At 44.4% G+C, this 102,739-nt stretch overlaps 2 protein-coding genes across 8 annotated transcripts; one reads left to right on the plus strand and one right to left on the minus strand.

Moving 5' to 3' along the window:
• The first annotated feature begins 8,795 nt into the window (after nt 1-8,795).
• HNRNPH1 (heterogeneous nuclear ribonucleoprotein H1) lies at nt 8,796-18,033 on the plus strand. Of its 6 annotated transcripts, XM_040444202.1 has the most exons (14): nt 8,797-8,915; nt 9,398-9,526; nt 10,870-11,025; nt 11,238-11,381; nt 12,870-13,008; nt 13,960-14,138; nt 14,220-14,291; nt 14,348-14,481; nt 14,623-14,758; nt 15,166-15,225; nt 15,318-15,407; nt 16,070-16,162; nt 16,635-16,684; nt 17,285-17,358. In XM_040444202.1, exons 2-13 carry the CDS (start codon nt 9,430-9,432, stop codon nt 16,682-16,684), a joined length of 1,350 nt encoding a protein of 449 aa, XP_040300136.1. In that variant the 5' UTR covers nt 8,797-8,915; nt 9,398-9,429; the 3' UTR covers nt 17,285-17,358. The 6 variants fall into 6 exon arrangements, with proteins under 6 accessions (XP_040300135.1, XP_040300136.1, XP_040300134.1 ...); XM_040444200.1 differs by lacking the exon at nt 16,635-16,684 and having other exon boundaries at nt 8,797-8,919; nt 17,285-18,033; XM_040444199.1 differs by lacking the exon at nt 16,635-16,684 and having other exon boundaries at nt 17,285-18,033.
• Nucleotides 18,034-20,483: 2,450 nt separating this feature from the next.
• On the minus strand, nt 20,484-79,979 carry RUFY1 (RUN and FYVE domain containing 1). 2 transcript variants are annotated; one of them, XM_040444197.1, is made up of 18 exons: nt 79,670-79,979; nt 69,384-69,557; nt 67,973-68,090; nt 65,081-65,182; nt 63,103-63,226; nt 54,221-54,282; nt 51,116-51,181; nt 48,149-48,218; nt 45,705-45,806; nt 44,471-44,587; nt 42,864-43,031; nt 31,740-31,837; nt 29,537-29,656; nt 28,796-28,925; nt 26,195-26,289; nt 23,781-23,829; nt 22,205-22,282; nt 20,484-21,078 (listed from the first exon to the last, which is right to left on the minus strand). In XM_040444197.1, exons 1-18 carry the CDS (start codon nt 79,953-79,955, stop codon nt 20,932-20,934), a joined length of 2,106 nt encoding a protein of 701 aa, XP_040300131.1. In that variant the 5' UTR covers nt 79,956-79,979; the 3' UTR covers nt 20,484-20,931. The 2 variants fall into 2 exon arrangements, with proteins under 2 accessions (XP_040300131.1, XP_040300132.1); XM_040444198.1 differs by lacking the exon at nt 65,081-65,182.
• Nucleotides 79,980-102,739: the final 22,760 nt, after the last annotated feature.

The raw sequence follows: 102,739 nt of genomic DNA on the forward strand, positions 1-102,739 counted from the left end.
TTTCTTTCTTTCTTTCTTTCTTTCTTTCTTTCTTTCTTTCTTTCTTTTTAATGTTTATTTCAGGGGCACCTTGGTGGCTCAGTTGGTTAAGCGTCCACCTTCAGCTCAGGTCATGATCTCATGGTTTATAAGTTTGAGCCCCGTGTTGGGCTCTGTGCTGACAGCTCAGAGCCTGGAGCCTCTGCTTCGGATTCTGTGTCTCCCTCTCCCTCTGCCCCTCCCCTGCTTGTGTTGTGTCTCTCTCTGTCTCTCTGTCTTGTCTGTCTCTCTCTTTCAAAAATAAATAAACATTAAAAAAGAAATTTAAAAAATTAAATATTTATTTTGAAAGAGAGAGCACAAGTGGGGACAGAGGATTTGAAGCTGGCTCTGCCCTGACAGCAGAGAGCCCAATGCAGGGCTCGAACTCACAAACTGTGAGATCATGACCTGAGCCAAAGTCAATGCTCAACCAATAGAGCCACCCAGGTGCCCCTCTTTCTTGTTTTTTCTTTCTTTGACACAACCTCCCAGTCTATAATTTGTGTGATGCCTGATGTTGGAATCCCTAAGTGTCTCTTCTCAAGGGTAAGCCCCTTATTCATCCCTGAGGCTTTAAATATCATCCATATCCAGTGACATTCAGATTTTTATATCCAGCTTAGACTACTCTTGTTGGATTTAGACTCATAGGACTCCAGCTGCTTGTATGACACCTCCACTTGGATATCTTGGAAGCATCTCAAATTTAATATATTCAAAATGGATCTACTGACACGTCCCCTCCTTTCTGCCTGCCTCCAGATCTCCCCTCTCCCCATATCAGTGAATGGTGCCTTTGTCCCTCCAGGACACTGACCTTCCTGTGTCCTTTCCCCTCTTCTCTGTAATCCTTTTCTCATCCAACACTTACTTGTTGATGCCTATTACATGCCAGGCACTCTGTCCCAGTGCTAGCAATATAAGCAACATTGTAGTGTGGGGGAAAAGCCACGAAACAGTAATCACGTAAATAAACAAGATGATCACAGGGTGTAGAAAAGGTATGAAAGATTTGAATAGAGGAATTTGATGGACAGAGACCCAGAGAAGGAGCTGGTGATGAGAGCATTTGAGGGACAGTGCTCTGGGTGGAGGAATCCCCATTTGCAAAGGCCTGTGATAGAAAAGAGCAGAAAGGAGGTCAGCATGGCTGGAGCATAAGGAAGGGGGTGAAGAGGCCATGAGAAGAAGATGGGAGGCACACAGGAGTCACATCATGCAGGACCTCGTTGAGAGCCATGAAAGATTCAAAGCGGGTGAGTTATATGATCTCACTTGTAGTTTTCAAAGACTGCTCCAGACTGATAATTGGTAAGGGGTTTCTTTTTGTGGGTGATGAAAATGTTCTAAACTTAGAACGTGGTGATAGTGGGGCGCCTGGGTGGCTCAGTCGGTTAAGCATCTGACTCCCGGTTTCGGCTCAGGTCATGATCTCACAGTTTCGTGAGTTTGAGCCCCACCTTGGGTTCTGTACTAACAGTGTGGAGCTTGCTTGGGATTCTCTCTCTCTCTCTCTCTCTCTCTCCCCCTGCCCTGCCCTCCTCTCTCTCAAAAATAAATAAATAAATAAACTTAAAAAATAAAAAAAATAAAAAGAATGTGATGATGGTGGCAGAACTCAGTGATTACCCTGAAATAAAAAACAAAACAACAACAACAAAAAACCTGTCTGGTATGTGAATTATATCTCAGTAAAGCTGTTAGCAGGACAAAAGGAAATCACTCTGAGGTTGAGGGTGACCAGGCAGAGGACAAGAGGATAGCCCAGGAGATCAACCGTGTTCATCAGATGATGGAGGGATGACAGAGCCTGGGCCAGAGCGGTGCCTGCCTGTGGGTGCCAGGCAGGATGTGGCGAATGTCAGGTGGGGGACGGGGAGGAAGGAGGGTTCCTTTCTCAAACTATTGGCAGCACAGCAGCAAGAATAATCCTTGAGAAAATAAAATGGGTCATTCCACTGTGCAGCTTGAGCCTTCAGTGGTTTCCCACTGCCAGTAGAACCATGTCTGGCTTCAGGCCCCCCAGCCTCAAAGCTGGGTTGCTTTGGCCAAATCACTCTGCCCTAACCAGGCCCTCTCATCTGTCAAATCCCAGTGTGAGTGCCACTTTCTCAGCAACTTCCTCCAACCTCACATTATGTCAGGGGCTCTTGCTGTCCTGCACAGCACTTGTCAGGATCTGTAGTCATTGGCTGAGTTGCATAATCATTCATTTTTTGTTCACCTCCCCCACTAAACTGCAAGCTCTTCCAGGACAGGGATCTTTTCTCCTGTGATTATGCCTCCAGTGCTCAGGCAAGAGCACAGTATATGAAATGTACTGGAACGTTGTCTGGGTGGATTGAATGCATGAAATGGATGTATATGTGAGAAGCTAGTAAGCAACGGGTCAAGGAACCTTCAGAAAGGAAAATCACATTACAAAGACTCAAAAATGTAAGGGACAACCCACAGAATGAGAGAGAGTATTTGCAAATCATATACTCGATAAGGGATTAATATCCAGGATATATAAAAAATCCTTAAAACTCAGACAAAACAACAACAACAACTACCACCAAATGAAAAATAGAAAAGGAACTTAAACACACATTTCTCCAAAGGAGATCTACAAATGGCCCCGAAGCATATAGAAAGATGCTCAACATCTTCAGAGATGTTCATTAGAGAAATGCAAATGAACACCACGGGGAGACACCACTTCACACTCCTTGACAGCTACTGTAAAAAACTAAAACCAAAAACAACTAGGAAATAACTAGTGTTGCTGAAGATGTGGAGAAATTGGAAGCCTTGTGCATTGCCGGCGGTGATGTAAAATATCTCAGTCTCTGTGGAAAACAGTTTGGTGGTCCTTAAAAAAGATAAACATAGAATGACACAGGATCCAGCAATTCCACTCCTGGGTATATACAGATACCCAGATCTGTATGAAACAGATACTTTTACCCCCAACGTTCAAAGCAGCACTATTCACAAGAGTTAAAAGGTGGGACCAACTCAAATGTCCATTAATGGATTAACAGATAAACAAGATGTAGTATATACATATAACAACATTTGTTTTAGAAAGAAAGGAAATTCTGATAAGGTCTATTCTAATGGATAGACCTTGAAACTATTGTGTTGAGTTAAATAACCATACACAAAAAATATTCTACGATTCCACTTATCTCAGGTACCTAGAATAGGCAAATTTCTAGAGACAGAATAGAGGTCACTGGGGACTGGGGGAGTCAGTGCTTAAATGGTAGTATTTCAGTTGGAGAAGATGAAAATGTTCTGGAGAAAGATAGTCGTGATATTTGCACAACATTGTGAATGTATTTAATCCCATTCAGTTGTACACTTAAAAATGGCTAAAAGGGTAACTTTTTTGTTAGGTATATTTTACCACAACAAAAAAATTTTAAACGTAAGGAATAACGTTAGCCATCAGTACACTTTGAACACCTGGCTGCAGGATTCAACCACAGTGAGTGACCAGGCTAAAGCCTTGGGAGACCAGGGTCAATACCTAAAAAGTTCAAAACCAACGGTTGTCGCATTCCGCCTTGAAGGAGGTGCGCTGAGCCAACCGAAGGGGGCGTGTTAGGATCCCCTTTTCCCAGCCTCGCTCTGCGGCGGACCCCCCTCCTTTGGGAGAGCCAGGCTCCTCCCCTGGGACGCTCCGCCTCCGCCTTTGTTTATACTGCTCCAAATATACGAATTCACGGTGGTTGGAATAGTTTCGGAGTCTTCACGAGGTGTGGGAGAGGCGATCTCCTGTAATACAATCGGGATCGCGCAGCTGGAGGGGCAAAGCCAGGCAGCGTGGAGGTGGGGATGCGCTTGGGACCCTAGTCCCCGGCTCTACCCACTGCGCCCGCGTGGCTGTCTGAGTGTCCAGCTCCAAAGTGTGGTCCCTGCCCGCAATCACGTTCGGGAGGCTGCTGGTGCTGAGATTCCAAGACGATGGGGAGAAACGCGTGTCCTGACGTTCTCAATCTAACCACTAAGAGAATTGTAAAGTTTTGCATCTGCAAATAGTTAAGTGTTGAGCATTAAAACGATGAAAAATACCGAGAAACAAAACAAAACAAGACAATTCACCCACGCCGGCACCATCCAAAGTCCCTATAAACATTTTAGATTATACCTTGTATGTGTGTATATACATACATATACACACACACATTCTATACATGTGTGTAGTTATACATATTTCAGAAAACTGAGCTGTACTATTATTGCTTCATGAATTGCTTTTCACGTAACAAGTATTGTAAACGTCTTTTCAAAAATATACTCCTAAATCACCATTTTTAATCATTGTGGAGTATTCTATTATAGAGATAAGTTTTTCTCAATTTCTTTTTTCATGATTGTCATCCAAAGGAAACTTTTTGGACAGTTTTCCCCTTAATGCCTCCCCACATGAAATGTTAATAGCATAGACATATGGTATATCTTTTTAGGTGGCCATAAAGCATGGTAGTAGCAAAGATTGTATTTGCCTTTCCCCCACACTCAAGAACTAATTTTTGCCACCCTTAGGAGGTGATATCACTCCAAGTAAGAATGTATGGTAAAGCTATACCACAATTTATTCAACACAACAATAGACATTTAAAGTTATTTTCTATGGTTTCCCCATTTCAGGCTGCAATAAACATTCTTATACTTTTTTATAAAAGTAAGCTCTACGCCCAACAGTGGGCTCAAACTCACCACCCCAACATCAAGAGTCCCATGCTCTACCGACTGAGACAGCTGAAAAAAATATATTTTAAGTTTATTTATTTATTTTGAGAGAGAGAGATGGCAGGGAGGGCAGAGAGAGGGAGACAGAATCCCAAGCAGGCTCCACACTGTCAGCACAGAGCCTAATATGGGCTCGATCCCAGAACAATGAGATCATGACCTGAGCTGAAACCAAGAGTTGGATGCTCAACCTACTGAGCCACTCAGGCACACTAAGGGACTTATATTTTCAAGACTTTGAATATATATTGCCAATAGTCCTTCAGGCAGACTGTACCAATTTACATTCCAACAGCAGTGCAATGCATGTGCATGGCGTCTCCCTGCATTCTTTCCCTTTCCAGCTCTATTATTACTCTTTTTAAAAATAGTATTTGTTTGTTTGTTTAGAAAAAGAGAGAGAGAGCATGTAGGAGGGGCAGAGAGAGAGGAATCTCAAGCAGGCTCCACACTGTCCGCGAGGAGCTGGATGAGGGGCTGGAACTCACAAACTCTGAGATCACCACCTGAGCGGAGATCAGGTGTTGGATGCTTAACTGATTGAGCCACCCAGGTGCCCCATATTATTACTCTTTTTAACAGTCATTACTTTGAAAATTAGTGGTGAAAGGTGTTGCATTGTTTTTTACTTTAATTTGTATTTCTTTGGCCACAGTGTTTTAATGTAACGTTAATATAGTTTTACATGGTCCATATACCACTTATTAATTTTGTAATCTGTTCTTTTCCCACATACAATTATATCACACACATTTCTTCACAATATCAACAAATCCATAAAAACATAATTTTAATGGCTGCAATGTGTCATCACAAAAATTAAGTGGAATATACCAGTTTCTATTAAAACTATGATGTCATTAATTTTAAGACACACTATTTATGTACTACTAAAAAAATGCTGCCAAGTAAACTATAACATGCCACTGGTTTTTAAAACACATCCCTATATTAGAGAGGTTAAACTGTGAAAAGATATTATTTTAGAATTGATGAAAGATATAGATGATGAATAAATGCATGCTTTATCTCTGTGTGGGAAAGGGCTTTCTAAGCTTAAAGATAAAAGAAAGTATCCATGGCTTTGACTTCATCAAAATTAAAAACTCCCTTATTTCTTTTTTTTAAAGTTTATTTATTTTTGAGAGAATCCCAAACAGTCTCCGCACTGTAAATGCACAGCCCACCTAGGGCTCCATCTGATCTGATGAAGTATAAGATCAAGACCTGAACTGAAATCAAGAGTCAGATGCTTAACTGACTGAGCCACCCAGGTGCCCCAAAACTTCCTTATTTCTTATTAAAACTATAACAAGCAAAAGGTAAGTGAACAGAAAGATATTTGGGGCAGCTGTGACCAAGGGTTAATAGCCTTAAAAAGACCACAAGATCACTGGAGAAAGCAATCAAACTGCCAATTTACGTAAGAGGGAGTTGGCTATAAATGTATAAAATTTATTCTACCTCACTAGTAATCAAACAGGTGCAAATTAGAGATATGGTTTTTCTCAGTGTTACATCACCAAAGATTAGTGGAAAGGAAATTTTCAGTGCCAGCAAAAGAAGGGATATGAAACCCTCACATACCACAGAGAGGATTTGTCAAGTGCTATAGCCTTTATTAGGGGCCTTCAAAAGACTCAGATCCTTTCATTAAATAATTTTACTTCTAGAAATTTACCCTACAGAAATGATCAAGTCTTTCTGTGATAATGATACATTACATTGATTTTTTTAAAGGATTTTTAAGTACCTCTACACCTTATGTGGGGCTCAAACCCACAATGCCAAGATCAAAAGTTGCATGCTCCACTGACTAAGCCATCCAGGCACCCACATTCTTATTATGGGAGAAAATCACAGGAAACTGTAGGAAAAAAACTAGGAAAAATAAACATCTTAGAAGTGTGGCCATATTGTTAAAAGGTAGAGGGGCGCCTGGGTGGCGCAGTCGGTTAAGCGTCCGACTTCAGCCAGGTCACGATCTCGTGGTCTGTGAGTTCGAGCCCCGCGTCAGGCTCTGGGCTGATGGCTCAGAGCCTGGAGCCTGTTTCCGATTCTGTGTCTCCCTCTCTCTCTGCCCCTCCCCCGTTCATGCTCTGTCTCTCTCTGTCCCAAAAATAAATAAACGTTGAAAAAAAAAAAAAAGGTAGAAACATGATTTTTTTAAATGCACTACCAAGGAGATCAGGGGTTTTCCCTCATCTGATCATAAACCAGTGTTCTTTGGTCATTTAATAAGACCTGAACTCTCAAACGCTGTAACCTATTAAGACGACACCTCCGGATGTTAATTATACCTTAATTAAAACAAAAAATTATAAGAAACCTCTGGGAAGTGTCTTTGTGATATCCTGGAGAGAGCATCCAAAAGCAAAAAAAATGGGGGCGCCTGGGTGGCTCAGTCGGTTAAGCGTCCGACTTCAGCTCAGGTCATGATCTCACACTCCGTGAGTTTGAGCCCCGCGTCAGGCTCTGTGCTGACAACTCAGAGCCTGGAGCCTGCTTCAGATTCTGTCTCCCTTTCTCTCTGCCCCTCCCCTGCTCATGCTCTCTTTCTATCTCAAAAATAAGTAAAACATTTAAAAAAATCTCAAAAGCAAAAAAAAAGTTTTCCTTACTTGTGAACCACCCAGAAATAGACCTCCTGTCTGGAAGATTTGGGAGTCCCACGTCTTGGTGACTTCAGCCAAAATGCCATTTCCTCTAGCTCTGTTTTCATTTGAGGGCAGGCAGCATTATTCACCCTGCCTGTTCTGTGTCCCTCTCACTCCTAGCCATGGAATTTTCCTTTACCAACAGCTTGTATTGCTCCCTGTTGAAGATCTGCTCATGCCTTCCCCTTGCACTTGGAGTTAACACCCTTGCCAAGACCTAAATGGCCCGTCAGGATCACCCTACCTCTGGGATCCTATCTTGGATCATTGTCCCCCTTTACTCCATTGATGAATCTTTCTCTAGTTTTCTCAAACCTGTCAAAACTGGATGCGGCTTCCAGATTATTACACTTGGGCAGGAACAAACTTTCGCCCAAGGATTTCGCCCAAATCCTTTCATGGTGGCATTCAGAGAGGCCTTCACTAACTGTCCAACACTACCTTATTGCTAACTTGCTTATGGCCTGCGTCCGTAGGTCTGAGGTGGAGAGGACAGGCAGGTAAGTTCCCTGCAGTGCTGGTGGGGACCAGGAACACCACTCATCTTGTGCCATATGCTCACATGGGGTGACCCGGCGTCTCCACCGGGGAAAGGGACTTAATAGTACCCACTTATCCTTGGAAGAATTAAGCAGGAACCTGCTCAGGAGAGCCGAGTCCGGCGCTGATGAAGTGCAGTGGGACACGGCTTCCGGCCACCCTTTCTCGTGGCAGCGCCCCGCGGCGTTCAGGGCCTGCCTACTGGGCGCCGCAGGGCGGGGGGGGAGGGTCGCGGGGGTGCGAGTTCGTTAGGGCAAAAGCCAGGTACGGGACTGAGGCACGCGCAGGAGACCCCGCGCGGGTCCGGGCCTCAGGCCCGACGGTGGCAGGTAAGGGGAGTGGAGGCACATAAGCCTTGGACATGCTTCCGGTGTCGCAGCCCCCAGGAGAGGCCCAGGTGGTCATAGGCTGGTTCTAGGGAGAAAACGGGTATAGGCGGCGCCAGGGCGGGGAGCGGCTGTCCCTTCAGGTCAGCCCGGAACGCGGATAATAGGCTAGAGTAGGGGTAGGAACGTAGCCACCGCACCACACCCCAGATCTCGGGACGGCCTTTCATATGATTACTACAGGGAACGGATTGCCGCCATTCCCCTCCCCCACTCTGGCGGGTAAGGGGACAGAACTGTTTGAAGGAAGACGCATGCGCATGAAACTAAATCATAAACGGCAGAGGCTCGAAGTTCAATAACCGCGGAATCGCGCAGGCGCAAGAAAGCCCGGCGGGTTTATGGAGGTGGGAGGGGGAATGAGCCCAAAACGCTTGCGCACAATCATATGTTGCCTAGAGGGAGGCCCGTTCATGAAATTACGCATGCGTCTGAGCTCTGTGTGACGCAAGGGGGCGGTGCGGGCACCTAGCTGCGCGTGCGCAGAGCTTGTTCAAAGGGCCTTATTTAGGTTGCGCAGGCGCCCGCTGGCCATTTCTTCTCAGCCACGCCGAAGTCGTGTGTTCAGGTAGGTGAGTGTCGCTCTGTGTTTGCTACCCAGCGGCCCCCGAGGATGTTATTTTTTCGAGGACTGCCTATCCCTAGCCTTCGGTAGTGCCTGTGGGGCCCTGGCAAGGTGCGGGCTGCAACTAGAAGCCAGAAGTAATTCGCCGAGTAGCGGCGGGGCCGCCGAGGCCTGCAGGCCGCGTCGACTCTATTGTGTGAGATGTCGGAGGAGGCGGAGCGGAAGCGGCCGCCGCCATTTCCTTGCCTGCACGCTGGCGCTAGGCCAGGGCCCCCTCGGCTTGGGGCACCGGTACTTGGTGCCCACAGCGGCTTCGGGCTCCCGGCCGTTGGCCAAAGAGGTGTTGGTGTTGGAATTGCTGGGTTTCGGGCGTCTGCACGGGCTCGCCTCATACTCGGGCGCCGCGGACCGTCGGGCTCCTCGAGGGCGGAGGGCTGTTGAATTTTAACATTTCCCTGTTCTGACGTTCATCCCTCGCCTTGCAGTCTGTTTGGACGCCAGGACCCACTAAGAGACAATGATGTTGGGCACCGAAGGCGGAGAGGGATTCGTGGTGAAGGTTCGGGGCTTGCCTTGGTCTTGCTCAGCAGACGAAGTGCAGCGTTTTTTTTCTGGTGAGTTTGAAGTGGAGGCGGGAGTTCGGGGCCGGAGCCGGCGGACGGGCAGGCGGGCCGTGAGGCGGTCGGGCCAGGGCGGGGCGGGCCGGGCCTGGCCTGGGGCGCCCCCTGGCGGGGCGCGGGCGGCAGCCGTTCCCTCTGGGCTGCTCGCGCCCCGCCGGCCGCTGTTACGCAATGGAAATTGCGAAAGCCCCGCCCGCCCTCCGAGTCCACTTGGGGGGAGTGCGGCCTCTCTGGCTGATTTTTTTTTTTTTTTTTTGTTTGCTTTACCTACGTTTAAGCACTAGTCTTCTACGGCTATCTTTTCGAAAGGATAAATGGGATTTCTCTCTTCATCTTGAGAAAATTGCCCAGTTGCTGGGCAAACAATACTAACATTTTGCAAAACCTTGAAGTGTAACAACTTACTCCCAATTTTGGTATGTTCTTGAAGCAGGGTATTTGACTTCAGAAAGTTAAAATGTCACTTGTTAATTTCAGACAATTTTCCAAATCAAGATTTGGTAATTGTGACGAGTTCTTGCTCATTCTAGTTCTTGATCTGGCTCACTTTACAGTTGAGGACACTGAAGCCCAGGGAAATTTACTTGTCTGTGTAGCTCTTTTCCAGTATGTGGGTTTTCTGAATACTTTCTACTAGAATGTCCTTGTTCTCATTGCTAGTGTGAGTTTAGGCTGATAAAGATATATTTGGAAGAAATTTACAGGTTTTGGAAGGACACTTGTAGTATTGACTTACTGTCTGAATTTAGCCTGGGTAACGGAAAACGACCTGTAAAACGAGAACCAAGTACACTGGAAGCCACCTTGCGGTGAGCAAGACTGAGTTTGGCTTCAGCTGTGCAACTTGGAGCATTTTAGCTTGCTAACATTGATCCCCACTTAGGTGAGTATTGGCCCTGCAAATTTGGATTCACAGGAGAAATTGTAATGTTGCTGCTAGTAAGGTAAAACCAAGTGCCCTGGACCAAAACTTGAAACAGTACCCAGAAAATGCCATAAAATCAAAGTCCAGACTTATTTTATGAGGGGTTTCAAAGGATGTTCAACGGAGAAGACTTGGAAATCAATTTTGTTAAGCTGTTTGGATTTTGGGTTTTCTTGAGGTAATGTAATGTATAATCTAGGGAGTAAGGAAGTTTGGGAGAAGTTAACGGCTTAAGTTCTAGAAAGCGGCTCTGGGATTTGGTAATATTGCTCCTTCTAGGCTTTGCAAAAGCTCTGTAGCGGAGCATGAATAGGCGTTTCATCTGTATCACCCAGAGGTGGTTTTTGTTTTTGTTTGTTTTTTTTTTTGTTTTTAGTTTTAAATTCTGTATTAACGGTTGTTTTCTTTCCAGACTGCAAAATTCAAAATGGGGCTCAAGGTATTCGTTTCATCTACACCAGAGAAGGCAGACCGAGTGGCGAGGCTTTTGTTGAACTTGAATCAGAAGATGAAGTCAAATTGGCCCTGAAAAAAGACAGAGAAACTATGGGACACAGATATGTTGAAGGTTTGATTTATGTTGCCCTAGTAACAGTAAATAAAAACATTAAACACATAGAGCTCTATCTTACCCCTTCTGAATTTTAGGTATTTGACCGCATGGAAATGGTCATCTAAGGGAGTTTATGGCAGCTCTTCCTAGATTATCTAAAGACCCAGGAAGTCTGAACTTTGTTCTCTGACTTTCCAAAATTGACTAATTCTAAGCACCTCTTTCAGTATTCAAGTCAAACAACGTTGAAATGGATTGGGTGTTGAAGCATACTGGTCCAAATAGTCCTGACACGGCCAATGATGGCTTTGTACGGCTTAGAGGACTCCCCTTTGGATGTAGCAAGGAAGAAATTGTTCAGTTCTTCTCAGGTATGTAGTTGTGTTTGTTGCTGAGCAGTGAGTTCTGGCTAGCTTCTGGCAACATGTGATTTAATAGACCTTAAAGTTGAGTAGCTTAGATATTTAAACAGGTGTGAGTATATACAGGTGAATTAAATGTTTTCTTCTTCCTGGAGACCTTCAAATAATTTAAGCCCATCTTAAAGGTGGAAATTAAGTACTTTGAAAATGCTAACTTTGCCTATATTTAGTATTGTAGTTCAGAGTAGATCTTTGAGGATTGTCCTCAACAGCTTAACTACTTCCTCACAATGCTGTTCAGCAAAGTACTTCAAGTTAAAGGTAAGATCCCTTAACATTAGATTAGTTTGAGTTAGGTTGTTGTGATTTATGGCAAGTGCCTATGTTTTAAGACAAATTGGGTCATGGGCCCAGAAACGTCTCTAATGGCCTAACTCTTAGTGGGGAAAAAATACGGAAGCAACTGGTTGTTGTAGCCAGGGAATTATGAACTTAATTAAAATCTAATGTAAGAGTAGTTTGAATGTAGTCTCATTGTCTGAAATAAAGTATTTTGAAACTGTTCTGGGCCTAAAGTATTTGAATGTTTTTATGCTGAAGAGCTGGTAAAATTGCATGTGTAGAAGAATGTTAGATCATATATTTTAAGTACTATTTTAATACTCATGTGATAAGTGGAATTAAGAAATCCTTTCATGGTTCAGTATAGTATGTATGAAAATCTTGACTTAGATATGTATCAAGTCCTAATATTTTGCCAGAATTCTTGAAATCAAGTCTGCTTTGATTGTTTTTGTCTAAATTGGTGAGAATTGAATGCTATCTGTCAACGTTAAATATGAACATAATTTCATATCTTCTAGGAAAGTGCTTTAAGCCCTTTTTGTAAGCTTGGGAATGTATCCACGGAAAGGATTTTTCATAGACGGAATTTCCAGAAGTGAATCATACTACTGTTAGAGCATAAGAGTGCATGATTGTGCTGTGTAGATCAGTTGTTTGTTGAAAAGTTTAGATTGTATGTTTGTCAATTATATGACTTAAGCAATGTTTCAATTTGTATATGAAATGTTTAAATGTGTAATTTTTTTTAAAAGTTGAAGTTCCACTAACTTAGAACATTGAAATATAAATTGAGGTAAAAGGTGTTTTAAGTATAGTAACTGTTGTATTTAATGCTTGAAACTTTATTAAATTCTTGTGTAATTCTCAACATTAATTTGCATAGATAAGAGTGTTAATTGTTGAATTCTTAATGCATCCTGTGTTCAAGTTTTTTTCTTACATACTGTGCCATGGGGTGTGTTAAGAATTGAGTTATACTTTGTAATAATGGAACTTCATATTACAATGCATATGTAAAAAAGTACTTGTTGAAAGCATACCGTTCACCTAAAGTTAAAATTCTGGTTTATTTAAAGCTATAAGAAGAATCATTTCTGGGCTTGTGATGTTAATATTGCCCCCCTACTGGGGTTATTTGTCCTTGGGTTGAAGGGTTGGAAATCGTGCCAAATGGGATAACATTGCCGGTGGACTTCCAGGGGAGGAGTACGGGGGAGGCCTTCGTGCAGTTTGCTTCACAGGAAATAGCTGAAAAGGCTCTAAAGAAACACAAGGAAAGAATAGGGCACAGGTGGGGATGGATGGTTGGTTGGATTTGTCACTTTTCTTATGGTAAACGATTAAATCCATATTCTCTCTGCTTAGAAGAAAGAAACCTATTTTCTAGTCCCAATTGATGTTTTGCCACAATTTTCAAATTCCCTATATTAAAGTCCCGTAAAGCATTCAGATTAAAGTTTAGGTTTTAAAATTGTCCCCAGTTAATTTGGTCTCCCTTACGATACTGTAAGATTCCAAGATTCCTAATTCTAATCAATAGAGTTGAGAGACTATGGCTTTAAAAAATGTTAATGCAAACCTGGCTTTAGCTGTAATAACACCCACCTAGTAAATTAATATTACCATAAGAAAATGTGATACTTTCTGATCTTGTTTTTAAAGTTGAAATGCAACAAACTTTTTCTTGCTGTATAAATATTCTGCATATGTATTAATAAGCATAGCTTTCAAGAAATTGTCACAAAAGGTTTTATTCTCTTTGCTTGTGACTATTTTTCATTGAAGCATGCGCTTACCTATGCTGATTTCTACTAAAAGCATAGGCCTGGGGTATTATTGGCGAAAGAAAATGTGTAGTGTGGGCTAGACTGTTGGTGGAGGCTGGCTTTTTAGCCCACTTGCTATACATGATGCCAATGGATTTAAGACATGAAATGTTGAAAGTTGAGTGGAATTCTTTCCCTCCTAAAACATTTATTTGTAGTACTCCTCTCTACCCCTAAGGTTGGGCTCTCTGCCTCAGAGGAGTGAGTTATAATCTATAAATACAATTTACATTAAATCTTGCAATTGAGTGAATTTCTGGTCATTGCCTATGCAAATATAAGAAATCTGGCTTTAAATATTAGTCAGTTTCATGGCTATGACTACATTGTTTTCTTGTGTAACTAAATACCTGTATGAAATGAACTAATGTTTTTTCTCCCTTCCCCATCCCTTTCCTTCGTGAACAATGCTTTAGGTATATCGAAATCTTTAAGAGCAGTCGAGCTGAAGTTAGAACTCACTATGATCCACCACGAAAGCTTATGGCCATGCAGCGGCCAGGTCCCTATGACAGACCTGGAGCTGGCAGAGGGTATAACAGCATTGGCAGGGGAGCTGGCTTTGAACGGATGAGACGTGGTGCTTATGGAGGAGGTACGTCAATATGCAGATATCACAGGGTCTGTTGTTTGTGTAACTGTTTTCATTTGATTGATTGTACTTCTTGTCTTCCAGGTTATGGAGGCTATGATGATTATAATGGATATAATGATGGCTATGGATTTGGGTCAGATAGATTTGGAAGAGGTAAGGTAAGAATTGAATTTCTCAACTAAAGGATACTTACACTCTTGTCCATCTAGACCTCAATTATTGTTTTTCAGGAATGTCTGATCACAGATATGGGGATGGTGGCTCTACTTTCCAGAGCACAACAGGACATTGTGTACACATGCGGGGATTACCTTACAGAGCTACTGAGAACGACATTTATAATGTAAGTGTAAGATAAATTTACAGGTTGTCTATTTCAGGAGAGCATTAAAAACTTGGTTCTTAGTCTAAGTGAAACAGTACGGTATAAATTTGTTTTCTAACAATAGAGATTTGACTTACTCTCTGAAATACTTATATTTAGTTCTTTTCACCGCTGAACCCTGTGAGAGTACACATTGAAATTGGTCCTGATGGCAGAGTAACCGGTGAAGCAGATGTCGAGTTTGCAACTCACGAAGATGCTGTGGCAGCTATGTCAAAAGACAAAGCAAATATGCGTAAGTGAGATTTAAGTGTCTTGGCCGGGGGTCTCTACAGATGGTTGAGTGACCAGTGTTTGTGATAGAGAAATAGTAGGGATGTATGAGAAATTCGGTCTGATAATGAGTTAGTTCTTTGGTTGTGTTTAAAAAATGTGGGTTTAGTGGGATTGGAAGGGGTTTGTGATGAGAACATGGACTTGAATTGAATTATAGCCTTAATTGACTTAATTTAGATGAATGTTTAAATCAAAAGTCTGGTTTTTGAAATGTGCATAGTCCAATTGCCTGAGAAGCAGCTAGACTTTTTTTTTTTACCAAAAGTATTTGAAGTTCACAGATCTACTTGTTTAAGAACTTAAAAGTGCTTCTCTCTCTTTCTTTCACCAACAAACACTTTCAAACTTTTTTTTTTCTCATTTCAGAACACAGATATGTAGAACTCTTCTTGAATTCTACAGCAGGAGCAAGCGGTGGTGCTTACGGTAGCCAAATGCTAGGAGGCATGGGTTTGTGTAAATATCACTTTAGTGTCTTTTTTTTAAGCTAACCTTGTATGCCTTTTCTCTCATTTCAGAACACAGATATGTAGAACTCTTCTTGAATTCTACAGCAGGAGCAAGCGGTGGTGCTTATGGTAGCCAAATGATGGGAGGCATGGGCTTGTGTAAATATCGTTAGTTTTTTTAAAAACCAAAACATATCTATATAAGTCGATTATATAAGTTAAGTTAATTTATATTTTAATGAGTTTAGCATAATTAAGTTAGGCAAAGAGTTTTCAATTTGAATTTTGTCTGGCTTATTTAAATCCTTGTGAGTTAATGTAAAAACTGTTTAGATGACTAGTTTTAAGTACTTTTGGGGGAGGGGATGGCAGAAACTAGCTCGGTTGTCTTTATGAAGTATAAGTCTAAAATTAACTAAAAAGCAAAGGATCAATAAATTCTTGGGCATAGTTGGGCATAATTAGGTGTTCAGTTATACCTGTGTATTCATATAACCTTACTGTATAAATTATGGGGTAAAACCCCACTAAATCCAGTTAAGCAGTATCTTAAGGTCTTCTCAAAATGCCTCTACTTTATGGAATCATGTGCATTTAGTCCTGCTGATGTGCATACTGTTGGCCTTTTGGTTTATAAATGTTTGACTAGTTCATACGATGGATAGGTAGTTTTGGTCATAGGCAATAGGCAGAAGGAGACAGAGGATTATAGTAATATAAAATCAAAACTGGAAAATCATAGATTTAGAATTACAAGCCCGGTACCACCAGGTACCACATTACATATGGCACAAGGTTCTAATGTTCTCTTAACTTAACAGCAAACCAGTCCAGTTATGGTGGCCCAGCCAGTCAGCAGCTGAGTGGTGGTTATGGAGGCGGCTATGGCGGCCAGAGCAGCATGAGTGGATATGGTAAGTGTGTTTTTCTGTATACTTGAGATAAGTTTTAGGCAGGTTTCTTTAGTTGGGGGAATATGCAGGCTTCTTTTTGGTGAAATTGGGGTTAATAAATAATATGCTTTTGATCCAAATGTAACTTGTTCTTTTAATAGCTTAATTTTCAGAACCAATCTTTGGGAGGGGGAAGTGTTGTATAAATTATTAGTCATTGCAACTTGGAATAATGTCGAGCCAGAAAACATCTGCCTCCATTTATTAAAAAAATTGTTCATCTTTTTTTTTTTTTTTTTTCTGTCTTTTCGTTAGCATTAAATCCATTTTAGATGGAGGGAGAATTTTATAAAGTAGAATGGTGGTTGGGTTCAGGACCGTATTTACTAGTCAGTTTTATCCTAGGATTGCTTTTATTTGATTTTTTTTTTCAATTGGTCTAAAGAATGGTGATTTTGGTATTATAGTCTTACCCTACAAAATCCTTTTGCAGACCAAGTTTTACAGGAAAACTCCAGTGATTTTCAATCAAACATTGCATAGGTAAATATTTTCTCAAAAAATATAATTTAAATTCCCAATAGCAAATACTGATATGTTGTAATAACACTATTTCTATAGCAGTCAATGGCTCTGACTTAACTCCATGGAGGCTGCCATTTTGGGCACAGTGAGTTGCCTTTAGTCCAACTTTTGTCGTCTCACTTCCTGCCCACCATGAATAGGAAAAGCAAGAGACTGCCCCTGTCTTCCCTATTCATATATGCCATTCGATGGACACATTGTGAATGTTTATGGTAAAATTTTTTTTTTAAAATGCCTTGTTTAGCTTTAAAAACAACATGAAGTAATTTTGCAATTTTTGAAAAACACTAGTTTTCCTTTAAACTTAATTTTCTATGTTGATCCTGAAGCATCCAATTAAATGGTAGCACGAGAGTCTGGCAAGTTGGTACTGCAGAGAAAAGGGGTTAATTGAGACTTGTTTGGAGTCGGGAGTCCCCTTTCCCAAACATGCTTCTCGCCACTTGGACAGCAGCCATTTGTACTCGTATACTTTTTAAACTTTTTCTTGGAATGCTATATTTTATTTGACTGATAATCTGATAATTCTCCTGACTTGTAATATTGATCTCTTTGCAGGCAGCCAAGGAGCAGTGAACAGCAGCTACTACAGTAGTGGAAGCCGTGCATCTATGGGAGTGAACGGAATGGGAGGGATGTCTAGCATGTCCAGTATGAGTGGTGGATGGGGAATGTAATTGATCCTGATCACAGACTCTTGGTCAACATTTTTTAAAGAAAAAAGTTTAACAGTTTTGCAATACAAGCTTGTGATTTATGCTTACTCTAAGTGGAAATCAGGATTGTTTTAAAGACTTAAGGTTCAGTATTTTTGAACACAAACTTTCATCTAGGATGTAACAACCGAGTAAACTATAACTGTTAAACAATTTTCAGCTTTTCTCTAGTTATATAGTAGGATGTACTTAAGCAGTAAGTGTATTTAGGTTAAAGCAGTTGAATTATGTTAAATGTTGCTCTTATACCACATTACATTGAACACTGTTTGGATGCATGTTGAAAGACATGCCTTTTTTTTGTAAAACTCAATATAGGAGCTGTGTCTACAATTAAAAGTGAAAACATTTGGCATGTTTGTTAATTCTAGTTTCATTTAATAACCTCTAAGGCACGTAAGTTTTTTTTTTTTTTTTTTTAAGTTAATGGGGGAAATTTGAGACGCAATACCAATACTTTAGGATTTTGGTCTTGGTGTTTGTATGAAATTCTGAGGCCTTGATTTAAATCTTTCATTGTATTGTGATTTCCTTTTAGGTGTATTGCGCTAAGTGAAACTTGTCAAATAAATCTTCCTTTTAAAAACTGCACTTTGTCTTGTCTATACTTCAGTGTCATGTGGACTGTTTCTTGGTGCTCTATTCCTGCCCGGGGCGTAGGTGAGAGTGGCTCACATCTTTGGCTGTGGCAGAGAGGCTCGGCAGTTGAGGCTGTTGTGTAGATGTCGTCAGACTTCCCTCCAGTGCAACTGAAGGTAAATCTAGCTTGTGGGGCCCTTGTGGAAGGGCTGTGTGTTTGGCCTGGCTGCGTAGGACCTAACCTGAGCTGCCTCTGACTCGCTAAGCGCTTGCGTAAAACATGGAGAGGCAGAAGTGCTCACTGCATGTTCTGCATGTTTGCGGAGGCCTGCAGCAGGCATGGCTAAGAAGGAAGTGCCAGGGGTGGCGGGTGGCTGACCAGCAGCCACCCATCCCACTCTGATGGCATCTCTTGAGTTTTTGCTTATGTGGGGTACGGGAAGTCTTCTAGAAGGAGCTAGCTCTCTTAAAGGTGCGATTGTCTCAAAATTCCTTTAGTACACGCTTAACACTGCAGACTCCGCTTAAGCCAAATTGAGGATTTGAAGCCACTTGTGTCAGTGCTGAAAATCTCTTTTCATCTTGGGTGAGGTTTGGTTACAATCCTAGGGGTTTCTAAGCATCTGTAGATGGCAGCATTGCACAAACGTGTGCAAAAGGCCCTGCGGATGTATTGTGCTGCATCCCCTCTGTGGAGGATGGTGCTATCCCACATGGTGGAGGGGAACAACTTGCCATCAGCCTGGGGCACACAAGTGTTCTTGGAATCCTTAGCCTGTCTTCAGGTTTAGAGAACTAATTTGCAGGGGAGGCAGCCTTGAGCTTCTGCTGTGTTCTGGACTTCACACTGCCCCTAGCATCTTGGCTGAGTTATTCAGTGTCTGTGGAACTGACCCGTTAATGAGAAGGCTCAAGGAAGGTTGCTTGTCTGGCTCTTTAAGTTGTTGTACGTAAGGAATGTCTTTGTTGAGTAAAGGCTCTTTGGAGGTAAAGGGGACGAGGGAGTAAGGCTAAGCTAATCCAGAACCATTTGGCTTTTGAAAAGGGAGTATTTAACCCACCATCCTGGTTCTTTGGAACCTTGTGTTCCATGGACTTGAACCAAAACCACCTGGGTGCTTGTTAGACCAGAACCTCCAGGTGCTGTTGGGAGGTGGCATTCTAACAGGACACCCTTCCTGGCTAATTAACCTGTGCATTTAAGCTTGAGAAGCATTGCCTTAGACCACACTGTCCCTCATTGCCCGGGTTAGGAAGGTCACCCCACCACAGCCTGAGGATTCCAAAGTTCAGGTGCATATTTGATGTGGCGTGGATAGAAAAGTTACCTCACTGCAACTAAATATTTGGTAACTGGCAAAAGGGTCCTTTGAATAATGCCTCAGTATCTTGCTTGTAGGGTGGAGAGGGGGAACATTCTACTTAGTGGTCAAAACAGGAGTCCGGTATTTTCTGTGTGGGCAGATGAGAGCCCATAAGTGAGGTGATGATGAGCCCAAGGCTCCCCAGTGAGCTGGAATCCAAATTGGGTGCACTGAAAACTAGGTACCGCTCTGATGCCAGACCAGTGTGGAGTATAGTTCAGGACGTAAGCATTACAGGAACAGCTGAGTGCTGGAGATTTTACTAAAAAGCTGCTCAGATGAAGCGTCCCTCTTGGCAGCTGCTTTCGCTGCCATCGTACTTCCTGATAGGATGTGAGAACCTGCAGCTCCGAAGGAATGTTGCTCTGGAGCTGGGCTTGTGTATCGACCCAATCTTGCAGAGCTGCCCAGATCTCTTCCCCCCGCCCCCCCCCCAACTTCCCATCCCACAGATGTGTTTAAGGGAGCAGCACATACGGAATCTGAGCCAGCCTGTGGGGAACTTTCTGCAGGGTAAGAGCCCAGGAAGAAGAGGGAGAGCCAGGGCCTCGAGCAGGGGCTGGACAGCTAAGCAGGCCAGGGGACTTACGGGGAAAGTGGGGACTGAGCAGCCAGCACAGGGAGTCCACTGAGGGCTGGAGAAGGCAGAGGCTCCGCAGATGGATGGATGGACAGGTCTGGACAGCATTACAGCACTTGTTTCATTTCAGACCCCTGGCAGGGGGTGGGGTGAGCATGTGCTGAGCCCAATTTCACAGCTGACTGCACCTGTCCTAGCCCTACTTTTGAAGTTCGTGAATGACTATCTGGTAGGTGCCTCCCACAGGTATCTCCTGCAATCCACTTGCATAAAGGAACAACTTCTGAGCTTTGGTGATGGGCGTGAGGTCACTTCCTCTGTGCCTGTTGGTGGACTTAATGGCCTATGTCGTCCTCAGCTCACTGGACAGGGCACAGCCTGTACCAGAACCCAGCAGGCTCACCTCAAAGGCAGCTGCCCTCCTTGAGGGCCTTTAGTCCTGACATGGGGGCTGCCCTGAGGCCTCTCCAGAGGCTGACCCTGACCTCTGTGACACGGACACGAGTGCCTATGCTTTCTGCACCGGAGTGAAAAATAAATGATTTTATTGCAGGTCCAAAGACATATTAACAAGGGTGTGATGTGGCAAATCTCTGGCTTCTGAAGCAGGGAAGGCACGGTGGGGGGGGGGGGGGGGGGGAACGGGTTGCTTATTATACTAGTACGACTGCCATAAAACCGGACAATTTTTTTGAAAAGTGAAAAATGACAGTAGCAAAATCATGAAGTTACACTGGAGCTAAGGCCAGTGATATAGCCAAGTGAGAAGGAAGCATCCAGACAGGTTAGCAGATAGGTTAATTCCATACAGTCCGGAAAGGAGAGGCGTGTACCTTCCATTCCGCCATGCTGTGTGCACAGCCGGCCAGGATCGCCTTCCTTCCTGCTTCCCCAAGCCCCTGGGCTTCCCCGAGACCCACAGAGTTTGGCACTGTTCTGAGGCTGCCTCGCCGACGCCCTGTGTGCTTAGGAGCCAGTGGACGAGGAGCAGCGCTGCAGGAGCAGCGTGTGGCAGCTGTCGCACACACGCACGGGCTTGGGGTAGGAGGGCAGTGCTAGCTCGTTGCTGGAACACGTGTTGCAGAAGATGTGGCCACAGTTACGGCAGTGGTGCTGCAGGACAGAGAGACCATCATGGTGTGCTGTGCTCCCCCATCCGTACACCCACTTTGTTCTTACAGCCTTTGGGGGAGGGATCTTAAAACCTAAGGCAGACTTGCAGATGTGTCAGTTTGGAAGGGGTACTTGCAGACCTTTGTTTCTACAGTCCTGTGCCTCTGTGCCTCTAAGGTCTGCAGAGTGGTGGTGGAGGGGCATGCGCTTGTATGAATCAGGCTCGTTATCTTCAGAATGTGTTTACTGGAGTTGGGGGCCCTGGTTCAGTCCCTGCAATCCCTGCACCCTGTGGTGGGACCCCAGGTTTCTTTAGCCAGCCAGCTCCTCCTGATGGGTGTCTTACTTTGTGAAGAACTGCCTAAGCCTTGGGCAGAACGCCAAGACCAGGATCCATGTAGAAATCTGTCATTTCTGCCAACAGCCCAACCCCATCAGGCTAGACAATGAACCTCTGCCAGGCCGTTCTCAGGGTGGGGATGGAGAGGCCCTAGTGTCCAGCAGGCCTTGTGGAAAAGCAGGATTTCAACGGTAGCCTCAGGAGGGCTGTTTCTACCTCTGGACCTACTGCAAGGCACTAAGGTTTGGGAGTTGTACTTTTCCACAGAGAGGCCATTTGCCGGGACCGGTGAGCATGTGCACCTGTGTAGTAGTGGATGGGGTACTGTGGGCTGTAGAGGTTTCCAGTTTTGCTTGGCATCTATATCCTGCCCCTATCATGCCCAACTGGTCACTCAAAGCCCTGTCAACCCTGGACCAAAGGTATAGGACCTTCTGTTCCTGGAGCCTGAGGGCAGGCTGTACACTGGCAAAGGTAGACTTACCAGGGCACTGGCCCTGCCCAGATGCCAGTGAGCTTTTGGTGCCACTTGGGGGCCTGTCCGGACTCACTGCTCACCGGTTCTCTAGAGATTGTTTTTGCCTCACTTTGCCAGATGTTGGTCCTGTTGCTTAAAATAAATTTTCAATGATCTGCTCACCTAGACTAGCTCTGGGCATGAGCTGGGAAACCATCTCCGTGGGCCAGCAGACCAGCAAGTGTGATCACAGTGCGGTGGCCCCTGTGGGACTGGGGGTGGGAGGGGATCCCCACCTGTGTGAGCCAATGGAGGGCCACCCCACGTACCTTTCTTCGGGAAATGGAGAACTCCTTTTCACACTGCTTACAGTGCGTTGCTTCATCGTCTTTCAGCCAAGTATGGCCCTGGGGGAGGAAAGACCACCACAGAATCCCAGTTTACAGCCTGGCTCCTGATGGACCTTTGCCCAATGTCAGTGGCCTACCACTTCTCTAATAGCACCTTTTGAGGGACAGCCACTTTACGCTAGATAGGGCCTCCTAGGGCCTCCCTGCCCTGACCACAGCTCACGTGCTGCAGACCGTCTGCCCTCTGGCCCTGGCTTCCCGGCCTGCAGCCAGATCCCCCAGCTTCCCGGGAACCTGAGCCTTCCCCACCCCCCTTTCAATAAATGCCCTTCCGCTGAGGTAACAAGAGTCAGGATCTGATGCCTGCAACTGGATCCTGGCTGAGACATTCTCCAGTGTCCCCCTGCTGAACTGGCAGGAGGGAGAGGGGCCAGACTGGTCAGCCAGACCAGGTCTGTGATGGCAGTCCCTGCTGAGACAGAAGGCAACGTGCCATGGGATGGGAGGCCCTTCTCCACTTGCTGAGCCCCCGACCCTCAGAGCGAGGAGGGGAGGCAGGAGTCTCCATTCTACAGAGGCAGCCGCCACTCTGAAAGCTCTTTCTAAAGGACAACCAGCTGACAATGATTTGTTCAGCTGCAGGGACTGAGCTTTCAAAGGGGCCAAAGACCTGAGAAACTTTTCTGGCTCCTTAGCCTCTGGTGGATGTCACTTTCTTGGTGACAGAGTGACCCTAAGAGCTGTAGCGTGACCACGCCCAACAGCTCCTTCCTCGAGTGCTGCTGTCACTGTTGGACATTCCAGCAGTTTTTCAGGGACAGAAAAGCAGCTCACAGCGATCTCCCCTAAGGCGCTGCCCACCTGCAAGGGCGGGGAAGGTGCATGATGTTAAGTCAGAGCTGCCGTAAGCTGCCGTGACAGTTTGCCTCTGCCCTGTGTGCACTAGGGTCTCCATCCAGCAGAGGCCGCAAACTCCTGTCCCAGGTGGGCGGTCCCTTCTCTGAACTGTCCCTGTCCCGACCCTAGTGGGCCAGCCTGGTGCCCGTACCTAGTCACCTGGTCCCCACGTTCCAGCTCTCCGTAGGTGGGTGCATCATCCTGCCCTCCCCAAGGTGGTCCAGAAACACGGCCCAGCTCAGGGCTTGAATGGTCCCCAGAAATAGCAGGGTGGCCTCCGGCCCCTCACTTGCAGGGAGAGGTCTCACGCTCCCTATTCAACAATCCCTGGATCTCTCTGCCACTTTGTGCTTCCTCCATTTGGGCACCTGTGTGGCAGGCCTGGGGTGGAACTACGGCTGACAGCTGAGGAGCCCGGATCCTGACCAGGGTTCTGGGCTGGGCCCGCCGCTCAGCAGCACCACCTCTCACCAGGTCACCTGGCTCTGAGCGGCATTTTCTGCTCTGTGAACAAGTGCTAACCGCCACTGAAGCCTCAGCCGCACACGCTCACCTGACTTGTGGCAAAACCCAAGAGCACATGGGGCGTTCGCACTAGCTGACCAACAGCTGCTCTTGGGCAGAGATTCTTATGCTAATAACATCAACAATCCAGTACCTTCAGTGCCTTATTTACTTCTTTGATGTCTTCCATCTTCAGCTTTGACCTTGAAGAAAAAAAAAGGCAAAAATCATTTAGAAGCAGTGAGAGGCTCTCAACAGCGACTGTCTGGCTTCGGGAGGGAGGCAGGGCTTATTGAGAGAGCTGTCCCATAACATGAGTCATTCTGGAACACTCTTTCTACCTTTTCATCATCCCAGAGCCACCTCTTGAGGTTGGCTCACGTCTGCCATGCTCCGAGGTTGAGCCTGTGGACTGAACGTGGCCCAAGAACAGACTGTTGATCCTGTAAGCTTTCAGAAGACTTGGAAATAGTTGCAGCCATTTAAAGATTGAGGATACGGGTGCCTGGGGGGGCTCAGTTAAGCGTCCGACTCTTGGTTTTGGCTTGGGTCACCATCTCACAGCTTTGTGAGTTCGTGCCCCGCATCGGGCTCTGCGCTGCAGTGCAGACTCTCTCTCTCCGTCTGCCCCTCCCCCACTTGGGGTGTCTCTTTCTCTCTCAAAATAAATAAACTTAAAAAATAAAAAGATAATGTCCTAGAAGTCCAGTTTCCTGGCTTCTCTGGGCAACCATTCCTGCATACGGCATGTGCTGGAGCGGGGCTGTGTGTGCTCCCCTCAGGAACCAGAATCTGCAGGGCTCTCTGGGCCCTTTTCCTGCTGCCTGCTCCTTTTAGAACAGTCCTGCTCAGAGGACATGGTCATTTGTCCTTGCTCCATTCTTGTTAGGGTAAGAATAACTCCTTAGTTGTCCACATAAACGACCGACTGAACATGGTCTAAACTGGCAGGATTAAACCAGATAAAATGAAACTGTAAGAGGTTGTAATTGTGGGCGGGTGGGGCAGGGGGGATGGTCTGAGCCCTTGAAAGCTGAGATTAGCCTAAACTGTCATTGGATTAACCTAATCCAAGTGTCAAAGTGGCCGGGCTCTGAGACCCGAGCTAGTCTTCTGGGGGAGGATCAGGAAACTGAGCATCAGGTCCCTTAGAAAAAGACGGTTCCCTCCTGCCCTGACCAGCTTAGCAACAGGCCTGCAGACTGACAGCACCAGCAGCTGCCTGGGTGGAGAGACCTGGGGACACCAGGTGGAGAGGGCAGCCTGACCGTGCAAGCACTTCCCTGGGAAATAAGCTTGGGAAGGACCCAGACTTTGGTGACAAAGAAACCAGGCAGCTGTGTCTGGCTGGTGGAGGGATCTGAAGGGAGTCTTCTCTGGTGTCACCTGGTGACATGAAGAGGGAGGGAGGGAAGGAGGGAAGAAGCACAAAGGTTCCCTGGGGAACTCCGGCCTGTGTCACGTGTCCTGACACAGCAACCCCCACGCAGCCCAACTGAGGGACGTCCTGTTCGGTGTGCATACTACTTCAGTGTTTCTAGTTTCTTCTCCTGGTCACCCTCATCTCTGGATCTTTTCTGGTCAGGGTTTTATTCAGCATGGAGCCTGAGCCCAGGCTGTGCTGGCCATGACAGCCCTTCTCTCTGGTCACCATGCTTATGGCAGGCACCAAAACAGGACTCTGGTGGGGGTGGCAAGTCAACCTGGAGTCCCTGTGGGAGCCATTCTGCCCTGATGTGGGCCAGAGCCCCTCGTGGTGGAAGCAACAGACAGGATGGCAGAGGTAGGAAGGAGAGACAGTTCTGATGGCTTTTTCTGCTTCAGACAGTTTGAGTTGGATTTCTGTCCCTCTGAAACCAAGAGTCCTGACTCAGAAGGAGAAAAAGCTCCCCCATGGCTTTGAAAATTCAGTAATAGGGGCACCTGGGTGGCTCAGTCAGTTAAGTGTCCGACTTTGGCTCAGGTCTCACGGTTTGTGGGTTGGAGCCTGGAGCCTGCTTCGAATTCTGTGTCTCTCTCTGCCCCTTCCCTGCTCATGCCCTATCTCTTTCAAGAAATATTAAAAAAAAAAAAACAACAATAATTGCACAGGTGGACATATTCTAGTATCGGCTGTGACCTATCAGACTGTCCAGAGCAACCTGGCAGGACTGGGACATCGGGAAGGAGAGCTGTCCAGTTACAGGACAGACAGAAGCACCAACATCGGCACTCCTGCAGCAGCAGCCAGCAGAGCAGACAGAAAGACTGGTGGGTGCGAGTATCCAGAAAGGCTGGAGGTGACCGCACTTTGGCTAGGGCAGGCTGGAACCCTCAAACCACAGTATCCACTCTGGTCTGACTGCAGGCCCAGCAAGCAGCCCGCCCCCCACCCATCTGGTTCACCCATCTGGGGTTTCTTAACGCGTTAAACCAGCATTGCGTCCTCGAGGCCTGACCTCCACCTGGCAGGCCTCCTTCCCAGCCCTCCCTTCCACGACAACACAATTTGGTTCAGGGCCCGGTGGGCAGGCTGGTGTGACTCCAGGGGGCGGCGCAGGGGGCAGGTGAGGGGGACTGGGGTCTTACTGGCTGAGGTGCAGCCCCATTTCCTGGAGGGCCTGTTCCTGCTCCTCGCAAACCTTCTGCAACTCCGCCTTCTCGTCCTGGAGCTCCCGCAGCTCCTAAAACGAACCGACCAGATGCCTGATAACGCTGACAGTCTTTTTCTTTCTTTCTTTTTTTTTTTTTTAAAAGGTTTAACGATCACAGGGGCACCTGGGTGGCTCAGTCGGTTGGGCGTCCGACTTCGGCTCAGGTCATGATCTCGTGGTTCGTGAGTTCGAGCCCCGCATCGGGCTCCATGCTGACAGCTCGGAGCCTGGAGCCTGCTTTGGAAGCTGTGACTCCCCCTCTCTCTGTCCCCTCCCTTGCTCATGCTCATGCTCTGTCTCTCAAAAAATAAACAAACGTTAAAAAAAATTAAAAAAAAAAAAAAAAGGCTTAGCGATCACAGCAACAAGAAGGGCAGAATGCTTTTCAAGCGCAAAAAGCAGTTTTGTTGTATGAACCGCACTCCAGACGGAGTTACTTCGTGGGTTACTTCTCACCAGCCTGTTTCTCCAGAATGGGCAACTGTAAGGTGAATGCTACAGGGGTGGCCCTGCGGTGGGGACAGTGACATGGAGCAGGAAACAGCTCCATTCAAACAGTCCTCCTCCCAGGGCAAACAAGGCTCTGCCCATCTGAGTTGCTATTAAAGGACTGTTTAAACGCAGAATTACCTCCAAAAATACACAGGTGAAACTTCTATAGAACTGTAGGTCACTTGCCCAGGGAAGGCTTGTCTGGATAGTGTTTTTTGGAAAGGGCTGGTCGTGAGTGAGTGAACAAGGCTGATGAAGGCCCAGATTGGGATCTCATTCTCGTGCATGTGGGGAGAGCAGCTCACACAGTGACAACCATCGTAACCTGAGAACAGGGCACCTTGACACAGGCTGGCGAGGGCCAGGACAGAAGACCCAGGACAGTGCGGTTCAGGGCTTAGGCCTAAGTGGTGGGCACTTCCCTCCCAGCCGCCCCAGAGCCTGCTGTCACAGGCACACGGCACAGGGCACCCCGCTGATGTCAGATACGTTTTGTTTCTTGTGTGTGTATGTAAGTGCGGGTGGGAGGTGGGGAGGGCAAGCGATTCACATCTTACACCAAAGTAGTTGGGAGTGGAATAAAGGAGGTACGATGCAGAACTTCCTGGGAGTCCTCTTCTGCCCTCCATTTCTTCTCCTCCCTTTTCCCAGCCTGAGAGGCTCACGAGGAACTTCTCCCCTCCCCAGGGGTCCTCCTCAGCCCTGGCCTAGTGGGCTCCCCAGCAAGGGGCTCTATAGACACTTTTCAACAGAAACCAAAGCGCCTTTGTTGGCTCATTCAGATTGTGCAGCAGGACCCATTACCACGTTCAGCACAACGAGATCCGGGTCTGGGAGCTGCCCCAGCCTCAAGGACCCTCCGCCAGGGCAGGTGTGGTGCGGAAGGCATGCCAGTCCCACCAGGAGAGGCTGCAGTAGCCAGGGACACCCCCTAGCAGGCTGCAGCTGCTCCCACCAGCATTGTGGGGACCTCCAGCCTTTGCGGGAGATGCCTGGCGATTTTATCATTGGGGAAGACTTGTAGACTGCCTGGGTTCCCCGGGAGATCTAGTTCTGCAACCAGACAGGGATGCCATTCTGGCACCCCAACATCTCTCTCCCTGAAGCTTTCCATAGGGTCCGGGCCTCACCTTCACCAGAGGACCGAGGGGACTCCAGGCAGAGGCTGGTTTGGTTGGCTTCCCAGGGGTGGCCCAGGCCCAGAAAGTTCTGGGGAACCAGGATACCTCACCCTAGGCCGAGCCCCTCTGGGGTGGAGGTGTGGCACTTGGTGGAAGATGTTCATGCTTACTGTTTCCTCTCTTGCAAGCCCGCCACCCATTCTCACACAGTAGCTGGTGACGGTCTTAAAATGAAGTGGGCCATGTACCTCCCCCACCCCCTCCATGCCCCCAACAGCTTCTTACCGTGCTCAAGATAAGATCCAAATCCCTTCGTGCCGCTCTGGGGGCCCGAGATCGGTCTGCCCACCTGAGGCCTCAGCTCCAGTGCTTCCTTCTTCCGCTCGCCACGCCTCAGCCTCATGGCCCTTCTTTCTGCTCCTTGACCATGACAGACCCTCACACTTCCTGCTATCTGCCTGAGAGGTTCTTAGCTTGGACCTGTGCATAGCCGTCCCTTGCTGTCATTCAGATCCGCCCGTCACTCTTCCCAGACCACCCCTGCCCACAGCAGGGAATGTTCTGTTCACAGCACTCATCCCTGAGTGTCTGGTGTGTGCACCGGCCGCCCAGAGCAGCAGCTCCATGGGCACAGCTCTGGCTCTGTGGTTGCAGTTTCCAGAGACACGGGTAGCTCTTTTTCTCCCAAGGATGGCTGCCTTACTTTTCTTTTTTTTTAGTTAGTTTGTTTGTTTATTTATTTATTTAGAGAGTGAGTGAGCAGGGGAGGGGCGGAGAAAGGGAAAGAGAGAATCCCAAGCAGGCTCCATGCTGTCAGCACACAGCATGATGTGGGGCTCCAACTCATGAACTGCGAGATCGTGACCTGAGTTGAGATCAAGAGTCCAACACTCAACCGAGCCACCCAGGCACCCCTGCCTTACCTTTTTTAATCCTTCCACTTGCTGTAGCTCTGCTCGGAGCAGAGAGGAAGTGTCTTTCTCCAGCTGTAATTCTCGTTGAAGAGCCTGTCTTTGCTCTTTTTCTGATTTCAGCTCTTTCTCTAGACTTGAGCTGTTTTCCCAAAATGAACTGGAGTTAGTCTCAGTGGGAGATTTGCACGGAAACTGCACAATCACCAACCCAATTCACCACACAGGGAACGGGGAATTGGAATTGGCATCGTCACATGCGTATCTAAACCCGTCACTGGAGCAGGGCTGCCTGCCCCTCCACAGGGGACACCGGGACCCCTCAAGGGGAAGAAGGGCAGGTGCACACTTGACTGCATGTGAGCCGAAAGAAAGCCAAAGGGCCTGGGGACACTTAGGGCTGCACCTGTGGGATCCCCTACTGAGGCAAGACCTGGGGCGTGGGGGGTTGCAACACGAGTTCTGCTTTTTCCAACACAGAGCCAGCTCCCACTGGAGGACACTGGGGGTGGGGGCAGGAGAAAGCTACTGGGCCCCCCCACCCCCCGCTGCTCACCAGCCAAGTGGCCCTGGGACGTTCCTGAACCCCCGAACCAGCTCTCTCATTTGTGAAACACAGACATCTGTCACTCATCACTGGGCTTTACACGCACGCTCAAACCCTCATTCCAGCCTCGCAGGAGATGAGGGTTAAACTTCGAAGAGGCCACGGCCCGCCACCCCTCCCCGCCCCCCACCGGGCCGCCCGCCTACCACTGCTCATGCAACTGTGAGAGCTGCTGCTGCAAAGCACACGTCCGGCCGCCCAGCTCCTGCTGCAGCCGGTGGCTCCGCTCCTCGGCCCCCTGCCTGGCCCTTTCAGACTGCCGTAACCTGCACCGAAGCAAGCACATCTGCATAAGGAAAGGAGCCACCCTCGCCACCGAAGGTGTCGTGTTTTCCTGTTCTTGTGGCTTTCGTTGTAAATATGCACACAGTAAGATTGACTCATGCGTGTGCCCAATTCCCAGAGTTTTTAGCACACGGATAGACCCATGGAACCACCATGGTGATCAAGAGACAGAGCAGTTCTGTCACCCCTGAAGGCTCCCTTCCCACCCCTGACCCCTGATCGGCTCTGATACCATGACTTTTTCTTTTCCAGAGTGTCCTATAAGTGGAATCATACTTTATATAAATAACGTTTTAAGCCTGGCTTCTTTCTCTCAGCTTAGTATCGCTGAAATCAAGTTTGTGGATCAGTGGCTCATTCCTTCCTCTGCCTGAGTACTATTTCACTGTACAGGGTACCAGTTTGTTCTTACTTCACTCGATGAAACACCTCTAACTCGCTTCTAGTTTTGACAATAATGAATAGACCTGCTACAAACATTTGTGTATGGACTTTTGTGAGGACATTAGTTTCCATTTCTCTTGGGCTGATACCCAGGAGTGGGATTGTTGGGTCAGATGGAAAAGTAAGGTTAGCTTTATTTTAAGACACTGTTTTCCAATGTGGCTGTACCATTTGGCATCCCCACCGGTCATGTAGGAGAGTTCTAGTTGCTCTGTAGCCCCGTCAGCACTCAGTATTGTCATTAAAAAGATATTTAGCTGTTCTAACAGGTGTGTAGTAGCATCTCACTGTGATTTTAACATGTACTTCCCTGGGGGTGCCTGGGTGGCTCAGCTGGTTGAGTGTCTGCCTTGGCTCAGGTCCTCATCTTGCGGTTTGTGAGTTCGAACCCACAGAGGGCTCACTGCTGTTAGCACAAAAGCCCACCTCTGTCTCCCTCTCTCTGCCCCTCCCCTGCTTGCACTCTTTCAAAAATGAATATTTAAAACAAAACATAACAAAACATGTACCTCCTTGATGGCTACTGACACTGAACATCTTTTTGTGTGCTTATTTGCCATCCCTACGTCCTCTTTGGCGAAGTGTCCGTTCAAGTCTTTTGTCCATTTTTCAACTGGGTTGTCTGTTGAGTTTTGAGAGTTCTTTATATATTCTGGAGACAGAATATATAACTTTGTCAGTTAAGTGATTTGCAAGTCTTCTGTCAATCTCTAGCTGGTCATTTTATTCTCTTAACCATGTCTTTCATAGCACAAAGGTTTTACCTTTTGATAAAGTCCAACTTATCAAGTTTTTCCTCCCATGGACACCATGCTTTTCAAAAGTATTACTTTTTTTTAAGTTTTTATTTATTTATTTTGACAGAGAGAGAGAGAGCAAGAGAGAGCAGACTGAGAGAGAGAATCCCAAGCAGGCTCTGCAGTGCCAGCACAGGGCCTGGCATGGGACTCGAACTCATGAACCGTGAAATTATGACCTGAGCTGAAATCAAGAGTTGGACACTCAACTGACTGAGCCACCCAGGGGCCCTGGATCCCATGCTTTTATGTCATGTCTAAGATCTCTTTGCCTAATCCAAGATCACAAAGATTTTCTCCTAGGTTTTCTTCCAGAGGTTGTAAGTTTTAAGTTTTCCATTTAGACTTATGATCCATTTCCAGCTAATTTTTGTAGAAGATAGGAAGTATACAACCAAGGTCCATTTTTTTTTGCTTATGCATGTCCGATTGTCCCAGTATCATTTATTGAAAAGATTTTCCTTTCTCCCTTGAACTGCCTTTGCACCTCTGTAAGAAAATCAGTTGCCATATTCGTTGGGGTCTGCTTTCAGGCTCTATTCTGACCCATTACAGACTGATGTTTAAGTGTGTCGGTGACAAGGAGCTCACTGTATGGGTCTGACTCCTGAGAAGACAATGTGATACAGTCACCCAGAGATTGATTAAGGGAATACACACTTAGGCAAGGATGGGAATCCAGCCCCCTTGCTCAGCAAGACTACAATCCCAAAGGACTTTCATCCCAAGTTGTCTGACCTTTTGAGAGAGACTCTGAGTAAGTTCCCGGGCCTGGGGAATGTCCAGCACCTTCTAGGGAGTATCTGCCACAGGGAGTGATTACCTTTCTTCCATCTGTTTCATGCTGGACATAACCTGGTTGGTTTTTTCTTCAAAAGATGTGATGGCTTCATTCTTCTGCTGTAAACAGCTCTCTGCATTCTGCAAAGGCAAGGAAGAGGGGTCACACTCTGCCTCTCTCTCACTGCTGTGCCCACTCAGGGTTAAGAGAGGGTTTGATGATTCAATCTGTACTTTCACAACATTTCTAGGAGCATTTCACTAATTGCTGGTCTTTCCCATAGCACTGGAAGACAAACTGGACTGAGGCTCCCAGCTTTATCCACACAAAGAAAGGCCAAAAAGGAAGTAATAAGCTTTTTGTTTCCCTCTATGAAAGGTCCATGCTCCTTTTTAAAAAAAGAACTTCAGAGTGAGATCTGACAGTGTTGCAGAGCTGTTCCTACATGCCAAGCACACCTACGAGTTCATTGGGCCCTTGCAGGTTCTTGTGGCCGGCTGGTCAGCCCCAGTTCCCTAAGCACAGAGGGAGGCTGGCACAGATGTGCGATACAGCAGATTTACACCCACAACTGTGTGACTTCTGAATCCAGGCATGTACCGGGGGGCCCAGGCGGGGGGGGGGGGGGGGGGGAAAAAAAACAGTGTCCCGGTCCGGCGATAACAGACACTTTTAAAATAAAAGGATATGGAAAGGCTGATGACAGAAGGAAGTCCTAATAAGTTCCTAATATAATATAGACTGTATTCTTGGACCTTAATATAATACAGTTAGACATTAACAACAAAAGAATGGCTAAAAATGCCTCATATCTTAGAAACTAAACTACATAGCGTATCACTAAAAAGCTGTTGAGCTAAAAATGTAAACCAGAGGACTAATTAAGAAATACTGAGAGGTAGGGGCACCTGGGTGGCTCAGTTGGTTAATTGTCCGACTCTTGATTTTGGCCCAGGTCATTATCTCATAGTTCGTAAGTTTGAGCCCTGCATCAGGCTCTGGGTTGACAGCCTGGAGCCTGCTGGGGATTCTCTCTCTCTGCCCCTCCCCTACTTGTGCTTTCTCTTTCAAAAATAAATAAACTTAAAAAAAAAAAACAACAGAAATATTTAGAGGTAAAAGCCAGTGAAAACACTATGCAATATTGTATGGTATTGAAGATGCACTGAGTGGAAGACGTATCCTAATTTTACACACCACTAAGCAAGAAAAAACAGCTACTTAGAACATGTGCCATTGACTGTAAGATGCATGTAGGTTTCACAGAGGCTGAGCTGTGAATAAATGTGCTTCTTAGGTGATATACTTTTGTCAAAATTTGAGGGCCACAGCTAAAGCAGTTGTGTGGGTCATTTTTAACTTCAAATAACATCTTTTTTATTTTTATTTTTTAAAGCAAACTACCCCCAGCATGGGGCTTGAACTCACAACCTTGAGATCAAAAGTCACATGCTCTACTGACTGAGCCAGCCAGCTGCCCCCAAATAAATTTTTTTATGAAATAAAAAAAAAAAAGATAAAACAGATGAGCTAAGCATGCATTTCAGAAGATGAAAATAAATTACAGAGCAAACGCAAAGAAATCAGAAAGAATATAATAAAGGGGTACCTGGGTGACTCAGTCAGTTAAGCATCTGACTCTTGATTTTGGCTCAGGGCATGATCTCATGGTTGTGAGATTGAGCCCCCCAGCGCAGAGCCTGCTTGGGATTCTGTGTCTCTGCCCCCTCCCCTGCTCAGGCCCGTTCTTTCTTTCTTTCTTTCTTTCTTCTTTTTTTAATGTTTATGTTTGAGAGAGACAGAGCATGAGTGGGGGAGGAGCAGAGAAAGAGAGAGACACAGAATCTGAAGCAGGCTTCAGGCTCTGAGCTGTTAGTACAGAGCCCGATGTGGGGCTCGAACTCACAGATCATGATGTGGGCCAAAGTTGTACGCTTAACCGACTGAGCCACCCAGGTGCCCCTGTTTCAAAATAAACTTATAATAAACTTATAATAATGTATAATAAGCTTAACAAACTTATAAAAAAAAAGAAAACCTTAAAAAAAGAATATAATAAAAGGAAGGGTGGAAATCAATGAAACATGGAACAAGAGACAATAAAGAATATTAGAAAAAAAGGTGGTTCTTTGAAGATTATTGCCAATGATCACCAGCAACCACCAGCAGCTAGGGGACAGGGATGCTTACAGTCCTTCTCACAGCCCTTAGAAGAAAGCAACTGTGCTAATACCCAGCCTCAGGCTTCTGGCTTCCTGACAGTGTGGAGTCTGGTTGGGATTCTCTCTCTCCCTCTCTCTGCCCCTCTCCCGCTCCCACTCACTTGCGCACGCTTCTCTCTCTCTCAAAATGAATAAATAAACTTAAAAAAAAATGTTATATATGAACCTTATGGTAACCACCAATCAAAAACCTATAATAGACACACGAAAAACAAAGAGAAAGGAATATAAGCACAACACTATAGGAAGCCATCAACTGCAAGTGAAGAGAGCAAGAGAAGGAATAGAGAATAACTACAGAAACAACCAAAAAACAACAAAATGGCAATAAGTACACACCTGTCAGTGATTATTTATTTATGAGAGAACATATGCATATTTACTTATTTATTTTTGAGGAGAGAGCGAGCCCAAGAAAGGGGCAGAGGTGGGGAGAGAGAGACTCTTAAGCAGGCTCCACTGTGAGCCTTGATCCCATGACCCTAAGATCATGACGTGAGCTGAAATCAAGAGTCGGACACTCAATGGACAGAACCATCCAGGCGCCCCAAGTAATGACTTTAAATTTAAATGGTCTATCTGCTCCAGTCAGAAGACATAGGTAGGGTGAGATGAATGGATAAAAAACCAAGACCTGTCTATATGCTGCCTATAAGAGACTCACTTCAGATCTAAAAACATATACAGACCGAAAGTGAAGTGATAGAAAAACATATCGCACGCAAATGGAAGCAAAAAAAAAAAAAAAAAAGCTGGGGTAGCAGTACCCATGTGAGACTAAAATAGAATTACATGATGATAAAGAGATCTAACAAGCTGAATCCAGCTTGAGGATATATGTCCAGCAAAAGAATATAAAAATCATAAATCTATGCACCCAACATGGAAGCACCTAAATACATAAAGCAGCTAACAACAAACATTAAAAAAGAAACTGACAATAATACAATAGTAGGGGACTACTTACATCGATGGATAGATCATCCAGGCAGAAAATCAGTAAGGAAACAGTGGTTTTGAATGACACATTAGAGCTGATGGACTTAACAGATATATACAGAACATTCTATTCCAAGATAGCAAAATACACATTCTTTTCAAGTGCACATGGGACATTCTCCAGGATTGATCATGTTAGGCCACACAAGGAGTCTCAATAAATTTAAGAAGACTGAAATCATATTAAGCTGCTTTTCTGACCACAATAGTATGAAACTTAAAATCAATTATAGAAGAAAAACTGGAAAAGGCACAAACATACAAAAAAACCTGGGGAGGCTAAACAACATGCTACCAAACAACAAATTGGTCAACAAAGAAATCAAAGGAGACATTAAAAAAAAAAAAGCACCTGGAGACAAATGAAAATGGAAACACAGTGGCCCAAAATCTTTGGGAGGCAATAGAAGCAGTCCTAAGAAGGAAATTTATAGGGATACAGGCCTACCTCAAGAAACAAGAAAAATCTCAAAGAAACAATCTAACCTCACACATAAAGCAACTAAAAAAAGAAGAGCAAAACCCAAAGCTAGTACAAGGAAGGAAATCATAAAAATAAGAATGGCTATAAGTGAAATAGAGACTAAAAAAACAATAGCAAAGACCAGATGAAACCAAGAGCTGGTTCTTTGAAAAGATAAAATTGATAAACTTTCAGCCAGACTCATCAAGAAAAAGAGGGCTCAAATAAACAAATTCAGGGGCATCTGGGTGGCTCGGTCAGTTAAGTGTCCGACTTCGGCTCAGGTCATGATCTTGCGGTTCATGAGTTTGAGCCCACGTGGGGCTCTGCATTGACAGAAAGACCCCAGTTGGAAGTCTCTCCTTTTCTCTCTCTGCCCTTCCCCTGCTTGCGCTCTCTCTCTCAAAATAAATAAACTTTATAAATACATACATACATACATACAGAAATGAAAGAGAAAAAGTAACAGCTGACACCACAGGACTGTAAGATACAACTATGAAAAATTATATGCCAACACATCGGACAACCTAAAATGAATGGATAAATTCCTAGAAACTTAACGATCTTCCAAGACTGAATTAGGAAGAAATAAAAATCTGAACAGACCAGGGCACCTGGGTGTCTCAGTTAATTAAGTATCTGACTTTTAAAAAAAAAAATTTTTTTTTAAATTAACATTTATTTTGTTTTTTGAGAGACAGAGCATGAGCAGGGGAGGTACAGAGAGAGGGAGACACAGAATTGGAAGCAGGCTCCAGGCTCTGAACTGTCAGCACACAGCCCGATGCAGGGCTCAAACCCAGGAATTGTGAGAGCATGACCTGAGCTGAAGTCAGTTGCTTAACTGACTGAGCCACCCAGGCGCCCCCTGACTTTTTTTTTTTTTTTTTAATTTATTTTTGAGAGAGAGAGAGAGAGAGAGGGAGAGAGACAGAGTGTGAGCTGGGGAGAGGCAGAGACAGAGAGGGAGACACAGAATCTGAAGCAGGCTCCAGGCTGAGCTGTCAGCACAGAGCCCGATGTGGGGCTTGAACTCATGAACTGTGATTTCATGACCTGAGCCAAAGTCAGATGCTCAACGATTGAGTCACCCAGGCACCCCAGGCGCCCCTCAAGTATCCGACTCTTGATTTCAGCTCATGTTCTCATGGTTTGTGAGTTTGAGTCCCACGTTAGGCTCTGAGCTGACAGTGCAGAGCCTGCTAGGAATTCTCTCTTTCCCTGTTTCTCTGCCCCACCCCACCTCTCAAAATAAATAAACTTAAAAAAAAAAAAATCTAGGGGTGCCTGGATGGCCCAACTGGTTGAGTGTCTGACTTCGACTCAGGTCATGATCTCACACTCATGGGTTTGAGCCCCACGATGGGCTCTGTGCTGACAGGTCAGAGCCTGGAGCCTGCTTCCAGTTCTGTGTCTCCCTCTCACTCTGCCCCTGCCCCACTCGCACTCTTTTTCTCTCAAAATAAATAAACATAATAATAAAAAAAAATCTGAACAGACCAAGTTCTAGTAATGAAATTGAATTTGTAATAAAAAGAACTCCCAACAAACACAAGTCTAGGACTGGATGGCTTCACAGGTGAATTCTACCAAACATTTACTTAAAAAAGAATTAAAGGGCACCTGGGTGGCTCAGTAGGTTAAGCGTCTGACTTCAGCTCAGGTCATGATCTCACAGTTTGTGAATTCGAGCCCCACACAGAACTCTCTGCTGTTGGCATGGAGCCCACTTGGGATCCTCTGTCCCTGTCTCTTTATGCCCCTCCCCCTTTCATTCTTACTCTCTCTCTCTCAAAATAAATAAACTTTAAAAAACATTTAAAGAGGGGCGCCTGGGTAGCTCAGTCGGTTAAGCGTCTGACTTCGGCTCAGGTCATGATCTCGCGGTCCGTGAGTTTGAGCCCGGCATTGGGCTCTGTGCTGACAGCTCAGAGCCTGGAGCCTGTTTTGGATTCTGTGTCTCCCTCTCTCTCTGACCCTCCCCTGTTCATGCTCTGTCTCTCCCTGTCTCAAAAATAAATAAACGTTAAAATAAAATAAAATAAAATAAAATAAAATAAAATAAAATAAAATAAATAAAAACATTTAAAGAAGAGTTAATACTCCATCTTCTCAAACTATTCCAAAAAACAGAAGAGCAAAGAAAACTTCCAAATTCATTCTGTGAGGTCAGCAGTACTTTGATATCAAAACCAGAACACAGGTCCTACCAAGAAAGAAAACTACAGGCTAACATCCCTGATAAACACAGATACAAAATTCTCAGCAAAATACTGGCAAACTGAATCCAACAATATGTTAAAAGGATCATTCACACGATCAAGGGGCGCCTGGGTGGCACAGTCGGTTAAGCGTCCGACTTCAGCCAGGTCACGATCTCACGGTCCGTGAGTTCGAGCCCCGCGTCGGGCTCTGGGCTGATGGCTCGGAGCCTGGAGCCTGTTTCCGATTCTGTGTCTCCCTCTCTCTCTGCCCCTCCCCCGTTCATGCTCTGTCTCTCTCTGTCCCAAAAATAAATAAACGTTGAAAAAAAAAATTGAAAAAAAAAAAGGATCATTCACACGATCAAGTAGGATTTATTCTAGGATACATAGCTGGTTCAGTATCTGTAGATCAATCAACGTGATACATCACAACAAAATGAAGGATAAAAACCATATGGTCATCTTAATAGATGCAGAAAAAGCATCTGATAAAATACAACATCCGTTCAACAAAGTACGTTTAGAGGGAACACACTTCAACATAATAAAGGCCATATAATGAGAAACCCACAGCTAACATCAGATGCAATGATGAAACACTGAAAGCTTTTCCCCTAAGGTCAGGAACAAGACAGGATGTCCACTCTCACCACTTTTACTTAACATAGTACTCCAAGTCCTAGCCAAGGCAATCAGACAACTGAAAGAAATAAAAGGCAACCAAGTTGGGAGGGCACCTGGGTGGCTCAGTTGGTTGAGTGTCTGACTTCGGTTCAGGTTATGATCTTGCAAATTGTGAGTTTTAAGCCCCTTGTCAGGCTCTGTGCTGACAGCTTGGAGCCTGGAGCCTGCTAGGGATTCTGTCTCCCTCTCTCTCTGCCCTTCCCCACTCATGCCCTGTCTCTCTCTCTCAAAAATAAGTAAACATTAAAAAAAAAAAGGTGGGGCACCTGGGTGGCTCAGTCCGTTAAGTGGCCCACTTTGGCTCAAGTCATGATCTCAAGGTCCATGAGTTCGAGCCCCACAATGGGCTCTGTGCTGATAGCTCAGAGCCTGGAGCCTGCTTCGGATTCTGTGTCTCCCTTTCTCTCTGCCCCTCCCCTGCTCGCGCGCTCTCAAAACTGAATAAACATTAAAAAAAAAAAAAAAAAAAAAGGCATCCAAGTTGGTAAGAAAGAAGTAAATCTGTCACTATTTGCAAGTACATGATACTACATAAAGAAAACCCAAAAGACTAAAAACTTAGAACAGATAAATGAATTCAGTAAAGTTACAGATACAAAGTTAATATACATTTCTGTTCCATTTCTATATACTAATAAAGTAGCCAAAAGAAAAATTAAGAAAACAATCCCATTTATGGGGCAACTGCGTGCCTCAGTTGGTTAAGCATCCGACTTAGACTCAGGTCACAATCTCCCAGCTCGTGGGTTCAAGCCCCGCATCGGGCTCTGTGCTGACAGCTTAGAGCCTGGAGCCTACTTCGAATTCTGTGTCTCCCTCTCTCTGCCCCTCCCCTGCTCGCTCTCTGCCTCTCAAAAAAAAAAAAAAAAAAAAAAAAAAACAAAAAAAAAACCAAAAAAAAAAACCATTTTAAAAAAACAATCCCATTTATAATTACAGAAAAAATAACAAAATACCTAGGAATAAACTTCACCAAAGAGGTTAAAAGCCGATACTGTGAAGACTGTAAAGCATGGATGAAAGAAACTGAAGATGGCACAAATAGACCATGCTCACAGATTGGAAGAATTAATGTTGTTAAAATACCCATACTACCCAAAGCAATCTATTGATTCAATGCAGTTCCTATCAATATACCAACAGTATTTTCTTTCCTTTACTTCTTTTTTTAAAACTTTTTAATTTTTTAAAATTTACATCCAAAGTAGCATATAGTGCAACAATGATTTCAGGAGTAGGTTCTTAGTACCCCTTACCCATTTAGCCCATCCCAATCCCCCCCCCCACAACCCTTTCAGTAACCCTGTTTGTTCTCCATATTTATGAGTCTCTATGTTTTGTCCCCCTCCCTCTTTTTATATTATTTTTGTTTCCCTTCCCACCAATAGTATTTTTCATAGAACTAGAACAAACAATCCTAAAATTTGTATGGAACCACAAAGGACCCCAAATAACCGAAGTGATCTTGACAAAGAACAAAACTGGAGGTACAGAATCCTAGATTTTAAGCTATACTACAAAGCTGTAGTAATCAAAACAACAGTATGGGCTTTCCTGCACATCTCTGTCTGCAGTTTCAGACGACCGGCCGCTGAAGGAGGGGAGTGGGGAAAGACTGATAGAGCACAGAAATGAGGCAGGCAGAAGAACTGTGTTCAATAAATGAAACCATAGGGGCGCAGGGTTAGCTCAGTCGGTTGAGCATCTGGCTCTTGATTTCGGCTAAGGTCAGTATCTCATGGTCGTTGAGTTCAAGCCCCGCGCTGGGCTCCCCACTGAATGTGCAGCCTGCTTAGGACTCTCTCTCCCCTTCTCTGTCTGCCCGCCCCTGCTCACATGCATGCGCACCTGTACTCTCTCTTTCAAAATAAAAAAAAATAAAAAAATAAGAAATAAAAATAAATGAAACAATAAACTGTGGTCATCAATACACGGACTGAAGGGAAATAACCAGACCAGACATGGTGACTGAGGGAACTGTACTGTCACAAAAACCACGAGTCAGGCCTGAAGAGTATCTGTGACTGTTTGACCCTTCATACAATCTCCAGGCCAGCAAACCGAGACCAGTGGGAATGTGGCTTTTAAGCCGTGCAGCCACCAGGAAGGCTCACATTCCCCAAGAGCCCACTTCAAATGGGCTATAGAGATGGTGGACTTGTCAGGGACCATGGAGGTTGGCTGACAAGTTCTGTTGACGACTGAGGAAGGGTAGGTGGACATGCTAACAAATGGAGCCCCCAGCACCCTGGGCAGCCTTCCCAGCTCCTGCCCAGAGGTGCAAATGATGGCCACGGCAGGCCAGGGTCTGCCCTGTGGGTCTCTTGTTTCCTTTTGCAATCCTGTTTTGGCTCCACTATTTTATGCTGGGCGGGATGGGTTAATGTGAGGAAGACAGCTGATCTTCTGGTTCAAACACAGGCCTCGAGGGCTCCATGGAGAGTGCTGCTTGTCACCTAGGGGCTGCGGACTGGGAGGATTCTGGGACTGGACAGGACTTCTGGAAGCTCAGTGGGGCAGATGGTGGTAGTGACAGCTATATCTAGTGACCCTAGTGACTCCTATTCTCCCCTTCATCTGGCTCGCAGCTGGGACACGCCAGCCCCAGGCTCCCCTCGCAGCCACGTCTGGCCCTTGGCTGTGTTATTGAATGGAATGATGTGTGAAACTTCTCTCTCACTGTTTGGGAGGAGATCCTGGTTCTGGACTTTTGCTTTTCTCTCCCTTCCACTCCCTTCCAGTGGCCTGGACAGCTGGAGCTGCCATTAGCCTGGGTCCCCAAGCGACTGCGGGGGGCAAAACTGCTGGTCTGAAATGATATCCTCGAAACCATTATGCAACAGAAATACAAACTGCCATAGTTTGAAGCTGCTTTAGGTTAGCGCCTGCTAAATTATTATGGAAGTATGGTTTCCTCTGACGAGCATGAATATTAAGGTTACAGACTGACCCAGACCAGAAGAAAACACAAATTAAAATAAAGAATGTGTCAGGAGAGCGCAACGATTTTCCTCTTTTTCTCCCTGTGCTTTAATTTCCACTGCAGCTATTATTATAATGCTGGTTATGTAATAGTTTTTAAAAAGGCTGGGGGTGCCTGGGTGGCTCTGTAGATTGAGCATCCAACTCTTGATTTCGGCTCAGGTGAAATCCCACGGTTCATGAGTTTGAGCCCCTCGTCGGGCTTTGTACTGACAGCTCGGAGCCTGGAGCCTGTCAGATTCTGGGTCTCCCTCTCTCTCCGCCCCTCGCCCACTTGTGCGCTCACTCTCTCTCAAAAATAAACATGAGGAGGGGCGCCTGGGTGGCGCAGTCGGTTAAGCCTCCGACTTCAGCCAGGTCACGATCTCGCGGTCCGTGAGTTTGAGCCCCGCGTCAGGCTCTGGGCTGATGGCTCAGAGCCTGGAGCCTGTTTCCGATTCTGTGTCTCCCTCTCTCTCTGCCCCTCCCCCGTTCATGCTCTGTCTCTCTCTGTCCCAAAAATAAATAAAAAACGTTGAAAAAAAAAAAATTAAAAAAAAAAAAATAAACATGAGGAAAAAAAAGATTCTCTCTCTCCCTCTGCCGATTGCATACGCTCTCTCTCAAAAATTAAAATAAAATAAATACATAGATAAATAAATAAATGAGACTATGTTTAAAAAAAATGGCAGGACAAGATAACATGTGTGTCTGTTCACACCATCTTTGACACAGATTGAGAGCACCTCTAAAGAAGAGGAAGTGGGACAGTTCAGGCATTAAAACAGGAAACAGGGGCACCTGGGTGGCTCAGTTGGTTGAGCGTCCGACTTTGGCTCAGGTCATGATCTCACAGTTTGTGAGTTCAAGCCCTGCACTGGGCTCTGTGCTAACAGCTCAGAGCCTGGAGCCTGCTTCAGATTCTGTGTCTCCCTCTCTCTCTTTGCCTCTCCCCTGCTCATGCTCTGTCTCTCTCAAAAATAAAAATATAAACATTAAAAAAAAAAAAAAAAACAAACAAACCAGGAAACAGAACTTCAAAAAAAAGAAAAGAAGGACACAGAATGGTCCTGGGTGCTGCTGTAGCCTCTGAGCAAGGAAGCTTTGCGATTTTTAGATGCTAGCTTTCAAACTCTGGCACAATTGCTTCTCTCTGGGCTACCTCCCCTGAACCGCTTTGAAGTGACAGGAGAGGCGTGCAGCCAGCCGCGCAGCTGGAGACTCAGCAAGATTAACTTCATGGCCCAGCTTGAAAAGAAGACACTAACTTCTATCGTTCCTTAATCCACTTCTCCATTTCCTGGGGCAGACAGTCATTGAAGAAGACGAAAGACACTAGGGAGACAGTGAAGGGAAGAACGGGCCAAGACAGGGTTCAGTTTTCAGTTCTACTTACTAGCTGTGCCACCCAGCGCACAAGATGCAGCCACTCGGGTCTGCCCTGTAATTTACACTTTCCCCCATGTTATCAACTTTTCTCAGGGACTGCTGGGAGACCCAAATAAAATAAGTGCAGAAAAGCGTAACAGGGCCTATGGACGGGGCCTCACGGAGGTGTCCGTCCTCTCTTCTGCGGCAAGAACGGTGTGAGGTCGCAAGGCTGTGCTAGGGACACAGAGTCAGCTCCCACCTGAACTTTGTGAAACATCTGTAAATTGATGGCTTTGACTTCCTCCAGCTGCTGGCGGAGGGCGACTAGGGTGTCCTGCTTCTCGTGGGTGTCCTTTTCGAGCAGCTTCATTGCGATCTCCATCTCCGTCTTCATTCCAATCTGCAGCTCCAGTTCTTTTTCTAGTTCCTTATCAATTAGGAATATCAATTAAGAAGGTGTTATTACAGTAGACACAGGGATGTATTTACCTGAGGGTGTATCTTGGGCAGTGGCAAAAATATAACCCGGAAGTCGGAGTAGGTTAGGGAGATTTAGGAAATTCTGTCTAGAGCATAACTACATTAAGTTTAGCCCTTTTGCTCATTTTGTAAGGAAAACTGGCTCTGGATCCAGTCAACAGAAAGTTGGTAGGTGGCAATGTGAGCCCTGATCCTGGCAACCACATTCTTTAAACCCGAAGATCAGAACGCACAGTCTGAAAGAATGTCTGCCAAGCGATCTGACGTTGCAATGTGAGAGTTTTTGGATTTTCGTATGGTTTGCTCCTTTATGGCAATAAAGGTGCAACCATTTTGAACTAGTGCTGTCCTGGGTAACTCAGGAGACACGTTTCCACATCTGCGTAAAGACACAAAGCAGGTGCAAGAGTTGTGTCTACTAAAAAACACTGGTTGGGGCATTTGGGTTGGTTCAGTTGGTAGAGTGTGTGACTCTTGATCTCAGGGTCATGAGTTCAAGCCCCATGCTTGGTGTGGAGCATACTTTAAAATTCACGGTTCATGGGATCAAGCCCGGCATCGGGCTCTGCACTGGCAGTATGGAGTCTGCTTGGGATTCTCTCTCTCCCTCTCTCTGCCCCTCCTCCACTTGTGATCGCTCTCTCTCAAATAAACAAACATTAAAAACAAACCCAAAACACTGGTCACTGGCACAGAGATTAGGTAGAATATAATAAATAGACCAGAGGCTGACTGAGGGAACTGTATTGGCAAAGCAACCTCGAATCTGGTCTCATGGTAATCCTTGAAAAAGGTTTATAAAACTGGAAAAAATACAAAACTTAGGTGTACGCTAAGTAAGCCCTTAAAAAAACATTTTTTGGAGGGCGCCTGGGTGGCTCAGTCGGTTAAGCAACTGACTTCGGCTCAGGTCATGATCTCACGGTTCCTGAATTCGAGCCCTGCGTCAGGCTCTGGGCAGACAGCTCAGAGCCTGGAGCCTGCTTCGGATTCTGTGTCTCCCTCTCTCTCTGCCCCTCCCCTATTCACACTCTGTCTTTCTCTCAAAAATAAATAAATATTTTAAAAATATTAAAAATTTTTTTAAAGGGATGATTTTTGATTCTTCATGAATATATTTCTTCAGACTTTAGAAACTTTGCATAAAAAACTCATTTGTTTTTAAAAGCAGATTTAAGCACATGTGTGAAAAGTGACAACAAATAACATGAAGGGCTATTGGGGAATTCCTTCTAAAGACACTTAGCCTATGGGTACTTGGCTAGCTTAGTTAAGCGTCTCAGCTCAGGTCTTGATCTCAGGGTCGTGAGTTCAAGCCCCATGTTGGGCTCTGCACTGGGCATGAATCCTACTTAAAAAAAAAAAAAAAGACAGTCTTGCACTCACCAAACGGACTTTCTTCTCCTCTTTTAGCTGCTTCCACACATCACTATACATTTCATCCAGACCTTGCCGAGTTTGCTTGTAAGTGTCCAGCTCAACTTTTGTATCTTGTTTTGTTATCTATGTCAAACAAGAACACCAAGAGGCATGGTTTGCTTATGGAAGTGAGCTAACTACAAAGTATTTTACAATATACCATAGGGGCACCTGGCTGGCTCAGTCAACTCTTAATCTCAGGGTCAGGAATTCAAGCCCCACATTGGGCATGGAGCCTACTTAAAATAAAAACATTAAAAGAATATGCCACAATTTTTAAAGATGTAGGATAACTTCTATAATTTAAGCACTGTAGAAAAATGCTAAAAGATACTTCAAAATATCTTTGAACCTGAAGGATGACAGCAAGCCAACATACTTTTGGAAAGTTAGGTTCGGAAAACAATACATATTTAATTTTCTTTAAAACAGAACCGTTGTTCTTAGTGGGAAAGGCCCCCATTCATTCCATCATTCAGCATGGATTTTTATTTATCCAGCATGTTCTTTAGCAGTGGGTGAATTTCAAGATGAATCAGATATGGTCTCTTTCTGTTCTCAGGTCATTGTGTAGGACAGCTGTAAGCCAGCAATTCTATGACACAGAAAATGGGTTCTCTAATGGAGGGAGGGACAAACAGCTCTGGGAACAGGGGAGGAAGGCCCAAGGCCATGGATGGGGGCCATGGAGGCATCACAGAGGACACAGTACGTGAGCAGAGGTTGAAGAGTAAATGGGAACCTTTGAGTGCAAAGGCCCAGAGGTGAGGAAGCAGTGCGCTTGGAAGCCCGAAGTGGCCCAGGTGGCCTGCAAGTGGTGTGGGAGGGCACAGTGGCACCAAACAAGGCATCTCTGTACGTCCTGAGGCCTGTGTCACTATTTAAAAAAAAAAAAAAAATTTTTTTTTTTCAACATTTATTTATTTTTGGGAGAGAGACAGAGCATGAACGGGGGAGGGGCAGAGAGAGAGGGAGACACAGAATCGGAAACAGGCTCCAGGCTCTGAGCCATCAGCTCAGAGCCTGACGCGGGGCTCGAACTCACGGACCGCGAGATCGTGACCTGGCTGAAGTCGGACGCTCAACCGACTGCGCCACCCAGGCGCCCCGCCTGTGTCACTATTAAACAATGAGCATGAGCTCTGCCATGGACACTTGCGCATGGGAGACATGCTGCCCAGCTGTGAGGTCAGTTTCTCACCTCCACGCTCTTTTCACTTCTTTCGCGAATTAACTCATTTTGTTCTCTTAATTGTTGCTGCTCTTCTTGAAGTGAACAAATCCGGTCTGTTGCAGCTGAAAGCTGATAAAGAAAGATTTTTATGTTCCTTAACGTTGAAATTAATCTTACCGTTCAGATTAAAAACTAACATTTGGCACCTTCACAATTGATGATGGATTTCCACGTATTTGGTATTTTATCATTTAATTTCTTTGTTTTGAATAGGGAATACATTCACATAGTTTAAAAAAAAATGAGAGCAAACCACTTAATGGGGTTAAGGATTTAATGTGGGCAAGGATTTATGGACACAAATTATTAGAGGCACTTGAGTGTCCAATATCACAGAAGCTTACTGAAAGACAGTGGGAGCATAAGGCAGAAATATGTAGTTATTAAAATGTTTGCAAAGGCTTTTGATGACTTGAGAACATACTTCGGGTATAATATCAATAGGGGACAAAAGGCAAGTTCTATGGCACGTTCTCACCTCTAATTAAAAAGAAAAAAATCACCTGTGTTAGAAATGCTTAGGAAACATTGGAGAGCACATATACACAGATAATAACAGTAGCTGTTACTTAGCAAAGGGATTATGGGCTTTTTTTCCTGATCCTTCACTCTTTTCCAGCCAATAAACAAGGATTATTTTTATCACTAGAGGGAGACTTAAAGCATTCTGGGGAAGGAATCACAACAAAATCTGCTGAAGCCGGGCCCTAGAAAGCCACCTTCCTGTCCTCGAATGAGTTACCATAGGTGGGGGCAAAGTGTATACAAGCCTGTTGGGAGGAGGTTCTCTGCAGAGGCAGGTAGAGGCATTAACATACCCACCAACCTCTCCTTATGCAGCCTCTGAACACAGCCTGGAGAGAGAAGGGCAGGCTGGGGAAGGAGAAAGAAGACGTGAACTGGGCTGTGCTCTTGGCATCACTCACTGAGGGGGCGGGGGCTAAAGCACTGAACGCCTCTCTCCTCTTCCTCAACTGCATCTAAGTCCACGTGGACTCAGAACCCACGACTGGGGTTTCTAAACGTTACCGCTGTGCCGAACTAAGAAATCTTAAGTCTCTAGAGGTGCTAGTTAGCCATCTGCTAATTCCCACTCTGCTCTCTGAAGCCAGGGAGAGCACACCCTGAGGAGAGGGACTTTTCTATAAAGCATGTTTCCCATTACAGTTGTTGGCCTTTGAAGAAAAAATAACCTAGCTGTTTAGTTTCAAAAGCTAAAATTAGACCTTCCTTCAAAGTATGCCACCTCGCCTGGGAGAACGAAGAGTCAATCTGTTTGTTCTAAAATCAACTAATGTCTCCACACGCCAAGTGTTGTGTGAGGCACATTTATATAACACAAATCTCATTTTTACAACACTGTTAGGTATGAGTTACCATCTGATTTGGAGATGAGGACAGTGAGGCCCAAAGACCTGCCTCCCTAATAAACTAAGGCCCAAAAGCCCACCCACCCAAGGGCAATGTGGGTCCTCCAGTTCTAAGTGTGGTGAAGCTGCTCCTGAGAAGCCCATCTACGAACGCCGCCTTTGAATCTCCTTCTCCTCACACAAATCTGAGCTCCTCTCCTTAAAGCTTTCCAGCACTGGCCCCTTGGGAGAGAGCAGTCAGTGTAAACAGAGGGAGCCTTAAACCGGGCCCTCTGTACAAAGGCATGCTCTGCGTCTCTCCTCTGGCCATAACCTGCCTCCACACTGAGGTGGGGGTCACGCCCTGGCAACCTCTCACAGCCCTCTTCCTCCCCAGTGAGACCTGGTGGGGAGGCCCGAGCAGCCAGGGACCGCTACCTGTGGAAAGCCTCAGAAAGGCTGAGCAACCCCCCTCCTGCTAACAGAAGACAAGATGTGTCCACCAAGGAGACTGCCGGGCAGCGGGCAGCAAGCTTTCTTCCTCGGCCTCAGCCCTCCTTCTTCCTGTCTTTTCATTCTCTCTCTTCCTAGTGAGAAAGCAGAGAAAGACCACACTGTGGGGAGACTGGTTCCAGGCTCCTGAGAGGCCGAAACACAGAAGGGGTGGGCAAGGGTACTTTTACCTCATAACAGAGTCTGCACCTTCTGGGCAGCAGGGAGGCATACTATGTCAGAGGAAGGTGGGGAAAGAGGAAGAGAGAAGCGCATTCACCACAGGAGCTGGGCTTTCCGAAGGAGGCCCAGGGTTCACTGTGAGGTGATAAAACCTAAGTCACTTAGAACTGGCTCATGATCAGCTGCACTGGCTCATGGGAAGCCCCGGACAGGGCCACAGACATTCTAAGGATGCGAAATTCCGAGAACACCGGCCTCACATGCAGCTCAGTCCAAACTTAGCGATTCCCATTCTGACCAGTGAGCAGCTCCAGTCAGATGTACCAACCACACTGTTTCTCTTAACCTTGGGCCATTTTGTCCTAAGAATTTCAGTAAGTTACAAACCTCTTCTTGAAGTTTTGAATTCGTCTTTTCCAAGCCATCTATCTTGTTTTGAAGATCCCCAACTGTGCAGCTAGAGAAAATAACATATTAAGTAATGGTGAACTTTAGGAAGGCTGTTTCCCCAACCTCTGAACAATGAGAATAGATTCCTAGGTTTCCTGTATGAAATGGAGAGTTGAGGGGTCTCCGATTAATTCAGAGATGAGAATTCTGAAGACATACGTATGTGTGCGTGTGTATATGTTTATTGAAAAGGTTTCAATGTCTTTCCCCCCAAATATGCTATACATTTCTTTAGCCAGCTGGAAAGAAAATCATTTTTTCTCCCTAACATGGTAGATGGGAACCAAAATGTACTGGCAGTCATGTATCTAAATAATATCCACAACAAGATAATAGTACTTTGGGGTTGTAGGATCAAAGGGGGATCTTTTTTATACTTTGCCTCATTTTTTCAAATATTCTTTAAGTAATATGTACTATGTTCCCACTGAAAAATATGTAAAACGAATGTAAATCTGATAAATAATAATAACGGCCACAATAATGATACAGTACCTTCCTTTTTGGAAGGTCTCTTCTAAGCACTTTATTTATTTCAAATTATTTGTTTGTTTGTTTATTTATTTATTTATTTATTTATTTATTTAATTTTTGAGATTGAGAGAGAGAGAGCACGCAGGGGAGGGGCAGAGAGAGAGAGGGGCACAGAGGATCCAAAGCAGGCTCTGCGCTGACAGTAGAGAGCCCAGAGCCTGATGTGGGTCTCGAACTCATGAACTGTGAGATCATAACCCAAGCCGAAGGCAAACACTTAACCAACTGAGCCACCCAGGGGCCCCTAATTTTTTTCTAATGTTTATCTTTGAGAGCAGGGGAGGGGCAGAGAAAGGGAGACAGAATTCAAAGCAGGCTCCAGGCTCCACGCTAGCAGCACAGAGCTGGATCTGGGGCTCGAACCATGAACCATGAGATCATGACCTGAGCCGAAGTTGGACACTTAACCGACTGAGCCACCCAGGTGCCCCTTCTAAGCACTTTAAGTGCATCAACTCATGTGACCCTCTCCATAATTCTGTGAGTAAATCTTACCGTTACCTATTTCACAGACGAGGAAACCATAACTTTACACTGAAAAACTCACTCAGGTTTCATCCCTGTTTGGAGGGTGCCAGGATCTGAACCTAGTCAGTCTGGCTCGAGAACCTGTACCTTTTGCCACTAACCTGGTGCCTTTTGCCAGTGGGGGGGCGGGGCAAAGAAATAAACCTGGCAAGGTTAATGAATCAAAGTTCAGGCATTAGATAGGACAAAAATTAAAACACGACAAAATGAAAAAAAAAGAACACAAAAGATATAGAGGGAATTACAAGTCTTTAAAGTATGTAATTTTCAGTTCTATTCCAACTGTAACATAGAAAACGTCCCTAAAATTTATGCTTTTCTTCGAAAATATAAATTACACAGGAGCCTGGGTGGCTCAGTCGGTTAAGCGTCCGACTTCGGCTCAGGTCATGATCTCCCAACTCGTGGGCTTGAGCCCCGCGCCGGGCTCTGTGCTGACAGCTCGGAGCCTGGAGCCTGTTTTGGATTCTGTGTCTCCCTCTCTCTCTGCCCCTCCTCTGCTTGTGCTCTATGTCTCTCTCAAAAATAAATAAACATTAAAAAAAAATTTTTAAATAAAATATAAATGACCAAAAAAGACACATCCTCAGGAGAAAAAAACACAGATAAACAACTCAGGAAAAAACTGAAAAGCTGACAAAGTCTTGCCTCAGTAAAGGCTTTGAGCTTCACATTTTCTGATTTCTTTTTTAAAATTGTTTTAAAAAACTAATCTCTACACCCCGTGTGGTGCTCGAACTCACGACCCTGACATCAAGAGTCGCATCTACTGACTGAGCCAGCCAGGCGCCCCATGCTTCACTTTTTCAAGGAGCAAATAATGCTCACGAACCAGACGCTCCTCCTGATTCATTCTGTGAAGATGCATAATCCTGACACCGTGCCAGAGGGGGGAAAAAACTACAGAACAATTAGGTCAGTTCACATATCAAAAATGATCCAGTTACTAAAACTATGATCAAGTAGAGTTTATTCCTGTGACCTGGAAATGGTTCTGTATGAAGAAATCTATTAATAAAAAACCTCCCATCAACAGATTAAGGGATAAAAGTCATGATTGCCTGAATGATAATGAATGTCTGATGAAATCTGACATCTCTTCCTTACAAAACCGGTCAATAAATGAGGGATCTATCAAGGATCTCTCAAAGCAACAGCCAACATCACGCCTCAGGAGAACTTGGAGCATTGTCCCCAGGCACGTTCTGTGAAATGTGCCAGCTCCTTTAGCTGTCTCGTTGGCTTTTGGGGCCAGCGGGGCTGTCCCTTGGAGCACTGCTTATGTGCACTGCCCACTCGGAGGGGATTCAGAGATACAGAGAATAACCTGTCTCCCAAACACATTAGACTGTGAATCTCTGCCCATTCTCCACCAATACCACCATCGGCTAGTGTTTCATGGAACACAGCGGGAGCTTTCCAATTAAAATGAAAAAAATCACAGAAAAGATGCCTGCTGTTGCTACTGAATTGCTGTCGGGGTTTAGCCCTTTTCTCCTGTCCCAATACACCAGAGGGATGTGTGCGGATTCCCTGTAGGAACAGTGCTTCCCATGGCAGTCACTTCCAACCAGGTGGCTGAGGGGTGAGGGGTGAAGACTCAAGGCTTAATTTGTTTGCTTTCTACAATGTCTAACTGCATAAAACAAAGAACCAAAGAACTCCCAAAGCTCCTTATTGAGAAATCATACTCCTCTGGTCTGTACACACAAGCACGCTATGATACCCCTTTTTCACTTGGTTTGGAAAAAAGGTCAGTTATGGCAACTGAAAAATGTTCCACGGAACAATTATTGGGTACTGAGAATTAACTGTGACACTGGAAAAGGGAGTGAGTCCTACCTTAAGTGCCGATTAAGTTCTTCCACGTAATTTTTTTGATCAAGGACATCAGTAATTCTTTCGTGCCTTTTGAAAACAGCATAAAAAAGACAGAAAGTCCTTTAATACATGGTTAATACCTTGTAACCATCTCCCAACCTTCCAGGCACCTCGAAGAAGTACCAATGTCATCATGAAACTAAGGCACAGTCAGAGCTTAGTAATAATGTCTGCCTGGTCCTGGTCCCGGAGTGAACAGAGCAAAGCTGGCCAAGGGTGTGGTGGGGATGGCAGCCAGGTCCTTTGGAGATGCAGGAATGTGGGCAGGCTTCCTGTAGACACCCTCCTGCCTTGTCAGGCCAGGCATTTGGGAGGAGGAGAGAAAGCCATCTGGCATATGAGGTGGAAATACTGACAGCCAGATACAAATGGCCCTCCCTCAAGGTGGCAGATCAAGCTTATGATACTCAAGGGAAAGAGAAATGGCTCAAAAAAGGAGACCAGAGGCTTTTCAAAACATAAAGCTGACTAGCCTGGGTAAAAAAAAGATGTTAATTAAAAAAAAAATTTTTTTTTTAAAATAAAAAATGTTTATTTATTTTTGAGAGAGACAGAGACAGAATGTGAGTGGGTTAGGGGCAGAGAGAGAGGGAGACACAGAATCTGAAGCAGGCTCCAGGCTCTGAGTTATCAGCACAGAGCCCGATGAAGGGCTCAAACTCATGAGCTGTGAGATCATGACCTGAGCTGAAGTCAGACGCTCAACTGAATGAGCCACCCAGGCGCCCCTTAAAAATTGTTTTAATGTTTTTATTCATTTTTGAGACAGAGAGACAGAGCATGAACGGGGGAGGGGCAGAGAGAGGGAGACACAGGACCCAAAGCAGACTCCAGGCTCTGAGCTGTCAGCACAGAGCTCAATGTGGGGCTCAAACTCATGAACTGTGAGATTATGACCTGAGCCGAAGTTGGATGCTTAACCGACTGAGCCACCCAGGCGCTCTTCTTTAACATTTTAAAGTTAGGCATCCCCCTCCACCCCTGACCCCCAATCTCCATATATATATATATATATATATATATATATACACACACACACACACACACACACACACACACACACATACACACACACACATATGTACATACAGGGGATCATTCTACACAGGTTCTTGCCACAGGTGCTGGATTTGTTTTTCAGCACATTTTTTTTCTTTTACCTATTCTGCCCTTCACATAGCTTTTCAGGTAACCCACGTTAATAGTCTGTTGAGCCTATATGCATATGACCATAGTATCTGTCTGTATTATATACATAGATACAGTATGTAATTAAAACAGAAAATACATTAGGGATTTCTTGGGGTTGTTTACAAAAATGACATACAGTTGACCCGTGAACAATACATGGGTGGGGGACGCCAACCCCCTGCACCGCTGAAAATGTGCATGCAACTTTTGACTCCCCCAAAACTTAACTACTCATAGTGTACTGTTGAGGGAAGCCTTACCAATTACAGTCCATTAACATGTATTTTGTATGTTATGTGTATTATATACTATAGCCTTACAATGAAATAAAATAAAATGTTATGAAGAAAATCATAAGGAAGAGAAAATACATTTACAGTACTGTACCGTACTTAACCGAAAAATATCTGCGTAAAAGTGGGCTTGTGCAGGTCAAGCCCATGTTGTTCAGGGGATCAACCGTATATACCCTTCTCAGTATCATACTTTTCTCATTTGATAACACCTTGTGGAAATCCCTCTAAGTCTACTATAACCAGTAGGTCAAATTTGTTCCATAATATCTCATAGAATGGAATATTTTGAATGTTCTGTAATTCATTCAATTATCTCCTATTGGTAGATATCAGTTTATTTCTATTTCTTTACATTATGAGTATAATTTTTGGGGGCTCCTGGGTGGCTCAGTTGGTTAAGTGTCTGACTTTTGATTTCGGCTCAGGTCATGATCTCACACAGTCCCTGAGATCAAGCCCTGCTTCAGGTTCTGCGCTGACAACACAGCCTGCTTGGGATTCTCTGTCTCCCTCTCTCTCTGCCCGTCCCCACTTGTGCTCATGCACACTCTCTCTCTCTCTCTCTCTCAAAGTAGATAAATAAACCTTAAAAGAAAAAAAAAAGAATATTTCTGTTTAAGTTTCAAGTGGGTGAATCCTTATACTCAAGAAGCCTGAGGTATTTGTGGGGTTCCCACTGCCGGATAAGGTGTGCTGCTAGGGCTTGGGGCCTGTGAGAGTCCTTATAAAGAACACATTTGAGAGACAGATAACAGATACGGTAAACTATTCAAGCACAACCCAAGGGTTTACAGTGAGACTCCCTTCCATGCCTGCCTCCTGGCCTCTTCCCCTCACCCACCCAGAACAGCCACTGTTAGTAGGTATCTACGCACCACTCTAGAAATGGTCCAAGCGTGTGGAAATACAACATATAAATGTGGATGCATATTCTTCAGCATAACTCAAATGGTAGCATGTTATATACATTGTTCACTTTGTTTTCTACCCCACCCCGAATGACTCCTTTAAAAGGATGCTCTTGTTAATAATAAGCAGGAAGGAGAGCATAATAAGGAAGGAGAGCATAATAAGCATGGCATGGAGGGACATCCAAGACACACTAGGATCAAGGAATGAGTCCAAGGGCAACTTTTATATATATATATATGTGTGTGTGTGTGTGTGTGTGTATATATATATATATATATATATATATATATATATATATATATGGGAGTACCTATAATGGTACCATCCCACTTATATTCAAACAAACCATAAGGCAAATTATACAACCAATAAATATACACCTGCAAGGCATTTAAAAAAGGCGTGGAAGGAGACATGAGCAGCTTCCTCTGAGGGAGGAGCAGGCACGGGATTGAGCTGGAGATGAGGGGGCAATGTGAATGGGGACATTCCTTTCTACCCTGCAGAGCTTAGCTCCTTGCACAATGAGCACATTCATGTATTACCTCCGTGACTAAAAAATACCTGCTGAAAATGAAAAGGTCGAACAAAGCAAAACAAACGTAGCATTCTTTCCCAGAATTTCATTAAAATTGTGAAGGACAGCAGCAGGCATGCAGTTACTTACTCTTTGCCGCCATCTAGACCCTGTACATCCTTAAGGTAGAGGGAAAAATCGATCACTCCAACCTGATCGACACAAAACGTACAAGTATTAAATAGGAGAAACTTTTTCTGTTTTCCGTAAACCATACATCTTTAAAATTCAAGGCATTTACCTTCCCGTCTCTTTCCTACACACATTTAGTCGGGCTGACCACCTCTACAAAAATAGTAATCAACTGAACAAACAAACCAAGAGAGAGAGAACCCCGCCAACTTCTAGAAGAAAAACTTATCACAAATCAGGATTTAAGGGAAGATTCTGAAGTTTTACCCTCTCGTCAAGACTAGTTTTGTATATTTATTCACTAAGCAGGTTGTTGACAAAGATCAGTGAAGTTCTTTGGGTATAGAGCAATTAAAAAAAAAAGGGGGGGGAGGGCGCCTGGGTGGCTCAGTTGGTTGAGCATCCAACTTCAGCTCAGGTCATGATCTCACAGTTCATGAGTTTGAGCCCCCCATCAGGCTCTGTGCTGTCAGAGCAGAGTCTGCTTTGGATCCTTTGTCCCTTCTAGCCCCCTCTCTCTGTCCCTCCTCTGCTCATGCTCTCTCTTTTTTTTTTTTTTTAATTTTTTTTAATGTTTACTTATTTTTGAGAGAGAGAGAGAGAGAGAGAGAGAGAGAGCGAGAGCGAGCGCGGGGAAGTGGCAGAGAGAGAGGGAGACACAGAATCTGAAGCAGGCTCCAGGCTGTCAGCACAGATCCCGATGTGGGGCTTGAACTCACAAACTGTGAGATCATGACCTGAGCCGAAGTCGGACACTCAGCTGACTGAGCCACCCAGGTACCCCCTGCTCATGCTCTCTTTCAAAAAAAAAAAAAAAAAAAAAAAAAAAAAAGAATAAACATAAAGAAACAAAAAGAAAAAAGAGGCCTGGGTGGCTAGACTGAGGTGGTAAGTAACCTTAGCTGACATTCTGACCCCCTCCTTCCCTAAATTGTGGTGAAATGGTCCCATCTCATTTTCCAGGGGAAATTCTCTGCTGTTGTGAACGAGGGAGAACCAGAGCCCCTCACATCTGAATGTCAAGGGCTTTGTCCAGAAATAAAGCCCTTGAGAGAGAATGAGAGCCTGGTCTGCCACTGTCTGCAACAGCATGAGTAAGTGAAGCCACTTCTTCTTCTTCTTTTTTGTTTTTTTTAAATGTTTTTTAACTTTATTTTTGAGAGAGAGACAGTGCAAGTGGGGGAGGGCACAGAGAGAGGGAGATGAAAACTGGGAAAATGGGGTCCATCAGTAGAGAAATATTGATCAGTTATGTAATAGCCATGTCATGGAGCCCCATGCACCCATCACTAAGAATGCAGTGGGTGGATGTATGACATAATGACATGAAGAAAGCTCCAGGAGAAAATGAGAAGTCCCAGAGTGATATATACAGCATTAACCCTTTACAGTAATACCACTTTGTTAAAGCCACAGCCATGTGTGAGAGTTTCTGCAACTTCTCTGTCACACCTCCCACCAACCTACATTCCTGACCCTTGAACCTGGGCAGCCTCAGTGTCTGTCTTGAGTAAGAAGCAGCAGAAATGATTCCGTGACTTCTGCAGCTACATTAATGGAGGCAACATAAGCTTCTTCCTAGCTCTTCCTAGAGGGGCATATAACATTGAAGTTCTGAGCTTCCCCGAAAGAAGTCTGGCTACCCTGAAGCTACCATGCTGGACACCAAATGGAGAGACCACATGAGGACAGGGGTGCCTGAGAAGCCTCTGCGGTTCCTGTCCCAGCTTCCTGAACCTTCTCAGCCCGAAGACAGATAAGCGATATGAAACAAACCCACATATACAAAAATGCATAGAAAAAGTAGAACTGTTTCTAGAGAGATTTTCCCCCTCAATATTTACCACTATCTATGGGGACGAAAGGGATCAAGGGAGGGGAGGGGGGGAGTTTGAATTTCATTCTTCACTTGATATGCTTCTGTATGAACTTTTTTTCAGCAAGCATGTATTTCTTTTGTAATAAAATTAAATAATAATAAATCGAGGGGGGGCCTGGCTAGCTCAGTCAGTAGAGCATGTGACTCTTGGTCTTGGGGCTGTGAGTTCGGGCCTACATTGGGTGTAGAGATTACTCAAAAATAAAATCTTAAAAACCCTCAACAATAGAAAGGAGAGAGGATTAATACTCAAAGTAGACATTAATGGATCAGAAAGCAAATAAAGCCCTCCTCCCAAAGCAGAAATAATCAAGAGCAAAAGATCAAATGTAAAAGCTGGTTCTTCGAGTTCAATATAACAGACAAATCTCCACCAAATATCATCAAGATTTAGCAAGTGCACAACACTGCCAATGAGAAAAGTGAGATTTTAAGAAGCTTAAGAGAATACTCTCTTATAACCAATAGACCTGAGTGAAATATATCACTTTTGGAAAAATATAAATTACTAAAAAATTGTCCTAAGGGGCACCTGGGTGACTCTTGATTTTGGCTCAGGTCATGGTCTCATGATTGTGAGATCAAGCCTCGTGTCTGGCTCTCACTCAGCGTGGAGCTGGCTTAGTATTCTCTCTCTCTCTCTCTCTCTCTCTCTCTCAAAAAAAAAAAAAAAAGAAATGAATAAAAATAAAAATACAAAAATGTCCTAAGACACAGGAAACCAATACATTGACCAAAAGCTAAATGAAAAAGTGGTCAAACAACTAAGGACCAAAAAACCCATAAAGCTGAAGAGATCATCCCAGTAAGTTCTTACAAACCTTCAGAGGAAAAAATCATTCCTGGTCTAATAAATAGTTGCAGGAATACAGAAAAGAACATTATCCAGCTTATTTTATGAGGTTATATTCCGACACCACAAAGTGGCAAAGACAGTACAATAAAGGAAAACTGAGAACAGTGTCACAAATACAGGGAAACACAAAATTTCCAAATAAACCACAGACATGTTGAATCTAGGAGGACACCAGAAGAGTAATACATGATGACCACTCCTGTAAACCCTGTTTACTTGAGGAATGCAGGGATAATATCACAAAAGGAAACCTATGAATGAATTCAGTTATATTTATGGGTTAAAAGCTAAGACATTTTAGGGGCGCCTGGGTGGCGCAGTCGGTTAAGCGTCCGACTTCAGCCAGGTCACGATCTCGCGGTCCGTGAGTTCGAGCCCTGCGTCGGGCTCTGGGCTGATGGCTCAGAGCCTGGAGCCTGCTTCCGATTCTGTGTCTCCCTCTCTCTCTGCCCCTCCCCCCTTCATGCTCTGTCTCTCTCTGTCCCAAAAATAAATAAACGTTAAAAAAAAAAAAATTAAAAAAAAAATGCAAAATAAATTAGATTGGCACAGTACTTTCTGAACATGAGAAAAAGGATCCCTCAGACATCAGTAGCAAACATTCATGGTGACCTATGAGAGGCACTGTGCTAAAGAACAAACCAGGGAAATGCATGGAAGTGTGGGATCATATATCATACACCTGAAACTAATGTAACACTGTACGTTAACAATACTGGAATTTAAAATAAAATTCCAGGGGCGCCTGGGTGGCGCAGTCGGTTAAGCGTCTGACTTCAGCCAGGTCACGATCTCGCGGTCCGTGAGTTCGAGCCCCGCGTCGGGCTCTGGGCTGACGGCTCGGAGCCTGGAGCCTGTTTCCGATTCTGTGTCTCCCTCTCTCTCTGCCCCTCCCCCGTTCATGCTCTGTTTCTCTCTGTCCCAAAAATAAATAAACGTTGGAAAAAAAAAATAAAATAAAATTCCAGGGGCGCCTGAGTGGCTCAGTGGGTTGAGTGTCTGACTTCAGCTCAGGTCATGATCTCACGGCTCGTGAGTTGGAGCCCTGTGTCAGGCTCTAGGCTGACAGCTCAGAGCCTGGAGTCTGCTTCAGACTCTGTGTCTCCCTCTGTCTGCCCCTCCGCTGCTTGCACTCTGTCTCTCACATTGTCTCAAAAATAAACATTAAAAAAATTTTTTTTTTAATAAAATTCCACTGTGAGCACAGACCTACATATGGAAATGCTATTTAAGATTTTCAAAAAATATTTTGAGACAGAGCAAGAGCTCACAGTCAGGGGAGGGGCAGAGGGAGAGAGAGAATCCTAAGCAGGCTCCACTTGGCGAGGAGCCCGACTCTGGGCTCAATCTCATGACCTTGAGATCATGACCTGAGCTGAAATCAAGAGTCAGAGGTTTCAGTGACTGAGCCATCCAGGAGCTCCAATGTTATTTAAAACTAAAAATGAATGAAGCAGGCTACTACTGTCATTTCAGAGGACTCTTTAAAGTTTCCCTCAGATTGTCTCTTAAATAACGGTAACCATAACAGTACAGAATTAAAAAAAGAGGTGCCTGGGTGGCTCAGTGGGTTGGGCATCCAACTTCAGCTCAGGTCATGATCTTGCAGCTCGTGGGTTCGTGCCCTGCGTCGGGTTCTGTGTTGACAGCTCAGACCCTGGAGCCTGCTTTGGATTCTGTGTCTCCCTCTCTTTCTGCCCCTCCCCTGCTCACACTCTGTCTCTCAAAAATGAATAAACGTTAAAAAAGTAAAAAATAAATAAAATAAAAATAGAAAAAGACCAGAACAGAATGCTTTATCATATCTATTATTTGATAAGAGTCACAATTGAGTTTTTATTTTGGAATCTAACAAAGTGATGTTCAAGTTCACATGGCAGAATGGACAGCCTGAACTATATCTGAAAAGGAAATAAACAAAGTAGGCAGGAGGTGAGCGACTAGAATGTAAAACATACTATGTGGCTCTGGTAAATTAAAGACTGTGTTACTGGCATAGGAATAGAGAGATTCAGAGACTAGACCTCTGAGTCCAGAAATAAACTTCAGTAGATTTTGGATATTTCACTCATGATAAAGGTGAAATTCCAAATTAGCAGAAAAATATATTTACTACATGACATTGAGAAAACTGGTTTACTATTGTAAAAGAAACCTAGACTCCCACTTCACACTATGTCAAAACAAATGACACACGTTATTTAAATGTAAAAAAACAAACAAACCAGTTTTTAAAAAATTACATTAATTTTTAGATGGGGACAATACCTTAGAAAGTATAAAGAAAAAGTCCATTAAATTTGATGGCACCAGCAGGGGTGCCTGGCTGGTTCAAGTTGTTAAAGCATGCAACTCTTGGTCTCAGGGTCATGAATTTGAGCCCCATGTTGGGTGTAGAGATTACTTAAAAATAAAATCTTAAAAAAAAAAATCAAATAAATTTGAATGCCAAAAAAAATTATTTTTTTCCTTGCAGAGAAAACCAGCTGTAAGAAACCAGCAAAAAATTTATAACAAAAATTCTGACAATTAATATCATTAATCTATAATAAAGGAGTGGGAAAAAATGGAAGACACACAAAAATGGGAAAAGGAATAGGGATGGGGAGTCACAAAAGCTGAACCACCAATGTCATATAAAGCATGCAAAAAATACTTGACCTCCTGAGTCCTCAAAAATATAAATTCGATGGGGTGCATGGCTGGCTCAGTTGGTAGAACATGTGACTCTTGATCTCAGGGTCGTGAGTTCAAGCCCCATGTTGGCCATGAAGCTTACATTTATTTATTTATTTATTTATTTATTTATTTATTTATTACATGTATTTGTTTTTATGTATATTTAATATATTTTTAAGTCTATTTATTTATTGAGAGACAGAGAGACTGCAAGTGGGGTAGGGACAGAGAGAGAATGGGAGAATCTCAAGCAGGCTCCTTGCTGTCAGTGCAGAGCCTGACGTGGGGGGTTGAACTCACAAAACTGTGAGATCATAACATGAGCTGAAATCAAGAGTCAGCTGCTTAACTGACTGAGCCACCCCAGTGCCCCTGAGCCTACTTTTAAAAATAAAAACATGTTGGGGCGCCTGGGTGGCTCAGGTCATGATTTCACGGTTCACAAGTTTTGAGCCCTGTGTCGGGCTCTGTGTTGACAGCTCAGAGCCTGGAGCCTGCTCTGGATTCTGTGTCTCCCTTTCTCTCTACCCATCCCCTGGCTCATGCTCTGTCTCTCTCTCCCTCTCAAAAATAAATAAACATTACAAAAATTTTTTTAAATAAAAAAAAAAATAAAAAACATGTTTATAAAAAAATGCAAATTTGAGATGCGCTGTTTTTGTCTATCAGATTGAAAAAAGACCAAGAAAGCCCACCATGACATCACAATACTCATGTAGAATGTTTACTGTGACACAGTAGTCCCAAAATTTATCCTAAGGAAATCAATGGACAATAGTACAAAGAGGTATGAGGATGTTTACAATACTGTTGTTGTAATATGGAATCAACCTAAGTTAATAAGGTACTGGTTAAATGAATTATGGCACATTCATAAAATGGAATACAGGCATACCTCATTTTATGCTTTATTTGTACTTTGCTTAATTGTACTTTGCTTTATTTTGCTTTGTTGTACTTGGTGGACATTCCTTTTTTACAAATTGAAGGTATGTGGTAACCATGTGTTGGGCAAGTCTATCAGCATCATTTTCCCAACAGCATTTGCTTACCTTGTGTCTGTGGTTCACATTTTGGTAATCATGTATTTCAAACTTTTCCTACTTTGTTATGATGATCTGTGATCAGTGACTATGACTTGTTGAAAGCTCAGATGATGGTTAGCATTTTTCAGCAGTGAAATATTTAAATTAAAAAAAAAATATTTATTTACTTTTGAGAGAGAGAGAGAGAGAGAGACAGAGCATGAGCAGGGAAGAAGTAGAGAGAGAGGGAGACACAGAATCCGAAGTAGGCTCCAGGCTCTCAGCTGCCAGCACAGAGCCTGACATGGGGCTTGAACCATGAGCCATGAGATTGTGAGTTGAGCCAAAGTCGGATACTTAACTGACTAGGCACTCAGCAATGAAATATTTTAAAGTACGAACATTAATTTTTATTTAACTTATTTTTATTATTTATTTACACATTTTTTTAGGTATGATGTTATCACATCACACACCTGATAGGTTATAACTTGTATATGTACTGAGAAACCAAAAAACAAAACCAAAGCCAAAAAACCCTCCATGACTCGCTTTATTGAGATACTCGCTTTATCGCAGAGGTCTGGAACTGAATTCATAGTATCTCTGAGGTGTGCTTGTACTGTGCAGCCATTTAAATAGTTTATATCTCGGGCGCCTGGGTGACTCAGTCAATTAAGTGTCCGACTCTTGATTTCGGCTCAGGTCACAATCTCATGGTTCATGGGTTCCAGCCTGGTGTTGGGCTCTGCTCTGTGTCAGTGCGGAGCCTGCTTGGAATTGTCTCTCCCTCCCTCTCTACCCCTACCCCACCATGCTCTCTCTCTCTCTCTCTCTCAAAATAAATAAACTTAAGAAAAAAAAAAAAAGATTTATATCTCAGGGCACCCAGGTGGCTCAGGGTTAAGCGTCGGACTCTTGATTTTGGCTCAGGTCATGATCTCACTGTTTGTGAGTTTGAGCCTCCTGTGGGGATTTGCACTGTCAATGCAGAGCCTGCTTGGGATTCTGTCTTTCCCTCTCTCTCTGCCCCCTTCCTGCCCACCCTCCTGTGCATGTGTGCACTGTCAAAATGAATAAAATAAGCTAAAAGTAAATAAATAAATGGTTTATATCTCTACTGACATTGAGAGCTATGTGGGACATAGTGTGAAATAAACAAAATTACAAAATGGTGTGTCTGGAATAATCATATTTTGGTTGAACAAAAGTCCAAATACCTTTAATAAAAGATATAAACATACACCCCCTATTCTTGTGCTGGAAGGATAGATATCAAAATGTAACACTGTATTACTCTCTGAATATGGGATTATGTGTGAAGTTTTGTTTCTTTTCAAATACTTGTCTGTATTTTTTGAAAAATTTTCAACATGCAAAAACAATAAAACTATTGGGGAAGAAAGGGGGGAGAGGTTATAAGAAAAAAAACAAAACAAAAACAAGCTGACCTGGGTATGGAGGGATTAGAGGAAGCTTTAGATTCTTCAGATCCAAACTTGTGGCAGGAAGAAGGCTGGGCATTGGCCCAACCACAGCTACAGATGCTATGAACAGGGGTGGAGGTCGGGATGGGTCGGGGTGTCTCTCCCCGTCACACATCTATTGTCACTGCCACCAGGAGAGTAGGGCTCAACCCTGGTCACCTGCTCCCATAAGGAAGAAAGCCTCCCAAGAGGGCTGTCTCACCCATCAGGGCATTCTGATCTGTGCTGCCTGCTTTCATTTGCACCCCATTGTATCATCTCACTTCCCAAATCTCTCCTGACTCTACCTTCCTAGTCCCCATCCAACCTTTGGGACTTTGCTCACTGTTTTTGCTGTCTCCACTGTTGGCCCCTTCTAAACTTATGACCTGGATGGCTGCTAGATTGCTCTTTCTCTAAGCTGGGCCCAATCATTTCAGTACACTGCTTAAAAACCTCCAATGGCTTCCTTTTTTTTTTTTTTTTTTTAGTTTATTTATTTATTTTGAGAAAGAGAGACAGAGACAGAGAATCCCAAGTAGGCTCCACACTGTCAGTGCAGAGCCTGACATGGGACTCGAACCCACGAACTGTGGAGATCGTGACTTGAGCCGAAATCAAGAGTCAAAATGCTTCACTGCGCTACCCAGGCAGCCCTCTGATGGCTTCCCAAGGTTCCAGACACAAAAGACAAACCCTTTCGCAGGACACCGATGGCCTGGAAACTGAGCCCAGCCTCTACCTTCATTTCATGTGCCTCTGTGCCTTGGCCCAGACTTCCCCTTCCCCGGGGGGCTTCCCCCTCTGCCCCAGCCTTCCAGTAGACACCCTCTACCATTTGCCCCTTTCTTCGGCTCAGCCCATGTCCTCAGATCTTATGGAAAATCCCTGGCCCAAAGAAGGCATTCCACTTAGAGCCAAGATTCCTATTTTACCTGAGAATCCAAGTCTTCTCCTTTTAAGCAGAGATTGGCATCGAGAACATTGAGTCCCACCAGCAGACCCACAATCACCATCCCTTCCTCTTCCATCATCAATGCCTCAGGCTCATAGAACTCACTGAAAGAGATTGACACAGCAGAAGGCTTCTGAGGAAGGGATGTTCACCACCCCATCTCCCTGACATGCATCCCTTTTTATCTCCCAGCTGACAGCTGGGCTGCCGGCTTCACCAGAAGCCAGAAACTACCTGGTGTCCATTTCCTCCTGCCCCCACCTGCTTCAAGTGCTGCTATTTCTTCTCTGGCCTCTCTTCTCTTCCTGTGGTTGAGAATGGGCTCCTCCCACCTCTAGTCTAAGGCTGACTCCTCCATCTGGACCCTGGACCCTGGTCCTTCTCACCTCCTCTTGGCTCCTCTGTTCCTGACCATCACTCTGCCCTTCCTTTCTCTGCTGGCTCCTTTTTCTGCACTGTGAGGAACTATTTCTACACTCATGTTAGCCGGAAGCAGGTTTCCACAGCTCCCCACATCCAAGAATAAAACCCTTCCCTCTTCCCTGTGTCCCACGGAGCAACACTGGATGCTTTTACTTTCTTACCTCCCGAGTCACCTCAGCCATTCATAGTGGGGCCCCATTCCCTGTCTACTACTGCTTCTGGTCACCAGTGATGTGCTAGTTTACCAGCTGTGTGTGTGTGTGAGTGCATGAGAACTTATCATCTTAAGAATTAGTTCGTTAGGTCATAGGGATGAAAGGTCCAGCATAGGGAATACAGTCAATGGTGCTGTGGTAACTCTGCACGGCGACAGAGGGTAACTACACTTGTGGTGAGTACAGCATCATGGTGTAGACTTGTGGAATCACGATGTTGCACACCTGAAACTATGTAACGTGTGTCAACTATAAGTCAATTAAAAAAAAGAATTAGTTCATTAGAACACAATCTGTACCTCGAAGCTACTCAGTGTGACTTTACTCACAGTGCAAAGTATGTGAAATATTTGAAATTGCATTTATCATGTTAAAGATATAATCAATAATAAGCCATGACTTAAAATGTGGCAAATTTTGAGTGGCAGGCCATACTATAAAAGCTACTTTCAACTCAATTAGACAAAAAGATTAACTCTAGAGAGATTCTTCCCTTATAAATGCTCATGTTCTAGAGAAAATTCCTTTTATGAAGATATTTTTGTTTACATACGTTTATATGTACATATTTTATAAATTTATATTTATATATTTATAAATATCAAAAATGAACCAGTCTTGGGCACCTGGTGACTCAGTCGGTTAAGCATCCGACTCTTGAATTTCAGCTCAGGTCATGATCTCATGGTTTGTGAGATCAAGCCCCATGTTGGGCTCTGTGCTGACAGTGCGGAGCCTTCTTGGGACTCTCTCCCTCTCTCTCTCTGCCCCTCCCCTGCTCTCTCTCTTTATCTCAAAATAAATAAACATTAAAAAAAAAATGAACCAGTCATAAATTTCAGAGACAGCCAGTTAGTCATTACTGATGTTAAGAGATATAAAATTTTACAAACTGGATATGGAATCCTAAGATAGGTAATATCTTGAAAAAAGCAGGATTTTATACTTTAAAGTTGTTCACTGCATCTGGTTTTAAAGTCATTTTTTCCCTGTTATCAAGTCAAATAAATAACATTTTGTTGAAGCTTAACTGAGTAGGCTGTCAGTTACCTAATCACAGGGATTTTGAAGAATGAGTTTCAAAATGACTTTTCAAAATGAAAAGTAAGTATGACTCTTCATTCAAAAGGACTTTCAGATACCCGTGCTTACAAACTGAAATACTCTTTTAAAACTAAGCCACAGGAAATTTATGATGAATAATAATTCAAATAAAAGCTGTGTATGTTGTATACTCGTTTCAATTCAAAACAATCTACAGAACTATGTTCTAATTATTTACAGAGCGAAAGACAAGCAAAGATAGGGGTAAAAAAATACCTTAAGAGATGTTTATTGTCTATAAGCACTTTCAGATAATCTGCCAGTTTCTTTTGCATGAGTGCAAGATAAAGCCATGCTCTGCCTCTTCCCACAGCTGTCCTAGAATTCAGAGAATCAAACTGTTAAGGTGTTAACACCAAAAACCCCTCAAACCCCACTTTAAAGAGATACACATATTCACACATGTACATGCACATCAACATGAACACAGAGAACACTGTAAGAATAGTGGCTTTGGGGGTTGGGTGGAACATACGGTCTGTGAAAGCCCAGAAAACAGCTCTTTGGGTACAATTTGAATTTTGTATCATGGACGTGTACTTTTTGTCTGGTTGGTTTTTTTTTTTTGATGCAAAAAGATGATTTTATTAAAGCATGGGGACAGGACCCATGGGCAGGAAGAACTGCCTATTTTGACAAAAGAGTGAGAATAAAAACCACTCTTAATCCTCAAAAATCTGATTTCTGGAACAAATACAATTAGGTAAACCTTTACATATATTCATAAAATTTCACAGGGGGCCAGGAAATACCAGATTAGGTTTGTATGTCAGACATAGGTCATGATGTCATGATGTGGGGTTTGAGCCCTGCATCAGGCTCTGCACTGGCAGTATTGAGCCCACTTGGGATTTTCCCTCTCTCTCTCTCTCTCTCTCTCTCCCCCCCGCCTCACTTGCTTTCTCTATCTCAAAATGAATAAAACTTAAAAAAAAAAAAAAAAGAAAAAATTCTGGGTGACAAATCATACTGCAAAAGATATTTTCATTTATCTATTTGTTTGTTTGTTTATTTACTTGGTGGGGGAGGAGCAGAGTGAAGAGACAATCCTAAGCAGGCTCTATACCCAGTGTGGAGCCTGATGCGGGGCTCAGTCTCACAATTGTGAGATCATGACCTGAGGCCAAAATCAACACTCAGATGCTTAACCAACTGAGCCACCTAGGAGCTCTGATATTTTTTCTTTAAAAAAAATTTTTTTTTGAGAGAGAGAGAGGGCAGGGGAGGGGCAGAGAGGAGGAGAGAGAATCCCAAGCAGGCTCCCCACTGTGAGTGCAAAGCCCAATGCGGGGCTCAAACCCACAAACTGTGAGATCATGACCTGAGCTGAAATCAAGAATCAGACGCTTAACAGACTGAGCCACCCAGGTGCCCCACCCTGGTATTTTCATTTTAGACAGGGGAACTGAATTTTGGGCAGATTCCTCTCAGGATGCAAAAATTCATCCTACAAGTTTCAAACAACCTTAAACAACCCCTTCCCCCCAAAAAAACCCCACTAGTCATAACTTCCAAAATAATACCAAAATTTGAGAACTTTCATTACTATTTAATGAAATAGTTAAAAAAAAAAAAGTCCTTTCCCATGCAGCCCCCTGTGAGGCTACTCCCGGAGGCATCAAGGAAAGGGAACTATTGTATATTTCCTCTTTGGCAGACAGGGTAGGATTTTGGTACCTAAGCCTGTTTAGCAGCCAGAGTTAATAGGGGAACAGAGTAGTGGGTTTAGCTGACAGTGAGCTCTTTGTTAGCATAAGGCTTCAAAAGTGCCTCCCATGCATAACTGGAAACAGAGGTCTGAGCGTAGGAGGGACTGTTCTACTCCGACCTGAACACGCTGGGACTTGGTCTAGCTGCTTCACTCCTGAGGGAGTAAGCTGGTCGGAAGGGGTGGGCAAACAGGACCACATAAGTATGAAGCAAAGCAGAAGACGAGGGAAGTGCATGACAGATCACCAAATACAGATTTGAAGGCTGTCATGTACAAAAGGCTTTCACCTTCTGTGGTACAAGCCCAGAGGACTGAACTAGGGACAGGGACAGAGGCTTAAATTTCATCTTGATAAGAATGCATAGGGTTCTGTAGCAATGGAGGTCAATGGGCTTTAGAAGGTTCCAGAGTCCTGCAGACCTGTGTTCTCTTCCTGGCTCTACTACTCACTTGTCAACGGACCTTGGGCAGGTTACGTAGCTACTCAGTCTTAGTTTCTGTACTTATCAGTGGGGATTCCAACAGCTTTCCCAGAGGCTTGTTGAGAGGGATTAAATGAGATCCTGAAATGTCCTTAGCACAACTCCTGGCACATGGCAGGCCCTTAGTGAATGCTGGTTATTATCATTATCTCAAAATGGAACAGGCTAGGTCCTTGGGAGAAGCATCAGAGGCTGGACAGTCGTGTCCCCCTCTGGGAGACTGCAGGGTGCTCTTTTGTATCGGCCCAGGGATCTCTAGGTCCCTTTCTAGTTCCAAATTTCATGATGATGCCTTGTTTGTATTCTGTCCAGTTTTTTATTTTGAGCCTATGCATGGGGAATCCTGAGGCAAACCCAGACATGGCAAATGATTTGTCAGTCTCACCTTTTCACAAATGTCTCATGTCCCAGAATCGAAAATCTGGCCCGAACTACACTATTCAGAAAGGTGCCCAGATGTATCTGAAGCACGGATTCCCAGGAGTGTAATGATGACTCCTTTTACTTCTGTAACCGCTCCTCAGGTGACAACACCTTTTCTTTTTTAAAGTAATCGCTACACCCAACATGGCGCTTGAACTCAAGAGTTGCATGCTCTACTGAGCCAGCCAGGTGCCCCACCACATCTCTTCAAACTACGTGACCTTGTGTGACAAGCAGGAATCTTTCAAACCCCATTTGAAAGATAAGGGAACTGAGGCTCAGGGAGGGGCAAATCTTGCTGAAGATTTTGACGATTATGAGCATCAGGGCTGGAACTAAAGTTTAAGTAGAGTGTGGCTCATGCTACAATTTGTTCTGAATTAGAAAAAGTTTTATCAGCAAGTAGTTGAGAAGTGGGTAAATACAAGGTTTTCTGTTTTTGTTTTTGTTTTTGTTTTTAACATTAAGTCAGTGTAACTGCTTCTCACTCACTTTAATTCTGGCAGATTTCTGACACTGGTGGCTATATCTGATGCTTCTGGACAAAGTTTCTCCACCAGCTCCAAAGGACCAAAGAAAGATTTATTTTGGCCAATGAAACTCTTCTTGACTAAAAGGGAAAACAAAAGTGTTATTTATAAGAACAGGTTGCAAAATGTCTTCAGGTGTCCACTGTCTCTCTCCCAAAAGCCAAACAGACAATGCACGACTCTACCACTTAATCCTGATTTAGTCTCAGGGACTCAGATGCCAGGTAACAAACGAGCTCTCCCTTCCTCTGGTGACAGGGTTTCTCTGATATCCCGACTAGGTTCTTACTCCAAGTATTTACTGCCCATGAAATAAAACAAGTATCTCATATCTGTATTGCTTGTAGAAAGCCTTCCCCTTTCTCCCTCCTACCTGATGTCAAAATCAATGCTCAAATTATCCCCACCGTCCCTCAACTGACCTGCTGACAATAATCTTCTAATGGGTCTTCTTGCTCCCAATACGGTCGACTCCCCACCCTTACAATCTGTTCAAACACGTGGAAGTTGTTTTAAAAATGTAAGTCAGGTCATGTTTTCCCTTGCTTAAAATCCTCCGGATACAGTTGGAATAAAATCCGACTCCTCATATGACCTATAAAGGTCTACACCATCCAGCCTTCCCCCACCCCCCAATCTATTTCCCTGACCTCATCTCCCCGCACTCTCCCTCTGAGCCCTCTGGTATCTTCCTCAAACCAAGCTTGGTCTCACTCAGGACTTCTGCACCCGTTTTTTTCTCCCTCAGGAATGCTCTTGCCCCAAATCTCTGCACGGCTAACTCTCTTTTGGGTCTCAGCTCATAGTTCCCCAGCAAGGCCTTCCCCTCTCACTCTAGTAGAAACCCATGTTGCTTCCTTGAATTTGTAGCATTTTGTAATTAAGTTTGTTTCTGCCTTTACTGTCTGGTCCTCTAGAACTGTGCTGTCAGAGGTAGTCAGTGGCCACATGTGCTACTGAGCACTTGAAGTGTAGCCAGTGCAATCGCGATGTAAAACAGTGGGTTTTTAAGCCTTAGTATAAAAAAGAATAATGTAAAAATCTCATTAATAAGGCTTTTAAATATTGTGTGTAAAAATCATATTTTGGATATACTGCGGACAAAAAAGTATGTTCTTAAAATTAATTTCACCTGTTTATTTTCACTTTTTTTTTTTTAAACGTGACTAGCAGAACAGTAAAAATTGCACATGTAGCTGACCTACCAGACAGTGCTGCTCTAACTGTCACTTATTGAGGGCAGGGACGCTTGTCGGTTTTGTACACTGCTGTTATCCCAAGCACCAAGAACAATGTTTGGCACTGATGAATGCCTGCTGAGCAAACAGCTAGCCCGAATTTCCACGCCCCCGAACGCCCCCCCTCAGGCTTACCTTTCAGCCCGTGTTTGAGGCAGTGCTCCATCACTACAAAGAATTGCTGCAAGGGGGCATGGTCCGCATCCAGGCTGCGGCCCAGGCTCAGGGCAGACTGGAGCAAGACTTTGACGCTGAGTTTCATCATGTGCATCAAGTTGGCACGCTCCTCCATCATCTGGCACTTGGAAGCTGTTGGGGCACAAACAGGGACAGCTTCGTTAGTGGGCTGAGTGTGTTCCCGGGTGAGGACTTTAGATGCAGGGCAATGGATGGAAGATCGTCCAGGCGGGGCCAGGCAATCTGTTCTGAGCACGGACGTGCGGCAGGACGGATAACTGGGTTTCGCAGTCAAACGGCCTCTGATCCCTGGAGGTCATAGATGCACCCGGGCAGCCTAAGCCGCGGGTCAGTTTCCCGAGACCTTTCCCAGGCGGCTCCGCGCGTTGCTAAGGCGACCGTCCTACTAAGACTTGCCGAGATTGGCCTTTCCCACACCCAGTATTCCATTTTTGACCAATGGAAGGGGGCAAACTCCAGGAAGCCCCGCCCCAAGATAGAAGGCGAGCTGGGGGAAAGCGTTCCGCCCCTGAACACTCCAATTGGACGAGCTCAGCTAGAGGCCACGCCCACGAAGCTCACGGGCGCCATTTTGCATCCTCTGCCCGAGTTCCCTTCGTCTTCAGCCTGTTCAGAAGGTCAACTGAACCGGCTCTTTTGTCCCATGGTGTCAGCCCAAGTGTCTTCGGGGAGGCCTCTGCCCCTCAGTTCCAGACTCAAATTCTCGTTGTTGCCCGTCAACTGTTGCCCACAGCTACGAGTTTTACATTTGTGGGTAAAACCGTTAGAATCAAAAGAACTGCTACGTTTCCATTTCAGCTCCATTAACGTCGCTTTGTTTTGAGAGTAAAAAAAGGTTTGTCGGCTGTATCAGATATCCATGACAAATGTTTACCAGGTGTCCCCCTAATACCCAGAAACCTGTCATCCTGGAAATTAAAAATGTAGACTCCATGCTATTAACCGAGTCCTGGCAGAAAAAACAGAGCCGCGCGCGTCCCTCCTCACCCACGCCAACATTTAGTCTTAAATATTTGACAACTGGATGGGCGAGGGAGTCGTATTGTTTTAGTTTGCAGCTGTTGATTACCAATGAGGTTAAGTAGCTTTTCATGTTTATCCTCTCCTAGTATTCTGTGACTTGCCTGCTAAATCTTTTACGTTTCTCGCTGAACTGTCTTATTGATCTGTATAAATTAATAGTGATATTAATCTTTTATAGCTGTTTTATTTCACGGTCATTAATATGAACATAAAGATAGCTAAAAGAGCACATCATGTATAGCTTAAATTGAAAAGAACTACATAATGAATTATGACCGTGAATTACTTTCAGAGAATCCTATGTATTATATTTATAAATTCGAAAACTTTAATGAACTGGATGATTGGCAAAGGAAATAAAAATTGTAAAACCTCATTAAGAGGAGGGAAGAACCCTGAGTGGAGCAGTAAACATAGAAGCAATTTGTAAAGATTTACTGCTGAAGAAGGTACCACGCCCAGTTCTGTAAACCACACTGGTCTTCTAATCACAATACATATCCAGGATTCCTGCGCAGGGCTATGCAAGCCCAGGAGCTTGAAGGAAATCCGTTTCCAGCTCAAGTGTGACAGTTCCACAGGACAACCTGATTTGAAAGAGGGCTTCAAATACCTCCGTTCTGATCTTAGTACTTTCTAATTGAAGTTCTTTCCAGCTTATGTTACCTCTGGCAGAAGGCTGCGTTCAGAAACCACCCCCTCAGGCAATAAGGACTGCCCTGAGCCAGCAAGACCCCACGTGACTGACTCGAAGACCAGGATAGACTTGACCTTTACTGTCCACCTGTCTGTACTCACCGGCCTTTGTCCCACATTTTCCTTACACAAATCTGTATTTTCAGCACTTTGTAAATCGCTTTTGAAAGGCTAGTCCACTGTCTTCCCGGTGTTGGCCTCATGGAAATAAATTCCTTTCTGCTTCACCACCCATTGTCTCTCTGCCTTTGGATTTTGTCAGTGGTGAGTGGCCGAACCTGGTGTGTTTTGAAACCCCGGAGGCCAGTGCTCTTGAACCTCTGTGCCCTGGATACAGATTCCCTCCCTATCCCACATCTTCCTTTTTATGCATTGACCTGGGGTCCACAAAGTCCCACACACCAAATGGAGGTGAAGCCTTCTTTGATAATTCATCAAATCATCCAAAACATGAAGAGCTTCCAATCTCTCATTGCTTTATTGTACTTAGTTAAGGAAACCTAGTCTTGGGGGAGAGGGAAGGTCTCTAGCTCTCTAATGGGTATCCCAAATTTAGAAAGTTATAAATTTTCCCCTACAAATACATGTAATTATTCTCATCCAGTCTCAATACTCCTCCCTAGGATATACCATTAACTTGATGGACATGTGCCATAAATTAAATAGGCCAAAACTGTAGCTCCATGTTTTCAATGAAACTGGATTTGAAGTACACATAAACTATGTCTTTTTGTCAAAAAATGTTGTATTAGCAAAGCTGTAATGAAATAAGCAACACCTAGGTGTCCCCAACTGTTTTGAGTGTTGTGGTCTAAACATGTAACTAAATGAAAGAATTACAAGTATAATTTTCACTTGATAAGTCTTAGTAAAGCCTTAAAAATGTGTTTTTATTTTTTAAAATTTATTTATTTTGAGAGAGACAGAGACTGCACAAGTGGGGGAGGGTCAGAGACAGAGGGAAGACTGAGAATCCCAAGCAGGCTCTACACTGTCGGCGCCGAGCGACTGTCAGGCTCAAACTCACTAAACCATGAGATTATGACCTAAGCCGAACACAAGAGTCAGCTGCTTGACCGACCCAGGCACCGCAAGCCTTTAAAAAAAAATAAAGTTTACTTATTTTTGAGAGAGAGTGAGATGGGGATGGGCAGAGAGAGAAGGAGACCGAGGTCTAGGAAGCAGGGTCTACACTGACAGTTTGAGCCTGATGTGGGGCTCAGACTCACAAACCATGAGATCATGACCTAAGCTGAAGTGGGATGCTTAACTGACTAAGCCACCCAGGCACCCCTTGGTAAAAACTTTTTTGGGGGAACCTTTTTTTGGTAACTGATCAGTCTCCTTTATTCTATATCATCCCATTAGAGTTTTATTATTTTTACACAGGCACTGTGAAATGCTTAAGATATAGATTACTAAATAAAAAAATTAAAAAGAGATCTCAGTACAGAAAATACATTTAATAAATTAAAGTAAAAACCAAAGATCTGGGGAGATCCAAGAGAGCAAAACAAGCCTTAACCAAAAACATCTGGAAATACCCAAGGAACTAGTCTTTTGACCCATATTCTCTTGGCTTCCAGTGACCATATTTAATAATAAGCACATCAGCCAAAAAAGGGCAACAAATAGTTTAATGGTTTAAAAGATAAGCAAATGTATTTTGTACTGTACCAAGTGCTACTTTCAATAGATCCATTAAAATAAATATGTGAGAAATGTTAATAAAAGTGATGGTTGCTCAATCCAAATTAATGTTAGATATACAGTTTATAGCATTTTATTACTGCTAGTGTTTTAAATCTGTATGGACAAATTCAAGTACTTCAGTAGTTTCTTACACTTTATAGAAAACCTACCACAGTTTCAAATGCTTTTCAGCGTAAGTATCTTAAGAAATATTATAAATAATTGTTCGAATGTTAACTAGGTGCTATGGTCTTAAAACAGGCCACTTCCAAAAAGTCTAATAATTATGGATTATCATAGTAAGGAACTTTTTGAGAAACTTCTTTAATATCACTGAGTTGCGTCCTTTGCAAGTCAGGTGATTTTCTTTTGCTTTGAACAAAAAGTAACAAAAAAATAATTTTTGACAATAGATCAGTGTGATTTGGGGCACATAACTTGGAAGGAATTAAAAAACTTGACAACATTACTATGACAAGATTATTCATTTCTATTTCTTTTTATATGAACCAGGCTTCTCAGGGATCACATCTATAAAAGACCAAAACACAGGAATAAAACTGATGCTGAATCCTATCATATTTTATCAGTAAATCACATATTTTCATCTACAGATACATGCTAATGCAAAAAACCAAACCAGCTCATTTAGAGAATAACAAGAAATTATATCCTTTTGTCAACTTAGCATTTCTAATTATTTTAATGGTAATTCATTCCAGAAGAAAAATATTTTATACACTTAGAGCTTTAGTCACAAGAAAAGTTTACTGAATTTTAATTCATTTACATTTGTTTCTGAAATGTATGATAGAATGAACAATAAGATTTTTAAAAACATATGGAAGTGGATGGGGCACCTGGGTGGCTCAGGTGGTTTAGTGCCCAACTCTTGATTTTGGCTCATGTCATGATCTCATCTGAGATTGAGCCCCACAGATGGGGCTCTGTCAGTGCAGATTCTCTCTCTCCCTCTTTCTCTCTCTCTCTGCCCCTCCCCTGTTCACACATTCTCTCTAGATAGATAGATAAATAAATAAATATTAAATAAACAAGCATTAATATATATATATATATATATATATGGATGGGACACCTAGGTGGCTCAGTCTGTCAAGCATCTGACTTCCAGTTCAGGTCATGATCTCATGGCTTGTGGGTTTGAGCCCCATGTTGGGCTCTGTGCTGACAGCTCAGAGCCTGGATCCTGCTTCAGATTCTGTGTGTGTGTCTCTCTTTCTCTCTCTGCCCCTCCCCTGTTTGTGCTCTGTCTCTCTCTCTCTCAAAAATAAATAGACGTTAAAAAAAACAAACATGGAAGTGAAATGGAAATTCAAGTTCAAGGAATAAAGGGACAATGTACAGTTTTCAGGGGTGCCTGGCTGGCTCAGTCACTAGAGCATGCAACTCTTTTCTTTTTTTTAATTAATTTTGAGAGAGACAGAATGAGAGCAGGGGAAGGGCTGAGAGAGGAGAGAGGGAGAATCCGAAGCAGGTACCAAGGCCAGTGCACAGAGTCCAATGAGGGGCTTGAACCCACAAAACCATGAGATCATTACCTGAGCCAAGATCAAGAGCCGCCGCTTAACCCACTGAGCCACCCAGGCACAAGAGCAATGCAACTCTTGATCTCAGGGTTGTGAGTTCAAGCCCCATGTTGGGTGTAGAGATTACTTAAAAATAAAAAAAACTTTAAAAAAATGTAAAGTTTTCAAATAACTTATTTAAGATGGACAGTAGTGCTTATCAAATCATTTAGATATTTACATACCACTTAAAGAATGATGTAACACTTTTATTTTAAAAAGCCAGTACTTAACAATAAGCCAGAAAACATATTACAAACTTTAAAATTATGATGCAGAATTTTATATGTTAGCTTTAAAAGCTGAAGATTTTTTTGGGGGGGGGCGGTCATGTGAGAAAAACATGTGAAGACTAGTGTTTTAGGTGATATGAGCTGGAACCCTGTCACCGTTCCTGGGTACATGGCTGGGTCCCATCCATTGTTCTCTTCATTATTCACCTGTTTCCATTCGTGCTCAAGTCAGAGAGCTAGGCAAAATGTGAAGTGGATCTTTTCTTCCTTTTTAAAATGTTTATTTTTTATAGAGAGCACGAATGGGGAAGGGGCAGAGAGAGAGGGGGACAGAGGATCTGAAGCAGGCACTGCGCTGACAGCAACGAGCCCAATGTGGGGCTCAAACTCGCGAACCGTGAGAACCTGAGCCACCAGGCGCCCCTTTGAGCCATTCCATCTCTCAATTTTAATAGCTTTGTGACTCTAGCCAAGCTGGTCACATCTCTCTAAGCTGCATTAATAATAGTTCAGCACATCAGCACAACACATGGAACATCACAAAGTTCTACACTTCCTGAATTGCCAAATAAGTGGTGTGTTCAGGGATCCCGAGCTTGACTCCTGCACAGGGGCCAGGCCTGGAATAGAAACGAGTGCAGCTCTGGGAATATGAGCTGGAGGGAACCTGTGGCCCAACCTCCAGAGGCAGCTGGAGATGTTTGTTTGTTTTTTAATTTAAAAATTTTTAAAAATGTTTATTTATTTTTGAGAGAGACAGAGACAGAATGCGAGTGGGTTAGGGGCAGAGAGAGAGGGAGACACAGAATCCGAAGCAGGCTCCAGGCTCTGAGCTGTCAGCACAGAGCCCGACACGGGGCTCAAACTCACAAGCTGTGAGATCACGACCTGAGCCGAAGTCGGAGGCTCAACTGACTGAGCCACCCAGGCACCCCTGGAGATCTGGATTTTTATGTAAAGCCTGCAAATTGACTAAAAAATCTTTTTGTGTGTTTTAATACCTTTATGCTATGCGGCATGAAAAAAAAAGCAACTTCCAGACACAAATGGCTCAAATGGCTGGCAGCTTGTTGTAACTTTTGGTGTAGAGAGTAAGGACTCAGAACGGGGAGTGGGCTGTTTGGGGTTTTTTGTTGTTGGCCTCTAAGTTATAGAGAAGTGAGTAGATGCTTTATAAATTTGAGTTCCGGGTAGCCCTTTGGTGTCTTGAAAGATCTTACAATGCAGTGTGATGAGGAAGAAAACTTTGACATTTTCCCAACTGTCAGGAATTTTCACTCAGCATCTCAAGGGCTAACCTGAGTTCAGCAATGTGGAGTAGAAAAAGTTACTGTGCTTCATTCTAGAAGGAGTGGTACCAGTTGTGGAGGGCCATTTTGACACGTGGAAAATAAAATTGCCCATGGAAGAGAACAGACAAAGGCATAATATGTACCACCTGCCCGGTGGCAAATATGTATGTAAATAATTATAAGATTTTGAAAGAGTGCCCTCTTTATTGGGTACCCACATGCAAGCCATTGTGCTGGACACGTTAACTCTTAGGAACATGCATACTTTGTCACCCGTCCATTAGGAGAAGGCATTACTCGAACAAGCAAGATGAAGAACCTGGCGTGTGTCCTGTGGTTTGTGAGAAAACTGCGTGGGGAGATGAAAGCATGCGTGACCGCTCACTGAAAGATACGACAGGACTGGGGACAGTTCCTGTGCAGGAGGACATACTCTATCTACACTGAATGATCTTTTGCACGGTTTGATTTCTTTTTTATCACCTGCACTTATTACTTAAAACAACAAAGAACCGGGGGCACGTGGGTGGCTCAGTCGGTTGAGCCTGACTTTGGTTCGGGTCATAATCTCACAGTTCGTGGGTTCAAGGCCTGCATCGGGCTCACTGCTGTCGGCGTGGAACCTGCTTTGGATTCTCTGTCCCACTTTCTCTCTGCCCCTCCCCGACTCACACTTTCTCAAAAATAAACATTTATTTTTTTTAAATGTTATTTTATTTTTGAGAGAGAGAAAGAGTGCAAGAAGCAGGGGAGGGGCAGAGAGAGAAGGGGACAGAAGATCTAAAGCAGGCTCTGTGCTGACAGCAAAGAGCCCAACATGGGGCTCGAACTCACGGGGACAGTGAGATCATGACCTGAGCCGAAGTTGGGTGCTAAACCGACTAGGCCACAAAAATAACTGCCTCTCAAAAATAAACATTAAAAAAACAACAACAAAGAACTGAAACAAGACAACTACACGATCACTATGGCATTCTGTGCTAACAGGCCCCACATGGGATAACACTGTAAAACAAGTATTTGAAGCATTCTGCAATAATCCACATTTGCCTTTAACCTAGATCATCAAAAAAATTTTTCCCTGGCAGGAGTGCCGCTCACATTCAATTTCTGCTCCTTTGCTGTTCCTCTGAAAAAGCTCTGCCCTCACTGCTTGTGGAAACACATCAAAGAAAGAAAAAGAGATGAACGTGGTGGCCCTTGCCTGGCCCTGGCTGAAGTGGTGGCCATGGTTTTGTCCCGACCTGCTTTTCTGAAGCCTCTGCAGAGCCTGCTGCCCAGTGTCCATTTCCTTTTCCCTACCCTCACTCCTGTCCTATCTGATGGCTGCAAATTCTATTACATCCGGGACTGGCCACTCAGTTCCCCACGCTGCAGCCCTTGGTAAGCCATGTTCTCAACTGGTGCCAGAGCTAAGTGGCAGTTACTCATTTAATATTTTCTTTAAAGTGGCTATTTAAAAAAAAAAATCCACGTATACCATGTCACTTTGCTTATAAAGGCATTGAGGCATTTAAGTGTTGTGACTAAGAGCATGGTTCGTTCAAGACTTGGTTCAAGTCCTGGTCTGTCACTTTGAAGTTAAATAGGTCAAGTTACTTCTCTTTTATTCAGTTTCCCTCTTTATAACGGGGACAATCACATGGGGCCAGCTACACAGGTGGAAGTATGGAAGTCAATCTCCCCTTCCTGTGGTCCTAAGGGATTGCAATTTCCTGCAGAGATGAAGCCGGTATCTGGTTGGGTGGGCAAGAGGCCCCTCAGTCCTGCCCTGAGATACGGAGGGCACAACCCCAACCCTCCCTGGACCAGCAGTAGTCATGGAGTGGGGTCAGGGAGGGGTAGGAAGAAGCCCCAGGGCAGCCTGAGTGGGCTATGGTGGCTAAGAACCTGTCCCAGGGAGGCTGGGGGACCACACACGAGCCCGGCTCCAAGGCCCCTACATACTTCTTTGTTCCAACGTACTTCACTTAACAAAACACACGAAGATGGTAAGAATTTAAAGTACGGGGCACTTCTGAGTAGCTGGATGACCACAATGATCAAAGTCTGCATTAATGCACACCAGGAAGTCAGTCCTGCTATCACCTAGGGTCTTTATGCAAGTTAAATGAATGAACACAAGTACAGATCTAAGACCTGGCATCTACTAAGCACAATATAAGTGTTGGCTATTATTGATAACACTACTATGGATTGAAAACAAGTATTTTTTAAATATGCATTTGTTCAACAAGTATTTATTATTATTCTGTGCTACATGCTATTTTAGGCACTGGTACATTTTATTTATCAGTGAACAGCAGACGTTTTATTATTTGCTTGCTATGTGATCTCAGATGCCTCCAGAACACCTCATGCCTTGACTTTAGGGACTAACCGCCAATGGCTGGGTACAATCAAACACTCACAGGTGTGGAGCACCTGGGTGGCTTAGTCAGTTGAGCGTCGGACTTCGGCTCATGCCATGATCTCATGGTTTGTGAGTTTGAGCCCCGCATCGGGCACACTGCTGCAAACACAGAGCCCTCTTCAGATCCTCTGTCCCCCTCTCTCTCTGCCCTTGCCCTGCTCGAGTCCTGTCTCTCTCTCTCTCTCTCTCAAAAATGAACATTAAAAGAACACAAACCCAAGGTGTGTGCAAAGGTAGTGAGCTAGTGGGAACTAGATTGTTGAACAGGCTCCCTCATTACCTTCTAGTCCTACTTTCCCTTGCAAGAATCTCAAAAAAAGTCAGTTTTTAAACTTTACTTCTCAATCTTTCTTAACTAGTGAAATTCTCACAATTCACTATGTTGGTGTCAGTGATGACTTCTACAGCACATTTACCGATAGACAGGAGGGAATCAAGAAACTTCAAAGGCACATCATTAGGATTCTTAGCAGTACCGTCCTTGGTCAACTGCCCCACAGCACTTTCTATGAAGATGGAACTGAAGTTTTAATTTTAATTTAACATTTAAACATCACATGTGTGTAGTGGTTACTTTGTTGGTTAGCATGGCTCTAAATACTTGGCTTTATAGGGCTTCCCAAGTCACACCCTTAAATGATATTAATGATATTATGATATAATCATTTAGTATTTTCATTCATCTATCATGCTCACTCTACTCCAGATAATAAGGGCTGAAAAGGACTATAACAGGTCACTGGGTGAATCAAAAAATCCCTATTGCACACTCTGGGAAATGGGGTGATTTGTGTCCATCACAAAGCGAGTTGACGACTCGGCTCGAAGGGAACTATCGCCTCCTGACTTCCTCCTGGGAGCTTTGACTCCCGAGTGAGTCGGGATGCGCGGTCACACCCAGAGGCGTGAGCCGGACAGGCTTTTCGAGGTTTACCGCAGACAGCAGAACTGGATTCAGTTCTCAAGTACTTTTAAAATACAGACTACCTTAAACTCGTACATTTTGTTGAAGTCCACCAACGAGAGTAAGGAGGTTGTCTGGGGGAATACAATTAGAAGAGTCTCGTTAGGGGAGTAGCCCAATCTCAGACCATCCAAATCCGCGTTATCTATTTTGATTTGGCTTGCACGGTATAAAGAAAACAGACGAGCAGTTGGGCGTGCTAACAGGTTGGTTGTGAACAACTCGTCTAACAGGCTAAGTAGGTTCAACTCCCTCGCCAGCCCGGCTCCACGTCCAGCCACCTGTCCCGCGGGCGCGCGCCGGGCGCGCCCCGCCGCAGCCTACCTGCGCGCGCCGCGCCGTCCGCGCCTCCGTCCGCGCCTCCCAGTCCCGCGGCCACGCGCAGCGCGCTCCCGCAGCTTGCCGACAGGTTGCCAGTGGCCTTCCGCGCCAGGGTCAGGATGGGCGCCGACCAGCCCTCCGGCCCCACCCGCGGCTTGGCCGCGCTCCGCAGCTCGCTAGGGCTAGGCAGCTGGCTTCGGTCCACAATCTCGAACTCTTCTCCCGGCTCCGGTCCCGGCGCCTGCTCCGGTTCCCGCCCCGCCGGGCAGCCACTTTCCCCGTCGGCCATCTTAGCTGAATCACGTGGCCGCGACGGGCGGAGTACTCGGCGCGGGCGGATGCGCGGGCGGGTACTCTCCAGCCAACTCTGCCTCCTCGGTTTTGGTGGTTTTTTTTTTTTTTTTTTTTTTTCCGTTCGCGAAGTTCTTCTCCTCTTCACTGCCCCCCTTTCCCTTCTTTAACCTTAAAACGGCTCAGGAGAGTACAAATCATAACATAGAAGCACCCCTATTCCCACCAGCCGGGAGGACTTGTGTCCAAAAAATTACTCTGGTGTTTTCTCCCCTAACTGGGGTGCCCCCAGCCTGGCATAGAACACAGCCCCCATGGCTTTGGGTTTCTTTGTGACACTATTTCCTCTTTTTAATTTTCATTTCATGATTTATTTTTTCTACTTCACTTTTCTGCAGCACTCTTTAGAACAAACCCTAGGAGGACGGGTAAGGAAACGGACAGACAAGGCAGGAAATCAGGATTTTTATTTAAAGAGCCCCAAAACTATAAATGACGGGTTGGCAGGACTGGGAATCAGAAGGTCCAGATTCTATTAATTAGTTAACTGGGGGTAATAAGAGAACCTGCCTGATTGTTAAATAAGATTTTGCAGAGGGGAGCACATGGCAGACGTTATCAGTTAATGACCAGTGTTAGCCAACTGTGTGGCTTGGGCAACACATTACCCCCTCGCAGGAAATTACTCCCAGTCTGTTTCTTCACTTGGAAAAGAAGGGAATTTCACTAAATAGGAACATTTCATTAGCATTTGACACTCTTTGCAAAGTGCCACACATGGGCCTTATCAAACTAGGAGAATCCTGTGTTTGGTTCCCAGAGCGTTTAAATCTTAAATGAAAAAAAAAAAAAAAATGAAGTTGGGGCCTGGGTGGCACAGTCGATTGAGCGACCGACTTTGGCTTAGGTCATGGTCTCACTGTTCCTGAGTTCCAGCCCTGCATCACTCTCCCTGCTGTCAGTGCAGAGTCTGCTTCTGATCCCGTCTCCCTCTCTCTCTGCCCCTCTTCAGCTCATGCTCTCTTAAAAATGAAAAAACATTAAAAAAAATACGAAGTTGTTGCAGATATTTAGAAATTAAAAGATTTGGCATAGGAGCGCTTGGGTGGCTCAGTCGGTTAAGCGACCGACTTCGGCTCAGGTCATGATCTGACAGTTCGTGAGCTCGAGCCCCGCGTCAGGCTCTGTGCTGACAGCTCAGAACCTGGAGCCTGCTTCACATTCTGTGTCTCCCTCTCTGCCCCTTCCCTGCTCATGCTGTGTCTCTCTCTGTCTCAAAAATACATAAACATTTGGGGCGCCTGGGTGGCGCAGTCGGTTAAGCGTCCGACTTCAGCCAGGTCACGATCTTGCAGTCCGTGAGTTCGAGCCCCACGTCGGGCTCTGGGCTGATGGCTCAGAGCCTGGAGCCTGTTTCCGATTCTGTGTCTCCCTCTCTCTCTGCCCCTCGCCCGTTCATGCTCTGTCTCTCTCTGTCCCAAAAATAAATAAACGTTGAAAAAAAAATTAAAAAAAAATACATAAACATTAAAAAAAATTTAAAAAAAAAGAAAAAAAAAGATTTGGCATAAAAACCTGGATTTTAGCTCTTTTGAAAAGTTGGAAGCTTTGGCAGCTCAGAGTATAGTCCCTGACGTCAATAAGCAATGGCTTGTCCCTTTAGAAACCCGTTTTCTCCCAGATGTGTCTGGTCCCTGAAGGCCAGTTGTTTTCTATGGGGAGAGTGGGAATGGTGTTTGAGCTGTCACAGTGATGGAGGGGATGCTTCTAGTCTTTACTGGAGTGAACAGGGGAGTCTGGAATACCAAAGAGGGGACCCAGATCCTTCATGACTTTGCAATACACGTGGACATTCATGTAGGTGATCAGAGCCTGGACCTAATTCCATTTTGCATAAAAACACAAACTCCTTTCAGAAAAATAGTTTTAGCATTTACCAGACTAGGTTATGCTTCAATAACAAAGAACCCCCAAATCTCAGTGGCTTAATGTACCAGAAGTTTGTTTCTCATCAGGCTCCACTTGGGAACCCAGGCCCTCGGAGGTTGTATGCTTTGTAGCAGAGTTTTTTTTTTTTTTTTTTTTTTTTTTTTTTAAGTTTATTTCTTTATTTTGAGAGAGTGAGCACACAAGCAGGGGCAGGACAGAGAGAGAGGGAGAGAGAGAATCCCAAGCAGGCTCCACGCTGTAAGGCTGATGTGGGGCTCAAACCCATGAACCATGGGAGCATGATCTGAGCCCAAATCAAGAGTCAGATGCTTAACCAACTGAGCCACCCAGGTGCCCCTGGAGTAGGGTTTTGCATCAACACTAAATGCCGCAGACCTGACATGACGAACTTCACTTATGTACATTTCCCTCTTTTTTTTTTTTTTGAGAGACAGGGTGCAAGTGAGTAAGGGGTGGAGAGAGGGAGAGAAAGAGAGAGAGAGAGGGAGAGGGAGAGGGAGAGGGAGAGGGAGAGGTGTGGCTCATGTTCACAAACCATGAGATCACGACCTGAGCCAAAGTCAGATGCTTAACTGACTGAGCCACCCAGGTGCCCTTCTTATATACGTTTTATTGACCAAAGCAAATCACATACCATCTCTAACTTCAAGGGAATTGGAAAGTTATATCGTACTACTGTCTGGGGAGAGGAGAGCTGGGAATACTGGTGAGAAACATAACTACCATAAATGTACTTGGAGTCTTCCCAGAATGCAGTTAAACCACTCTGTTCAGAATCAAGGAGCTATTAACCATTTCAGAAAATCACATTGCCTACACATGTTGCTTTTGGTATTAAGACAATACCTGTGCTGTCACAATCATGGGGATTTTAGTACAAGTGTCTGGCTACCTTATTTCGATAATATGTATTATCGAAGGGGTGTGATGGGCCTGATAGGGTAGGCAATTGAATTTGCATGGAACTATCTCATGTCTAGCAATAGACACTGTATTTCTAAATTCTTTCAAATTTTACTTTATATGAGGCCAACTTTGGAGAAAACTTGGTGAGAGGGGTCTGCGATTTGGAGCAAACTTGGTGAAGAAGATGTATATGATTATTTTAGGTACAAAAAGTAAAATTTAAGAGACACCCTAATGAGTTTGCTATTTTCTATGATTTTCCATACGCTTGAAATGTTCTATAACAATTAAAAAGTTCCTACCCCCAAACATATAGCCCAATCCTCTCTCCCCATGTTCTCCTACTCCCCCACATCCTCCCTGCCATTTTCTCGAACCTTCTATGGATCTGTTTTTTAATGCCTTGAGTCTCACCTGTCTGCTGCCTCCTTCTGCATGTGATTCTACCCTCCGCCCATTGCCTGCCTCATTTCTTTCTAATCTTCCTAGGGCTTCTTACTATGTTTCTTAGACTCCATCTCTCACATCTGGCCCTTCTATGCCCAGTGTCCCTACCTGCATGGATTCTCACATAATTTTTGCAGACACACTGCAGGACATCTTGAGTCTTGGGGCTTTACTTCCTCTGTTCTATTCTCAACACCTCAACCTTTCTAAGACTTCCTAAGACCCAGCACTGATTCTTTCACCTTCCTGCTTACAGATCTCTCATGGCTTCCCATTAAAAGGAGGCTTTCTCTTATCTGCATGCTGTGGTTGCAGATGGCTCATTTTCTCCTTGATGTGGACTTTATTTTATTCCTTTATTATTTTTTTAAAGCTTATTTACTTATTTTGAGAGAGAGAGAGAGAGAGAGAGAGAGAGAGAGAGAGAGAGAGTGGCGGGGAGGAACAGAGAGACAATCCCAAGCAGGCTCCACACTGTCAGAGCAGAGCCTGACATGGGGCTTGAACTCATGAACCACGCGATCATGAGCTGAGCTGAAACCAAGAGTTGGATGCTTAACTGAGCCACCCAGGTGGCCCAATGTGGACTTTAAATTGAGTTATGCAGCACCTCGGGGTGGGTTTAGTGATTTGCCTCATCCCAAAGCCATGCCCAAAGAGAAGGAACCTCATGGCTTCACTGGTATTGTGAGTTGGCCCATCAGCTAAGAGCCTCTCGGGCTGAAGTCATTCTATCTCACATGTACACGTTTTATACTTTGGTTGGCATTTTGTAATCCTCAGTCTTTGGACATAGTTGGTACCCTGCTGCCAGGAAGGGCCAGTTAAAGCCAAATCACTCCTCTGAATGATGCAATAAGGTTTAAGTTTGCACCTCCTAATCTTTTTGACATCATGACCTGCTCTGCTCTGCTCTAAGGACAGTTGAAGCCTTGTCTACTTCCTAGTGAGGAATACCATGAATACTTTTATTTATTTTATTTAAAAAATTTTTTCTTTTATGTTTATTTATTTCTGAGACAGAGAGAGACAGAGCATGAGAGGGGGAGGGGCAAAGGGAGAGGGAGACCCAGAATCGGAAGCAGGCTCCAGGTTGAGCTGTCAGCACAGAGCCTGATGCGGGGCTTGAACTCACAAACTGTGAGATCATGACCTGAGCCGGTCACTCAACCGACTGAACCACCCAGGCGCCCCCCATGAATGCTTTTAAATTTTAGCCAAAGGAGTAACAGACACAACTGAGTAACAAATACCAGTGTTTGGCTCCATCTAGTGGTCTAAGTGGATTTGGGTTTCTAACTATCAAGGATTAGACTATTTCCATCCATCCACCCATCCATCCATCCATCCTTGCATCCAATCATCCAATACCCATTCTCCCATGCATATAACCAGCTCAGCCTACAAGACTCTGTATGATCTGACCCCTCAATCATTCTTACCCCATTTCATATCATTATATGTAGGTTTGTTAAGTCCCACATGATTTCTTTCTGTTTCTTAAACACACCACGCTTATTTTTTGCAAATGCTTTCTCCTCTTTGCTTGGAATGATTTTCTCCTAGTCTCAGCCTGATTGACTTTTAATCAACATCTTACATATTCAAGTTCAATTCAACTTTCCAGAGACACCATCCCTAACAGCTGAAAAATACACACCCCTCCCAGCCTCCGGTCCCTCTTTGTCACTTCACTCAGTTTTATTTCCTTGATGGTACTTATCAGTTTCTGACATTTTCCTGTTGGAGTTTTATTTGGTATTGTTGCTTCTCCACGCTGGAACGGAGCTCAGAGGGAAACTTGTCCCTCTAGTCCACTGCTGTATTCCCAGGGCTCAGAACTGCACTCGTGTGTTAGTGACTTTATAAATTTTTGTTTATTAATTTTGGGGGGAGGTAGGGGGAAGAAAAGAGAGAGGGAAGGGGTAGAGAGAGAGAGAGAGCGAATCTCAAGCAGGCTCCATGCTATTAGTGCAGAGCCCAACATGGGGCTTGAACTCATGAATGTGAGAGCATGACCTGAGCTGAAACCAAGAGTCAGATGCTTAATTGACTGAACCACCTAGATGCTCCAACATGTGTTAGTGATTATAAACAAGAAAAGTTTATTTCATGTTCATACCACACAGCTACTTTGGTTTCCAGAGTTTGTCCTCCTCTTCCCACTGAGAGACTGGGCTGGCAGAGCTCCCATTCTGTGGAACTTCCTTTATCACCCTAACAGAGGGGAGGAGCAGGGGGAATAGTGGCCTATTCCTCCAAAATAAATAAATATTTAAAAATTGAAAAAAAAATTAAAAATTTGATAATTCCAACAGCTGGGTCATCATGAAGTTGGTGGGTTAGTTGTCATTTCTTTTGAAAATTGATCACAGTTGCCTGGTTCTTTGTATATTAAAGAGGCATGAGGGGGCGCCTGGGTGGCTCAGTCGGTTGAGTGTCCTACTTCGGCTCAGGTCATGATCTCACAGCTCGTGAGTTCAAGCCCCACGTTGGGCTCTGTGCTGACAGCTCAGAGCCTGGAACCTGCTTCCAATTCTGTGTCTCCCCCTCTCTCTGCCCCTAACCCACTTGCATTCTGTCTCTGTCTCTCTCAAAAATAAATAAACATTAAAAAAAAAAAAAAAAAAAAAAAGAGGCATGAGTCCTGGTCGCTTGGCTAACATGTCACTGACTTCTCAAAGCCTTTGGTGTCTGTCCTGTTTGGGGTCAGATCCACGTATGTGTATGTTGGAGGTGAGCCCAGGAGTTCATATACAACCTTATAGGATTCTTTTCTTTTTTTAGGCTTATTTATTTTGAGAGAGAAAGAGAGAGGTAGAGCACAAGCAGGGGAGGGGCAGAGAGAAGGAGAGACCCAATTCCAAGCAGGCTCTGTGCGCCATCTATGCAGTGTCGATTTGTGGGGCTCGAACCCACGAACCGGGAGATCATGACCTGGCCAAGATCAAGAGTCAGATGCTTAACCGACTGCACCACCCAGGAGCCCCTATAGGATTATTATCTAAGTCTCCCTCTCTTCACAATCTCTTCTACACTCACTCCCAGAAATCCCCTTCCCTGTCCTCCGGCTGGAGAACTGGGGCTGTGGTCTTCCCTCTCTGTACACTTTCCGTGAAGAGGTTTGCCTTTGTGGGTAAGTGGTGGGAGGGGAGAGGCAAGTAAGAAAGCAAGGGGCGCCAGCTTCAGGACTGAGCTTACCAGGTGCCAGGGCCCAGGGAGAAACACTAAGCAAGCAAGCAACCAACCAACCAACCAACCCACCCAGGGGATAGTCCCCATTCTCTCTGTCTCTTAGGGGTTCTCTGCTTGCTCTGTAGATAAAGGAGGGCTTCTCTGGTAGCATTTTGTTTTCTTCTCTGGGAGCAATTTTTGTTGGTGCCCGGGGTTGCAGTTCTAGGATTTATGTTGCCCTTGAATCCAGACCAGGAGATATGGGGACCAAAAGATCCCAGGCAACTGATCGTCAGTTTCTTCTCCTATGTGTCCACCGCCACTTATTTTTCAGAACCCTCAGAGAGCTGTGACATGGATTGTGTCCAGCGTTTTAGCTGCATTCAGTGGGAGAGACACAGTGGACTGTGTTCGCTCCATCTTACTTGTAACAGAATCTCTTGTCTGTTTCAAAAAAATTTTTAAGTTTATTGATTTCTTTGTTTGTTTGTTTGTTTGTTTGTTTGTTTAGAGAGCACAAGCAGGGGAGGGGCAGAGAGAAGGAGAGACAGAATTCCAAGCAGGCTCCGCACCATCAGCACAGAGCCTGGCGTGGGGCTCGAACCCACAAACTTCGAGATCATGACCTGAGCCAAGATCAAGAGTCAGATGCTTAACTGACTGCACCATGCAGGTAGTGCGCCCCCACCCCCTAAGTGTTTTTAGGAAAATCTAAGAGACATTTGAAGTCACATTTAAATTTTTCCTGGTGGGAAGCTTTGTTTGAATAGACTAGTCTGCCATAACTAGGATCAGGATTTCAGGGTAAGTGTATCAAGTTCTGTAATAAATCCAGTGGGAATTATAGTGGAATTGCATTAAATTTATAGATTAATTTGAGGGAGACCTTAGAGTGTTTCTCTGCTTCTTCAGAGGATCTTTTACGTCCTTTAAAAGAGTGTTAAAAGTTTTCTCCATTGTGACCTTGTATGTATGGGTTACTCTATAAATGGGTGTTATATTCACATATATATTTGCCATTGCGTGTGGTGTCTTATTTAAATTAGTTTTGTGTTGGGGCACCTGGGTGGCTCAGTTGGTTGAGCATCCGACTTCGACTGAGGTCATGATCTCGCAGTTCGTGAGTTCAAGCCCCGCATCGGGCTCTGTGCTGACAGCTCAGAGCCTGGAGCCTGCTTCAGATTCTGTGTCTCCCTCTTTCTCTGCCCCTCCCTGCTTGCGCTCTGTCTCTCTCTGTCTCAAAAATAAATAAACATTAAAAAAATTTTTTTAAATTAGTTTTGTGTTGGTTTATGCAAGTGTGAATGAATGTAATTAATTTGGATATTTTCATAAGAAATACGTGATATGCATTTAGATTTCTTACATTTATAGTTGAACAAGTAGGTCTACATACGTAGTTGTTTCAAACATCTGGAAACATTTCAAATAGGTGCATCCATAGGCTGCAACGTAGGATTCCATTTATATGACATTCTGGAAAAGGCAAAACTGTGAGGACAGAGAATAGATAAGGTTGCTAGGGGTGACTGGTGGAGGAAAGGTTTTGCTAAAAAGGAGAATTATGAGGGACAGTCGTGGGGCTAGAGAACTGTTCTGCCTCCTACATATGATGTTGGTTACGTGGTCCGATGCATTTAATCGAAACTCACAGAACTGCATGCCAAAAGTAATGCATTATACCTTACTTCATGTAAATTAAAAAACAAAACAAAACAAAACTAAAAAGGTTTCAGGACTGACTCAGTTTAAGAAATACTGAACCTCATGGCATTAAAAATGGTTTCCAATAATGGAATTCAATATCAGTTGTTCCATTAAGCTTAAACTTAAAAAAATTTTTTTTAAACTTTTATTCGTTTTGGAGAGACAGAGAAAGACAGCGTGAGTGGGGGAGGGGCAGAGACAGAGAGAGAGGGAGACACAGAATCCAAAGCAGGCTTCAGGGTCAGCACTGTCGGCACAGAGCCTAACTCGGGGCTTGAATTCATGAACCGTGAAATCATGACCTGAGTTGAACTCGGAGGCTCGACTGACTGAGCCACTCAGGCACCCCATTAAACTTAAACTTAATGAAGGTGAACTAAAAGTAAAAATTCGCTTTGCCAATCCTATTAGCCACATTTCAAGGGCTCACAGCCACAAGGGACCAGTGGATCTTGCATTACATTGTGCACTTCGTGAGAACTTACACTAATAAGAGAAGAGCTAATTCTTGCTGGTAAGTCTGAAAGGATTCACCTGTAAAAAATATCTGTGCCAGAGCCAGGCTTTTTTTTTTTTTGCTATTTGTCTCGTCTTCGTGGGAGGGGGTCTTTGACCGCCATTTCAACTGGGACAGAATTATTCATCTAGTCAATTATCTGTCCTTCTTGTGCAGTTTTGGTCTTTTAAATTTTGTCTGCGAGTGTATCACTTTTGTCTAAGTTTAAAAATTATTGGTATTTTGTAATTTATGAGTATTGTCATCTTTATGAGTCTTTTCTATTATCTTTTTTTTATCTGCAATTATCTTCATTGTCTCCCTTTCTAGTTTCCTTGGATTTGGTCTGTTGTTCTTCTCCCAGTGTTTTGAATTAAATGCTTATTACATTCATTCATTTATTCACTTATTTATCTCTACACCCAACGTGGGGTTCGAACTCCACCCCCCCCCGTGCTCCTATTTCATTTATTTTTAATATTTCTTTTCCAATAAATGCTTTAAGAGATATGTATTTTATTTCAAGTACCCTGACTTGCACCCCCAAAATTTTGACATCTCTCTGGTTCAGTTTTAAATATTCCTTAATTTGCTTTCCACTAAGGGTTATTTAGTAATATATTATTTGCTTTCTAACCTTTCTTAGTTTCTTTCTTTCTTTCCCTCCCTCCTTCCTTGTGGCGGGGGGGGGGGGGAAGGGCAGAGTGAGGGAGAGAGAGAATCCCAAGCAGGCTCCGTGCTACCAGTGCAGAGCCTAATGCTGGGCTTGAACTCATGAATGTGAGATCATGACCTGAGCCAAAACCAAGAGTCGGATGCTTAACCGACTGAACCACCTAGGTGCCCCAAGCAGGTTATATTTTTATTAGCTTTATCATTTGTCAGTATTTATTGTACACTTTGTCTTCTCTTAGCTTGAGGTTATTGTTTTGATTTAATTTTAATGTTGATAAGAATATTCTTGAATGATTTAATCAGAAAGGAAATTTGTGGTGGACTTTCTGAGGAATACATTGGAAGTGTGATTTTCTCTGGTAAGTATCTTGTTCATTCTTTCTGGAAGACTGTAAGATTTTCTTTTGATCACTGTAGTTTAAAAATTCCACGGGAAATGTTTATATTTATGACTTTATTTTATTTTCTTTTTAAAACTTTTCTTCTTTTTAATGTTTATTTGCTTTTGAGAGAGAGAGAGAGAGAGAGAGAGAGAGAGAGAGAGTGAGAGGGGAGGGGCAGAGAGAGAGGGAGATACAGAATCTGTATCAGGCTCCAGGCTACGAGCCATGAGCACAGAGCCTGACACGGGGCTCAAACTCACAGACCGCAAGATCATGACCTGAGCAAAAGTCAGACTCTTAATACTTAACTGACTGAGCCACCCAGGCACTCCTATTTACTGTGGGGGCACCTGGCTGGCTTAGTCAGTAGAGTGTGCAACTCTTGATATTGGGGTTTGAGTTCGAGCCCCATGTTGGGTGTAGAGGTTACTTAAAATAATAAAATAAAATAAGTGACGTTACTTGGTACTTAGCTTGACATTTTCAACTGGAAAATTAAACTATTTTTTCAGATAGGGGAAGTTTTCATGTATTGTATCTTGTATCACTATTTTCCTTTTTTTCATTTTGGAGCTACTATTATCCATTGTTTTCCAGGTTGGTTTTTCTTTTCATGAATAATATTTTATTGTGTCTGGAGAGTTATTTGTTTACATATTTATTTGACAAATGTTTGAGGACCTCCTCTGTGCCCCAATATAGGCATTTAGGGTTTTTCAATGCACAATACAAAGAACCCTACCTTCATGGAACTTACGTTTTAGCGTGAGGAGACATAAAAATAAAGAAGTAGATTTTGTAAATATAGATGAAGGTAATATGTATTAAGGAAGAAAGAGACAAGGAGAGTAGGGTCAGAAGGACTGGAGGCCGTGAGATGGGAAGCTTCTGTAATTTTAAGTAGGGGTTTCAGGGTGAACTTCTTGGGAAGGTAAGATTTAAGAAAATAAGGTGAAGGAGTGAATTTTTCAGGGTGGAGAAGGAATGTTCTAGGAAGCAGCTAGTATAAAGACCTTAAAAAAGGAGTGTGCCTTACATGTTGGATGAAGAGCAAGAACGTTGGGGCAACTGGTGCAGAATGGGTTCTGGGGTTCTTTAAAAAAATTTTTTTTAATGTCTATTTATTTTTGAGAGGGGAGAGAGAGAGAGAGAGAGAGAGAGAGAGAGCAGGAGAGGGCCAGAGAGAGAGAGGGAGATACAGAATTGGAAGCAGGCTCCAGGCTCCGAGCTGTTAGCACAGAGCCCAACATGGGGCTCAAACTCACAAACAGCAAGATCATGACCTGAGCTGAAGGCAGATGCTTAACTGACTGAGCCACCCAGATGCCCTGGGTGTGTGTGTGGGTTCTGGTGGCTAAAAGCTCTAGATCCTTTAGGGTCTTGCAGTCACAGTAAAGACTTTGGTTTTACTCTACCTAAAATGGGAAGTCATTCTAGGGTTTTGAGACAGACGAATGACTTGATCTGACTTAAGTTATAAAAGGATCTCTCTGGCTGACCTGCTAGAAGGAGATTGTATAGGTACAGATGGTATAGAAATAGATCTATAGGTAGAGGCAGGAGACCTAGCAGGAGGCGCTGTAGTGATCCAGGTAACAGGTGACAGTGGCTGGGATCAGGATCGTAGCAGTGGACTACAGTGGTTAGTAGAATTGCCACCAGCTGGAATGAGAAGTGCTACAGGGTAAAATCAAGAATTCGGTTTTGGATACATTAAGTTTGAGTTGTTTAACATCTCAGATGGAGGTGTTGAATAGGCACTTGGATATCTGAGTCTGGAGGCTCGGAGACAAATTTGGCTGGATCTATAAACCTGTGAGTTATTGGCAGACAGATAGTTTTGAAAGCTGTAAGATTGGTTAAGGTGACTGTATTGGTCAGGATAGGATAGGCTTCTGCGTTGGTAACAACTAGCTCCCAAATCCCAGTGGCTGGATACACAGAAGTTTATTGCTCAATCATATGAAGCCTGATGGAGGTCTGGGCTCATTTCCAGGACATCTGTCTTTCATAGGGTGACTCAGTGATCAGGCTGCTTTGGTTTTTTGGTCCCGCACGTCAACACGAGGATTTCTGCAAATAGCTGCAGCAGGAGAAAAGACAGCTGGAGAGTCGTGTGGCAGGCTCTGCTGGGAAGTGACCTGTCTCTTCTGCTCACAGCCCGTTGGCAAGAGCCAGTCACATATGGTCTTCTACTTGCCGGGAAGGGGTGGGAGGAGCTCTGAATGAGCAGTCACCAAGGAAGCCAGGAGAGGTAGAGGGGAAAAGAAGGTCATGGAGAAGAGGAGCCAACAAAGGAGACAGAGAAGGAATGTTTAAGGAGGTGGAAGAAGGAGGACTAGGAGTTAGTATCCTGGAATCCAAGGAGGGAAATGTTACAAGGAGAAAAGACTGACCAAGACGGGGGTGACTTAGGGCTGGTAGTGAGATCTAGGTGGAAGTGATCTGCAACCTTGTGAAGAGCAATTTATCAGAACCGTGTGCGAAAAGCATGGCTGCAAATGAGCGAGGGTGGGTGGGGAGGAATTAGAGACAAGTGTAGACCAGAAATGGGGCAGATGCTGGCAGAAGTAGGTGCAAGCCAAGGACATTTTCGTTTGTTCTTCTCAGCCGGGAGACGTAACAGCTGTTGAAGAAGATCTCTGTAGAGTGAAAACTGATGATGCAGGCCAGAGAGGAGAGTTACAGAGCCATGCCTTGAATGGGTGAGGAGGGACTGGCCATGGATCTCAGGTAGTAGGTAGAAAGGTAAAGAAGATGGGGCAGCTCTGGGGGAAAGAGGAGGAAGAAGGAAATGGCCTTCTGGACACAGGGTAGTGGACAGAAGAGGGAAGCATAGTGTGGCCTGGGCAGGACGATTTGCCTCTTGAGGTTCATGGTCAGAAACTGAAGTGAGACCCGTCAGGTCCACGTGGCTTGTGATTTTCCCAGCCCCCTTCAGTGGGAGAGTCAGATTTAACCCAGCTGATGTTTCATCAAGAGAGTCCCAGGAAATGAGGGGTCAGGAGTTTGGGGTGTGCGCGGGGAAGGGGGTGATAATTAGGATAATGTTGGGTCTTTTTTTTGACCTTTGGGATCATGAATTATATTACCAGCAACATCCAGTTTATGTTTTACTACCTTTACTGAATTTTATAAACTGAATGTATGTTTAGGTATAAAATGTATGTATGGGTGTGGATAAAGTAAATAACTGTAGTAAAAATAAATACAAATAGAAACTATAAAAATATGTGAACGTGTATGAACAAATAAAAAAGTTAAAATTTTAATAAAAATTTAGACAATACTGGTAATGAGAACTCTTTTTAAAGTTTATTTATTTTGAGAGAGAGAGAGAGAGAGAGAGAGAGAGAGAGAGAGAGAATCCCAAGAAGACTCCACACTGTCAGCACAGAGCCTGACTTGGGGCTCAAACTCACAAACTGTGAGATCATGACCTGGGGTGAAATCAAGAGTTGGATGCTTAACTGACTGAGCCACCCAGGGAACCCTGGTAATGAGAACTTTTAAGGAGAGCGAAGAAGATATTACCAAGAAACAATAAGAAAAACAAGCAAAGATTTTGGAATACATCTATTCCAAATCTAAATCTGTATCTATATGCATGTCTATAACTATATCTACTCTGTCTCTAATCTATATGTATATCTAACCCATGTGTATATGTATATGTATGCCTATCCATCCATTTCCATCTATATTGATACATCAATCTTGTTTTAAGACTTCTCATTAAAATTGTTTCTCTCAAGTGGCACCTGGACGGCTCAGTCGGTTGAGTGTCTGACTCTTCATTTTGGCTCAGGTTATGTTCCCAGGGTCGTGGGATTGAGTCTTGCGTTGGTCTCCGTGTTGAGCATGGAGCCTGCTTGAGATTCTCTCTTTCTTTGTCTCTCTACCTCTGCTCCTTTTCTCAGCTCCCATGCTCTCTCTCTCTAAAAAATAAAAATAATCCCCCCCAAACCCAATTGTTTCTCTCAATATTATCTTTTGTTTCTTCTCAGAAGTCTGCCTCTCCATAAGTCTCTGTCCCCCTCCCTCAAGCCACTGGGTCCTTCACACCAGCACTGCTCAGTGTGGTTCTGGACCAGCAGCACTAGCGACACGTGGGAGCTTCTTGGAAATGCAGATTCTCAGGCTCTTCCCTAGACCTCCTGAATCAAAGCTCTGGAGGTGTGGTCCGGGAAGGTACATATACTCCAGCTCCCCAGAGATTCTGTTGAACCTCTGTCTATATCTCCTGTGGTCTTTGATTTCCTACTCATGTCAGGGACCGTGGGCCCTTCCAGACCTGCACTGTCAGGATCTGGGGAGCTGGTGAGAGGCATGGGAGCAAGTCCTTCCTTCCTTAAAGGCAGTGGGGGGTGGGTGGGGAGACAATGGTGGGCAAGCCGGCCAGAAAAGATCTGCCTCCCCATTTCTTGGGGTCTCCAAATATACATTTTGGTCAAACTGGCATGCAACCACTCCCATGCATGTTAATTATTGTTCTCACCTTCACTGTGGTCCCTGTGGGCTTTCTCAGGGCTCTTCCTGGGCCCAGCCAAGGGAGGACACTGAGATCTCAGAGAGAACAAAAAGCCAGCCAAGTTTCTAAATGGATTTCAGGAACTCACAGCGGAGGGAACATTCATTTGAAAATCAAGATATTTTTGACTTGCTTTGGCTATCGAGAGACAAATCCTGAAGGACTCTATCTAAACGTTCTTCTGTGAGAAGAACAGAGTGGGGAAGAATGGAGATTGATGTAGGAGCTGAGTCCACTGGCTGGAGGAGCCCCCAGTGGGCAGTGTATATGTGTTGAGAAGGGCTCTGGCCCGGAGAACATGCTGGCCACAAGGTCCCAGGACCCCGGGGCTGGGAAGCGGAGGGCAGCTGCGTGTCTCCGGATCTCTTGAGAGAGAGCCTCAGGAGTGCTCACAGTTTTGATGAAAGCATGCAGAGTGCTTGTCTCTCCAGCAGGTGGCCATGGCTGGGGTGGGGTGGATTTCAGTGGATGCTGGTGGGCACAGGTGCCAACCTGTCATGGGCTGCCAAGGAGGATGCTGGGGACTGCGACCAGGTGTCCATCACCCTCAGTCCTGGTCCCACCCGAGGAAAGCAGGAGGACAAGGTAGGATAACTCTGCCTGAAATGTTGAGTGACCATAGATTGGGCTGAGTTTTCCTGGGAGGGACTAGATTATGCTTACAGAAATTGGAATTAGAAATTAAAATTGTGGGGCGCCTGAGTGGCTCAGTTGGTTGAGCGTCCGACTTCGGCTCAGGTCATGGTCTCGACGTTCATGAGTTCGAGTCCCACATTGGGTTTGCTGTTATCAGCACAGAGCCTGCTTCAGATACTCTGTCTCCCTCTCTCTCTCTGCCCATTGCCAACCCCCTCAAAAAAAAAAAAAAAGAAATTAAAATTGAGTTGTGAAATATGGAGTTACATTTTGCACACATGACTTTTGAGATTAAGAATTGGTACTTATAACAAGTACCAATTTATGCTTGAATGTGAAAGTATCTTGCATGGTGCTGGGTGTATATTTGGTACCCAGTAGGTTCATGCTTTTCCAAGTCTGCACATGGCCTAAATATATGCACACAACCCATTGGCAAGTGTAATGGAGCAGAGAGAATGCCAAGGTGATGCTGTCCTATTATTTTTATTCAGAAATGTGCCTGCTTTTTAACAATTTTTGGAACACACCATATTGGTGATTTTTATAACTTAGAGGTAATGATTAGTACAAGATGATTAAATTCCACATTGGTCAGAAGACCCAGGTCTGAATCCTGGGCCTACCACTTACTAGTTGTGGAAACTTGAGCAAGGCACTGCCCCTCCAAAAGTCTTCCCTGTCAAGGGAGGTAATGCCTGATTCATGAGGCTGGTGGAGAAGAGTGAGTGTCTCTTGAGGATTTATACCTGCCTGGCCCTGTGCTGGGCAATTTCACAGATGATTTATTGATTTTTCCTTCTTTTTAAAATTTTATTTGAGAGAGGGAGAGAGAGAGAAGGACAGAGGGAGAGAGAAAGACAGAGGGAGAGAGAGAGAATCCCAAGCAGGCTCCACACACAGCATGGAGCCTGACATGGGGTTTAATCCCTTGACCACTGAGATCATGACTTGAGCTAAAGTCAAGAGTTGGACGCTTGACCTACTGAGCCAGCCAGGTGCCCCTTATAGATGTTTTCTTAACAGTAAAGCACCTAGTTAGTGCAAGGCAAGGCGCATATGCAGAGAAGTAGTAATTTCCATTCTCCTACTTGCAAGTCCTACATGCACACGCACACACAGAACACAAATACAGACACACCACATACATGCAACGCACCACACTGCGCGCACACGGTTTGGTAGCAAGGAACTGCAATAATTAGAAACACCACTAGGGGGCATCATGACACTTTAATTCAGAAATTTTTATGTCTTTTTACACAGTTGTGATTATAGTCTATATTAGCAGTTCTCAAAGTGTGGCCAAAACTATTTTCATAATAATGCTAAGATGTCATTTGCCTTTTTCATTCTCTTTCCCTTGAGCATACAGTGGAATTTTCCAGAGACCACATTCCTGGTGACATTGCAGCAGGTTGAAGGCTGGAGCAGATCTGAGAATCCAGCTGTCTCGCTAAGCCAGACATTAAAGAGATTTGCAAATGTGAGCAGAATGCCACTTTGCTCACTAAGATTTTCAGAGATATCATTATTTTTCATGGAAATGTTATTTATATTAACATGCAATGCTTTTTTTAAATTGCCATTTAAAAATAAAAGGGGCACCTGGGTGGCTCAGTCAGTTAAGTGTCCAACTTTGGTTCAGGTCATGGTCTCTTGGTTTGTGGATTCCAGCCCCGCATCAGGCTCCTCACTGCTGGTGTGGAGCCTGCTTGGGATTCTCTCTCTGTCTTCCTCTCTGCCCCTTCCCATTTGCACTCTCTGTCTCTCAAAATAGAAAAAAATTAACTTAAAAAAAATTTTGAGATCTTCTCTGTTCTCTCTTAATATCTAATGCAGTTAAAACTGATAGATATACCTCACATAAGCAAAAGTTCTTTAGGGAATTTGCATAATTTTTTAAGAGCATTAGGCAAAAATACATGTATGTGAGTATACATGTACAAGATGTATAGGTATGTATTATAAATATATGTACAAGGATATAGGAGGCAAAAATGTTTGATAATCATTGTTCTTTTTTTTTTAAATGTTTATTTATTTTTGAGAGAGAGAGAGAGTCAGAGCTCGAGCAGAGAGAGAGGGAGACACAGAATCCGAAGCAGGCTCCAGGTTCTGAGCTGTCAGCACAGAGCCCGATGTGGGGCTCGAACTCACGAACTGTGAGATCATGACCCGAGCTGAAGTTGGATACTCGACTGACTGAGTCATTCAGGCCCCCCTGACAATCATTGTTCTGTATGTCATCACATGTCCATAGATACACATCAATGTTTTTAAATTATAAATTTATAAAGAACCAACATGTACAGAGAAGGGAAAAATCATTTGTAATCTTATTGTTAAGAGATTAAAGACAATGGCTATTGGCATTTTGTCATGTTTTCTAATTATGTTTCTGCAAGTATTTGTCCACAGTTAATGCCTTCTGAATACAAGCTCAGAGTTCCAGGTTGCACCAGCCTGCAGATCCAAGTGTCTTGTGCTGTCCACACAGGAACTTGGGGCTCTGAGGCTCCATACATTCACCTGCTTATGCTGTGTGTAGCCCAGGCTCCTGGGGCTGGCTGTCTCTCGCCATCTTTCTAGAGCTTTCAAGGAGCCTTACTTGAGTAATCCCAGTTACCTCTGATTGTCGCCTTACAGGCTCTGGCTAAGATATGTCTCCAGGTGTCACTTCCTGCCATGTGGCAGCCCTCAACCCTCCCACCTTGGTCCCTCCTGGCTTCTGTGAAGTGTAGAGGGCTCCTCTCATCCTGTGAGGTGGCCAAGGCCTTGTAGCACCCCGCCCCTGCTCCCCTGATCTCTTCTCACTCTGCTTTCCTGGGTCAAGGCTTCTGTCCTGACCTGCCATGCTGCTACTATTTTTAGGCTCTGTGTGGGTCTCCACGGTGTCCACTTCTTTAACACCTGTGGCGGGGCCAGCTCTGCACAGTGACCCAAGACCTCCCCATGCATGTCTCTCTTCTGAGTGCACCGAGAAAGCCTGCCTGCTGCCACATTCAGCTCCCAGAAGGAATGGACCATGGAGCCACAGAGGTGGAGAAGACCCTTGGCGAGCCCAGGTGGGAAGGGAGGGGCCTTGAGCTGAGCGCCCAGTGAAGAGGTTCTCCACCCTGCCTCCCCAGGGCCCATGGGGCTCCAGGAGGGGCTGCCCAGGTGGGTTCAGGCCAGCCCCCTGTTGCTTCAGCTGTCCAGGTTGTGCCTTGCTCCTGGTGCTCACCTGCCGTCCTTGGCCTCCTTCCCCACCATCCGGCAGACAGATTTGACTGTGATTGTGAGCCCCACTGAGGCTCTTCCCCATGGTGTGGCTGGGCCCTCAGAAAATCTAGAGATGTGGCTAGACCCCAAGCCCCATGAAAAGCATTCCAGACTGTCCATGAGAGTGCAGAGCTTGGTGTGCCCAGAGCCCGCTGGGTCCTGGGGGTTATCCAACTCTACAGACTGGCCGATCTGCCTCTTCGCTTTAGCTGGACACAGTATCCAACCCCACTGATATTTGGACATTGGAAATTCCAGTATTTGGACATTGGAAATTCCAACTCACTTGGAAATTGAATTCAGTGAGGGACGCCTGGGTGGCTCAGTTGGTTGAGCGTCTGACTTTGGCTGAGGTCATGATCTCGTGGTTCGTGGGTTTGAGCCCTGCGCTGACGTGGACCCCAATTCTGATCTTCTGTCCCCTTCTCTCTCTGCCACTCCCCTGCTTGTGGCCTTTCAAAAAAAAAATTAAACAAATTGAGTTCAGTGAAAGGCACAGATCTGAAACGTAGAGTTCAGTGATTTTTTTTTTTAATTTTTTTTTCAACGTTTATTTATTTTTGGGACAGAGAGAGACAGAGCATGAATGGGGGAGGGGCAGAGAGAGAGGGAGACACAGAATCGGAAACAGGCTCCAGGCTCTGAGCCATCAGCCCAGAGCCTGACGCGGGGCTCGAACTCACAGACCGTGAGATCGTGACCTGGCTGAAGTCGGACGCTTAACCGACTGCGCCACCCAGGCGCCCCAAGTTCAGTGATTTTTGACTACTATTTATATATCTGTGTAGCCAACACCACAGTCAAGATACAGAACATTGTCATCACCCCAGAAAATTCTATCCTGTTCCTTTCCAGTCTATCTGCTCTCCCTCCCCAGGTAACTACTATTCTGATTTCTATTCGAAAATATTAATTTTTTTGTGGGGTGCCTGGGTGGCTCAGTCGGTTGAGCGTCCGACTTCAGCTCAGGTCACAATCTCATGGTTCGTGAGTTCAAGCCCCGCGTTGGGATCTGTGCTGACAGCTCAGAGCCTGGAGCCTGCTTTGGATTCTGTGTCTCCCTCTCTCTCTGCCCCTCCCACACTTGTGCTCTGTCTCTCTGTCTCTGTCTCTCAAAATAAATAAACATTAAAAAACCCCCCAAACTATTAGGTTATTTGTGTTTTGTTTCCTTTCTGGTTTTCAACTTCATATTAATGTAGCATAAACCACACACTCTTTTGAATCTGGCTCATTTAGCTAAAAACACTTTTTTGAAGTCCTTCCTTGTTTTTGCATGTATCAGCAAATCATTCCTTTAAATTTTATTTTTATTTATATGTTTATTTATTTTTGAGAGAAAGAGAGGGAGAGAGAGGAAGAAAGAGAGAGGGAGGGGCAAAGAGAGGGAGACACAGAATCCAAAGCAGGCTCCAGCCTCCAAGCTGTCAGCACAGAGCCGGATGCGGGGCTCGAACTTAGGAACCATGAGATGGTTACCTGAGCCAAAGTCTGACGCTCAACCTACGGAGCTACCCACGTGCCCCTCCTTAAGTAATTTAAATGTGAGTATCTTAGTGGGTGTGTAGGAATAGCTTGTAGTTTTCATTTGCACATGAACTTTATTGTTTACATATTTATTTTGTTTTTAGTTATGAATATATTTATACTCTGCTTTATTCCAAGAAAGATTTTAGATGGTTAATTTGTGTTCTCCTTTTTTTTTCCTGTAGAGCCTTATATCATAATCTATTTTAGAAGCATTTAAAACATGATTGTGTACTTTATTTTTAAATGGCTGCATAACATTCCAGAATGTGAATGAATCATGTTATCTTCTTTTGGCCATTTTAGGCAGTAGAGCATGGAGGTGAAGGCCGGGCGCCCTGGAGCCAGAGGTCTGTGTTTGAAGGCCTTGGGAAGGTGACTCAAGCTCTCAATCCTTCTCTGCAAAGTCTCATGGAGGTTGTAAGCATTGAGTAAGAAAATTCATGAGAAAACCTTAAAGGGGTAAGTGTGCAATAAACGCTCCTTTCTATCATAAACCACATTGCCACTGTGCATAAAGCTTTTCCCCTTTTTAGGATTACTCCCTTAGGATCAATATTCAGAAGTGAAATTACTGGGTCAGTAGATGGGAGTGTTTTTAAGAATCTTGATAGCTATCCCCAAATTGCTCTCTAAAAGGCACCTATTTACCCATCCACCAGCAGCATATGGGAATGCCCATGTCACCACACCATTCCTGGAAAGTGGTGACTTTTATCAGAGTGGAATATTCTTTTTTTTTTTAATGCTTTTATTTATTTTTGAGAGAGAGAGAGAGTGCACAGGGGAGGGGCAGAGAGAGAGGGAGACACAGAATCTGAAGCAGGCTCCAGGCTCTGAGCTATCAGCACAGATCCCAATGCAGAACTTGAACTCATGAACTGTGAGATAATGACCTGAGCCAAAGTTGGACTTTCAACCAACTGAGACACCCAGGTGCCCCTGGACTGTTCTGTCTATAAGTGAAGGAAACCATGTTCATGAGGCAGCAACTCAGGAATCACTTCTCACATCTATGCCAGTGACAGCTGCCACCTGCCTCTCCATGTATCAGCTAGCTATTGCCACAGTTATGCTGCATAACAAACCACCCCCACATGTCAATGGTGTATAGCAATGAGTATTTATTTCCTACTTATGAGTTTGCAGGTTGGCTGGTGTGGCTCTGCTTCATGCTGAAGGTAGGCCAGGCAACTGTGCTCCACATATCTCTCATCCTCCTCTGGGGACTAGCAGGGACATGCTCATCACTGGGTGATGGCAGGAGCCTGAGACAGGGCCCACTCGACCACACAGACACATTTTAAATTTTTGCTGGTGTCCTATCTGCTAACATTCTATTGGCTGAGTCAAGGGGTGAGAAAGTGTGTCTCACCCACAATGAGGCTGTGGCAAGGATGTGGGTGGAGGGAAGGTTGAAGAATTGGGGCGAATAATTCAGACTACTGCTCCAGCTTTCCACTGTTGTAAACTAAAGGAAGAAGTGTCTGGGGTGCCTGGGTGGCTCAGCCAGTTAAACGCCTGACTTTGACTCAGGTCATGATCTCACAACTTGTAAGTTTGAGCCCTGCATCGAGCTTTGTGCTGGCAACTCAGAACCTGAAGCCTGCTTTGGATTTTGTGTCTCCCTCTTTCTCTGCCCTTCCCCTGCTCATGCTCATGCTCTGTCTCTGTCTCTGTCTCTCTCTCAAAAATAAGCATCAAAAAAACTTTTTAAAAGACGTTTCTTTTTTCCTCTTAAAAAAATTGAGGTATAACTGACGTATCACATTATATTAGTTCCAAGTGTACAACATAATCATTTGATACTTGTATATACTGCAAAATGATCACCGTGGTGAGTCTAGTTAACATCCTTCACCACACAGTTATGCCGTTTACCTCTTGTGATGACAACTTTTAAGATTTATTCTCTTAGCAACTTTCAAATATACAGTACAGCATTATTAACTATACTCACCAAGCTGTACATTACATCCCAGAATGTACTTGTTTTATTCTTTTAAAAATTTTAAAAGTTTATTTATTTATTTATTTATTTTTGAGAGAGAGAGAGAGAGAGAGAGAGAGAGCAGGGGAGAGGCAGAGAGAGAAAGGGAGAGAGAGAATCCCAAGCAGGCTCCATGCTGTCATTGTGGAGCCCGGCTTGGGGCTCAAACTCACAAATTGTGAGATCGTGACCTAGGCCAAAACCAAGAGTCAGATGCTTAACTGACTGAGCCACCCAGGCCCCTCAGAACTTACTATTTTTTTTTTTATTTTTTTTTCAACGTTTATTTATTTTTGGGACAGAGAGAGACAGAGCATGAACGGGGGAGGGGCAGAGAGAGAGGGAGACACAGAATCAGAAACAGGCTCCAGGCTCTGAGCCATCAGCCCAGAGCCCGACGCGGGGCTCAAACTCACGGACCGCGAGATCGTGACCTGGCTGAAGTCGGACGCTTAACCGACTGCGCCACCCAGGCGCCCCAACTTACTATTTTTATAACTAGAAGTTTGTAACTTTTGGTTTCCTTCAACCATCTGGCCAACTGCCCCCCACCCCCTTGCCTCTGACAACTACCCATCTATTCTCTGTATCCATGAACTCCGTTAATTTTTAAAAAATTTTTAGATTCCACGTATAAATGAGATCACATGGTATGTATCTTTCTCAGACTTATTTCAGTTAGCATAGTGCCCTCAAGGTCCACCCATGTTGTCACAAATGGCAAGATTTCAATCGTTTTTATGGCTGAACAATATTCCATTGTGTATGTACTCCCCATCTTCCTTATCCATTCCTCCACTGATGGACACTTAGCTTGTTGCCATATCTTGTTTTTTGTAAATTATGCTGCAATGAACACAGGGGTGTATGTATCTTTTAGGATTAGTGTGTGTTTTCTTCAGATAAATACCCAGAAGCATAATTGCTCGATTGTATGGTTTTTCTATTTCTAATTTTTTGAGGATCCTCCAAACTGTGTTCCACAGTGGCTGTATCAATTTCATTCCCCCCAACAGTGCATGAGGGTTCTCTTTTTGCTACATCCTTGCCAACACTTGTTATTTCTTGTACAAAAGGAGTTTATTGGATACGAAGG

This window comes from Herpailurus yagouaroundi, unplaced genomic scaffold (assembly GCF_014898765.1).
Source record: "Herpailurus yagouaroundi ecotype Mexico unplaced genomic scaffold, PumYag 192, whole genome shotgun sequence".
Classification (NCBI taxonomy): domain Eukaryota; kingdom Metazoa; phylum Chordata; class Mammalia; order Carnivora; family Felidae; genus Herpailurus; species Herpailurus yagouaroundi.

Coding starts and splice junctions, on each gene's coding strand:
- RUFY1 (XM_040444197.1), bottom strand. CDS start 79,955: ATGGCCGACGGGGAAAGTGGCTGCCCGGCGGGGCGGGAACCGGAGCAG. Junction 69,558..79,669: donor GGACGGCGCGGCGCGCGCAG/GTAGGCTGCGGC, acceptor GTGCCCCAACAG/CTTCCAAGTGCCAGATGATG. Junction 26,290..28,795: donor AAGTGGAAGGATTAAAAAAG/GTAAGGCAGGGG, acceptor GGTTCGTTTTAG/GAGCTGCGGGAGCTCCAGGA.
- HNRNPH1 (XM_040444200.1), top strand. CDS start 9,430: ATGATGTTGGGCACCGAAGGCGGAGAGGGATTCGTGGTGAAGGTTCGG. Junction 14,139..14,219: donor ACGTGGTGCTTATGGAGGAG/GTACGTCAATAT, acceptor CTTGTCTTCCAG/GTTATGGAGGCTATGATGAT. Junction 15,408..16,069: donor GATGGGAGGCATGGGCTTGT/GTAAATATCGTT, acceptor TTAACTTAACAG/CAAACCAGTCCAGTTATGGT.